The sequence below is a fragment of the Carettochelys insculpta genome, chromosome 12, assembly GCF_033958435.1.
Source record: "Carettochelys insculpta isolate YL-2023 chromosome 12, ASM3395843v1, whole genome shotgun sequence".
In the NCBI taxonomy this organism is placed as follows: Eukaryota; Metazoa; Chordata; order Testudines; family Carettochelyidae; genus Carettochelys; species Carettochelys insculpta.
Window position 1 is genome coordinate 40,028,428 of NC_134148.1, and position 103,439 is coordinate 40,131,866.

A 103,439-nucleotide genomic window follows, 5' to 3' on the forward strand; every position below is an offset into this window, starting at 1 on the left:
CCTCCACCTTCCCAGACATCTCAGCGGCAGAAGAGGAAGAGAGATTTTGTGGGATAGCTGCCCAGACTGCTGCACTCCAACTGCCACCGCTAGTGCATGGTCACACTCCTGCACCGGGCGCTGGTAGTGTAGACACCTAATGGTGGTTTCAAAGCTGTGCTGCATGAGGGATGCTATACCTGACATTTTACATCTGCCAACGAAAACTAACCCTTAGATAATTTTAAAGTGCAGTTCGAGAGAGAGTGAGGAAACAAGTGAAGAGACTGCCCTTCCAGGCGATATGGGTCTCTTGGAGTGCTCTGAATCCCCCAAATTAGTTGACGATCGTGCTCTTGTGGAAGGAGCATTTTATAAACGAGCAAACTGCGGTGAGCGGGAGGTAAATTTGCAATGACGGCATTTGGCTAAACTATTTACTATTGCAGCACTGATAGTAAAATACTGCTCCTACGTTAAATTGGGCTCTGGAGCAGGTTGGGCTGAGAACGCAATGTGGTTATTCAATAGCAGTTTGATAGCCAGCTATAAACACAGACTATAAATCTTTGCAGCTGCCCAGTTCTGAGCAGCTAATCATGGAACAAGACCATAAAAACTCTCAGAAAGGGTTTTGGTTTTTTTTTTTTTGGTGGCTATAATAATCTACAATATAGCAGCACCTGGTGATGCCAGCTTCTCCCTGAGCTGTAGCAATTAAAAATAATCCTACACTGCCCAGCTTTAAAGCAGCAGCTAATAAATTAGCAGAATGCCCCAAGCTATGGGATTCTAAGAGCTGGATGTCATTGTTTCAATTAGTTAGTTATACTACTGTAGTATGTGTGGGCCACAGTAAGGCTGCGTCTGCACTAGAGAGTTTTGTCATGTTACCTCAGGTATCATCTACACACACAAAGTGTTCTGTTGACAGAGTCTCGACAGAACTCTGCATTTATCTTGACAGCATTGTCCCTCGAAAATTTGAGGATTAATGTTTCTGTCAACAGAAGTGCAGTGTAGACACTTCTGTCGACAGAGAGGGCTTCCGGTTCACCAGGCAGCCCTATTTGCAGCGCATCCAGTCAGCCATTCTGTCGACAGAGGGTAGGGCAGGCTGGCTGCTGTGTGTCAACAGAGCAGATTGTTCTGTTGATCTGCTTTTGTCTGAACATGCTCTGTTGACAGACTTTACTGTTGATAGATGCTTCTAGTCTAGATGTACCTTAAAGGATCAGGGCCCTTTTGTGCTGTACAAACAAGGTACAGTAACAGAGAGATTGTTGTGTTAGTCTGTGCTCTATCAAAACGAACAAGCAGTTCAATAGCACTTTAAAGACTAACAAAATAATTTACTAGGTGATGAGCTTTCGTGGGGCAGACCCACTTCTTCAGACCAAGAAGAAGTGGGTCAGTTCCACGAAAGCTCACCATCTAATATATTATTTTGTTAGTCTTCAAAGTGCTACTGAACTGTTTTTTTTGTTTTGAAACAAGGAACAAAGTGACTATTACAATGAGAAGCGCAACACATGATTACCTTGCGAAACACAAACAGAGCCCTGCAAATTTGCCAATGTCTGCTTTACACCAGATATGGATGCAGATATCCAGGGCTCATTTCTGCAGATAAAAATTTTGTATCTGCACAGGCTCTATATTCCTAAAATCCTCCCAAGTGGAAGGACTTTTAAATGTTCAATGAAGGTAAAAGCATTCTGGAGCAAAGGGGTAAAATAAAACCTGTGTCTGTATTCAGACACTGTGCTCTCCCAGCCTCCTCAATCCCATTTTTGTGGAGTGCTTTAGGAGGCAGGAACCCATAGAAAATGTTTAAACACGGTAGGGGAACCACTCCTTCAGGTGCAGGGCTCCCTTCCCGACAGAACTGTAAAGCAGAAATGTGGCAAGAGTTGACTGGCTCGTGCATCCTAGTCTCCCCTGCACCCAGAGCCTGAAAGATTGGGGCATGAATGGAAATATACACCTCCTCTGGCCATCCGGAGCACCATCCCCAGGTTTTCAAGCATTGAAATGAGTTGTGAAGAGGGCTCCTCCGATCCACAGCCAGTGAAGAATGTTGGCATGTTGGGGAGGGTTCCAAGCTTGCTCAGCCCATTTCCTTTCCTTCCCTTGCAGGTACACAAGGTGACTGTACAGGCTCCATCTTTAGCAGAGGCCAGGGAAAAAGGGAGAGCATTAACCTCAGAGGCCAGACAGCTCACCAATGCTATGTCTGTGGGGCACTGCACTTCTGGGGGACTTGGACTTCAAAATGCTAAAGCCAGTCCACCGTGGGGGTGAGGTTTTTATTTCTCTGCACATCAGGCAAGGGGAAGGGAATGTTCTCTTGCTGCATAGGTTTTAATCATTCACCTTCATAAGAAGCTACCAAAATCCCCAGACATCACAGGAAGACCTCAGGGAGCTTGAACTATTTTAGCTAAGCCTGCGCATACTGTCAGAGCAAGAATTGAGGTGTCCTCTAAAGACATGCACTTGCAAAGTGAGGGACTCAACGGTGCAGCGTGTCTTTTCCCCAGTTACTGTCTATGTCCTACAAGATCTGTCCCCAGATTCAAACCCCAGACAGGCAGGCACCTAGGGTAATAGGCATGGAAATTATAACCACTGGGTGTGATGCCTGTCGATCTGATTCTGCAGGATGCAGTCACTTCTAGTTATGCATGCAAGACCAGAATCAGGCTCCACCAAATCTGTTGGCTTTCACTGACCATATTGGGCCACGTCCTGTAAATTAGGATTGTGTTGTGGAGGCAATGGTATTGTGCTAGTTGACAAGGAGGTGTGGATTTGATGCATTGTGTTTAACATGACTAATGATGCATCTTATCCTGTGCTGCAGCACCAACTGGTGGTTAACAAGGGAGGTTAACTGCACAGCATTCATTGATACAGGACAGCTGAACCCATTCCCTTTTTGTTCCAACAGAAAACACTTCGTAGTTAGTCTAATCACATGCCAATTCTCCTATTTACACTGATTTAGCCAGTCACAGATGAAAATAAGAAAATCACTAGTATTTAATGCACTCACATACTCTCCATCACTGCCAGCCTCCTGGGTGGAATCAGAGTGGGGGAGGGCAGATTTAATTATTCTCTTACACAAACTTCACTAAATCAAGGAAAAAAGACAGTTAAAACAGGAAAAAACATTTAGTTCAATTTATTTAGCAGCATCTTTATTGCAACAAAAAGGATTTGTAATAAAACACAGCAAAACTAATGTTTCCACTTTACATGATTAAAAGCCTTGTAGCTAGAAATGGAGAGAGACCCACAAAACTACTGGTGTGAGACATGCAATTTTTTATAACAAGTCAACGCTTAAACAGCAGGCACTTCATGTCCTAAAGTTAAACATCTGTGCAGAACATCCAAGTAAAAGCCATAAGATCCGTCCTTTCAGAAAGGTGGCCCAAATCACCTCCAAAGATACAGTACTTGTATTTACAGGGGTCTGGTACTCAAGTAAACAGGCATTCAAGGCAGCATTCTAAAGTGGCTGATTCTTTTTTCCTCCCCTCCCCACTTCTCACATTATTATGGCCTTCTCAATCTTCCGTGTCATGCTAGCAGCAAACCATACTGCTCTACTCATGGAACACGCAGATCACGAAGAAACAATTTTTTTTTACTATTACAGATTAAGTGTCAGGACCTTATTTTGTTAGCTAATATCACTCCTGAATTCTTTGCTAGATGCAACGCGCCACATGGAGTTCTAAAGGGTTAAACCTTCAATGTGTCAAGTCCATCTGGCAAGTCTTTGATAACACTATTCCCAAATGCTCCCATTAATGGGCAATACATTTTCCATTTTAGTATAACTAAGTTAATTGATTTTCAAAACATCACATGCTAATCAGAATGGTTTCTTTAATTAATATTTGGTACTAAACAAAATATATCAAAATGAAGTACCTCTCTAGGTAAATAGTTATATATTAATACAAACGTTGTATTTGGAAATATTAAAAAAATGCAAATTATTTGTCCCAATCTAAAACTTTCCCTGCCTTCTCTTGTGTTCTTAAAAGGAAGATTTCCTTAAGTAATGGAAGACATCTCATAACATTAAACCACAGGACACGTCCCTAGTGGAGCAAACAGAACAGAATTCCAAACCATAAAAACAGACAGAAAAGAAAATATATGTACATTGGCCTCCCCACCAACAGTCTTCAAAAGCCAGCCTTCAACACATGCTGCATCATTTTTCAGCCAAAGTTAAATGTGTAACTTGATTAGTCACAGGATTGGGTAGTGAAACAGAGACACACCTGCAACTATAGGGAAGAGATTTACATTCAACATGCGCTTGGGGCCCAATCTCACTAACATATACCACTAGGTGTAGTGGTTACTGCTGGGAGTAACTCTACTGGACTCAAGAGGTATGTCCACATGAAGTAAGAACCTGTGGCTGACCTGGGTTGAATTCAAGCTCAAATTGCTAAAAAATGGTGGAGACATTTGGGTTCATGATGGAGCCCAAGTTCTGGGATCCTTGACCCTGAACAGCTAACACGGCAGTTTTTCAGCCACAGAGCCCAAGCCCTATGAGCCTGCGTCAGCTGACCCAGGCCAGCTGTGGATTTTTATCCCTGTGTAGACATATCCTCAGATATCCACTGTTAGGGATTTCCTTCTCGAGGCAAGGCGGTGACTGCTGCCCTCTGTAGAATAATCTGTTCTCACACTTCCTGCCTAAGGAAGTCACTAGTCCTGCTTAAAATTTGAAGTAATATTACACCTTTGTAATTTCTAAAATAAGTTCACAAACAAAAATAATTTAAAATAAAACCAAATGTAAAACATCATGGGCAACTCTACTTGGGTGAACAGGTCACCTCCCCAAAACAGAGACTTTGAACTAGGCAGCTTCAGTGGTTCAAAATGCTGCAGTAACACTGCCATCATACAAAGTACACCAGACAGTTATCGTAGTGTAGGAGACTGGCTTATAGCTGGCAACAGGTGCAGAACTGCTGATCTTAGCTGTGCAGAGTGGCTTGTTTCACCAAGACCAATCAGGATACAACATTCTTACCTAGTGAGCAGTATCTCCAGGTTTAAGAGTTACTGATGTACTTACACTTTGTGAAATACTAAGTCATTCCCCTTTCCTTGTGGGCTTGATCATGCCCCTCTGAAATCAACAGGAGTTTGGTCATTAACTTCAAAAGGAGCAGGATCAGACCCTATGGGATATGCCTTTCATTAACAATAAATATGGCAAGCATCCTTTGTACAGAACTATGAATTACTGACAGTAAATCCTTCCAGCTTTGTTACAAAGAAAAAAAAAATAGTTTTAAAGTGCTTGATAGCTGTAAAGGGAATTTTTTTTTGTAGGAAAGGAATACATAATGTATGTTGCAAAACAGAGTACATATCATACTTCATACTTTAATAGCTTTCCAATATATATATGATATAGTTAAAATAAAGAGATGCATTATTTAAAAGTTACACGCAAGCAATTTTATCATGTTCCATGCTAAACCAAAATCTAGACTTGATTACCACAACTGCATTTAATTATTCTTTTGCTGTTAGCACCATTCCATAGAGGCCATTTTGTACAAAAGAACTAATTTTCATGTGAGAATCATATATAGGTGAGATAATTTCTGGAAAAGGAACAAAAATACACCCTCAAATAACAGTTAATTTAACATTGAACAAAATATAAACAACCTTGCAAATGTGATAACATTCACGAATTATTCTATATATATATACACGTGTGTAAGGACAGATACAGGTTACGTCAACACAGAAACAAAAGACCCCTCTGTGTGAGTCTCAGAGTACAAAGCTTGAATGTTCAATCTGCTACTTTCAGCCTGCAGTGTAAGCCTGAGTCAGTTCACCTGGGCTGTTAGACTTGCTGCTCTGTTCTCTTTTGCTGTGTAGAGCCACCCATTGGTATATGTATCTATACTACAGGATAAATACATGAAGATCCAGGTGGCATACTACAGTAACAAATGTGTAGTTTTTATATTAACTGTTGCATTATTTATTCTTTCATCTTATCAATGTACCAGCTTGCTGGTAAATAATGAACCACAGCACAAGCCACACAACTGCTGAAAACTCCAGCTTTTTTAGAAGTGAATTCACTTTAGTTACAATAATTAGCTATTGTTGGTACAGAGAAGCCAGTGCAGGTATTGGGCTCCTTATATTTCCCCCGGTCCTCCCAAAATCATTACCTATAAACCTATTTTCCACATGATAGCATAAATTACAGAACTTTAAAGATCATTTGTTCAATTCAGAACAATTGTGCATGAACTGGAAAAAAATGGTTTATAGGAAGCATGTTTGCTTTGAAAACCTTTAGCATAAATCAACAGGCCTGCCTTACACTGATTTTATAATCCAATTCTGCTGACTTCCCAATTAATACGAGTGTCACTACCATCAAGGTCAGGTCCTCTTGTTCTAAAAGTTAAAGTTCTAGGATCTGATGATCACTTTCATAGGTGTATGAATGTCTAAAGCACACTCCTACAATATTTGGGGTATTTCAACTGTGAACACAAGCCACCGGGTATCAAGATTTCAAAAGATGAAAAAAGACTCAAGCTTCTGCTTCCCTCTCTGTAGTATTGAAACAGAAAGGAAAAAGCTCTTGACTTTTTAGAAGAAAGTATCTGAAAATTATGAGATGCTAACACAGATACTCAAGCAGAATGTTCTGGTTTAAAAGTAAAAATTTTACTTGGTATTCTATTTTAAACAACATTTTGAAAGTTAAGAGTAGTTTCAAACACTTAATGTTTTTCAGCCAGGTGCACATCACAGGAAAAACCACACTACTAAAGAAAATGATGCTTTGATATGATTTTATATTGCAGGCTGCTAGCTTCTGGCAGCACTGCCTTAAGCAACAGACAGGTGTTTTTCCCAGAGGACAGCAGATAACCAAGCCACACCATGTGCTAGAGATGATCTTAGGGTGATGATGCCTAGGCCAATAAACTTTCTCAACACTGATCTAAGAATAAAGCTACAATAATGAAAACTAAAAAAACTTAATAAAACAATTTGCAGTGCTTCAATGTAGTGTTGACAGGCCACCAATTCCCCAATGGACACTTGGACTTGGCTGAGGTTGGAATTTTAAAATCTTACTGGGTGAATATTTAGACATCTACTTTTGGAGATTAGAAAATATTTTGAAAATAGTTGTAAAATGCACATTGGGAGGAAGTTCGTGGGAATATGCTGTAATTTTTAAAATAGAAGACATATACAAAGTTTCAGTTGCTTGACTTAAAACTAGTTTGCTTTTCAGTATACAAGGCTAACTCTGTCCACGTTATTGTAAAATACATTTCATGTCCCCATGTGAAATCAGGTACAACCACTTTATCACACCACAAAAGAAAAAAACAGCAACATTTACATTACACAGAGATGAGCTCACTGAAAAAAAATGGCCAGATCAGAGTTAAAACCAAATTATAAACTTCTTCAGGAGCAGCTAAAAATGTTTCATTTAAAAATAATTATCCTCAACATCTGGCTATGTAAATGTGTCTAATGTGCAACTAATTCCAAATGAGCCAGACACTCCTTGCATGTAGCATAAACTATTACATTACATCATTAAATGCTAACAAAGTTGTAACCATCCAGACAGATTTTTGCCATGATGTGAGCAAATCATCCAATATTACCTTGTTGTAAGAAACTCAGAAACACGCCATAAAAAACCCCCATGACAGTTAGAGTCACACAGCTCAATGTCTTCAGATGGTGAAGATATGGTGTTGTGGAAATGTGTTACTGAATTTTCAGCTTCTTCCCAAAGCATACGCAGGGAACCACTGTGTGCCACAGATATTTGATTTTATTTCCATTTCAAAATTATTAGGCCTTTGTACTGTAGTTTCATTGTATGGCACCTAGGTTACTTTTAAAAAAAAAAAAAAAAAAAAAAAAAAAAAGAGAGGGAGAGAGAGAGAGTGTGTGTGTGTTTGTGTGTGCGAGCATACATGGCAGGCACCAAAATGCAATATTATGTCCTATTTTCTCTAACGATCAATTTCCTCATTTGGTTAAGCAGCTAGTGTTATCAGAGTTCCACAGAGGTCGCCAATCACATTGCCTTCAGTGCAGCAAGATGAGAGCCAAGATTCTCTTGCAGATAATGCAGCAGATGGAGTTCATAATGCTCTCCAGATTCAGGGACCCTTATACTGTGTCTCTCCTGAGGGTAGATCTAACACACAAAATAAAGAGTCAGGAACACATATGTGCACAGCAGCACTGACACCAGCAACCTGGCACAGGTCAATGATGGGCAAATTGCCAGGGAGGGATCAGAGAAGAAGGGGTTCCTAATCCTTCCTGCATCTTGGCCTCCGCATCCCCACAGGACAAATGTAACAATACAAAAAGGAAGGGTGCATGCACTCCAGGTTCTGGAGAACACAACTAACAGGGAAACCATTTGTCTCTAACATGCTGGATCAATGTGACCTGGAGATTTTTGGTACACTAAAAATATCCACTGAAATTACCCCTGAGAGGAAAGAGCTAGAAGCAGGTGGCTGCCATCTTTGTGTTCAGACAGCCATCACCAGAAGCAGGACAGCAGGCTGGCTAGGAAAAATCCTTGATCATCTTCTTGGTACAGGGACTGAAACCTCCAAATCCCAGCACTCAAAGGAGAAACTTCCCTTTTACATTGTTCTTACGTATCTTTAGCACAGAACTTGGTGGGAAGAAATCTATGACTACTTCTTTCCTCTTCCAAATCCAAAGCAAGTGTAAACGCGGACAGGTCCAAATGGTTAAATTGAGTGTAACACATGTCACTGTCCACTCGACCATAAATTTTGATCTGGATCTGGGAAAAACACTCAGTTTTTCAAATAGTCTCTTAACCCCCCAGTATTGTCAGTGGATGTTTATTATCAACAGCACATCAAATACACTCAGTGTGTTCACAGTCTGGATTTCCTCAGCCCCAACACAAACCCAAGCAGAGCTGTATCATTTTTGTAACCGGGTTCTCATATATTAGAAGCCCCTTACCTGTAAATCATATGGTTTTCCAGCCCTCACTAAAAAACTCAGCAATATACTTGTGTGTGCAAAGTGAACATTCTCATCCAAGAAACCATGTAGCAGCAGCAAGCGGTGTGGTCTGAGAAAGGCACAAGAGAAACATTGACATTGTTTCCTGGAATTTTAACTCACTCTTTTAGTTTAGGTACAGTATGTTATGCAAGTTATGCAAAGGTTGCGCTCCTGCGCATCCTCCTATAACTCTAATTTCGCACAAGTCAGGGGCCAGGGAGCCAGGGGAGAAGACGCATGCAGCAGCTGCCTGGCACGCAGACAGCCACAGTGGTGTGGCTTCTCCCGTTTCCCCCAGCTGGGAGGAGCTGGGGCCTGGAGTGGGGAGCTGCATGCCTTTCAATTTGTACTTAACTCGCATTAATGCTAATTAAGAGCAAATTGAATCTGCGCTTGTCGGGGGTTTACTGTACTGCAAATCTAGTAGTTCAATTTTGCAGACTCTTCTCAGGCATGAATATCACTGGCGTCCAATGCCATGCTTTCCTTCCCTGGGAGTTTTTTGACAATACAAATCATGACCAGCCTTTATACTCGCACACTTACTTTCATCTCCCCCAAAACAATTTGGAAATGGGATGCTAAAATTGGTTTCTATGTGCTTAAGTAGCCACTAGACACTAATTCTTTAGCAAGACATATGAAATATCTTTGCATTCTAAACACGCTCACAGAGATATGCTCTTACAACTAAGATAAAGCATTTTAATCAAATATAACTTTTTGCCTAGTTCACTGGAGCTCAGACTAAGGGTTAATTACATAATTGAAGCTCCGTGTGCCATTTCTTTATGCATAAGAGATATTCTTTAATTACAGCCAGCATAAAAGGGATTACTTCGCAAGACCATAATTATGCAAATGTTCATTCAAGTTTATTAAGTGCTGCTTTAATACTGACATTTACGGTCTCAGCATTTAATTGCCAAGAATCAGGAGATAAAAATGTGGATGTAGGACTGAATGTCACCAGTGAGGGGCATGGAGGAGAGGGAACTGTACTTACTCTGAAGGAAACTTCTCTGCTTGCATGGCCACTGATCCTAGATAATACCCCTGCTCATTGTGATCAGGGTGTCCCATGTAACGCTCTGTGTAGCCCGTGTCGTAGAATATCCACAGGGTGACTGGCGCACCAGCAATGGCAACCTGGAAGCACCAAGAGGATCATCAGCATGAAAAATGAAAGGGACACAGGCAGTGCGCCTTACTGACAACGTCCAACGGAGCCACTCGGCAGCCACAGACGTTTATCCCGAACTCCGAAAAGAAACCACGGCAATGGTAAAGCTTGCTCAAAAAGACACTGTCAATAAGGCAACCAATCAAAGACAAGAAACAATGGTAATTAACCAACAGAGAGCAACAAAGCACCTTTCCAAACCTAAGTGACTGGCAAAAAGGAGTGCAGCGGAGCATCTCTCCTCCTCCCTCTCATGCACACAGGGCCAGCTGGCCAGCACCTCCGCTTGTATAAATCACTACAGCTCCATTGAAATCCCGGGCTTTACAACCATTTATAGCAGCTAAGGCTCAGGCATCAAATGCCTCTCTCTAGCTTGGTCTTCACGTACAAGTTTTATGATCATAGTTATTTCAGTTGGGGGAGCTGATCTTTCACTGTGCTTATACCAGCTCCCCAAACCAGCATAATTTGTACCTGGAAATGCACTTTTATACCTGTATAACTGCATCCACATTAGAAGGTTTTGCCAGTATAGCTATAATGGAATGACCGTATCAGCAAAACCCTCCCATGGGAGAAAAGGACTTGTATTTGAAATGCAGACCCTGTTCATACTCAAAAGCCCTTTGGATGAATGAGGGAACTGCACCAAAGAACAAAACCCAAGTGAGAGGGGAAGCAGTTGTTACTGAGATGAATAAAAGCTGTTTTTTGTCTGCAATATCTCTGTCCACCAAATGCCAGAAAGATATCTGGAAGAGAAAGCTCTTTGGGATTGGACAACCCAAGGCTCTTCAGATAAGGGCTGAGGTAGCTACCTTGGCACATCTCAGGGTGCTCCAGAGAAGAGCACCAACAAAGCCAGGGATAGAGATTGACATTGCAGATATTTTTTAAAAAGCAAGCATTTTAAAACATCTTTCAGGCCTGCTTTACACACTGCAGTGAAGAAGAGCCACAAAGAACAAAATTCATGCTGTTAGTTTGAGAAGAAAATAAACAATAATTGTATTTTGCATCTCTTTAGCGCCTTTCATCTAAGACCGCCTAAAGCCTCCTCTAGACAAAGAACCCTCTTTTAACACTACCAGTATGAGGTGTATAATGTCCCTAGTGTGGACATGCTTTTACCACTACACAGATGCTTCACATTAGCATAGCTAAACCTGTATGGAAAGGAGGATAAGTGGCTATACAAATATAACTGGGTTCATATTAGGAGATATACTGGTATAATTATCTGTTTGAAAATTACGCCGTAACCATTATATGGAGACAAAAATCGATGTACAGACAAAACTTAACTGCTTTTCAAATGCTACCTGATATTCACAATACGTTACGGTGTAGGAATATACCATTCCCAGTGACACAAAATGACTTACTCAAGGTCACACAGAGTCATATCTGTTTATTGCAATATGTCCTGAAACACAGATTAAACACAAGGTAACTTGAATGTAAAAGAAATTTAGAACAAAGTGAATATTATCTAAATGAAAAAATATACAAGTACAAAAAGTTTGAATTTAAATATTTCCAAGCACACACCAGGTAGAAATGTACTTTGTTGTATTCTATTCTCCTCTGCTATTTGTATCTTGGGGTGAAATAAAAGACACACTACTATGCACTGCCTGGCACTATGTACAGTTCAAATGTCTTTGTATCTACAAACACACGTCTACAGTTTGACTAAGAAACATCTTTCCTGTGCCACATAAACAAACCCAGGATGCATTAACGTACCCGGAAGAGATCTGACCTCTGCATTAATGCCATAAGAGACAGGTATCCTCCGTAGGACCAGCCATGAATGCCAACTCGGTCTAAATCAATGAAGTCATACTGGGATGCCAAATACTGCAGCCCTTCTACTTGGTCATCAATTTCTATTTGACCCTGGTAGATAAAGATTATTTTTTGTTATTTCTTGACAAAAGACAGACTATCGAAAACAATCTGTGTTGCATATTATGGTTTATGATTTCTACTATAGTACCACCTAAACATCCCACTCCAGGATCGAGCCCCCCTTGTGCTGTACAAACACAGAAGGATGGCCCTGTGCTTCGCACGCTCACATAGTAGGGACAGGTAAGTACACATTACTTCCACCCTGCTCAGCTTCCTCATAGGCAATGTTTGTAGGAGGGGTGTTTTGGTCTGTGGTAGTCTCGTTTCGGTAAAGGGGACTTTCTTAACCGAGGAGATGAATTCTTTTACGAGATCTAGGGCCAAATTTTGTCTCTGCACAAACTGGTAAAATGCCCCCTCCCCAGAAAAAAAGAAACACATGCACGTCATCCCTTGCAAAGCCACACAAAGATGGCTGCCCACCCACAGGTTGGGGCTAAGCAGGCTTCCTCTAAAACAGGACCCCAGGAATTTCCATACTCCCACTGCCATCTGTCTGAATGGATCCCACCTGGGAGTGTCCACCAGGCGCAGGTTCTGAAACTCCACCATAGAAAGTTAGTGACTCACTCAACCAGTCAGAGGTTGGCTTATACCCTGCAGCAGACGCAGTTATATCCCTTCTATTTCTTATCCTCCCTCGCTATCTGTTTTCCTCCACAATGCCATACCAGCTAGAGGTATCAAACCTCTCACAAGCCCAGGCAGTGGAATGGTCTACTGTTTTGTGTAAGCAGCCCTGGAATCACTCTCAGAGCACTCAGGCAAGCCAGCACTTAAACCTTCTGTCGGATGACCCCACAAAACTCGCTCCCTGCCTTGATTCCCAAGGAGCAGGCTGCTTGATTGCTCAGAGCTACGTTGGAATGCTCCCACCACTTACCATTTTGTGTTTAAAGGTGCCTTCAAACTTAAGCCCTCGGTGGCAGGACCCCCTGTTGTCAATGACGACAACGACGTAACCCAGTGAGGCCAGCGTGTTCAAGCGGAAATACTTGACTCCTTTAAACCGATTGTTCACCAGCTGCACCTGGAAAAAGACAACTGGAAATATGAACAGAGCCACATCAGACAGAGCACTGGGAATGTGCGCAGGGGCAACAAGCCACCAAACTGACTACTCGTCTCAAACAGATTTGGGGTATTGATGATATCCCAGCTCAAGTTACCGACAGACAGAACTCACCCGCTCACTGCGGGTGCTGCCACAAAGCCAGGCCTCCTGTCTTCGCACATCTCATTGTGCATGTGTGTAGGGTACTGAATCCCCCTTTGCAGGAAGGGCCCAAGTGGTTCTCCCCACTTAACCCGTGTACCAACTTCCTCTACAGCAGGGGTCAGCAACCTCCAGCACGTGAGCCAAATTTCATTGGCACAGAGGATGGCAGTTCAGACCCACCCCCCAACTCCCATGCAGGCGGGAGCTTGCTCAAAGCCAGGCTGCCTGTGGATTAACAAAAGACCAGCTAATGCTACCAACCACCTAAAGGGTAAAACTCTACATCTCCATTTATTTATTAATGAACTTGTTGTAAGTAGGAGTATTAGTGACTTTAAAAAGTATCACCAGCGCTCAGGCCATACCTAGAGGTCAAAAGGTCAAATTTCAGCTCTCCTCCTTGGCAAGGTTGCTGACCCCCTGCAGCACTGGAGAGTTGTGGTTCACTCTCTGAAATTGTACTTGGCCCTCTCATCCAGAGTTCCCTGCTCCCAGGTATGTGAAATATTGGGTTTTCCAGCACCCAGACGAGTCCTTTGTACCTGGGATGGTAAAACCTCCCAGTGATTTTGCAAGGCTGTTGTCGCATGTTAGATTTATCTCCCCAACCTTGCTTCCTGAAAGATGCTGCGCATTTATCACACACCAGTAAAATGAAGTTACAGAAAGTGCTTCTGGGACCTATGACCAAAAAGAGTTATACATCTTGCAGGAAAAATGACACAACTTCAACCTTTGGGGACATACTGGTAAGATGATGTTCGTGGTTTTGTGTGTTTACTTATATACCGTCAGAGGTTAACAGCGTAACCAAACTATATTGTATTCTTCTCTCTGAAGTGTATGGCAAATCATCTGTAAATGGTAGAAAGCAATTATCTTCAGTTAATCTGTTTAACTGATTACCTGTGATGCTTGGAAAAGAAGTCAATTTGGAAGTCTTCGGGATTGTCTACTGTTTACCTAAAGACTCTGAACTTGGAAGAGTAGCCAGGATCTATATAGAAGAATGTTAGGGTGTGATCCTTTTCATCTCAGATCTGCTTGATGCTTTAATCAAGGTAAGCTTAAAGCCCTGAGATGTGAGATCTCCAGTCCCATCTGGATCCCACTCTAAATACGGACACTGGACAATAACCCATGGAAAAATTCTGTAAGAACTCTTTGCAGCTGCAAAGCTCACATCTCGACTCTGAATCCGGTCTCAGAACTGTACTCGCGTCTGTCTGTGTGGTGATCTTTTAACCAAGACACTCTCTCTTTCCATTTTCTAAACTAAATTTTAGGTTAGTTAATGAGAATTGGCTATAAAAGCGTGTATTCACTGACCAAAGGGGCAGTGTGTCTGCTCTTTGGGGATCGGTAGAACTCTGTTTGACTTGAGTGGCTCAGTGGAGGCCTAAGGCTGGCTTGTTTGAAGGAAATTGTGTTGCTAGCTTCTGGGTAACCAGTAAGGTATCACAGAGGCTGTTTTGTGCTGGTTTGGAAAATCTTATTAGAATAACCACTAGCTTTGGGGAGTGGCTCCCCCATTCTTTGCTTTTTGATCCTGAGTAATCTCAGTTGGCTGCCCTTAGACTGCAGATACAGCTTTAATTCTGTTTCCTGATCACTCTGGAGAACAAGTTAAAAGAACATGAGGATGAAGCGGGAGAGATGCCCTCCTACCTCCATCCTCATCTCAGAAACAGCAAGTACAAGAAAGAAAAAATTAGCAGGTATTTTTCTCAGCTCCTATTATACTGCACTCACCTGAGGCCCTCCGTATATGAAGAGCACAGTGGGGTATTTCTTTCCAGGTTGTAGGTGGTGAGGTTTGTACATCATTCCATACAGTGTGAAGCCTGAGGAGCTCTCAAAGGAGAAGATTTCTGGGGGGACATAGTCGGGAAGAGGACCTGCACGCAGGCAAGAAGAAATGGGTCAATTTTAACAAGGCCCTGCTGGACCACGAGAGCTCACAAAACTACCCACACTATGGCATGAGGCGGGATTGTTGTCATGTGTCTCACAGCTCACAAAACTACCCACACTATGGCATGAGGCGGGATTGTTGTCATGTGTCTCACAGCCAGATTGTTGTCATGTGTCTCACAGCCAGACAGTACCACTGTGATCAACCAGTCTGCCCTTCTCTTTAGCACTGCCCATAAGATTTCCCTGGATTAATTTCTTTTTGAACTAGAGCACCTACTTTTGAGAAACACCTAATTTAGATTTTAAAATGGCCAGTTATGAAGACTTCATCACAGCTCTTGGTAAGTTGTTCTGCTGATTAACTACCCACACTGTGATCACGGGAATTCTATTTTTTATTTCTAGTCTGGATTTGTCTAGCTTCAACGTGCTGCCATTCGATCTCAGCTGACCTTTGCCTGCCAGACTGAAGAGTCTATTCAAGTTTTGCTCCTCACGCAAGTGTTTCTGGCATTGTTCTAATGCAACTTCTTCTGGATCCCCCATCTCCTAAGAACTGCGTTAAAAGGTAACGTAGAGGGAGCTTGCATTAGAGGAGGGAGGGGAAGGCGTTTAATTTTGTCCACATCGCACTTAGCAGTGGAGTGTCTGAACCACGTAGCTCTGATGCAGGCCCATCACACTTAGCAGTGGAGTGTCTGAACCACGTAGCACAGATGCAGGCCCAAACCTGCCCAAACACCCCAGAACTCTGGATCTGTGAGTTTTTCATTAGCCCCATTACCAGCTAGTGAGGTTCTCATTCAAAGAAGAAGTTCTGAGTCAGGGATCCGGTCCTAGAGGTATTCTACGAAGGTTGCAACCCCAGCAGGACTGGGTGAACTCTGTAACCCTTGTAGATCATCAAAGGTTAAGTCTACACAGCACTCCCAGAATATCATCACCACTCGAGTAGGCTCACTCAAGCTCTAAACTAGCTAGCTGAGGGCCCCGAGCAGAAAAGCTGCAGCTGGATGAGACTCCCTTAACTGAGCTAAAAATCTTCAAGCAAGAAACAAAATAAGCACAATTATTTTGCGGGGGTGAGCGGGGCATTACTGGGATCACCCACTTCTAAAATATATTTCAGATGAAACAGAAAATGTCCTCTGTTACCAAAAAAAATTGCTTTCAGCCCAGATTCTCTATGAATGAGTTATTTTAAGCCAGATTGCCCACGGCACAGTGCAGGTGCTGTTCTGCCCAGGCCAGTCTCCCACAGTTACTTTGGATAAGGAGGTCTGGGTGGGGAGTGTCCGAGGCACGGCGTGAGACTCCCCATCCTGCACACACACAGGTGGTACAGAAGCAGCAGCTTAATGAAAGAAATCATCTTCTGACCAAAGCACAACACGGTGAGCCAAACTGGGCTCTGTCATATCCGTGTGTGTGAAGAGTCACTCCATTACTCTCGCAGTGTGGCCCTGGAGGCAGAGCAGCGTAACAGAGTAGCGTTTCACTCACTGCCTAAGTGCTACTTGTTTATGAAGATTGTCAAGCACATGATTAAAAAGCAGCCTTTGGCCAGGCACAAGGTACCCAGCAGGGACAACCCCTTCACATTAAGAGTTTTGTGTGTAAATGTCCTATTAGCCCTGCTCACACCAATGGGTTTGGAGCAGTACTTACAGAACGACCAGTGTTTTGTTGGTAAGGCACAGAAATACAGTCGAATATATAAAAGACACGGGTACTGCAGCTTGCTGCCCCTTCCAGACTTCAGCACAAGACCAATGGCTGGTCAAGCAATCCTTACTGGTCACATATTGCCACAGGCTACAATGGAATGGCTCACTCGAGTAACAGCAGCACAAGCCCATGAAGGAGGACATGGAATACTAATACTACAACCAACTTGTGGCTAGGAGTCTTTTGACTGGGTGTCTTTGAGGCAGAACTGTAAGGACAGCCAAAGTTATTACCTGCCGAATCTAAAACCGTGGCCCAGAATTCCTTTGTTCTATGAGCAACATCCTCTTCAGAGCCAGTCAGCCTGTACAGTGACACACAGTGTGGGTTCTTCTGGTTACTGAATTTACTGATGAACATGTCACAGTCCTACACAGAGATGACAACATTTTCTTGAACAACACAGTGAAAAAACATGACCCCAAAGCTTCTTTACTTTGCTCTTTGAGCTTAAGAAGCTTGAATCAAATAAACACTGAGAGTTCTAGCTCTTTTGAGAGAGGGGGCAGTTTTAGGAGCTGTAGTTTTACACTTGGCTACAGGCAGCGTAGTATAGCCACCAAGGAGTTAATAGCTCAGTGTTCTTCCAGACTCTGAAAAATGCACCTGCAAAATTAGCAGCAGCAATAGTCTGCATCTGTCTGTTGGCACAGATACATGCCACTCTCCAGGTTGCACACGCAGAGGTCAGGTTTCTACAGATGCTAACATATGCCCTCACAGATTTTATTACAGATCTTAAAAAGCTGAAGCCAGCTTCAATGCATCTGAACACAACTAGCGCAGGAAGTGCCAAAAACAATGAGGTTCAGCCCTTTCCTAAAATGAGAGTCCCATGGAATACAGATACCTGACTAATGGAGCAGGCATGAGAGTAATTACGGTCCGTCAGTCGCTTCACTTCTCCAGGATTCTCGTAGCTAACAACATACAGGTGATGCTCTAAGGGGGAATCTTTTGTGCCTTCAAAATACACCAGCTTCTTTGTTTCATCCACACGAATCTGCCAAAAAACCCAACCATAACCTCAATTTGTACCAGCCACACGTGGAATTAGCCCCACCCAAGACTCTCTGCCCCTATTTCCCCAGGTAGCTGCAATTAATTTAGAGCCGAGCAATGGCAAGAACTACCTCAAACTATTCCATTTAATGCACACAACTTTGCATCTGTCAACACCGAATTTCATTTGCTACTTAGCTGCCTGTTTCACATGTGTTTCAGGTCCCTCTGGCCTTCCTCGTTTTCGCTGGTCTTGATTATGCTCAATAAATAAGTCACCTGTAAATTTCCCTGACTCTCAGTTCACACTCCCACCCAGATTATTAAGAAATATGTTTTACAAACAGCAGCACCAGCCTGAGATCAAAGAGGCACCCGTCTTTAAACCTTCTGCCACGGTAAAATTGACCATTCCTACTTGTTGACTATGTAATAGGAAAAAGTTTTGGATCCACGACAATTCATCTCCAACACCAGGACTGCTTTGCTTCCTTAATAATCTCTTGGAAGAGCCTTTATCAAAGGCCTTTTGAAAATTCTAAGAACTATCAAGTGGTTCTCTCTGACCCACTATTTTACTAACACTTTCAGAGAATTCTAGAAGTTTGTATTCTCAGCAGGGTAGCTGTGTAAGTTTGTAGCATCACAAAAAACAGTCACGTAGCACCTTAAAGACCAACAATTTTATTTATTAGGTAATGAGCTTTTGTGGGTAACATTTACCCATGAAAGCTGACTACCTAATAAATAAAATTGTTAGTCTTTAAGGTGCTACGTGACTAGCAGTTTATAAAATGTTTTCTTTTACAGAAGTCAAGCTGGCTAGACCACTGCTCAGGCTAACCCAGGTGTTCTATTTAGTAATTATTTTAACCTATTTCCCTGGTGCCCGAGTACACCTGACTGGTCTGTAATACCCACAGGTATCCTTCTGTATCTTTTTAAAAGATTGTAATGTTGTTTGCTACTCTCCAATCCCAAAATACAGATGCTTATTTTAATGAGTCATTATCTCAGTGTCTTAGCGGCCAGTTGCAGCAATAACTGTCACCAAACAGAAACGGTTGTGTTATCAAGATCTGCCGTGCCTTACACAAACTGCTGCAAGTTATTTCAACTCTTCTCAACTTATTTCAAAGTACTCATTTTTGGGGTTTATTATTTTTTAGGTAACAGAAACATGGTCATAGCTGAGTAATCAAACACATCCCTCACTCAAATTCGTTAATGTTTTAAAAAAGAAATGATTGTCAGGTAGTGTGTCTTTTATCCCAGCAGGAGGAATACAATGCAAAACCTCAAGAGCTGACTCAGACACTGGGCTTACACAAAAGGAGAAAGAAGAGGCCAAAGTTTAAAAGAGAGCAGAGTTGCCCGGATGCGTGTTAAGCCCCCTGCAAAAATCCTTTGATACCGGATAGCAGCTGGGGGGTGGGGTTTCAGCCTTCTATTCTACTATTCATGGGACGCTTGGAAATTTTCCTTCCACCTACTTGCAGTGCTATTTCTCCACCCTTTCCACCTCCCACAAGGTCCATACATAGTTACTGTCTTTATGAGACAATCTCCTGAGAAACGAAGCGCACACACCAAAGGAAAGTGTTAGCCAGAGGTGCCTCTCTGTACTGCTCATCTCCATTCTGGAAACCACAGCCTTGGGGCTGGAATGGTGAGGACAAACAGCACCTTTACTAGCATTAAAAGTAAAGCAGTATAGGCTACTTTTGCTCAATTGTTGAGCCAATCAACCATCCTCACTTTTGTACTTCAAGCTGTGGCTTGACTGCAGACTCGGTTCCTCCATTAATTCAGCAGGGTCCTATTGTCCACACAAGACCTAACCTACACCCACAACCTTTCACTGGGCTTCAGCAGGCCAAGAATGGTGCAGAGTCCTGAAAGGTGGACCGGTATAGAGCACAGCCCTCACGCTGACTCTTTGCACAGGGGTGGGTTTAATTCAGAGTGAACACAGCTTGAGTAGGTTTCTCAATGTTGACCCGAACCTGGATTCTGGAGAGATACCATATCTGCGAGAAGGGGGCTCACTTTCCAGGGTACACTAAATCATGTGCAGCTCTGCTGTCTCATGCATTTTTGCGGTATGTGGATTTCCACTCACACTGTCTGATGCAAGAGAGCTGTTTATAGGGTGAAATTAAGGACTTTGTGTTATAAAGTGAACAGCAACGTCACAGAATGGGCCTGAACAGCTGAAAGAACTGAGGCCATTCCGGGCAGCTTTTCCTTTTCAGCAATCCTGCCCTTCACAGAAACTACAGTACGGGCACTTTCCCCCCTCACCAAGGGTGGGATGCATGGACAAGACACCATGAGCAGGGCCACCCCAGGAGTGTCTAGCCTGTACCTTTCTCCACATCCTCCAGAGGGAAGTTTGTGACCAGGGCTGGGGACAGAAATGCCGGCCCCCTGGGAAAGGTGGCTGGCTCGGGGCACTCCTGGAATCGGAAGGTGGAAGGGGCTGGCTGGGGGCTAACTCCCCCAGCCAGCCCTTCAGCAACCCCCAAGACCACACAACCCGGGGCTCCAACAGTGATTTAAAGGGCTTGCAATTGCAGTTGCTGCTGCGGCTACAGTAGCAGCCATGACAGCAGGGAGCTCTTCTAAATTGCCGGGACCCAGGGCAGCTCTGTCTGTAACCTTCAGCATGGGAGAAGTTGTTCCCCAAGTAAGAGTTCCCAGACTCTTCCCTGTTCAGCAAGATGCTCTGGCATTAGGCTCATAGATCAAATTCACAGGTGTCACGGCCAGAAGGGATCATGATCATTTAGGCCTGCATAACAGCTAACTGGGGTGTTCTCCACGTATCTCTACCATTCTATCTAGACCCTCATCACTACATGCCTTTACTGCTCCTTAGACACGACTGGCTCCATCTCTAGCCAGAAGAGGCTAGTGGTGGAATCCAGCAAGATAACCAAGAGGCCCATGAGGGACTCTAGAATCTAATTAATTATTCCCAGGCTATCACATAAGCCTGATGACATCTCACAGACACAGATTCAAGAACAAGTAACATAAAGGGACATACATTGGACCCATGTCTACCAAGCACTTCCCATTCTCCACTGGTAACTGCTAACTCCTCTTTGATGGGACACTTGAAGTCACCTACAAACAAGACACATACAGTTAAGAGATTTTCAGCTCTTTATCACAACAAAGCCTTGCAAATAGAACTTCACCATTCAGACTTGGCTTGATTTAACCTTGGCACAAACTGGGGTTGGGAAAGACACACACGTCCACCAACTCTCCAGTGCAGTGTCACACAGCTGGCCACAGTGCTCCCAGGAGAGATCGCTGACACATTAGGAAACATGTCAAAGAATTCTCAGTTCCACAGTTTCTCTCCATTGGTTTCTGCAACCGTCACTGTTTCCTTGTGTCACCACACGAGTACAGAAAAGGGCACTGAAATTTGCAAAACCAGATCTATGGAATTGGTTAGGACGTGCTAAAAAAAGAGGGATTTTGCTGGAAAAAACCACACTATTTTTGATGAGGTTGTCTCACTTTCACTCAGAAAAAAGTTCTATTTTGAGTGAAGCTGCAACGCCAAGAGATTTTTCAAAAATCGAACCAAGAGTGAAACTCAGAAACATCCAGGTTTTCTAGTTTCTCCAAGAATATTACACACAGCTCCACATTACACAGAAATCTTGTCTTCCTCGGGAGCATCAGCCATCTACCACTGTTGGGGTAGGGAGTCAGGCGAGACAGCTCAAGGCCACTAGATTTTTAGCCACTTTAGGAATAATGACTTTTATTTCAAAAGGGGATTATGCCTTCGACGGAAAAAAAAAAAACCTGCCTGACACTGGGACCCTATAACCAGTATAATTATTGTATATACATTTTTCTTTATTATGCAGGGCTGAGCTGCAGTCCTCACATAGCCAATAGATTAATAGCATCCACAGACTGCAACATGGGAGTTCAGTGGAAAGAAAACACAACGTTGCAAGGTCTATAAGGGTTCTACACAGAACTGTATTGTGCACCTAAGTGGGGCCAAAGTCTGAGCTACCCTTGGAAGTAACTTCATTGTATTTACACCAAATGTTCCAAATTTTGGCCCCAATCAGATACTCAACACTTCTCAGCACAAACCCAAAGCGCATCTTTTCTGCGCTATGGCCCATGGGTGTTCTTTCATTCGAACCTCGATATTGCAATCTATGCCTAGAGGCAGAGCGGAGACCGCTGTTTTTACGTTACACACCGAGAGTCCATGCTGAGCCCTGTGTGCCGAAGCGGCTTGACTATTTGGAGAGCCACATTCACACAGTTTATTTCTCAGAAGGCAAAATCCCCTTTGGACACTACTGCTAGACTGGTTCATCTGCAAGCCCAGGACAGCATGTCAGTGGGCCCATCTTTTACCTTGACCAAAAAAAGAAGTCAGCTAAGCACATTTCTCAGTTAGGGACAGCATGTGTGCACTTCACTCCCTTTTGTGCCTCTCGAAATACTCCCTTTTTATTAATTAAAAAGAATTATGATTAAAACTGAAGTGCATCACTAACAGAATATAGGCTCATCTGTGCCATTCAGCCTTCCTCCTGTTACAAGCACATATGAAATGTGCTGAGTGCCTATACCACTGATGTTAGAGATGAGTGCTATATAAAAGCTTTGAATTATTCTGAGTACAACGTGCATGCGTTAAAGCTCTGCTGGAGGGGAGCAGTCTCCACTAGCGGGGCAGGGAGATATCCCTCCTGCCTTCTGGAGGAGGCTGCAGTTACTTCAACAATATTCAGTAGCAAGCCTCAATCAGAGAGGCAGTAGCATTGCTTACTTGGAGCAGGGAGGCCTCCACATGATCGCTTGTATCTGCTCTCCTTCAAAACTGAGGTGATTCTGTACAGGTGCCGGAACCCTGTTTGACATTCAGAGGCGAAAATAAACTCTATCTCGTCTTGGCGGGTTTGAGGGAATACATGGAAGATATCATGAATCTGCAGAAACAAAGCAGTTTGCTCATGGCTACAGGTTGAACATCTCTAATCCAGACCTCTCCCCTTGGGCAACATCCATAATCCAGCATGATGTTAGTTAGCCAGGTGACCACTTATCATGGGTGTGGCCAAGATTGCCGTGGCCCCATAAAGTTTGTTTATTAACACCAGGCCTGGCTCTCAGGTGTTTTGTGCTGTTAGTTAGCTGTAATTTATCCCTAAATGTCTTCTAAGAGCCCAATAAGCACCGGAAGCCTTGGTAACGCTGCTAGAAAACACTGTCCTCCCATAGTTGGGCAAATCCTCTTGTCTGGCATTGGTCAGGTCAGGAGGGCACCAAATTAGAGGTTCAACCTGTATCGATAGGACTTGGACACACTGGAGTCCCTGTGCAACTCAATGAGGTGGCACAGAAAAGTACAGGAGATAATGTTATACTGTAGAAGGGATTCACCCAACTTCATTCAAGGGACCGACCACCCCACAGGGAAAGATCCTGGGTGGGGCCTATCCCCACACACTTCTTCAAGAGGTCTCATTAAGGAGAAGAGATGGAAGGGCTCCAAAACCCACCTAGAGCACATAATCCTGCAGTGGATTATGCTGTAGATGACTATGTATATTAGCTACATGGGCCATGCACGCCTAGCCACAGACTTCATTCACTGTCTCACTTTCTACTGTCCTTGTCACCATTCTGCTTCTTAATGCCAGCCCAGAGAAAAATCTCCAGCAAGTTCTTTCTGCCCTACAGTCCCTTGCTCAGCTCTGGGGGCAGCCGTTGAGTTCTGCAGAGGAAGACGGGCAGCCTATAACAGAAAGCTAGCTGCAGAGACGTTCCATATATTCAGCAGCCTTTCATTTCAGAAGTGTGCAGTGCACACCCTGGAAGGGAAGGTCTGTTCCTTCTCTGAAAAGTGATCTGGCTGTAGTCACCTTCTGCATTCCATCTGGGGACAATAACTTTAGGTCCATAGAGAGAAAGAGCATACACATGGTTTTAACTGAACTGGATGAACCACAGTGGGATAACAATTAGCACACTGGTGGGGAAGGGGAGAGGAGATGATACACCCACTGGCGCAGCTCAAAGTCCTGAGCGAGTGAGAGAGCGCTATCTCAATACGTTGGAAGTTTCACTTTATGACCACGAAGAGAACACATCTATATACAGAGCATTCATGACAACACTCTGTGAGCGAGCACGATCCCTGCTGTAAAACACAGTGCGATGTTTTCAAGTCCTACTGTGAGCAGACCACACCAAGGAGATGGCATTTCTGCGCTATGCTGAGGCAGCATCGCAAGCAGCTCCCTTTCTAAGGTGTTGCACTAATGTGCTGGAATCTCCTGTACACTTCACATTGCAAGGTTCTGTGGCAGCAAGGGACAGCCCAGGCTACTGAGTGGGCCTGCTCAGTCTCAGTGGGCCACAAGACTGTCCTATCCAAGATGATCACCTGGGACAGGGTAGGTCTGCTAACTGCACTTGCATACCTAGAACAGTCGCAGTGCCTTGACTGGACACAGAGGGAGCACATGGCTCTCACAAGCAGTGTTGTATGCAGCTTCAGAGTGCCCTTGCTTTAGGGGCGTGTCACTTTAGTAATACTGGTAGGAACAAAAACCTATGCAGGTGGAAACCAGCAGAATCTGACAACCCTGTGCATGGGCAGCAGTAAACAAAATGTCTCGTGGGCCCCACACAGACCCCAATGCACTGCATGAGGCCCACAGACCTCGTAAGTGTCCCACTACTGTTCTACAAACTGTGGTATGAGTGCAAGGAACAGGATATAATTTTAATGCATGTGAGGAACAGAGAATAATTTTAATGCACATGGGCAACGTGATCAACAGACACCGAGGGACACCATTCTCTTTTAGGTTGTTGCAATCAGGAGAATTACGTGGGCTCTTTGCTTCTGTGCTTAATTCTTGAAAATATGCTGTGCACCAATGCCACTGATCTGCTGGGATCTGGTAGCCATGAAAGCAACAGAGAGACTTTAAGGCACTTGAGTCTCATATAACGCAACGCTGAGAGGCAGTGTAGTTTAATGGACCGGGCGCAGGATGGACTCTAGTTCTAACTCTGCCACATGACTTTGGATATCATACTCCCTCTCTGCTTTCCTAACGTTCTATTGGTTGGCTTCTATTTGGTACACACTGTAAACTCTTCCAGGCAGGGACTGTAGGACCCTACAGCTGTGTCTACACGTGCACGCTACTTCGAAGTAGCGGCACCAACTTCGACGTTAGGCGGCGAGACGTCGAAGTCGCTAACCTCATGAGGGGATCGGAATAGCGCCCTACTTCGACGTTCAACGTCGAAGTAGGGACCGTGTAGACGATCCGCGTCCCGCAACGTCAAAATTGCTGGGTCCTCCATGGCGGCCATCAGCTGGGGGGTTGAGAGATGCTCTCTCTCCAGCCCCTGCGGGGCTCTATGGTCACCGTGGGCAGCAGCCCTTAGCCCAGGGCTTCTGGCTGCTGCTGCGGCAGCTGGGGATCTATGCTGCAGGCACAGGGTCTGCAACCAGTTGTCAGCTCTGTGTATCTTGTGTTGTTTAGTGCAACTGTGTCTGGGAGGGGCCCTTTAAGGGAGCGGCTTGCTGTTGAGTCCGCCCTGTGACCCTGTCTGCAGCTGTGCCTGGCACCCTTATTTCAATGTGTGCTACTTTGGCGTGTAGACGTACCCTCGCAGCACCTATTTCGATGTGGTGCCGCGCAACGTCGAAGTTGAACATCGACGTTGCCAGCCCTGGAGGACGTGTAGACGTTACTCATCGAAATAGCCTATTTCGATGTTGCTACATCGCAATAAGCTATTTCGATGTTGGCTTCACGTGTAGACGTAGCCTACATCTGCAAAGCACCTGCCACAACAGAGACCTTTATCCTGATTGCACCCTCTAGGGACTAGAATAATGAAAATACCATCAATACCATGAAGAGCGTGACAAACAGCCCCCTGAATCATGTACTGTTGGAAGAGGCTAAAAATAAGATTCTTACATTGATCCATATGTCTGTGGTTTCTTCATAAATAATAAGTGGCGTGACGGAGTCTGGCACAGCGTCTATTAGCTTCTGTCTTTCCATTGCATCGTCTTCTACTGGGATGAATAATGCAGGGGAGATTAACACTATCTGCAGACGCGTTTGGGAGCGATCCAGCAAGATGGACCAGGCACTATTGCAGAGAAAAGATTATTATTAATTATGGCAGCATTTTTGTCTAAGTACAAGCACGTGAGAGAATTTTATTTGACACTCCATAACACCAGGCATTCTGGTGGCATCAAAAACGACCAATTTCAGAGCCAGGTGGAAGACACTTAAGTAGGGGTGGAAGAACTAGATTTGCCTGATTTCAACCCCACTCAAAACTGGACAGTGTCCTCTCCACTGGTTCCCATGAGCTGGTTGATAGTTATCCATGAAGCCTTGTTAACATTTCTGTGGGGAGCCAAGCAAGCACAGGAACCAGGCTCCTGTATCTCTTCCACGTAATACAGACAGATGATTAAAAAGAGACTGCCAGCTGTTATCCAAGTGGTGGGATAGGTACCATTCCGGAAACACTTCTGAGGAGTCAGAAGAATTACACCATTGTGTCTCTAGGGCTAAAAGTTTCATGCAAACGTAGTTAGATGTTACAGTGGGTTTTCTGACTAATGGGTTTGGTCAGCAATGATGGCCCAGGAGTTAAGGTGCTAACCTGGGATGTAAGAGTACTAGGTTTGATTCTCTCCACGTCCACAGACTGCCTCTGTGAGCCTGGGCAAGTCACTAACACCAAATTCCCACCTGGAAATGGGGACATTATCACTGCCTTGCCTCCCAAGGGGACTGGAAGCTGCTTCCCCTCTGAGCTGACAAAACCAACAAATAGTCCTGTAGCACTTCATAGACCAACAAAATAATTTATTAGGTGATGAGCCTTCATGGGACAGACCTACTTCCTCTGATGGGGCTGTACCAAAAATGGCACGATGGTTTTATAACACAGAGATCCAAAAAAAAAAAAAAAAAATTAAAATAAAAACTTGCCTGTGTGTCTGCCCAAGAATCAACCAGCAGAGCCAAGCCCATATGGGGACATGTATTCAGGTGGACCTCCCCTTGCTCCTACTTCAGCCTCGGAGCTCCTGGTCAACTGTTCCTGGGACCCTCCAGCTTGCTGGGCAGAGCAGGGGAGCTGATATGAGGCAGTCCCTCCTGCCTGCCTATATACCCCGCCTTGGCAAAGAGAGTGCAAGAGCAGGTCAGAGCTGCTGCACTGAGTGGTGCTCTGCTTAAAGAGAGCGTATAGAGTCTTTCATATACCTCCCCAGCGGCCAGTGTGTGCACGTGCATGCGCAAACACACAAACACACATGAGTCTCCTTCACACTAACGTCCCAGTACATCCTTGTGTTATTTGTCACTTCCAGCCAGGCGCACATATTCTCTGCAACTCTAGTCTTGCAAAGTGCTGTTATTTTTAGCTTTTTGACAGGTCTGTTCATTTCATAATTTTATTTCTCTCAAGCTTAAAAGGTAATTCTTGGAGTAATGACTTCTAAACTGCCCATCCTGTAGTGGCTGGAGTAAATTATCCCTGGCAACGGATGGCTCCTTTTTAACAGCATAGCCTATATCTAGGCTTTTGGTTTCTCCTGGTAGCACACACCTGTAACCGACCTTGATATTGGTGCACATTCCACACGTGGACGGAAACAACAGGAGGGAACAGTGATAGGGAGGACAGATACATGCCAAAGACTACGGAATGCATCTGATGAAGGGGGTCTTTGCCCATGAAAGCTTAGGCTCCAATACGTTAGTCTATAAGGTGCCACAGGACTTCTCGCTGCTTTTGTGGATACAGACTAACTTGGATACAGAGAAAGACTGTGAGGTGCTCAGCCGCCATGGTGATGGGCCAGATAAGTCCCAGAGACTGATTAGCTTTTGAAGACATGTCCCTGTCCCCGTCTCTCAAACCAGTGAAGAGTGATGCGTAAACAAGAGCAGGCTTGGGCCAGAGGGAAAGAGGCAGCCCAGCACAGTCCGTTTCTAACCTTATCAACCCAATCCCTGTAACAGAGACAGGTGTAACATACGCACTATTTGCCTTCTGGAGTCCAGCCAGCTCTCGCGATATACTCTACTCCTTCAAAGAGGGTCTCAAATGGCTGCACTAGTTCTTTATCCACGACAGCAGCAATCTGTTGGAGAGGACAGCAGTTCAATAGCCTCACAAAGATACAGTGTATGTAGGGAGCGGGACTGTGTGCGTGCGTACGTAGACTAAAAACCTTCCAATGGACATAGCACAAGTAGCCAGTGCAAACGCAAGGCGTTTTCAGCATAAGGAACTGACAGCTGTTACAGCCATCCATGACCAGACATAAACAAGGGGCTGCAAACCTCTAGCACAGACAGGACATATTGGAATGAGGCTCAGGAGACCTGGATTCTAGTCCAAGCTCTGCTACTGGCCTGCTGGGTGGCCCTGGGCAAGTCACCTCTCCCTTCCATGCCTCAGTTTCCTCATTTTTCACAGTTGGATAACCTACCCTAGAACAAACCCTGACTCGTGATATTTTCATCTGTCTACACTTCATGTTGGCACCAGTGAGAGCTACCTAACTACTAGCCACCAATGGGCAAAATCCTGACCCAAAGAATATACTGACAGCTACTGTATCTAGCTGGTATGGGTTGTGAGATCTGCTGTGACAGTTGTAGTGGCCATCAGCAAATCCTGAGCCGCAACACATTTATAGACCGCAAGTTCTCTTCGCGGTTCAAGCTTCTCCATGAAGAAGCTGCATCTGCAGCTAACGAGATTGCCGGAACACAAAAAGAAGCAATAGACCACACTGTAACACAGCTTCTCAGCCTGGTAGCAGGGCAGGAGGCAACAACTGCTAAGAGGTGTGCTGTGCTGCACACACACCAGGTACCTGACACGACAATGGGCCGATCCTGTCTGAAACACTGATCCACAGACAACCAGTGTGGCCCCTGTACATCAGGAGGTCTGTTTGCTCTGACATGAGATACTAATTAAATTAAAAAAAGTCATAAAGGTAAAATGAATGTAGGAAGTCAATGGAGCTTAAAACTTACTCTCCCGTCAGCATCAACAGTTATTTCAGACATCTTGAATGTGACCTTTGGATTTGCTGTACCTATAAAACAGACCGACAAATGTTAAGGGTCACAGTGTCTCGAAGGCATCCTGGCATTGGAAAAGGTTCAGAAAAGTGCAACATACATGATGAGGGGTTTGGAATCAGTGCCAGATGAAGAAAGAATAAAAAGACTGGGACTTCTCAGTTTAGAAAAGGCGACTATGGGGAGAGATGATAGAGGTCTGTAAAATCATGACTGGTGGGGAAAAGTGAATAAGGAAAAGTTATTTACTTGTTCCCATAACAAAAGAACTAAGGGGACAACAAACAAAATTAATGGGTAGCAGGTTTAAAACTAACAAAAGGAAGTTTTTCTTCACACAGTGCATAGGAGGCCTGTGGAGGTGGAGGGCCTATGCCAGGGGAGGTTGTGAAGACCAGGACTTTAACAAGGTTCAAAAAAGAGCTCGGTGAATCCATGGAGGTTAGGTCCATCCAGTGGCTATTAGCCAGGATGGGCAGGACTGGTGTCTCTAGCCTCTGTTTGGGAGAGGTGGGAAATGGATGACAGGAGAGGGATCACTTTCATGATGACCTGTTCTGTTCAGTTCCTCTGGGGCTTCATGCACTGGCCTGGACACTGGGATACCGGGCTAGATGGACCTTTGGTCTGACCTAGTGTTGTGATTCTTATGCTCTTATGTTCACACAAACTGTGCAACAGAGAATGGGTTTGTCCCCAAGAGGACACAGCCAAGCTCTGAATAATTCTGAAAGCCAGTTCACTGGAAGTGAAGAAAGTGAAGAAGGGATTGCTTGTTGACTGATCAGCCCAAGTGTGCTGCTTGTGCAGGGCACGGACTTCACATCCAGGAGGAAGTAGGCCTACCAGCATGTGTGCGTGTGTGCTACCCTGGAGCCCAATGATTGAAAAGGCCTGGGGTTTCCGGCTACCACTGCCATGGCAGCAGCAGCAGCAGCAAACCTGGGCCCTTTAAATCACCACCAGAGCACTGCAGGTGTGCTCCCAGCAGCTCTCATGACTGCTGGTGGGGGTTGGTGGCAGGGGCAGTGTGGCAGACTCCAAGCATTGCTGAGGGCTGGCTGACTGAGTCCTGCCCCTTCCAGGAGCACACAGCAAGGCTCCCCCTTCTCCCTCCACTTAGGGGCCCAGCAAATCTGTTGGCCCCCCCAAGAGGAAGTAACAAGCACATCTGAAATGTAGGGAGAAAAGAATGCATGGAGTGTGTCAGCTCTGCCTACCTGCTTCCACACATCACAGTACTCCAGCGCCCAATTATATTTATGTCTATACCGTCTCCCCCTCCTGCTGCAATACAGCATCTATACAAACCCAAGTTGGGCTGTCAGAGACTCTTACTCTTGCATTCCAGAGGCAATGACAGGACCACTGCCTGTACATGGGCTCAGCAGTGCACAAAGTCTGTGGACCAGGCACTAATGCTGCGTCTACACTATGAGATAAAATTGAATTTAAAGGCTTTAGGTCGACATTAAAATGTCACTGTCTTCACTGTAAATGTCATTAGCTTTCAATTCATTTGGTCTGCCCTAATATCGATAACAAAATGCTGATATTAACCAATGGGTATAGTGTCAATTTTGAGTTTAAAATCTCAAAGGCTAGTGTGGAAGCACCATGTCCTTAATTAGAATTTATTAGCCTCCCCAAGTGTCCCATATGTACCCCACAAAATTACACACTACACCTGACTCCCAGCTACTAGCAGGAGCTGGGAAACTGATCAGGGCTGCTGTGCTGTCAGTTTCCTGGTCCAGCAGCTCCAGAGAGCTGGGAAATTGACCAGAGCTGCTTCCTCCTCAGTTTCCCAGGTCCCCCAAGCTGAGGGAACCCAGGAAACTGACAATGCTGCTGCACCTGGCTCCCGGCTCACAATGCAGGACTGAGGGAACTGTGGGATAGGTTCCCACAATGCACTGCTGCAAAAGTTGATGTTTGGTGAGTTCCGTGTGGGAGCAGTATGTCGAATTTGTTGGGAAACCTGTGAGAAGTGAGGATATTCAAAATCGAATTTAAAAAAAAAAAGCATTATAAAATCAATTTTAATAAATTTGAATTCATCTTGTAGTGTAGACATAACCCAAGAGAAAGTATCTGATCCTGGGGAGTGCCCAGGAGCACACAGCTGTTCCCCATCCCACTTCACTAGTGCACATCCAGCAGCTACATACAAAACCCTCAGTGCAACATGGAATTGCTCGGCAAGGTACACACTGAGATTTGGAGTTGAAAGGGGAACAGCGCACTGTCAAACCACCATACGACAACAGCTCCAGAAGAGCGAAGACGCAGCAGTGTGTTGGCAACTCACAAGAGAACTAGGCTCAGCAGTGAACTTAGGACCTACAGCACCATGTGGCTGGAAAGTGTTGTCTGTGGAGCCTGCAAGTCCATCAGCACAGCAGCCAGTTAAAGGGTTGGTTTTTAACCCAGGCAGCACCATGTGCGGCTGAAGAACAAAATCACCCTTTAAATGAATCCATCTACCAGTTTGACTCTGTACACAGGCAGTGAAATTGTTGTAATGAAACCATCTCTTCTTACTAATGCACTTGTCTGCCAGTGTGACGTTTTGCAACCTCATGAACTGCAAACTGATTTTTAGGAATAAAATTGTCTAAATGAACAGTGTTAACCACTTCTGGATACAGGTGTGAGTAGCTCATTAAGATTTGCCTTTGAAGAATGTGTTACTGTAGCTCTTTTTTAATGCATTGTAAGCACACTGTAACAAAACTGACTCCATATTGTAACTGAAGCCCTATTTTAAACTTTGTATCGCCTCAACTCTATTTAACATTAGGTGTGTGTGCAATCTCAACTAAAAGTGTGACCATGGCAGGGGCGGGGAGTGTAATGGGATTGGCCCTCCGATGCCAGCCCATCATAGTGAGCAGCTACCAGCACCACCTTGATGGCCAAAGAACAATGCAGGCAAAAAGAACCCACCCGAGAGAGAGAGAGAGAGAGAGAGAGAGAAACCCCCTCAGGGAAGGAATCCAAGTTGCAACTGTGGTTACCTGATGACTCATGGTCATACAGTGCCCTGGGGCAGTGAAACAGGACAGGCCCTAAGGACTAAAGCACACAAAAATACAGGTGAAAAACCACAGGGCTGGGTCTTTCGATTCTAAGATCATCCTCCAGTAGAACTGGTGCACACCAACACAACCTGGCTCTCCTTGCATCTAGACCGCCTGGCCAGTGGACTAGCAGGAGCAGCTGAGGAAGGTAATTATATCTCATCCATAGAGCTGTTTGTGTGTGTGTGAGAATGCGTGTACATGTGGTGGATCATTTTAGCAAGGGACAGTTCATGAACTCTGCATGTACAATAAATGTGGCATACTGTCTCATCCCCTGAATAAGAGTCTGCTACTTCTATGTCTCAGTGTCAAACAACCATTCACACAACCTTGTCTTTGGACATCAATATGGGCCTTACCATAAAACAAGAATTCAGAGAGAGCATCCCAGGAGTTGAGAGCACAATGGTCTCACCTGTTTTGGGATATCTGAAGGAATCCGTCCGCCTGGTCTCCAGCATGGGCGATGTCACGTGAATAATTTCCACCTCTGACTCATCGTTTTCTTCGTAAAGAATCCTCAGAATTTTGCCCCTGGTGGCAGCTAGAAAAGAACAAATACTTCTCACAGTCAGCATAGCTGAAATATATGTATCACACGCAGTCGTATGGCTCCTTTGGGCACTAGTGGGGAAGCAATATTGTACACCATACTCCACAGCTCCAACCAGCCAGTAAACGGTATTTGACCTGTCACTATACCAAACAATCTTGAATCCCTGACAACTGCTATTACCACTTGGGTTATAAACATTTCTTCTTTCCGGGTTACATGTCCAGAGCATGAGCGGACCTCTCATAAAAACAGAAAGATTAACCCCTTGGCTACAGACTGTACGCACTTCCCTCCCTTTGTTCTCTTCTCCAATATTGTGATACAGACATCTGTCCAAAGCAAATCTTCAATCCTTTAGCGCTCAGCTCCTTATCTCTCCCACTGAAATCATGGGTTTGTCGGGGGTATTGTGCATTATAGAGCAAACTCTTCTGAAGTTACCAAGAGAAGCAGGAAGTGAAATTAAGCAATGGTGTTCGGATCATTTCTACCCAATTTCTTGAGAATATTTTTGTGACACCGTCAAACCATGCGGCAGCTCATGTCATGGCCCTAAACTCAGTCAAATACATAGCCAGAAGCCAGTCTTGCTTATCTGTGTGTTTACATTATCAACATAAATATGTGATGTTAAGTTAGTAAGAAAGAGTTCAGTGATTTCACAAAATGCTTCCAGGATGTCACACTCACTGTTTGCTCTCTCTTTTACCCCCGGTATAAAGTAAGAGCCAACATTTGATTTGTATACACACCTGCAACTAAGGTTTTGTCTACACTGCCAAATGAAGCCGCTCCAGAAAGGCAAAGTTTTGCTGCAGTAAGGGGCAGCGTGAAGGGCTTGCTGTTGGCAGAAGCACTCCAATGGTGACTGGGTAGGTGGGTTCCAAGGGGGAGAGAGAGAGCACCAGCCACACGCCCATCCTGCCCCACCGCCTCCCCTGCTCTGCCCCCACCTGCCTCTTCTTCTAGTTCTACCCCCTTCCAAGGTGACATTGGCGGGCGGGGGGGGGGGAGTACAAGAGGTCTCTCTCACACACACACACACACACACACACCCCCTGAGCTAACTATCAGTGCGGCAGTCCCGCTCCTTCCCCAGAGCGGCGCAGACAGAGAGCAGCCCAAGCAAGGAAGCCTGTGCTGCTCTAGGGGAGGGATGGTCCCTCCCCTACTCTCTGTAAGCAGCGTGGTGCTGGCAGTGAGTGCAGGGGGTGGACGCCGGGTGCATATGTGACAGCGTCACGCCTAGTAGGGGCTGGAATTGTCACCATACGGCCTTTACCCTGCCAGACTTCAAGTGATGTACCCATGTCATGAAAAGATGGGTGGTGTAGACAAAGCCTAAGTAACCCATTGCACAGAAAAGTGCCTCAAGTAAGGTAAATGAAGGACAGTAGCGGACAGGCACTAAGTCCAGTGCCTTTCAAAGCAAGTGGCCATCGTGTGCCAGGCTGGGAGAGCAATGACCAAAAACGCATTCCTCAGTCTCCCGTCACAGAAGGAAGCCTGTGTGTGGGTAGCTGAACCACAGACTTGTTTTCGGTGAGAAGGAACTACAAATAAGGACACAAGGAAAAATCTTGATCTCCAGACTGCTGGGTTCAAAGAGGGCAGAATAACTGACTGAGACGGAGATGCCCAGAGTTATTGTGGGTCATTGTCCTGAGACACTTTCGGGAAACTGGCAGATTTACTCCATCTGTTACCATCTGGAATCATAGACTGTGACTCACCTGTAAATACATATTTTATCTCTTTCATGCTCCCAATAATTCAGTTCTTTTTGCTAGCTAATAAACCTTTTGTTTATTAAAAAATTAGCTACCAGTGTCGTCTCTGCTGCAATATCCAGGATGCAAATCAACCTGGGGGAGTAATTTGTTGCTTGGAACTGGAGTTGACCTAAATATTTTCTGATTTTTGGTGTAAGTGGCCACTTACTACAGAGTTCAGCTTGCCTGGGTAGCCAGTTAGACTGGAGTGTCTAAGGCAAGGGTGGGCCAACTTTTTGGCTAGAGGGGCACATGGGGCATGGGAATTGTATGGAGAGATAGATAGGGAAGTCTGGGGGAGAATGTGCTTCCCCAAACAGCCAGGCATGGCTTGTCCCCCACCACCTGAGCATCCCCCAGGACTCTAACCTGGCCGGGACTTCAGCCACACCACCCAGCCAGAACACCTGGGATGGCGCTGCAGTGATTGTACCACTCACGCCCGCGGGGAGTTGAGAGTGTGGGAGGGTAGAAAGGGAGTGGCCAAGGGCTAGCCATCTCTGCTTCCTGCACTGTTCAGGAGCTGGGCTAGCTCCTCCCATGGCCTGCAGTTTTTTCCCCTCTGGTCTAAGGGATCTCTAAATAATTTGGAGACTACTGTAGTACTTTTTGAGATCACTTTTGGTACCGGATTGGTGAAATCTAATTATAGAACATAGAGTCTGCCCTGCTTTGGACAATCTGCCTGAGGTAGGCACTCCTAGCCATGAGCAACCCCCAACGGCGTGACAACGTTTCATGCCTGTCAGACTACCTTTAGCACACTTACTTGGCTCAGCACTGGGACACCACCAGTAGCCTGTGTATCGATCAAACTCCTCCTGTAGCACAAAGGTAGCTACTCCAGCAGATCTGGGATCTTCTTCTATGTTGGCCAAGTCTACCAGGCAACATGACAAACAGTTAGACAAGATCTGAGCTTATCTGATCTACCACTTCTAGAGATACACCCAAGTTGTGTTTTTCCAACGATGGGCAAAACCAACCTTCCTGCTTTTTCAACTTCCAACCAGTTTCTCAACTTTCAATTAACTACACTAATAAAGAAAACATTCTTCTGCACCTGCTAGCTGAACAAACAGCTAAAGTCATATGACAGAAAGTTTTCTTCCCAACAGATTGAAAGTACTTACATTGGGAAAACTGTAAAGACCAACATCACTCCATTGTAAAGACAAAAAATACTAGAGATGTTTAATGTAGTACATGTCACTGTGACCTACTTTGAGTTGTTCTCAAAAGTAGAAGGTATTGTCCCCCTGCTTCTGTGTATCACTGAAAAAGGAGCACCCTTACACTACTTAAAATCTGAGGAGTGCTCATTAATGCAGCATTACCTATGTATATAGATTTTAAGAAGTTAAGGCCTTAACAAAGGTTGTCCATTTCATATTTAATGGGTTTGCATTTAAAAAGAAGACTGTATTTAACTCTTACAAATAGATTATTTTTATACACCCTGAAAGTGAGCATTACCACATCCCTTCATCCAAGTCATGCAAATACAGTCAAATACAATTGAGGGTGGAAGTGAAGGAAGAGAAATAAATTATTAAAACTAGAGGCAGAAGCCACAATGCAAGGCAGAAGCACTTTAGATCACGTCCAAGAGCTTTGCAGCCTGTCTGGTTATTAGTGGGAACGCTCCTCCAAGTTCCGTCCAGGTCATGCCACCCGCTCTCTGAGGGACACAGCCACAGAGAAACCAGAAAAACTTTGGGTTCGATGAGAAAAGCTACCCTGGTGCATTCAGGGAATGCACCGTCCTGTCATACTCCACGGACATGGAAGTGAACTGCTCCATGATGTCAACTGAAGAAACACAAAAAAGGTGACGTACAGATGGCCAAATTCAGTCCTGCAATAAACAGGAGCAACTCCCACCAATTTCAATATGAGACAGGAATGCCAGTGCCAAATTTAGTCTTGGGAGTATCCACAGAGAACCCCATAAACACAAGGTTGATGAGATTAAATATCTGGACTGTGAAATGAGTGCGATTTACCATTGTGCACAAAGGTTATCCTCCTTTCTTCTCGAGTTAGTATATTAGATATCCAGATGTCATTGCTATGGATAAATGCAATCCAGTTTGGATCAGCCGGGCACAGTTTTGGATCCATCCGTATGTTTGGACAACTGGTCTCCACTAAGTTGGGCTTTAAGGGCTGTTGCTGTTTAAAAAGAAGAAAAGATGAATTTGACAGCAACGTCAAATACACTAACAGAAGATGAGCTGAGCTGTTCTGTTCATCTCCAAAAAGATGGTCGCCATTAAGTACAGATACAAGTGTTACTGGCACCGAATAACCAACTTCTACTTGCATTCTAACGCTGGGATTTAGTGTCAGATGAATCTAACCCTTTTTGACCAAGAAAAACATAAAAATACCCACATGCTGTCCATATGGAAGCTTCTTCTGGCACTGTGCCTAATGAGTGGTTCCAGACACGCTAACGCCCCAAAGACAGACAGCTTTTAACAGCACGAGCAGACAGTCAGCTGGTTTACAAAGGCTCAGCATGCTTTAAAAAAAATTGTACCCTGATAGATCAGCTGGCTAAAGCACGCAACAGCCTTGTCCACTAAACCTAGGGAGAGTGCAGCAGCATCTATCAGATGATACGATTAGACTGACATCAGACATTTATCATATTAACAACAAATTACTCTGGCATGCAAGTCAGAGTCCATATGCTGCACTTACGTGGCAGTAGCCCCCGCTGCTCCTCCACAACATTCTCATCCCAAGTTTTCAGCTCAGTCTAACTAGTAGCAAACTTGTAACCAGTAATTTCAGGGAAAGACTCTTACACTAAATCATAAACCCAGAAAACGCTATTACACGCATCTCTTTCTCCTCATCATTACTAATCATAGAATCATAGAAGAGTAGGACTGGAAGGGACCTCGAGAGGCCATTGAGTCCAGCCCCCTGCCCTCATGGCAGGACCAAGCACTTTCTAGACCATCCCTGAAAGCCACCTATCTAACCTCTTCTTAAATATCTCCAGTGATGGAGATTCTACTACCTCCCTTGGCAATTCGTTCCAGTGTTTGATCACCCTGACAGTTAGCAACTTTTTCCTAATGTCCAACCTGAACCTCCCCTGCTGCAATTTAAGTCCATTGCCTCTTGTTCTATCCTCAGAGGCAAGGAAGAATAAGTTCCCTCCCTCTGCCATATGACACCCTTTTAGATACCTGAAAACTGCTATCATGTCCCCCCTCAATCTTCTCTTTTCTAAACTAAACAAGCCCAATTCCTTCAGCCTTTCTTCATAGGTCATGTTCTCTAGACCTTTGATCATTCTCGTTGCTCTCCTCTGGACCCTCTCCAATTTCTCCACATCCTTCCTGAACTGCGGTGCCCAGAACTGGACACAATACTCCAGCTGAGGCCTAACCAGCGCAGAGTAGAGTGGGAGAATGACTTCTCGTGTTTTGTTCACAACACACCTGTTAATGCATCCTAGAATCATGTTTGCTTTTTTTGCAACAGCATCACACTGTTGACTCATATTTAACTTGTGATCCACTATAACCCCTAGATCCCTTTCTGCTGTACTCGTTCCTAGGCAGTCCTTTCCCATTCTGTATGTGTGACACTGACTGCTCCTTCCTAAGTGGAGCACTTTGCATTTGTCCTTATTAAACTTCATCCTGTTTACCTCAGCCCATTTCTCCAGTTTATCCAGATCCTTTTGAATTATGACCCTATCCTCCAAAGAAGTTGCAACCTCTCCCAGCTTGGTATCATCTGCAAACTTAGTAAGTGTACTTTCTATGTCAATATCTAAATCGTTAATGAAGATATTGAACAGAACTGGTCCTAAAACAGACCCCCTGTGGAACCCCACTAGTTATACTTTTCCAGCAGGATTGAAAGCCATTAATAACTACTCTCTGGGTATGGTTATCCAGCCAGTTGTTCACCCACCTTATAGTAGCCCCATCTAAGTTGCATTTGCGTAGTTTATTCATAAGTATATTATGTGAGACCGTGTCAAATGCTTTACTGAAGTCTAGGTATATCACATCCACTGCTTCTCCCTTATCCACAAGGCTCATTATTCTATCAAAGAAAGCTATTAGATTGGTTTGACATGATCTGTTTTTAACAAAACCATGCTGGCTGTTCCCTATCACCTTACCACCTTCCAACTGCTTGCAGATGATTTCTTTAATGACCTGCTCCATTATCTTTCCTGGCACAGAAGTTAAGCTGACTGGCCTGTAGTTTCCCGAGTTATTCTTGTTCCCCTTTTTATAAATGGGTACTATATTTGCCCCTTTCCAGTCTTCTGGAATCTCTCCTGTCTCCCATGATTTTCCAAAAATGATTGCTAAAGGCTCAGATACCCCTTCTATCAGCTCCTTGAGGATTCTAGGATGCATTACATCAGGCCCTGGTGATTTGCAGACATCTAATTTTTCTAAGTAAATTTTAATTTATTCTTTTCATATTTCAACTTCTAAACCTACCCCTTTTTCACTAGCATTCTCTATGTCAGGCATTCCTTCAGATTTCTCAGTGAAGACCGAAACAAAGAAATCATTAAACATCTCTGTCATTTCCAAATTCCCTATTACTGTTTCTCCCTCCTCACTGACCAATGGCCCTACCCTCTCCTTGGTCTTCCTCTTGTTACCAATGTATTTGTAAAAAGCCTTCTTGTTTCCCTTTATGCTTGTAGCTAGCTTGAGCTCATTTTGTGCCTTAGCCTTTCTAATGTTGCTCCTGCACACTCATGTTGTTTGCCTATACTCATCCTTTGTAATTTGTCCTAGTTTCCATTTCTTATACGATTCCTTTTTTAGTTTGAGATCATGCAAGATCTCCTGGTTAAGCCAAGGCAGTCTTTTGCCATGTTTTCTATCTTTTCTACGCAGCGGGATAGGTTGCTTTTGGGCTTTTAATAATGTCCCTTTGAAAAACTGCCAACTCTCCTCAGCCGTTTTTCCCCTCAGTTTAGCTTCCCATGGGACATTACCTACCAGCTGTCTGAGTTTACCAAAATCTGCCTTCCTGAAATCCATTATATAATAACTGGCTTCTTCCCAGCTCTCAAATGCATTTCAGCAACCTTCAGCATTACTACAGCACCCAAAACTAGCAGCTTGATACAAGGTTAATCTCATTGCCTTGACTCTTTTACAAATTCCTAACACAGTACGTGAACACGAAGACTAGCGTTGTGCATGAACTCACAGTAAATCCATGAGGGCCGCCATCTTTTACGTGGTAAATTCCACTGCCAGCCTGAAACAAAAAGGTGCCGCTTTCCCTGTGATAATCGTAAGAGGCAATTCCGACTGTCCCAATGCGCTTTCTCTCGCGCAGTAGTTCTTCTTCGCGGGAGTACATCCCGTAGTCTAGGGAGGCCTAAACAGGAAGACAGATGACAAATCACCTGGCTTGTTCTACTTGGCGCTCTCCTGGCATAAAGCATCTCCTTTGGCACCAAAGAGCCGAAAATGGCTGGCTGACTAGCACTCTAGCACCTCTGGAGAACAAATAAATGGGTTAATCCAGTGAGAATCCCACTCACTGCAAGCAGCCTGCTCATTCTTGAATCTCTGTCCTCATACCAGCAACTCTGGGACAGACTGGATCTCACCTCTTTGGAAAGCCAGTTGTGATTCTGCCACTAATTTAAATGGAAGTATTCCCTACCGACACTAGGAAGAATAAGAGCAGAATAAGGCCCCATCAGAGCAGAATTCCTGATGATAGGAAGTAGAAGTCACAGAGTCTGATCAACAGTGCCCCTTTGGGTGAAAAGGAGGGTAGGAGCACATGCTGCCCCTTTGGCTTTATGCCTAGCGCTCTGGGAAGTCTCCCTGCAACACACAGTCTTTGGAGATCGTATCTGAAACAGGGTAACAAATGTTGGTGATGCCCCTTGTAGATGCAGCCATTTTGCTTGTAGGACCTACCCTTTCCTAGTGTCAGTGCATGCTCAGGGATAGGCCACTTTACTCTCAGGAGTTTGACATACACCCTTTTAAGCCAGTGAAAAAAGGAGAATGTGCATTCTGCTTCCCTGTGACTCCTGCTGTTATTGTATCCCTCTCAGTCTTCTCTTTTCCAGACTAAACAAACCAGTTCTTTCAGTCTTCCCCCATAGGTCATGTTGTCTAGACCTTTAATCATTTTTGTTGCTCTTCTCTGGACTTTCTCTCATTTGTTCACCTTTCCTGAAATGCGGTTCCCAGAACTGGACACAATACTCTAGATGAGGCCTAATCAGAGCAGAGTGGAAGAATGACTTCTTGTGTCTTGCTTATTATGCTCCTGTTAATACATCCCAAAATTATGTTTGCTTTTTTGGGAATAGAGTTACATTGACGACTCATATTAGCTCGTGGTCCGCTATGACCCCCCCTAGCTCCTTTCCCACAGCACTTCTGCCTAGGTAGTCATTTCCCATTTTGTATATGTACAAGTGATTGTTCTTCCCTAAGTGGAGTACTTTTCATTTGTCTTTATTGAATTTCATCCTATTTACCTCAGATCATTTCTCCAGTTTGTCCAGATCATTTTGAATGATAATCCTACCCTCCAGAGCACTTGCAACACCTCCCAGCTTCATATCATCTGCAAACTTTGTAAATGTACTTTCTATGCTATTGTCTAACTAACTGATAAAGATGCAGAACAAAACCATTCCAGAACTGATCCTTGTGGAATCTTACTTGTTATGCTCTTCCAGCGTGACTGTGAACCATTGGTAACCACTCTCTGGGAACTGTTTTCCAAACAGTTATGCACCCACCTTATAGTAGCCCCTTCTAGGTTGTAGTTCACTAGTTTACTGATAAGAAAGTCACATCTGATTGCGTCAAAGCCTTACTAAAATCTAGATATCTCACATCTATCCCTTCTTATCTGCAAGGCTTGTTATCCTCTCAAAGAAAGCTAGCAGGTTGGTTTGACATGATTTGTTCTTAACAAGTAACAGAGACACAGCCGCATTAGTCTGTATTCTATCAAAACAAAAAAGCAGTCCAGTAGCACTTAGTCTAACACAATAATTTATTAGGTGGCAATAAGTTGTTTTATTAGTCTTTAAAGTGCTACTGGACTTCCTTTTTCTTTTGTTCTTGACAAGTCTTTGTTATCATCACCTTGTTATCTTTCAGATGTTTGCAAATGGATTCCTTAATTATCTGCTCCATTCTCTTTCCTGGTACAGAAGTTAAGCTGGCTAGTCTGTAATTCCTTGGATTGTCCTTACTTCCCTTTTGATATTTGGGCACTATATTTGCCCTCTTCCAGTCTTCTGGAATCTCTCCCCAATTCCATGACTTTTCAAAGATAATACCTAATGGCTCAGTTATCTCCGTAACTGCTACCTGAGTCTTCTAGGATGTGTTTCATCAGACCCCAGTGACTTGAAGACATCTAACTGGTTTAAGTAATTTGTAATGTGTTCTTTTTGCATTTTAGCTTCTGAACCCTTCCTATTTCACTGGCATTCATTTGTTAGGAATCCAATCACCACAAACCTTCTTAGTGAAAAGCAAAACAAAGAAGTTATTAAGCACTTCTGCCATTTCCACATTTTCTGTTATTGTTTTTCCCCCTTCATTAGGTAATAGTCCTACCCTGTTCTTGTTCTTCCTCTTGCTTCTAACATATTTATAGCATGTTTTTGTAACCCTTTATGCCCCTAATTAGTTTAAACTTGATTTGTGCCTTGGCCTTTATAATTTTGCCCCTACATACTTGTGTTATTAGCTTATATCCATCCTTTGTAATTTGACCTCGTGTCTACTTTTGGAAAGATTCATTTTTGATGTTTAAATTCTTCAGTCAGTCAGTCAACAATGGTCTCTTGCCATACTTCCTGTGTTTCCTATTTTTTTAACCACCTCAATTTAAATTCACATTAAGCGACACCAGCGCAACTTTGTTGTGGAGATTTAGTTAAATGATTACAAGCTTCAATGTGCATGCACAAACTGGTTGTACAGTTTTTGTTTTCCCCTACAGGTTTACAGCTGTAAGTTCACCCCACATAAATCAGATTTCAATTAATTTAATGCATATCCATAGAAGGTTGCACAAATTTAACTAAATCACTTTAAAACTCAGCCCCCTTTGATTAAAATTACGTAACTGTGTGCAACACCAGGCATCAGAATCAGCAAATGCTTGGGAATGGTTAGGGAGTTCTTGGTGTTAAGGGAGATTCTGCCTTAGGAAAAAGACACAACCTGGGTAGTAACAAATATCAGAAAACTACATAGTTTGTCCACTTTCACAAGGTTTTTGGGTCTGGAAGCGAGAACAGGTTCTTGTTTTCAGCAAACCGCTAGCAGATGCTATGCTGGTATATAAGGTCTATGTGTCAGGCATGTCTGGCTGGTAACTTGATGGTTTCGAGGCAAGCAGACTTTTGTGTAAAGAAATACAAAATGTCTGCATTGTCTACAGAAGAGAAGAAATTACAAAGCTCTTTAGCAAACAGTAGTGAAGGATGAAAGCCTCAGGAGCATTTTAAGTAGGACCTACAGCCTCATGAGGGGACAGATGAGGGACATCAGGGTGCTCACATCAAGTCCTGCCACTCTTCCATAACAGAGATCTGCTGCAAGTTTAAGGAGGTCAAAGACCAGACACAGGGAGCACACATAAGGGACTCGCATCACCTGTGCACCGAGTATAGTTCAGAGCTCCAGCATAAGGGGTAGAAGCAGGCAGGGGTCAAACAGATAGACCAACCAATTGATAACCTGCTCCACAGCATGGTATTCACTGTGGGCTAACATAGCCTTGCAGCTGACACAGAAGCCATACAGTAGGTTGATAGTGAAGGGTAATAGGGAATACAAAGGCTGTAACACCCTTACACCAGGTGACTTCTGACTATACCGTTGGACTCACGAGAAGTGAGGCTTCTACATTAACTCTCTTGCTCTTCCTTCAGAAACATTACTGCAACAGGTCTGTTGGAATCACCATAGAGCAACTGCAGTTTCTGCAGGAGGAGCAGTTTGCCCACATTTGTTTGTCCCAGAAAAGAATTTTTTCATCTGCGTTACAAGAGGCTACAAACTTCCACAAGTTGACAAGATGAGATTTTAAAAAACTTTAAACCATAAAGAAATTAGCCAAGCATGACGCAAAGTAAAAATCTATCAGACCTTAAAGACTGCCACTGCACATGTTGCTGGCTCACAACTGCAATAATTCCAGCTTGCCCGAGCAATGTGAACACCTGCCAGGAGGGAAAAAGAGGCATCATCACGGTCACCTACCTGAAAGAGATCCAAAAGAGGTTTCCAGGAAAGCATTAGGACTGCAGCTTTGTTTATGGTTTTGGGGATTTCTGAATAGAACAGCGTGTTCTCCCTGTTCTCGCCAGACATGGCTACAAAGGAAAAAAGGATTAATTCCTCATTATTAAAGTATGACAAATGCTCTCCTGGGAGCTGAGAGAGAGAGAAACCAAAGATACCAACAACAGCATGAGCAACTGCCTTCCTATGGGGGAACCACTGAACATCTGCATATCACAACCTCATTCACGTAGCACAGGGTAGTGAAGTGGGGAATGAAGGGGAAATTTTAGAACAAGGCACCACACCAAGCAACCGGCATGAGGCCATAAACACCGAAATTCTCTGGAAAGTGGATATCAGGGCCTGTCAGTAATGGATATTTAAAAATCAAGCTCCAGCAGTAAGGTTTCCTAATTATTAAAGCTAGATAGCCGAGTCACTCCCCTTGCCTCAGAAGGTACGTCTACACAGCAGCTAGGATAGAAAGCACTGACCTATGCAGGCTTGCCTTGTTCATTAAAAACTGTAGTGTAGTGGTGGTTGCACAGGTGGTGGCATGTACTTCCATAGGGTCTGTTGCAGGACTGGACTCAGAGGGCTATCCTGTGCCACCATGGCTACAGAGCTCTTTATAACAAGTTAACTCAAGCATAGCCAAGTTGGCTTTGATAAGTGTGGTACAATCCGAGCTTCTGATGACAATGTACACACACCCCATAAGGGGGTTTCCAGCTACACTTGGATGGAGTTTCTCCCTCATCCCCCAGAAGTCCACATGTTAGACAAAACAAATCAGCACATTTTTAATCTTTACCAGGATTTAAAACATTTGAGGTCAGCTCCTGTTCCTACGGAAGTTAACAGGAGTTTTGCCACTGACTCTGTTAGCTACAGGTTTGGACCCTCTTTTGTTAAAAAAGAGTCAGGAGATTTCCCCAACAAGGAAGAACATTTCTGTTTTCATTGCTGACTTTGTATCCAGTCAGTTTCATCTTCCTCTGTGTGGGCCAGACACCTTCTCCAGTTATTTGCATGGGATTTTCATACAGCAACACAGAGAAAGAGATATATCCTTTAAATACATAAGAATGCGCTGGAGGGTCAGGACTGGTGTGACACTGCTTTTAAAGTATTACTATTAAAGGATGAAGTTTCAAGTTGACAGTGTCCATTAAATAGCCTCACTGGGATGCAGAGAAGGCCAGTTAAATTGCTACCTATCCCTGTTTTATGAGTGGGGAAATTAAGAGGGACAGATTGTCAGTTTCCGGTCTGGGATCAGACCATGAGCAGACTGTGCCCTAATGTGGTACCCTGTGGATGTCAATGACGTTCCACACCTGCATTCTGAATGGTAAATCAGTGTCTAAGGGTACATTTACAGAGGGAAGATAAGAGACTAATTGACCTGGCCTCAAGTGACTAAAAATTGCTGTTTGGGCTACTGGGATTGGATTGGAGCGTGAATATTTACACAACGCTCAAGTCAGCTGACCCAGGCCCCCGGATGGTTTTTATACCCATGTAGACTTTCCCAAGAAGCAAGCACTGGAGTCAGATTTCAGCTCTGGCTCCTGGTTCTCGGAACAGGGCTTCGTCTCTGCCCGTTTTTCATGTTTACTACTGTGGCTTTTGCACAGCAACATTCAGATGCCGCAAAACCTGCTACGCCCCTCCCCCATCAGCCACAGCACCTTCCGCATTACAAAACCACTGGGAAGTATTGGAATTGGCACAGCATTGACTTAGAAAGCTACACTTACTGAGTTCAAGTGAACCACAATTAGTAAAAATGAGTCAGAAGTGAAGAAGAGGCCAAGAATAACCATCTGAACACATTCATTCACTAGAAAAGCCAAAGATAATTACAGGAAAAACAAAGCCTGCGTTTCCATCGATATACGTGCCCCCATTTCTGCTTATCCTCCCAGCTAGCTACAGTGCCCCTGGAAAACACGCACCAAAAGCACTGATGTATCTGAAAATTATGCTTACAATTTCTCTTTTTAGAAGGCAAATATGCAGATACGCTCTCTCCCCTCCCCTCACAGATCAAGTTTTACCAATATCTGGGTGACAAAATCAAGGTGATTTTGAACTGACTCAAATCCACAACAACGAGAGACACCAGCGCAGAAACACATCCACAGGCAGCTACTTCACCCCTCCAGTTAGAGCAGAGTTTTCACTAAAGAACACTTTCTAATTCTTTGCCCAGTTCTCAGAGTCCCAAGCGAAGACATTTCTGGCACTCTCCCCACTTTCTTTCAGGAGATTTTTCCCCAACACATTGTAAGGCCTGAAGGGATCAGGACGATCATTTAGTCTGACCAGTAATTCCAGCATCAAGCCCATAATGAGCCCTTCTGATTTAGCTGCTTGAGAAGTCTTATTCACAGGGGCCGTGTCTACACTAGCCCCAAACTTCGAAATGGCCACGCAAATGGCCATTTCGAAGTTTACTAATGAAGCGCTGAAATGCATATTCAGCGCTTCATTAGCATGCGGGCGGCCGTGGCACTTCGAAATGGACGCGCCTCGCCACCGCGTGGCTCGTTCCGACGGGGCTCCTTTTCGAAAGGACCCCACCTACCTCGAAGTCCCCTTACTCCCATGAGCTCGGGAATAAGGGGACTTTGAAGTAGGCGAGGTCCTTTCGAAAAGGAGCCCCGTCGGGACGAGCCGCGCAGTGGCAAGGCGCGTCCATTTCGAAGTGCCGCGGCCGCCCGCATGCTAATGAAGCGCTGAATATGCATTTCAGCGCTTCATTAGTAAACTTCGAAATGGCCATTTGCGTGGCCATTTCGAAGTTTGGGGCTAGTGTAGACGTAGCCAGGAAGGATGCTAAAACCACCACTGAGATTGTCTGGGTTTAAATCAAAATATGGGCCATGCTAGCAACTTACCAAGATAGTAGATCCTGTCAGAATAGGGTCCTTCAGGGTCATTTCTCTTCACAAACATGAAATCATGAGGAGCCTTGGCCACCATGTAGCCATGATATTTCCTAGTGTCCATGAGTAGTTTTTTAAGCTGACTCCAGGAATACCTCTCTACGTAGAAAGGTTCCAGCTTTGGCTGCTCCTCTGCCTCAGCATGCTCCTCACACTCAGCCGTTCCAAAGATTTCAAGACCCAGCTGTTCAGTTTCCATGGCTGCTGCCATGTTGCATGTTTCTGGAAGAAGAGGATACAAGGCACATTTCATACAGCTGCCTTCTAGTGTCCTAGCAGAAAGTCACTTCAGACTCCAAAGAAGAAATCGCCCAGTGAAAACAACAGAAGCAAAATGATATTTCAATCCAAGCTTGAAAGAGAGATTTATTTTGGAGAATACCTTGCTATCCTTCAGGCCCACACCTGTGGGAATGGGATTAAGAATTGTGCAGATTCATTTTATATAAAGTTTTCTACTTCTGTTAAATAGCTGCTTTGTCCCATTTTAATGCAGGGGGTAGGAATGATTCCTTGGTTAACTCTTGCATGACTACTTTTCTCTGCCACTATCCTGCATATAATACCTCCCTTCATAGTATAAGCCTGTATTACATTCAACAACGACTAAGGTCAAGCAGCAGTCAAGGGAAAAGTTTTCAAATACTGCATATGGAACCAAGCTGTGCACAGCTGCCCTGTGCGACTACATGACTTTATTAATGGTGTCCTCTTCCTGTAGGGTGACCATACCTCCCTGTCCCAAATAGAGGACTGGGAGATATGAGGGGAGGGGCAGCTCCTCCAAGCCCCAGGGAGCTGGGAAGGCAGTGGCAGCTGCTGGCGCCCCCTGAGAAAGCATCAGCTGCCTGCCCTCCCCTGGAGCCCTGGGGAAGCTCCAGCCACCAGCGCTTCCGAGGAGCCCAGGAAAGCAGCAGCCACTAGCCATCCCCCAGAGCAGCCTCAACTGCCAGCCCTCCCCCAGAGCCCTTGGGAAGCTGAAGCCCGTGGTGATCCCTGGGAGCCCAGGGAAGCAGCAGCCTCCAGCGATCCCCAGGAGACCTGAGAAGGGGCAGCTGCCAGCCTCCCTGGGAGCCCTGGGGAAGCGGCAGCTGACCACGCTCACCCTGCTTCCCAGAAAGGGTGCTGGGGGGAGGAGGGATGGCCCAAATACAGGATAATTCATCACTTTAAAAAAAAAAAAAAAAAGAAGTCCAGAAGCCTTTTTGGCATCCCAAATACAGGACGGATGGTCACCTTACCTTCCTGGCATTCACGTAATAAGACTTTCAAGGTCAGTCGTAAACCCTTCAGGGAAGAGCTCAAGTTAACGTTTGCATAGCGCCACCTGACCCTAAATCAGGGCCTTTGTGTACTTACAGGGGGCTACTCGTAAACAGGAACGATGAACCTATTCAGTCTCAGAGGGATAGCCCTGCTAGTCTGTATCGCTGAAAAACATGAGGAGTCCTGTAGCACCTTGGAGACTAATGGATTTATAAAGGCATATGCTTTTGCCCGACTCTTGTTTTGTGTTTTCCCAGAGCCCCTGGGCTAAGGTTCAGTTTGCTGAGACGGAAAGCTATCAGCATGGAAACAGAATTGCTTGCTTACTGCTACAGGCAGTTACATCAGTGCAGAGGAAGGTGCAGTGTATGGAATATGATATTGCCATTAAGGGTTATGTACCTGTTCTAGGGACAGAGAAGGCTCCCGCATACAGGAGTGTCAGTCCAACACTTTACACAGGCACTAAAACAAAAATAAAACATTTTCTGTTAGAAAATGAGCGTCATGTTGCTACAAGTCCCAGTTATACCAGCCCCATGGGTCCATGCTCCCAGGCAGTTGTGTTCATCTAAAATACACACACACTAGTGGGCCGAACACACACAGCAATGTACAACTGGAGACCAGCCAAAGCAGCTGGGGGGTAAACTGGACCTCCGCCCATTCTAATGCAAACAGCTGAATTTCAAAGGCCTGGGGAAGACGTATTTGGATAAAAATTCCAGTTCAGTCCCATCGTTGCAAAACAATCATTATCTAAAGCCCATCAGCCACAGATTTCAAAGTGCTTTACAAAGGAGGTTAGTACCATTAGCTCCATTTTCAGTATGGGAAACTGAGGCACAGGGAGAGGAAACAACTTGCCTAAGGTCACACAACAAGCCACAGGCAGGGCTGGCAATAAAATCCAAGTTGGTTGAGTCCCAGTACCATGTTCCAGCCACTAGGCCTCTCCAAATGAATCTCTGCCCTGTTTCTCCCTGCAATTTACAGAGTACAAAATAGACAGTACAAATGAAATCCCTCATCCATCGCAATCCAGGCAAGTTTGGATGAGTATCCAAAATCTTAGGCTGGTCAAAGCAATGCTCTGCTCATAACCTAATGGCACTTCGGCAATCTGGCCGCACACTTTCATCAGAAGCTGAATGGACACTACAAAATACACAACAAAATTACTCCTGCTTATTTCTTCCATCTACCTGGGTGGATTTCCAAAATTCAGAAGTGTTTTTGACATACCCCAAAAAAGCAGCAGCAGCAGCAGCAGCTTTTAACAGGCAGATAAGCATGAAAAATGCCTACCCACATACAGTTGAAGACAACGGCATTTTACATAGGTGAGGGGCTGCCCACGCACAACTCGATTTAAATTACAAATGTCATCAGCCCCTTTCACACAGCTGACACTCATGGCTGCCCCTCCCACACACCCTCTTTAACTCCTCTCAGATACATTTTGGACATCAAAACAACACTGGCTTAAGCCCACTTAATGGGATAACTGCAAACTGCATGGAGGGCAGAGACCTGGTGAGGAATTTGTGCCACCTTGCGAAGCACCTCAGAACAGTATCTTATGAATAACATCCTTTCGAGTGGCTTAGCTGTGCAAGTGTCAGGCAGGTCAGGTTTTAGAGCTTGCTGAACACCCATACATCTGCCCACACAGCCAATTAGGAAAACATTTTCTCATTACAACTACAACTTCCAAGCTATTCAGAGGCATTAGAAGTCAAGAGAGGATGTGGCTATAGAGGAAGCTGGAGCACGACCAGCTGGAAACAAACAGGCTGTTAGAGTCAGGGCTCTGAGGTTTGGCTGGCCCTAAAGTTGCCTGGGAAAGGGGAGCAAAAGGGATCGCTTCCTCTTTTGGAAAAGGAGGCAGTGCTGCTCAGAAGAAAGAGCACTTTGAGACAGATGAACAAGAACAGCTGTAAGAACTCATTAGAAGTATTATTTTGCCAACTGTTTATTACTTCCCTCCCCACCCTTAATCTTTCCGTATATTAAGGGGAGCATAGAGAAAAGCCATGATAACTCCAGCAGCTTTGGGAATTCTAGACAATATGAGATACTAAATGGAAGGCCTGAGATTCCCTCTGCCTCCCCCCCTACTTTAAATATCCCTGGAGTTAACTGGAGCATGAGCGAAGTTAGGAAAAAAGCTACTCAGGCCTGACTGGGCTGTCTGGAGGGTTTTGACTCAGATGGTCACGCATGCAGGAGGCGCTGTCCAAGCCCCACTGCATTTTGCTTTTGTGCCTTGAGACACCCTGTCTCACCCGGCAGTGCTATCTGTGCATACATGCCCTGAACATCCCAAGCCAGAAGGACCTGACTGGCATGACCCATCTGGGAAAGGGGCCTGAATGCGAGCAGTAGGTTGGCAGACGACAGAAGTGGCTGCATGCATGCAGGACACAAGTAGGATGTGAACAAGCAGGATGTGTGCGCATGGACCTGTAGCTATGTCTCTCGGTGCTATGTATGAGTCTAGCAAATAAGGCCCTTACGTTAAGAGGCGCTCGGGGAGGGGGCTGTCCAGCCCCACTAGGAAAGGAACACAGGAGCTGTACGCGTGTGTAGATTTGCAAGTGTGTATGTTAACAGCACAAGGATTGTGCGCACACCTGAGGGGAGGTAGGCCAGAGGGGCTATGATGGGGAAAGGGGAAGCATGTGTTGTGCAAATGGGGAAAAGAGGGAGGGATGGTTGTGTGGGTAGTCCTGCAAAGGGCGCTCTGGCAGAAGTGCTGGCTGTGTGTTTAGCCCTGAGAGGGTGCCAGTGGAGGGGCAGCACTGGCTATGTGTGTAGCTCTGCAGAGTGCCGGGGTGGGGGGAGGAGGGTAGTGCTGGCTGTGCGTGTGTAGCCCTGCTCAGGGTGCCAAGGGGGGAGTGCTGGCTATGAGTGTGCAGCCCTGCAGAGGGTGCCCTGGCTATGAGCAAGGGCCCTGCAGAGGGTGCCCTGGGGGGGAGTGCTGGCGGTGAGTGTGCAGCCCTGCAGAGGGTGCCCTGGGGGGGGAGTGCTGGCGGTGAGTGTGCAGCCCTGCAGAGGGTGCCCAGGGGGGAGTGCTAGCTGTGAGTGTGCAGCCCTGCAGAGGGTGCCCTGGGGGGGGAGTGCTGGCGGTGAGTGTGCAGCCCTGCAGAGGGTGCCCGGGGGGAGTGCTAGCTGTGAGTGTGCAGCCCTGCAGAGGGTGCCCTGGGGGGGGGGGGAGTGCTGGCGGTGAGTGGGGGCCCTGCAGCGGGTGCCTGGGGCAGGGAGTGCTAGCAGTGAGTGGGGGCCCTGCAGAGGGTGCCCTGGGGGGGGAGTGCTAGCAGTGAGTGTGCAGCCCTGCAGAGGGTGCCCTGGGGGGGAGTGCTGGCTATGAATGGGGGCCCTGCAGAGGGTGCCCGGGGGGGGGGAGTGCTGGCTATGAGTGGGGGCCCTGCAGAGGGTTCCCTGGGGGGGGAGTGCTGGCGGTGAGTGTGCAGCCCTGCAGAGGGTGCCCTGGGGGGCAATGCTGGCTATGAGTGGGGTCCCTGCAGAGGATGCCCTGGGGGAGGAGTGCTGGCGGTGAGTGTGCAGCCCTGCAGAGGGTGCCCGGGGGGGGAATGCTGGCTATGAGTGGGGGCCCTGCAGAGGGTGCCTGGGGGGGAGTGCTGGCTGTGAGTGGGGGCCCTGCAGAGGGTGCCCTGGGGGGGAGTGCTGGCTGTGAGTGTGCAGCCCTGCAGAGGGTGCCCTGGGGGGGAGTGCTGGCGGTGAGTGGGGGCCCTGCAGAGGGTTCCCTGGGGGGGGAGTGCTGGCGGTGAGTGGGGGCCCTGCAGAGGGTGCCCGGGGTGGGGGGGGAGTGCTGGCGGTGAGTGTGCAGCCCTGCAGAGGATGCCCTGGGGGGGGAGTGCTGGCTATGAGTGGGGGCCCTGCAGCGGGTGCCCGGGGGGGGAGTGCTAGCAGTGAGTGGGGGCCCTGCAGCGGGTGCCCTGGGGGGGGAGTGCTAGCAGTGAGTGGGGGCCCTGCAGTGGGTGCCCGGGGGGGGAGTGCTGGCTATGAGTGTGCAGCCCTACAGAGGGTGCCCTGGGGAGGAGTGCTGGCGGTGAGTGGGGGCCCTGCAGAGGATGCCCTGGGGGGAGTGCTAGCAGTGAGTGGGGGCCCTGCAGCGGGTGCCCGGGGGGGAGTGCTGGCGGTGAGTGGGGGCCCTGCAGAGGGTGCCCGGGGGGGGGAGTGCTAGCAGTGAGTGGGGGCCCTGCAGCGGGTGCCCGGGGGGGGAGTGCTGGCTATAAGTGTGCAGCCCTGCAGAGGGTGCCCTGGGGGGGAGTGCTCGCGGTGAGTGTGCAGCCCTGCAGAGGGTGCCCTGGGGGGAGTGCTGGCGGTGAGTGTGCAGCCCTGCAGAGGGTGCCCTGGGGGGGAGTGCTGGCTATGAGTGGGGGCCCTGCAGAGGGTGCCCTGGGGGGGAGTGCTGGCGGTGAGTGGGGGCCCTGCAGAGGGTGCCCGGGGGGGGGGAGTGCTAGCAGTGAGTGGGGGCCCTGCAGCGGGTGCCCGGGGGGGGAGTGCTGGCGGTGAGTGTGCAGCCCTGCAGAGGGTGCCCTGGGGGGGGAGTGCTGGCGGTGAGTGGGGGCCCTGCAGAGTATGCCCGGGGGGGGGGGAGTGCTGGCGGTGAGTGGGGGCCCTGCAGAGAGTGCCCGGGGGGGGGGCGGTGAGTGTGCAGCCCTGCAGAGGGTGCCCTGGGGGGGGAGTGCTGGCGGTGAGTGTGCAGCCGTGCAGAGGGTGCCCTGGGGGGAGTGCTGGCGGTGAGTGTGCAGCCCTGCAGAGGGTGCCCTGGGGGGAGTGCTGGCGGTGAGTGTGCAGCCCTGCAGCGGGTGCCCTGGGGGGAGTGCTGGCGGTGAGTGTGCAGCCCTGCAGAGGGTGCCCTAGGGGGAGTGCTGGCGGTGAGTGTGCAGCCCTGCAGCGGGTGCCCTGGGGGGAGTGCTGGCGGTGAGTGGGGGCCCTGCAGAGTATGCCCGGGGGGGGGGGAGTGCTGGCGGTGAGTGGGGGCCCTGCAGAGAGTGCCCGGGGGGGGGGGCGGTGAGTGTGCAGCCCTGCAGAGGGTGCCCTGGGGGGGGAGTGCTGGCGGTGAGTGTGCAGCCGTGCAGAGGGTGCCCTGGGGGGAGTGCTGGCGGTGAGTGTGCAGCCCTGCAGCGGGTGCCCTGGGGGGAGTGCTGGCGGTGAGCGTGCAGCCCTGCAGCGGGTGCCCTGGGGGGAGTGCTGGCGGTGAATGTGCAGCCCTGCAGCGGGTGCCCTGGGGGGAGTGCTGGCGGTGAGTGTGCAGCCCTGCAGAGGGTGCCCTGGGGGGAGTGCTGGCGGTGAGTGTGCAGCCCTGCAGCGGGTGCCCTGGGGGGAGTGCTGGCGGTGAGTGTGCAGCCCTGCAGCGGGTGCCCTGGGGGGAGTGCTGGCGGTGAGTGTGCAGCCCTGCAGAGGGTGCCCTGGGGGGAGTGCTGGCGGTGAGTGTGCAGCCCTGCAGAGGGTGCCCTGGGGGGAGTGCTGGCGGTGAGTGTGCAGCCCTGCAGCGGGTGCCCTGGGGGGAGTGCTGGCGGTGAGTGTGCAGCCCTGCAGCGGGTGCCCTGGGGGGAGTGCTGGCGGTGAGTGTGCAGCCCTGCAGCGGGTGCCCTGGGGGGAGTGCTGGCGGTGAGTGTGCAGCCCTGCAGAGGGTGCCCTGGGGGGAGTGCTGGCGGTGAGTGTGCAGCCCTGCAGCGGGTGCCCTGGGGGGAGTGCTGGCGGTGAGTGGGGGCCCTGCAGAGTATGCCCGGGAGGGGGGGGAGTGCTGGCGGTGAGTGGGGGCCCTGCAGAGAGTGCCCGGGGGGGGGGCGGTGAGTGTGCAGCCCTGCAGAGGGTGCCCTGGGGGGGGAGTGCTGGCGGTGAGTGTGCAGCCGTGCAGAGGGTGCCCTGGGGGGAGTGCTGGCGGTGAGTGTGCAGCCCTGCAGCGGGTGCCCTGGGGGGAGTGCTGGCGGTGAGTGTGCAGCCCTGCAGCGGGTGCCCTGGGGGGAGTGCTGGCGGTGAGTGTGCAGCCCTGCAGAGGGTGCCCTGGGGGGAGTGCTGGCGGTGAGTGTGCAGCCCTGCAGCGGGTGCCCTGGGGGGAGTGCTGGCGGTGAGTGTGCAGCCCTGCAGAGGGTGCCCTGGGGGGAGTGCTGGCGGTGAGTGTGCAACCCTGCAGAGGGTGCCCTGGGGGGAGTGCTGGCGGTGAGTGTGCAGCCCTGCAGCGGGTGCCCTGGGGGGAGTGCTGGCGGTGAGTGTGCAGCCCTGCAGAGGGTGCCCTGGGGGGAGTGCTGGCGGTGAGTGTGCAGCCCTGCAGAGGGTGCCCTGGGGGGAGTACTGGCGGTGAGTGGGGGCCCTGCAGAGGGTGCCCTGGGGAGCAGCGCTGGCTGAGTGGGGTCCCTGCAGAGGGTGTTGGATGGGGGTGGAGGTACTGGCTGCGGGGGAGGGGCAGGGCAGTGGTCCCGTGCACGCAGCCCGGCCAGGGAAGGGGGCGGGGGACAAGCACTCGCCCAGCGGGGTGCTGTCGCTAGCCCCCTACCGGGGCGGTGGCGGTGGCGGGCTGCCGCGCTAGGCGGGCACAGGACGGGGGGCTCTGGCCCTGCGAGGCGGGAGGTGTCAGCCCCGCAAGGAAGGGAGCGCAGGCAGCCCTGGCCGGCACCGGCTGGAGGGAGAGCAGGGGCAGCCCTGGCACGGGGGGGAGCTGCAGCCTGGCGAAAGCGGGGAACCCCCGGCCCTGCGGGGAGAGGCGGCGGGTCCGGCCCTGCGGGGGTGTTCAGAGCCCCACGGCCGGGCGGGGGGTCAGAGGGGGCCTGAGCCGGCCCCGCCGGGCGGGGGGAGAACGTCCTATCGCCCGGCGAGCGGCTCCCCCAGCCCGGCCCGGTACTCACGGCGCGGCGGGCGGGCGGCTCTGCCGGCGGGCCCGGGCTGCAGCGGCGATCGCAGCCGGCGCTTCCGTTTCCTCGAGTCGCTGCGCGCGGAGCCGCGGCCCGGCCGCCGCGAGCCGCCCGCGCGGCCCAGCCGGGACACTGCCCCCGGCAGGGAGGGAGGAGGCGCTGCCGGCAGCGCGCCCTCCTCCCGCGGGGGCCGGCCCAGGGCGGCGGGGCCCGCTCCGGGCCTGAGGCGGGCCTGGCGGAGGCCGAAGCCAGGTCCCGCCGGGGCTCTGCGGCAGCCCGGGGTCCCCGGGAGCCAGTTCCGCCGCCGGGGCTGAGACCCACCCCCCCGCGAACACCAGGCGGCCGGGGACGCGTCCTGCCCCGGCAACGCCGGCCTGTGCGCTGGGAGAGGGCCTGAGAAGGGCCGCAACACAACTGGGCAGGGGGTGGAACGGCTTCCGGGGGATGGACTGGGTGTGCCCGGCCTTGCTCGGGGCCTGCGGGGGCTCATGGCGGGGGCTGCAGGAGGTGGGGTGTGGGGGGGCACTCAGGGCAGGGGGCGCAGGAGGTGGGGTGTGGGGGGCTCAGGGCAGGGGGCGCAGGAGGTGGGGTGTGAGCTTGCTGTATTTGTATTTACTTTCACTACACTGCACTTAATGGAAACACAACTAAAATGGACTTAGGGTTAACATGCCCGTTATCTGAGAGTTCCGGATAACAGAACACCGGTTATGAAAGAGTTTCCTGTACATAAGACTGGGACTTTTCAGCTAGAAAAAGAGATCACTAAGTGGGATGTTACAGAGAGCTGTAGAATTATGATAAATATCAGAGGTAGCTGTGTTAGTCTGTGTCTTCGAGAACAAGAAGTCCTGGGGCACCTTATAGATTAACATATTTTGGAGCGTAAGCCTTCGTGGGCCCAGATCTTAGTCATCTGATGAAGCGGGTCTTGGCCCACGAAAGCTTATGCTCCAAAATAACTGTTAGTCTGTAAGATGCCACAGGACTTCTTGTTCTCAAATATAATTATGATGTGTGTGGAGAAAGTAAACAAGGAAGTGTTATTTATTCCTTATAACACAAGAACTAACCATCACCTAATGAAATTAATGGGCAGCAGGTTTAAAACAAACAAAAAAGGAAGTATTTTTTTCATGCAACTCTCAGCCTGCCTATAGAAATCCTTGCCAGAGGATAATGTGAAGGCCAAGACTATAACAGAGTACAAAAAAGAACACATAAATTGATAGGTCTATCAATGGCTTCTGTTGGGAGGGTTACTTCCACCACTGTTCCGACACTACAAACATGAGCATTAGGGAAGGGAAGTAGTACCCTGGGGCTTGTAAAGAACTGGGGATCAGCCCAGCTGGGGCAGTGAGTCAAACTGAGTTTTCCAGAAACTCTGCTAAAGAAAGAGCTTTTGGTACAAAAAGTGGAGCTTGAGATGATACAGGATGTTCACTTTCTTTGAGCAAACAGAAGGATTGTCCCAGGGGGTCCCCAGCTCTCAAAGAAGGGGGGAAAAGTCTTTGGCTTAGTAGAGACCCATAAGACTGATTGGTGGCCAGTGCTGAGCTTCTAGCAGGTGTACGGGAATCATTGGTGTCTTTAAAATAAATATTTTGCTGAGAAAGAGCTTACGGGCAGCTGTAAAAAGAGCACACACAGGTACTGGTCTTTCAGCAGACTGGCTTGCTGGGATACTTGCTCTAAGACAGGGAGGTGAAGAGACTTAAAACCCTCTTGAGAAAGGAGTGAGGCAAAGGCACCAGCTGAGAGATAGCTGACAGCTGGAATTCTGATAAGGCATTCCTGGACTGGACCACAGGGAGGAGAGGGTGGTGCTGTTACCCTGAAACTGCAACACTAACTCAATGTTCCCGCTAATATTTTCCAGGCACGTGCAAATTTTTCCATCCTTGCATGGAGAATAATTTTTATGTGGACCGAGGCATATGCAAATGTGCACCACTAGTAGAAACAAAGAACCTAAGTGTGGGTGCTCTGCTAATCAGCTGGTGGCATCTGAATCCACCCGAGTGGCTGCACAAGCACACAGCTCACGCTGTACTTTGCTCCACAGTTTTCAGAATTTTGAGGGACATTTTCTAATTAATGTGAAAATTCACTGCTTAATCAATGATTCCTTTAAAACCAGTTTAGTTTCCATCCCTGTCAGCTATCCCATGCAAACATCAAATATTTTTAGTATGCCTAAACCTGTACTTGTTCACTGATAACCATAGGATTTGATGTTAAATCAAACTACAAATCTCATCACAACCTTAACTGTGAAGCTGCTACAGATATCTTTCTATTAAATGAATTAATGAGATCAGATATGCTAAATCTGTAAGTCAAGGTCAAAAGAAAACATCATGTGGTACAAATGAATGCCACTTCAGCTCAAGTGCTTTCTCCAATCTGCAGCTCATTTGTGCACTGTTGCCTGTTTATTGTCTACTGACATTTGACCCTACAAAGTAAGACCACATAGGGCACTTGCCTCACTATGGTTAATCTTAAATTGTTACTTAAATCTTACATTGATCCTTGTTGCTGTCCCGTACTAGGCCCCTCGATCCCATACACAAGGGGTGCAATGGGAGTTGAATGGGACAGTGCAGGGAGGCAGGGCCTGCAGAGGAGGGCAGCCTTGGGCCCCTTAGGTCCAGCCCTGGATGCACCCTACACACCTGCAAGGATCCACATCATGTCAATGGGGTTCTAAACAGGCACACGTATACACCCGTGCAGACCTCAGTGTGGGACTGCAGCCTTCATTTGTATGACGGCTCAATCTGGAAATGGCCCAAGAGAAATTCAACCAACGAAAAATGCATTCTCACAAAGTAAGAAGCTAACGTCTTTGCCCTTCATCTTTTGCCAAAGAATCTAGTTGATAATTGACAGCCCAGTAGTTTGTTAGCACCTGGCTGGGGCATGGGTTTACCCAGTCTTACAGAAACTGGTTTAGCTACTCCACAGACTCACCTGGGAAACGCATTTCAGTCACGACTTTGGCTTACGTTCATAATTGGACCAGGAGGCTACTGGTCAGCAAGTTACGAGTTTCCAAATGATACCTCAACTGGCATGCCTTGTACTAAGATGAGTAGAGTAGTGTGTAGGGTGTGAATACTAGATGTGTTCTCTCACAGTACAGGATCGGGACCCTGTTTGGACAAATGCTGAACAATTACGCATGTATCTTTTCCTCTCCTTTTGCAAAGTAAAAAGGTTAAGAATTTGTACTCACAGACCTTACAATGCACCAAAGGCTTTGGTGGCAAGAAATATTTTGAAGGCAGCTGAAAGAAGAGCAAAGAAACTAACAACCAACTGGATTGTGTGTGTGTGCTTTTCCTCCTCCTCCGCCTTCTTACTCAATTCACACCACTCCTTGTATGTCCAAAGGCACAGTATGCCGACTCATGGTGCTGTGCATCAGGACCAATTGAAACAGCGGGCCCTGACAGAACCTTCAAAAGACTTTACAAGCAGCATTAAGAATTATACCCTGAAACAGCAGTGCCCATTATCAACAAGAGACTCTTGTGTTCTTTTTATAGCCATGGCAAATGTAAAAAAGCAGAGTTAAAGTACATATGTGCATCTCCTGAATGATGATAATTTTAACTAGCAACACACACACTTACAAGGTGCTCCTCTCCACAGTTTGAGGGCGTTTGTGTAATTTAGATCCAGAGCAAAGAACACCCCCCACAAACTAACCAGTAACCTCTCCAAACTCCACCCTCCTCCAAAGCATAATGTGTCACCAGTTTGGCTGGAGGCAGCTGAGAGTGGTCAGGCAAAGCTGACGCATGGAGGTTACTCTGAGGCAATACACAGCAGCTGACAAAGATCATACGGTGTTACTTCAAACTGGACAATCGCACAGTTCTACACAGGATGTAAATTCACTTGTCAGAAGAGGCAACATGCCAGGAATTACCTGGGGCCAAGGTCAGGTTGGGAGATTTATCTGCGGCCATGGGTTGCACACGGTGGCAGCAGCAGCAGGGGTTGCCTCCCCTACAGTCGCTGCCCATTTTGGTCAATTTCATAGTCACAGGATTTAAAAAATAGTGACTTTGATGATTTGAGCCATTTCAGTCAGAAATTTCATAGTGTTGTAATTTTAGGAGTCCTGATCCAAAAAGGAGTTGTGGGGATTTGCAAGGTTATTGTAAAGTGGTTTGCAGTACAGCTCTGACTTCTAACCTTCTTCAGACCTGGATGTCTGGCAAGTAGTGGCTGCTGGCTGGGAGCCCAGCTCTGAAGGCAGAGTCACCAGCAGCAGCACAGAACCAAGGATGGCATGTTATGATATTGCTACCCTTGCTTCTGTGCTGCTGCCAGAAGTAAGGGTAACTTTACTGGCACCCACTCCCAAAATAGCCTTGTGATACCCCGTGCCCTTTTGGCTCAGGAGCCCCAGTTTGAGAAATGTTAGTGTTTCCCAGGATATTTGTATAGTATAGGATAAAACTCACAGAAGATACGATTTCACAGTGGAGACCAGATTTCATGCTTCATGATGTATTACAAGGCCATAAATTTGGTACAGCCCTACAGGTAGTACACTGCACCCACATTTGACACCACTAGCACAAAGTCAGCCTGGAAACTGTATCTGCACTCATGGTTAGGAAACCACCATGCCAGGCCTAAAAACTGACTAACTAGAATTAAGGAAATCTGAGGGTCCTTGTTTTCTGTGAAGCGATCCCCTGGTGCTCCTAACACCGCACATAACCCCCAGCCCTAGGTAATCCCCTGGCCCACTTTCCAGGAGAGGGGACAAGGTGGGAGCAGAGCAGAGGCAGGGGCCCCCTAGCACCTTGTCCCAAGCACAGTGACCACAGCTAGGCAGGGGAACCAGAAATCACCTGGGATAGTCCTGTGGTGGCTACATAGTCCTGATCTGGGCTAGCATGTCAGGGCGACCAATGCCTCCCATGTTGGCCAGGTCACTCCCATTAACAAGTTTTGCCCTGGCTTTTTTTTTTTTAAAATACAGAAAGGGCATTTTCTTAGTGGTTCTTCCCAACTGACCAGTTGAAAAAAATGAAGAAAACAAATGCCCAGTTAACCAAAGAAGTTGGGTGTGCTGCCACATTGGGGCAGGCAGTGATGAAAGGTGCTGGTAGTGGGGCTCACGGGTCAGTCCAAGCTGGGGCAGATCTCAGGGGGTGAGGGTGTCAGCCCCAGTTGCAGATAGTGTGGAGACTGGGGAAGGGATCTCTGAAGGAAAGGCAGCTCCAGCCACAGGCAGGCTGCACAGTGCATGGAGCTTGGCAGGATTGTCAGCCACAGGCAATTTGATGGTCAGCCCCAGGTAGCAAGGGGTTTAGGCACTCAGCCCCCCTCTGCAGGTGGTTCAGATGCTCAACCCCAGCCCTGGGTGGCCTGGAGCATGGAAGTTGGGAGTGTTTGCCAGCCCAGGCAGTGTATGCATGTGTGAGCGCACAGGTGGCAGCTTGCAGCTGTGGTGAGCCCGAGCCGTCTTGAAATACAGTCACCTTACAGCACGGTCCTCTGCACAGCCATCCAGCACAGCTTCTGAGTCAGAGCAGCCAACAACCTCACCAAACCAGGTAGCCTCTTCCTCAGGACTAAAAACACACCAGATATGCTACAACCACTTTGCCATGGTGCACCAAGCCTGCATGTTGTCCACATACCCCTATTCCACACACCCCTGCTGCAATCCCTTACCCGACTGCACCAAGCCTCCCTGCATCACATACCAGTGCTATCCATAGCCCAGCCACGCCAGGCACTGGCAAACCTAACTGCACGCTACAAGAGTGCTACACATAGTACACATTAGCACCTTGCCCAAGCAAGCTGCACCATGCACGGGTGCTAGCCATCGCCCAGCTGCACCATGCACTAGTGCACTGCCCAACCAAGCTACACCATGGACGGGTGCTACAGCCCAGTCTCACCGTGACCTGATACACTGCCCAACCAAGACACACCCCGTGCAACCGGCACACCTTCTAGGTGTGCTGCACCATCCCACCTAGAGGCACTGAGCCCCCTGACAAAGAAAAAGTAACGCGTTCGCCCTCCAGCCGTGGCAAGGGCTAGCTGGCTTTTAGCACCTGCAGTAGAGGCTCGTACGCTAAGCTCCAGGGGTCCCGGGGTCGGTTCCATACACAGATAACTGGGACGTGCCAGGGTTACACCAGCACTGGCGGGTGCTGCCCGGGGTGGTGCGCAGGTGCAGGGCCCAAGCGGGTCACACCACGCACCGCTGCTACCCCTGGCCCAGCCCCTCCGACGGGCGGGCACCATGAAGCAGCGCGCATGCGCATCGCCGCGGGCTCTGGCCCCGCCCCGCGTCCCGGGCAAACTGGGCCTCGCGCGGAGCCGCTGGAGCCCGGCTCGGCCGCGCCGCCGCCATCATGGAGCGCGCGAACCTGACCCCGCACGTGCACTGGGCGCAGCGGCACCGTGAGCTCTACCTGCGTGTGGAGCTGAGCGACGTGCAGGTAGCGCCGGGACCGCCGCACAGCGCCCCGATCCCGGGCCCGTGCACCCCGGCGGCCGTTCCCCCCTAGCGCCCTGGGCCCGTGCACCCCGGCGGCCGTTCCCCCCAGCGCCCCGATCCCCGGCCCGTGGACCCCGGCGGCCGTTCCCCACCAGCGCCCCGATCCCCGGCCCGTGCACCCCGGCGGCCGTTCCCCCTTAGCGCCCCGATCCCCGGCCCGTGCACCCCGGCGGCCGTTCCCCCCTAGCGCCCTGGGCCCGTGCACCCCGGCGGCCGTTCCCCCCAGCGCCCCGATCCCCGGCCCGTGGACCCCGGCGGCCGTTCCCCACCAGCGCCCCGATCCCCGGCCCGTGCACCCCGGCGGCCGTTCCCCCTTAGCGCCCCGATCCCCGGCCCGTGCACCCCGGCGGCCGTTCCCCCCTAGCGCCCTGGGCCCGTGCACCCCGAGAGCTGCTCCCCCCATGCCCCAGTCCCGCGCACCTCGGCGGCTGTTCCCCTGATGGCCCGGTCCTGTGCCGTACACGCCGGGAGCTGCTTCCCCACCCCCAGCTCCCCGATCCCAAGAACCACCGGGGTCGCTCCCCCCAGAACTGCAATCCCATAAGCTGGGGACCGCTTCCCCAGTGCCCCCAATTCTAGCTCCATTGACCCTGGGGCCCGGTCCTGGGCCGCCCGGACCGCAGGGCACCTGGCCTCGGGGAGATGTTCTGACCCATGTACAGCTCATGTAGCCTGGGGCTCCGCCCTCCGAACTGTGCAGGCCCATCCCATGATTGGGCCTTAGGCACCAAGAGGAAGGCTCACACAGCACAGGTATACCTGTATCCTGCACACCTCGCTGCTTGAGGCTCCCACGCTTGTCTGGCTCAGATTCTGAAACCAACCACCTGCCCCAATCCTGGTATTAAAGGGCTTGTTTTTGAAACGAGTGAGTGCACACTGCCCAAAACACCCTCTCTTTCCTCAGAGCCCCGAGATCTCCATTACGGACAACGTGCTTCATTTCAAAGGTAGGTGACAGTTCGTTTTAAAGTTAATTGCATTCTTGAACCATCTGTGCCAGGGTGAGCTGCTTGCCATGCTCAGACATGCAGACCCACTGGACAGAGGGAAGGATTGGCAAGGGGTTGCTGGCCACTGTTCTGTAATTTCTTTTCTTTCGCTGGGTCTACGCTAGACCTGAAAGTTGATCCTAGATACACAGGTCCAGCTCCAGCCATTGTGTAGCTGGAATTGAAATATCTAGGATTGACTTATCTGGCCATCCTCACGCCTTGTGATAAGGAGTACAGTGGTTAACTGTCAGGCCCTGATAGTTCGATTTTGCAAATCCCTACTAGGCTCGTAAAATCGAACCCCAGAAGATCGATCCTGACCGGGTAAGTATAGACATACCCTTTGTCAAAATGGTTGAGGCCACTGTCCTCGACCCCTGCAGTCACCCAGAGTTTCTGGGTGAAGTGCAACACAACACAGCTGGAGGTTTCAGATAAATGTTCTAGGACTAGCTAAGGCAGTTGTTACAATCACCTTTCTTGGTAGCAGGTCATATTTCATTTTTAAAAAAATGCATTTAATTTACATACGTCCACTGATTTCCCTGCGTCTTTCCTGAAGCTTCACATTCATAGCCTACTATCACAAAGGCCTGGTGTGCAAATGCCATCAGGTTTTGGATCAGGAACTAAAATTCACTTTGAAAGGTAAATTGATTCCTTTGTAAATTGATTCCTTGTTTTTCTTTTGACTGAGCAATACAACCTTCAGGGACCTAGTTTGCTGTTTGGTTTGTCAGGTTAGTACTAGAAAACCACTGTCTTTTTGGGCATTAGGAATTTACTGCATATCTTTTATAATGGATCCTTGAGTTCGTATTCCCGACTTGTACCTCTGACGTATATGGTAAAAAAGTAAAGGGTTGGTTTAGATTGTGTCGAACTTTATGTGGGCAGGATTATTTTACAGTGGCTTCAGTGGCCTGTGCTCCAAGATGTAGGAGTGGAAGAGGCTTCAAGAAGCCCCTTTAAAAGAGCATAGCTTTTGATGAGCCTCTTGGCTCTCATGGGGAGGCACCTGGCTTTGCAAATAGACTGACGAACCCTTGTGTGTATTTCCACTGTCATGACCCGTGTAGGGATTCCCTCCTTGCATCTTAACTTAGGCCCCGATCCTTTGTTGTGATAGCCCCCATTGGGTAGACTTATCCCTCCCAGAGCTTCCTGCCTCACAGGACAGTCCAATCCCAGTGCTGTATCCTCTGTTATCCTCCTATGAGGCACCCAATGCATTTTTGAATGTCTCTTCGTTAAAAGCGAATGAAACTCGAGAAGGCTGTACCACTCTTTGCATTTCCATTATTAAATAGCGTGAGCATGCATCACATTGGGGCAGGGGGGCCATTTTGTAAACAATCATTCAGTGTTGAAAGTACATGTTGGAGATGGTCTCAGTGGTAACTTTACACTGATTGTTGCTCCTTTTCTTTTAGCCCAGGGTCATGGTGCCAAGGGGGACAATATATATGAATTTGAGCTTGCGTTTCTAGAACCAGTCAAGCCCCAAGTAAGTATTTTTTTCTATGCTTTACCAATAAAAAAAATTAGTGGTAAGTTGTTTAAAAAATCTCAAGGAAACATGCTTTACTTCCCCTATGATCCTATTTAGGATTGCTTCCTGATGTTGTAACAGATGATTTTACTTACATCAAAAGTCCCAAATGCCTAACATGTTCAATACCTCATCTTTGAGCCTGATTCTGCAACCTTTCCTCACAAACCTACATATGCACCCACCCTGGAGAGCAAGCAGAACCCCAGTGCCACTGTGAGAGAGGGTTATTTAGGGTGGGGAGGTGGTCACCAATCTGGATTATTGAATGTCGCAGAGCTGATAAGAAAAGAGCAAAAAAACCCAAGAAACTTTCACTTTGACTTGCAGCTATACAAGCAGCATCTTGATGCTTCCTCATTTATAGTTCACAGGATCATAGAACGCTAGACCGGAAGGGACATCACCGGAAGAGGTCATCAAGTCCAGTCCCCTGCCAATTCTTTTTGGACTTTTTAAAACAGACACAGTTGGTGCTTGACAAAGAGAGTCAATCTCCTTTCTTTTAGTTTTACCTCTGCAAGTTCTGTTGAGAACTCATTGCAGCTGATGCTGGCAGTATTATTATGCTTAGCCTGAAATGTATGTATGAAGGAGGGGTGGGTGGTTCGTGGGATGACTAACAGGCCGTAGCACTTTCTGCATTTAGGTCACTAGTTCAGCTCCAACCTGATGTGGAGCAAGAAAATAATTGATTAGGTGATGAGCTTTCATGGGACAGACCCACTTCTTCAGATCTGGAAAATTCTGAACTTCCCAGATTCAGAATTTTCCAGATGTGAAGAAGTGGGTCTGTCCCATGAAAGCTCATCACCTAATAAATTAGGTTGTTAGTCTTTAGAGTGCTACAGGACTGCTTTTTGTTTTGTGAAGATACAGACTAGCACAGCTACCGCTCTTTGGCCGTGTCTACGCTAGCCCCAAACTTCGAAATGGCCACGCAAATGGCCATTTCGAAGTTTACTAATGAAGCGCTGAAATGCATATTCAGCCCCTCATTAGCATGCGGGCGGCCGCGGCACTTCGAAATTGATGCGCCTCGCCGCCGCTCGTATTGTCCCGACGGGGCTCCTTTTCGAAAGGACCCCGCCTACTTCGAAGTCCCCTTATTACCATCTGCTCCTAGGAATAAGGGGACCTCGAAGTAGGCGGGCTCCTTTCGAAAAGGAGCCCCCTCGGGATGAGACACACCGCGGCGAGCCGCTTCAATTTCGAAGTGCCACGGCCGCCCAGATGCTAATGAGGTGCTGAATATGCATTTCAGCGCTTCATTAGTAAACTTCGAAATGGCCATTTGTGTGGCCATTTCGAAGTTTGGGGCTAGTGTAGACACGGCCTTTAACTGATATTGATCGTTACCCTCCCTTGCCTGTTTAGTGCCCTGTATGCAATCAGCTGGGGGAGTCTTGTGCAGTGGGTCTACTGACAGCTAGATGATCCCCAAAACTACCACCACTGTGGTGCCATCCTTGATAGGCAGCTATTGCAGAAAGGCCGGGGTGGTGAGTACTGAACTGCCTGTTTACCCGTATGGTGTTTCAACACTACAGTGAGGGCAGGATTGCAGACATACCCAAGCTAGCTTTAACCCAGATAGTTCAGGCCCCAGAGCAGTGAAGCTGCAGCAGTGTGGGTTTCTATGTGGGCCTGCTGCTTGAGTGATTAACCTGGGTTATTAGTGGGCTTATCCCTCCTGTATTTTTGTAGCTTGCTGCTGCTAGAGTTAAACCAGCTCAGGTTTGTCTGCGCAACCTGCAGTCAGACCCTGTGATGGCCAGGCAGACATATCCTTAGACACCACGCTTCCCCGTCCATTTCACGGCAGGCACAAATATGCCACACTGTTGCTGTCTGTGGCATAGGATAGGGAACTGTGCTATCCAGAGCTGTCCGCACAAAACATTTCACCAAACCCTGATTTAATCAAAACATTCTTGTGCTGTTCAGCTAATGGTATATGTTCTTGTGTCTGCCTGCCCTCCCCTTCCCCTCCCCTGGGGTATGTTTCATAGCTGGTGTACAAAGTGACTCAAAGGCAGCTGAACATCACGGTGCAGAAGAAAGAAAGCAACTGGTGGGAAAGACTCACCAAACAGGAGAAGCGCCCGTTGTTCCTAGCCCCAGATTTTGATCGCTGGCTCGATGAATCAGATGCGGAAATGGAACTCAGAGCAAAGGTCTGTACTCGGCATGCACTCGGTGCAGCTAGGAGCGCGTATCCTCAGAACTAAAAGTACCTATTTTATTTTACATCAGCTCTCATCAGTGAGTTAACACATTTAAGTTTGTTTAGTGGTCTGTCTAGCACGCTGGTTGCAAGATCCAAATTAAAGAATAATAAACAGATTCAGTATAAAGACCTGAAACTAAAAGGGAGAGGCAGTACTATGGGAGTTGTTTGGTTTAAATTGAGCATTATCTGTGAGTCTGGAGTAGGGTCCCATTGTGCTAGGCACTGTGTAAATATATATGGATGGTCCTTGCCCTGAATAGATGGTGTAGTCTAAACGAGCTGACGTCTACTGGATATCTGATGTTGGCAGAGGGCTCCAGGTACAAACCAGAGTCTCCAAAAGTTGAGGTGCCTGACCATGAGCGAGATTATGTCCTCCACTATCCTTAAACACGACTACCTCAGGCACACGCTTGCTTTTTGCTTATGTTGCTATTAGAATTCCCCACTACCCCCCAGTCAGAATGGTGTCAAATAGATCTGGCTGTGAACTTGGCAGGTTGTTATCCCTGAGTAACAGGTTGAACCTCTCTTGACCTGCACCCTTGGGACATGAGTGGTGCCAGATGAGACAATTTGCTGGACCATGGGAGGTCAGTATTGTCTAGCACATTACCAACACTTCCATTGCTTACTGGGCTCTTGGAAGACATTTAGGGGTAAATTACAGCTAAATAACAGCACAGAACACAGGAGCTACAAATGGTGGCTCTAAACAAACTTTATGGGACCATGGAAAACTTGGCACACCCATGATAAGTGGTCACCCGGCTAACTAAAATCATGCCAGGTAACGGATGTTGCCGGACAATGGTGTTCCAGATTAGAGAGGTTAAACCTGTAGTATGGATGTGCTGTTTCCTCCAGTCAAAGATCAAGAGAGACTCCCCTTTTAAAACATCTTGGCCTTGCTTGTGTGAAAGGCAGAGTCCAGAGGCTGGTTTAAACTGAGGATTTCCAGATGGAGTGTCCAGAAGCAGCCTTCTGAGCTGCCAAGCCAGGCCAGTCTTTATATTCAGCTGTGTGATCATTCAGATGGATTCAGCCAGCTCTCTACTGCTTCCAGAACAATTAGCAAAGAAAGAACAGTCCCTCCCAGAAAGGACACGGGCAACTGTGCAAAAGAACCATTTTGAGTGATAACAATCAAGAATTAACATGGAAAATGGCAGTTTTCACAGCAAAAGCATTTAGTCATTTTATGAAAATATACAGTGGAGGTCGCACAGCTAGTTAGACAAACATGACCTTTTACAGTAACATTCTTTCCTGATAATGAAAAAAATGTGCATAATTTTGCCTAACTATAAAATTTAACACTTTGGAGCAGGGAATGGAGTTTTTTGCATGTAATACACCACTTGCTTTGCAACAGAACAGTTAACTAAATATTAGTTGCTAATTACTGCATAGAAATATTACATGAACACCCTTTAAAACTGTATCCCTAATTTTTAGGAAGAAGAACAGATTAACAAAATGAGAATTGAATCCAGAGTCCCTAAAGACCGTAAGTGATTGTATCTTTAAATTAGTAAGGTTGATTCGGTGGCTAAGATTATGGGAATAGTTTGCTGATACACACCACAGGCAAAATATTATCTCTGTAAGCATGTGCTTAGGTACCTCTGATACTATCGCAGTAGGGTCGCCAGATGTGTTTTCTCACTGTAAAACTAGCACGCAGCACTTTATAATCTATATAACTACTTACAAGCATGGTAAAATAACACTGCTGTTTCATGGGGGACTTGACAATTTTTGTCATCAGTAGTGGGCGCCTGTGAGGTGAAAGCCCAGCCTAAGCTGACATAGGTGCATTACTCCTTTTATTCCAGTGCTGAGTTTCCCTTGAATCTGTGTGGCAAATTGTTTGGTAGGCCTGTATTGTCCAGTATAGAGTGAAATCTTGTTTTCTCTTGTAACCCACCTCCCAACTTGAAAGACTAACTCACCTTACCACTGAAAGCCAGTTGCAGAAATTGCAATGCTGTTGCTTTGTGCTAACATGAATGTTTAACATTGATTGTAGCTTTCAGACAGCTGAGGAGAGGATATTTGTTCATGTATAATCTTGTGCAGTTTTTGGGGTTCTCCTGGATTTTTGTGAATATGACAGTTCGCCTGTTTATCTTAGGAAAAGGCAAGTAATAAGCACTATTTTATCCCTGATGTTTCTTCCTCCTTTATCCTTGGCCATAATTGCTAAGCAATATCATTTACATTAAGCCACATAAAACTGGTAATGCCTCACTGAAATGCATAACAAAATCCTCCCAAAAGTTCTATAGCATTGTGAACAGGACCTGTAAATAATTACAGTCCCTTTCAATTATGGACATCAGTAATATTTGCTATATTCTGTATATGCTCAGTTTTAATTCTAGGGAAAAATTGTGTGGATGGGTGGGGGAAGGGGGATGAAAAATATCTCACCTGAGCCTGAGTGGGTGAGAGAGTATCTTTTATTGGACCACCTTCTGGTGGCAAGAGAGACAAGTTCTGTGCAGTTCGAAAGCCAGTTTCCCTTGCCATCAGCAATTGGTCCAATAAAAGATATTACCTCCCACCTCCTGGGACCAGCACACCTCCAGTTGCACTGCCTTACACTCGAGTCAGATGGTTCATACATTTAGAAAACCAGTATTACTAAAAACGCGCTGGCTTGAATGTTATTTTTCTAAAAGATCAATTGTCCATTCAGTTAATCCCTCCTTTTTCCATATTTACTGAAATGGCTCTAATTTTACTTGCACTGGGGTGTGCAAAGTGGGGTATAGGTCCCCCCGGAGAGGTATGAAATTTTATAAAGGGGGTTCAGCACGATCAGCTGCTGGGTCTCAGGCTCATCCAGCTAAAAATGTTGAAATATGTTACTCTCTTTACTTGCATGTATTCACATTTACTTACTGATTAATAACATTTTTACATTCTACAGCTTTATTTTCTTACACATACCGAAAGGTTTTTGGTTTTTTTCATATGAACATAACCAAAATATCCATTGGTTTAGATTACATTAGGCACGTTGGGGAAGGAGAGCTGCTAATTGCAGGGATGAAAAGTGGGGCCCAATGTAAAAAAGTTGCTCGCCCCCTGGACTAGAGGACCCTTGTGGCCCCTCTAACCCTTTGACACCGTGATTCTTTCAACATAGGACTTTGGCAGGGTAATGTCTTTAAGGCCCTCTCTCTGGGTTCACGCTAGCCTGAACCTATTAACTGTAAATATAATACACTGAATTTTCCCAACACAAATCTAGTTCTAAAATATTTGAGTGAGTTGGTGTATGTTGAGGGCTGTGTGTCAAGCTGGCTTCTCCTGGCAGGCAAAATCAGGTGCCCTAAAATGCTCTTTTGTTTCTCGATAGATTCCTTCTACGACACATTTTACACCATTGCCAACGTGATGTATTTCTGTCAGGCACTAGCGTTTGTGGAGATCCTGAATTCACTAGTTGGAATTGTCAGGTCACCATTTATACCTTCTTTAGTCCAGGTAAAATTTTTAGACTCCACACCCCCAGATTGTTACAGTTCATATAACGATAGTCTTGGACATTAGGGCTTAGAAAACAGCTCCTGTGTATGGGCTGGGGAACAGCGTCAACTTGGAGCTACCTTACGATATATTTTGCCCCACAAGTTGGAATTTATGCTTCCTAGCCTGGTTTGCTAGGCTGCTTTCTTGGGTTGTGTGATAAGGAAAGGATTTGGGGCAAAGGCAGGAAACATTGAGGGGTGGGGAAGACCTCATGGACTTGGACCAGCTCAGCTTCCCACAGCAAACACACTGTGCTGCAAACACTGTGGTCCCCTTCTCTCTGCTCCTGGGTTGGCCCCTGTCATGGTGTGTACAAGGCTTAGGGAGCACTTCCCTAGCCAGCTCTCAGGGGGGCATGCCGTGGTCTTCCAGCAACACTAACGTGTCCTGACCCTGAGCTGTCTGTGCCTAGGGCTCTAAAAGAGCCTGTGCTGTGTATTTCTAGTGGTGGGCTCACGGTGTGTTGGTAGTGGTTTGGTATACTCACACGTACGTGTTGGTGTTCTGCTAAACAGGTTCTTGGAAGAAATTTTGTCTTATTTATTGTCCTTGGAAATGTGGAGGAAATGCAGAGGAGAGCAGTGGTGTTCTTTGTATTTTATTGCTGGAGCATTATTGAAATATTCAGGTTTGTGTGACCTTTTTTTTTTCCCCCTTTGATGTGCCTGGAATCCCAGGGTCTCCTGAAGAACATCCTTTGCTTTAAAATCATTTTGATTTTGGCCATTAAGAAACACCCTGTGGTACTACCATTATAGCCCCTGCTGGTAAAACCTTGCCTGGGGGAGGGGTTAGGTTTGTCACAGCGTTAGTTGTCTTTCTAGCTTCCTCTATCAGGCAGTGTCTGGGACTGACTCCAACATGAGATGCAAGAGCACACACTGTTCCATGTCTGGGAAAATTCACAGCTGTGTTCCTCCGCCTGTTTATTAGCCTTCGGAAGGGAAATCTGATTTTCATGTCACTCTCCCTCAGTAGGAAAATCTGACTTTCATTTCACTTTCCACAGGAAAGTCAGACTTTTGGCTGAAGAACCGCACAGAGTCTGGAATTTCCGGTGTTTGTCAAACTACATAGCATTTTTTTTTCATTTTTTGGGGATCCAGACTGAAATAGTTGAAGAAAGCAGGCAGTCAAACCTGTCCATGTTGCCAGGATAACAGATCTAGTCCAAGGAAAAACATACATGCTGCAGCTCCACGTCAAACAGTCCCTTTTTGAATATTCTTAATCCTTATTTACAATTAAGCAATAACTAAAGAAATGGTTACAGGGTTTATCATGAACAGCTGCCATTCATGATACTGTACAGTGATTTTGCACCATACTGTCACATAAGTGGAAAGTTAAACATGTCACACTGAATTTTTTTCTAGGTATCCATTCTGCATGCTTTCCTGCATTGACATAGAATGGAAATTGCTAACTTGGATCCGCTACACCATCTGGATTCCTCTCTACCCATTAGGAGCCGTGGCAGAAGGTACACTTCAAAAACAGAGTCTTGGAGCTTAGTTTGTTCTGTGTAGAGCTGAGCAAATAATTTGTATGTTGGTTTGGTGGTGGAATTGAAACACGTGACAAAAAATAAGTTTATTTTGAACCAAAGTTAATTCATTTTGGGGGGTTGGGTGTGGTGTGGGTTGGGTTCTTTTTTTTGTTTGTTTGGTTGGTTGGTTGTTTTTCTTTTTTTTTTTTTCTCCCCCAAAAGCAAAACAGTTTCATTCTGGTTGACCACAGTGTTTCAAAATGAAACTGCAGCTTTTGAAGCAACATTTAGTTTGTTTGTTTCAAAACAAAACACTTAATAGCTTTGTTTTGATTTTTATGTTTTTCCCTCATTTTTTATTCAGACAAAATAATTTTCTGAATTTGACCTGAATTTCCTTAGTTTTGGTTGCCTGACAATTACATTTTTGGCACATTTGTTAGTTGATTGAAAATGTTTACTCAGCTCTCATTAAATCAAATGTACTTGACTGCCTCTTGATCATGCCTAGGGCTCTACCATATTCTCAGCAATGAAAAATGCAACACAGACTGTGAAATTTGATCTCCCCCTGTGAAATCTGGTCTTTTGGGAGCTTCCCCTCATAGCCTGTGGATTTCATGGGGGAGACTGTTTCTCAAAATGGGGGTCCTGACCCAAAAGAAATTGCAGGAAGGTTGCAAGGTTATTTTAGTGGGGGTTCCGTTATTGCCTTAGTTCTGTGCTGCCTTCCCAGCAGGATGGCCATAGGGTGGCAGCTCTTGGCCAGGTGCCCAGCTCTGAAGGCAGCACCGTACCAGCAGCAGCACAGAAGCAAAGGAGGCAATACCATATCATGCCGTCCTTACCCTTATGCTGTTGCCTTTAGAGCTGGGCAGCTGGAGAGTTGCAGCTGTTGACTGAGGACCCAGCTCTGCAAGCAGCAGTACACAAAGTAAGGCTGACAATACAACATCATGCTACCTTTGCCGCTGGGCTGCTCCTGTGGTGGTGCTGCCTTCAGAGCTGGGCTCCCAGTCAGCAGCTGTTGCTCTCTGGCTACCCAGCTGTGATGGCAGCGCTCCTGCAAGCGGCAGTGCAGAAGGAAGCATAGCAATACCCAGCCCCTCCTACAATAACCTTATGACCTGCACACAACTCAGTTTTGGATCAGGACCCTGACAGTTATAACACCATGCAATAGATTGAAGTAGCTGAAATAATGAAATTTAAAATTTTTAAACCCCTGAAATGGCCCATGAATTTGGTAGATCCCAAGTGATGTCTAAAGGGTGAAAGCTAAACGTAACGTAGGCACCAGTTCCCAGTGTTTACATGTCGAAAACCATCACCGTGATTATCACCCTGGCTGGGTGCATCAGAGAGACCTATGTGTGGACTGGTGCAGACAATAAACTTAACCTCTGAGCCATGGAGGAGGGATGAGGGAGAGGTGACAGCATCAGGGAAGCTTGCACAACCATTGGCCTTGCTTTTCTTTGCTCTTTGTGTACATTAAGAACTTCTGGCTCCAGCTCTGTCACTTCCTCTGGCCACTCTTAAATCACTCGTAACACCACATGTCCAGAGTGCTGGGCCCCTGTCTGCCAAGAGGTGCATTTTACAATTACACTAGGGCAGCGGTTCTCGGCCTTTTCGAGATGGTGACCCATTTTGTCAAGACTTTGTACCTGAGGCAATTCAAAACCGGGGGGGGGGGGGGGGGGGGGGGGGGGGAGTTCTTCCATGGGAAATTTTTTATAAATCTTGATTCACTGCCCCCATATCACTCCCAGGCTTAAACCCCTGACAGCCCCAAAACATCCTGCCACCTACCTCATATGAGCACCACTGCTGCTGCCTGCAGCTCCTTTGCCAGACCACCACCACCATCACCTCCACGCAGTTCACTGTAACCCTCCTACTCCCTTCTCCCACCTGCAGCATGGCAGGGCAGAGACGGGGGGTCAGAGGAGTGAGCGGTGGAAGCTTCAACTGACTCCTTAAAGTCCTTAAACATCTGGTTTACAGCCACCCAGCCGGTGACCCTTAGAAAATCTAATGGTGACCCGTGTTTGGGTCCCGACCCTTAGGTCGGGAATCCCTGCACGAGAGTGAGCCACGTCGCCTCCCAGCTGATGCCCTTGAAGGCTTTGGTAATTGAGAAGAGTTATGTGGCCAGAGATGCTCAAAGCCTATTTTCCAGGGGATGGGAGATACTGGAGCAAGGGTGAATCAGTGCTAGTGCTCTGAACTTGAAAAGTCCTGCTAGGCTAAGGGGAAAGAGAGGAGAATGGTCTCGAGTCAGGCTGTCTCCCTTCCCAGGAGAGACTCTAAAGTCTTTTTGGTAAACAGGAAGAGCAGGAGAACCAGGTCTTGGTAGGAGCAAATCCCCACTGCTCCTGCCTCCAGCAAAATCTTTCAGCCCCTATTGGCCAGAAACCAGCCAGTGGGAGCTGCAAATTGTGCTGCAGTGTCCCTACCCTCAGCAGAATTTCCCAGTTCCCATTGGTCAGTTTTGTCTGTCCAGCCAATAGAAGCTGAGAGATTTTACTGGGACAGTGCAGCCCAATTTCTCGGTTCCCATTGGCCGGTTTCCAGCTAGTAGGAGCTGAGAGAATTTCTTGAGGGGAGGGGGCAGCACTTGAAGTATTGCCCCCTCTGCAGCCCTAGGGGCCTGCTGTTGGCCAGATTAAAAGGCTTGGGGGAGGGGAACCAGCCCCCAGAGCCTGTCTTGCCTGCTCCTGCTGTACACCCCTAAGTACAGTGGACTCTCACAAGGAGCATGGCCACCTTCAGAGGCCATTGGGGAGCACGAAACGTGTTTTCAGGGCCAATTTGAAAGCAATTACTTTGGGGTGGGGGAAATAGGGCTCTCATTGTCTCACTACACGTTGTCGTGTGTAGAGATGAATGGTGTGTGTTTGCATTAACTTCTGTTTCACTGGCTGGGATTTCTACAGTAGAAACTTGTATCAATTTTAGTTGCTAATTAGATGAGAAACAACAGGATGCACTGAACCTAACAAGGTGCATATGTTGCTGCTGGGAGTGGGTCCATAATATTTCCTACTAACAAACTAGGAAAATATCATGACTTAAGTGCAGCTGTGTTTGAAGATGCCACTGAAAAGTACACGTTGAACCTCTCTTGTCCAGCACTCTCAGGACCTGACTGATGGCAGATGAGAGAATTTGCTGGATCGCAGGTGGTCAATATTTTCAAGCAGCATTACCAACACTACCACCACTTACTGGGCTCTTAGAATACACGGGCTACGTCTACACTAGCACACTACATCAAAGTAGCCTATTTCGAAGTAAGGACATTGAAATAGGCTACTTCGACGCGTATCATCTACATGTCCTCCAGGGCTGGTGCCATCGACGTTCAACGTCGAAGTAGCAACGGGGAACATCGAAAGGAGCCGCCCCGGAAGGAAAAGTGGAGCGTCTACACAGACAAGCGCTCCCTGTCCAAATAAGGGGTCAGCAAAGCCCCAAGCCGCTCCCTTAAAGGGCCCCTCCCAGACACACTTGCCGTGCACAGCACAAGATCCACAGAGCCGACAACTGGTTGCAGAATCTGTGCATGCAGCATGGACCCCCAGCTGCAGCAGCAGCAGCCAGAAGCCCTGGGCTAAGGGCTGCTGCACATGGTGACCACAGAGCCCCACAGGGGCTGGACAGAGTGTCTCTCAACCCCTTAGCTGATGGCTGCCATGGAGGACCCCGCTATTTCAAAGTAGCAGGATGCGGATCGTCTACACATGCCCTACTTCGACATTGAACGTCAAGGTAGGGCGCTATTTCCATCTTCAGATGGGAATAGCGATTTCGACGTCTCACCGCCTAACGTCGATTTCAACGTCGAAGTAGCACACGGCGTGTGTAGACACGATGCGTTCTATTTCGACGTTGCGCCAGCTACTTCAAAGTAGCTGGCTAGTGTAGATGCACCCATGGAGGGGTAGATTAGAGCTAAGTAACAGCACAGAACACTGAGAGCCAGGACTGGCTCTGAGTGCCAGGACTGATGGCTGTAAACAAACTTTATGGGACCACAGGAAACTTGGCCACACCCATGATAAGTAGTTATCCAGCTAACTAAAAGCATGCCGGATTATGGATGTTGCCGGACTAGAGTGCCAGATTAGAGAGGTTCAACCTGTAGTTAATGATGAAGTCTCCAGATTACAAGAGTTGGTAAAAGTATCAAAATATTTTACCATCAAAAGGGAACATCTTTAAGAAGCCTTATTTCTTGACCAGCTCTAGCGTTTACCTTGTACTTTGAGTTTTGCCTATAATCTTTTTGGTATTCTCCTTTCAGCTGTGTGTCTGATTCAGGCCATTCCAGTCTTCAATGAAACAGGGAGGTTTAGTTTCATACTGCCATATCCGCTGAGCATCACAATCAAATTTTCATTCTTTCTTCAAATCTATCTTATAATGTTATTTTTAGGTAAGTTTTTGTTTCATTGTGTTTTCTTTCCTGTTGAAATACCAAAGGTCAGTTAAATACAAAAAAGGGCATAACAGATTGCAACTTTAAATTAGCATAACTGATTGTTTGAGCCCAAATTGGTCTAACAGTGTCCCGTATTCAGACTTGTAGTGAATGGCACAGGTTAACCCAAAAAGGAGACCTCAATGACAGATCACCTTGAAACACATGCAGATACACCAGAGGCCAAAAATTACACAATTATATCAGTATCATTGGGTAAAAGGGCGGACTTCTGCAGGTTTTTGCCGGATTCTGTGGTTAGTTCATAACTACACAAATATTAAGCAAAACAAATAGATACTAATGGACTATGAGGAAGCAGTTCCGTGGAGCACTTCAAAGAAATCTTTTAAATAGTTTAATGTTTAACAGATCAAATGAAATTGTTTGTTCTGTCTCATTAGTGGACCAGTGATAAACTTGTACTGTGTGCAGGTTGAACCTTTGTCTCTGTGAATAGAAAAGTCTCACTGAGGTCAGAGAAACTTAGAATCCAGCCCGTGATTTTTAAATGAAAAACTTAACTCTAAACTTCCATTTCAATGGATGGAAAAGTACTTAACTGACAATCCCTGTTTACGTTGTTTAGTCTAATGTGGGCTGTTAAGGTCAGTGACACTTTTTCTGGCAAGCCTATCATAAAATTCTAGGATTCTCTCCCTCTTCCTTCTAATACTGCTACCCTGCCACGGTGACCACAGGAATTCCTGTGCAACCCTGCAATAACTGTAGCGGTTGTTGCAGTCTCAGCCCTACTCCAGGTAGGACTTGTTTGCCTTTAGCTTCTATAGTTTTCTGTAGGAGTGAAAAGAAATCCTAAATAATAAATTTTAACTCAGGGTAGGCATCTATTGTAAGTAATCAGTAATGGTTTTCATTTCTGCCTGAGCAATTATTTATCTTTTTCAGGTCTGTTTGTAAACTTCCGTCACCTCTACAAGCAAAGGAGGCAGCACCTTGGATCAAAAAAGAGAAAGCTAAAGTAAAGCAGGGACTACAATGCCTTCCTTGATCTAACATCTTAATGACAGGACCCTCTGATTCTTACAGTTTTACCTATTATAATGGACAGGATTTTGTACAGCTAAATGATCATGTTATGATTTAATACCAACTCTTCAACTAGCATTCCCATATACTGTATTGTGTTCCTCTTCAGTCATATATGCATGACACAATGTTGAACGATGGCAATAGTGAAATGTTTCCAATCAGCTACTGTATTATAAAAAATACTCTATTGTTTGCATATAATGTGCTTACAAAGACCTGAGCAGCTCTAACTGGGAATAGAATGGTTATTTTCAATTGGACATTTGCTCTCTTTCAGATAATATTGCAGACAGGGCTTCTTGTGCTGGGTTATCATTTGGGCCATCCACTCCATGCTCTGTGAAACTGACTGGGAAGGGCCTGAGGAGAAGAGACCATGAACAGCAAGGACAATGTATTTATTAAGCGTTAGTGCTTGGTCTGCTTGTTTTTAGCAGGCTTTTGCTGATACATTTAAATCTGGGAGCAACTAGTATCAGCATCGGACACTATACGTTGAACCTCTCTAGTCTGGCACCCTCAGGACCAAACCAGAGAATTTGTTGGCCCATAAGGAGTCAATATTGTCTAGCACATTAGCAACACTTGCACGGTTACTGGGCTCTTAGAAGACATTTAGGGGTAAATTACAGCTCACTAACAGCACAGAACACTAAGCGCCAGGACTCTGGCTAATGAAAATCATGCCGGACCACTGATGTTGCTGAACAAGAGAGGTTCAACCTGTACCAGGTTGTTTTTAACACATGTGAGATAGGAAGGCTTTCCCATGCTCTCCAGTGGAACAGAAATAGGTTCTGGTGTTCAGCAGCCCTGACTAGCTACATCTATCCAGTGCTTAGTAGGAGCTATCAGCACCTTTGAAATGTCCCTCCCCTGTTGACATAGGAGTTCACACGGTCTTGTGGTCACTGTCTGCCCTTTCACAAGGAGTTTAAATGCCCAGACTTCTGCTGTAAAACCAGGAAAGGTAGGGCTGAGGTTCCCTTCTTTGCCATTCATCCCCCAGTAACTCACAAAAACTGGACTTCCGCTAGGAAATGTAGAAGTAAAGCAGGCCTTTCTTGAGATGTTCACACAACCTTTCTTGGATCACCATAGAGAGTTCAGACCATGTCCTCCTCTTTTTGCAAATAGTGGGTCAAATCTCTTTGCTCAAACCCTGTTGAGAAGAAAGCAAGCACCTGTTTTCCTACTCTCTGAATGCGGAGGACTGCGACTAAGGCATCTGCATGCTAGGTTGGCAGTCTGCTTTTGGGGTGTAGTGTTGGGAACTTCCTATAGTAAGGGGCCATTTTGGTATTGTGTACCAGATCTCAGCTAGTGATGTTTCACACTTCTGCTCTGGTAAATTTTAAACAAATAAAATTACTTTTGCAACAAAAAAATAAAAAGCTTAAAAATGAGCTGTTCTCATTCCTGGCATCCTTTGTGCAGACTTCTGCAATCCCAACCTAATCTGCCGGTTTTAGTTCCTTTGACCTTTATCTCAGGTCAGGGAAGATACAAAAGTGAGATTTAAATCAAATTAATTGTACTCCTGACTATGGAGCAGGTAGTCTAATACTCTTCCCCCAAAACCTGTGGTAACACTTGTGCAAGTTAATTCCAGAGTTTAAGGCAATGAATTTATTGCCATCCCACTGTTTGAGGAGGATTTCTTTCCTTTTTTTTTTTTTTTGAAAGTGTTAAGACCGATAAGTAATTATACAAGAAAGTATCTACTTTCCATTCACAATCCCTAACCATCGAACATTTCACTTTTTAATACGAAGCTCCTTTTCCCCCACTGATTGCTAGTGCGAGGTTAACGCAAGCACATTTAGGTGTGGTTTTTGCAGAGAAGTGGTCCGCCCACCACTGAACGCATTCTGCAAAACAGCACCACCCTAAGGAACCACTACTGTAGAAGAGCAGGTCTACAATTAAAAGGCTGCATCAGCATAGCTACACCACTACAGCACTCAGGTGAAGACACACCTATGCCATTGGGCAAGCATCTCCTGTCAATGTAGTTAATCCACCTTCCCAGGAGGGGGCAGCTATATAGATGGGAGAAGACACTCAGACAGACATAGTGCTGTCTACAATGGGGATTAGTCAGTATGACTATATTGCTCACAAGTATGTTTTCACACCACAAGATGTTATACTGGTTATAGGTCCCTAGCATAGACCAGGCTTAAATGTGTTAAAAGGAGCCTTTCTGCATGAAAGACTAAAGAAGGGCTGGGCTAGCTTCCTCAGTGTAATTACACTAATTTTACACAGTATCACTTCTACATACACCTCTATTTCACAGTGAGTCATGGGATCAAATAGCTTAGTATTGCCACTGAAAGCTTAACACAGCAGCCTCTCTTTTAGTTCTTTTGAAGGGCATTTAAACATTTGTGAAATACATGCTGGTGAGGGTATGGGACAGGCACAGGCACTGAAACTGGCATTTGGGACAGATTTGTCACAAATCTTGAACTAATAAGTTTGCTTGTCCTGGAGGCAGCTGAATGTGTATTTCAGTTAATAAAGATTTACATGCAAAAGCTTTCTTACCTATACAGCCTCTTTTGCAAGCTAACAAGATCAATTTGTTTGCTGACCTTCATGAAGAAATGTTACAACTTAAAGCAGTGACCTGATGAAGGTTTAAGCCTCTGTAATGCTGAACACGCCCATTCTTTTAAAACAAACCAAAATCACTGAGAGCACCCATAAAAAGTTCCTCTTTATTTATTAGTGGCATCTTAAAAAAACAACTTTTCTCTTGCTAGAATGTAAGTTACTTTCTCAATTATGAATGTTGTGAGGCCGATGAGATACCTGAAATTTTAGTAATTTTACATTTTGAAAGGCAGACCTTAAATTTTTAAAATCAGGAATGCAATTAGAGATAGCGCTCAAATTGCTCACTGTACATCTAACCACACAACGTGCATACACTCAATCCTGATGGGGCAAGGCAAGTGCATACATGTTTGAAAGCCACAGGTCCTTATAGAGAACACCAGCCTCTGTCTGGAGAGAAGTTTTAACACTGCTTTTGTGCACCAGTCTAATTGTTACGACTTATGTTTGAGGATACCCAATGACTGGTTTTCAGAAAAACAAAAAGTATGTGTGGGGGAAGAGGAATTGTAGGCTACTGTCACCAGTCCATTGCATACAACAGTGTTTTCCTCATCACATCCGAACAATCATACTCTGCTATAACCTCCTTTTCTTCATGAGATGTTCATGAGGCATTAAAAATACAATTTCTAGATAAAACACTAAATCCACTGCAAGCTATGAGTTAATCCCAGATTAAGAAATTGTTTGATTGAGACCCTGTTTGCATTGATAAATTTCTTCAAACAACATTGGAGTCCATCCTAGAAAACAAATGGAGAGGAAAATTTGGACCACTTGAGTTTTAAAAGTAATGTACATAAGGTTCTAAAAAGCACATCTCATATTCTTTCCGTACTGCTACCGGAGAAGTCTGTCTGCAGTGGAGTGATGTTATGGTCGTAGGCAGCATATTCTGAGGTCCCGTTACTTGCTGCTTTGAGCTGCTGAGCAGCATGTGTAAGCTGAAAGGCTGCATCCGGGTGAGCTGTATCAGGCAGTAACGTACACTCCCGTTCCAGCATATCTGCCACACCTTTTAAAAGGTCTAAAAACCCAAAAGCCAAAGCTGCCTTCCGTAAACGGTTGAGTTCCTAGAAGGGAGAAATGATCCATTTAAAGCCATCTTGATTCTTCTGAAAGGAGGTTTTATACATTGCAAGTTTGTTTACTCAGGGGAAGGATATATTGGGGGCTTGTGCTACCATTCTGGCAAGGTTCCCAACTGCTAAGAGCATGGGAGTGAAGTCTAGTGCTGGGGCCAAACTGGAGACAACAGGTACAGCACACCAGTGATTTAACTTCCCCATAATACCTTGTCAGCCTGGGCAGACAGCCCTCCCACTGGCAGACGTGCATGCTTTGTCATTGTGCTGTTTCAGCCAATCTGCCCAGGAGAATTTACAGGAAGTGATTTTCTTAGATTGTCAACTCTTAGGGCAGGCACTAAGGCTTTGTATGCATTTACACAGCATGTACCCCAGCTGAGGGGTTTATGTCACTGCTAGGGAGAGAAGGATTATGATGATAGGGTTATAAAGTGGTACAACGTAGCTAACCATATCTGGCTTTTTACATTTCTTGTCCTCTGTGTACTACAGGTAGAAAACGTACTAATAGTTGACTTCAATATCCAAGAATAGGCTACTGTTTGCCTGTGCTCTTGTTTCCTTCTGTGATACCCTTTGATCCCTCAGTACTACTGGTACATTCTGCCAGGGAGACAGGATGAGACTGGGTGTCCCACTGCTCTCCATTTCATTCTGGAGTCCAGCTGGCAGGGTGTGTGTGTGTGGAGCATACCCCATTTCTGCCCCCGCCATGGAGATGCATGCACCACCACCTCTGGGATACACATCTGTGAGCACAAGCAGGTGGGATGGCAACAGACTACTGGCTCTGAACTCTAGGTCTCCCACAATTGAACCCAATACGTTGCCTGTCAGAGAAGATAAGATCAGGGGATTCCAGGCTACAGCTCTACCTATATGTATAATGGGTCAAGTATCTACCTCCAAAGGATGATGAAGAATTAAAGTATGCAAAGCAGTACAAGCTCCGGAGATAGGACATGCAGAGAATTATTAACTTCAGTGGTCTCTACAGATCAAACATGCTTCAGTGCAGTCACATGCAAACCCATAACATGAGCCACTCACTTTATAGAATGTTTGAGTTTTTTCAGGGAGCTTTCTTGCATTTCTCAAGATCTTCTGTACATCCGTCTGGAGAAAAGAAAAAAACAATACCATAACTTTTGGGAAAAGCTTTCAGGAAAGAATCCCAACTGTACAAATTAATGATCATTTGATTATTTCTGCAGGCTCAGTGAATGGTGATTGGTTATGCAGCTATACAAGCCACAAAAATGGGTATTACACAAAACCACATGCCAGGCAAAGTTTTAATTAAACAAACAATATGTGTTTGTGTTTTAGTTGTGATACAGCTTGAACATCTCTGGACCAGCACTCTATGGTCCAGCATCACTTTAATTAGCTAGATGCCCAATTATCAGGTGTCTGGCCAAGTGTTCCATGGTCCCATAAAGTTTGTTTCTAGCCACTAGTCCTGGCTCTGGGTTCTGTGCTGTTATTTAGCTGTACTTTACCCCTAAATGTCTTCTAAAAGCCCAGGAAGCAGCAGAAGTATTGGTAATCCTGCTAGACAATATTGCCTTTATGTGGTTCAGCACCAGTCAGGTCCGAGGGTGCAGGACCAGAGAGGTACAGCCTGTACTTCAAACAGGAAGCTTGAATATGAATTTAAAAAAAAAAATCACACACGAGAAGGTATAGAATCATAGAAGGCTGGAACCGAAAGGGACCTCAAGAGGTCATGGAGTCCAGTCCCCTGCCCTCCCGGCAGGCCAAGCACCACCTAGACCATTCTGTTGCCCAAGAAAAATGATCCTTTCAAAACATTGATACAGAACTGGGCAAGAGCACCAAAACTAAACAATGAGTTGCTACCTGGAGTCCACTTGGTTTGATCCACACAGTGACATTCTGTGCATAACTGCGCTTGTTTTTAGGCTGTAAGGGGAAAGGGCTTTTATTGTCATCTTCACCATAAGGATTTTCTTTAGCATCTGAAAGAAATTAAAGCTTTTTAATAAGACATACCAAATGCATTAACCTAGAAAACATCAAATGCATGAGAGGCTTTAAATTCAGTTTGGTTACTACCTGAAATAGGACCAAGCTGAGCCATTCTCCCTAGCCAAGGCAGGGGCTCAGGACCAGGTTCAAAGAGAGACATCATGAGGTTTGACTTCTTCTTACTATCAGCTTGTGAGTACAGCATGCCGTGCCATTCAGGCCTAAAGAAAACAGCAGATCACCAAGGTTGAAAACCACCCATTCCTCACACCTAAAACTCACCTCCCACTCTTCCTACTTCGGGGCTCTGGCTTTCATTATCTGCAAATTATTTACCCCTCTGGTGCAGAATCACTACAAACCAGACAATCTTATCAAGTCACCAGTGTGACGCACAATATTTCACAGAGGACGTTGCCAAGACAAATGCCCTTCCATACCCAAACTGAACAATCGCCACCATGCCTTCCACTTTCAGGCTCCCATGCAACAGCACACAGAAGTTGGGTATTTTGCCCGCAATTTGATTAGCTGAATTCTCATCCTCTGTGTCATCAGTGATCCCTGGTCCCATCTCATCGCCTTCTGTGCAAGAGAAAAAGGACAAACACAGGAGAGAGATTCACATTTCCCAGCGCTTTGTTTTTTCTACCATGCTTGGCGTCTTACCACCTCTGCCAAGCAAGTCACCCAGAAACATGAGCAAAGGAAACTACTCTACAATGCAGTTCAACAGATCAACCTTCCTTACACACAGCAGCTTCTCCTCTCTTTAGGAAGGCTCAAAGTTCCCTAGGCAATTTGAAGACCTGAGATACAGCTGTGGTTTCTGGACACCGTCTGCTTCTTGTCTCACAAGCATGATCCTTTACATTAAGCCTCCAGGGTAGCAGTGGTGCTAATGGGCCAAACAAGATACCTGGTTATGCAGGAGGTGTGGCTAAAATAGTATCTTTTTCTATTGCTGGGGTTTTTGAGTTTTTTGGAATGGTTACCCCTTTACACAGCAAACCCAACTACCTGGTGATTACACGAGGAGTCATAATCCCCCGTTAGAGAAGCCACATGTTTGCCCTACTCCCACAACTGTGTCTGAAGAGTTGGTCTTTCCTCAGTTCAATTGAAACCTCACCTTTGGGAAAATCAGACTAAAATACAAGGTTCCAACACTGCTGGTTGCAAGTGACCCCTTCTAAAGGAGCCCTTAACCCTTCCCTCCATAGGTTTCCTTTTTGTCATGAGCAACTTGCAGGGTTTTAGGACCTCAAAATCAGCTCTGCGTTAGCCACCAGCACGTGGTTGCCACTGGGAGGAAAGATGTGGCACAAAAAGAGTGCAAGCACAGAGCACTAACCACACGCTTGGCCCTTTCAAATTGTCCCAAGAGAAACCACAATATGTCCTTTTTGCTCCACTTGAGGAAGGATAACTAGGAACCACACTGAAAGGGCACTGGGAGCCCTTTTCAATGTACGCGGACAAAACAAAGTTTGAGATTTACCTAACCTCCCTTATTACTTACACCTGCCACCCAGTAGCAGACACAAATGTTAACAGTGGTCATGTTCCTAAGTAACAAAGGAGAAATCAATCACAAACACTAAGCTCTGTTAGAAAGACAAGGTGGGTTAGGTAATACCTTTTGTTGGACCAACTTTCGTTGGTGAAAGAGAGAAGCTCTCATGCCATATACAAGCCTCTCTCTCTTACCAGCAAAACGTTATCTCACCTACCTCATCTCTCTAATACCCTGGGGACGGTAAGGCTTCGAGGACATTACATGCAAGCTCAGTTCTGAAGATCACTTAAAAAAGCCCAACTATTCCAAGCAGATAAAAGGATGCATTAAGCATCCAGCTTGATTCTTGGCACAGAATGAATTTTAGCTCTAAGTTCAGAAAGCTCTATGTATGACGTCACTAAAGAGACAAAGTCCCTTTTATTAATGGTGCTGCTTCATGTCCAGATGCATTTTTAAGATTTTTTTTTTGAAGAAAAGGTAAAACGCTTGTGTTTAAGATTTTAATTTTAATGGAATTATCACAAAAGCTTTTCCTAATGGGCTGGCTCTTGTCCTTTAAGAAAACTTTGGAAGGTCTGGCTCTAATCTACCATTGAAAACCTTGTCAATTCCAAATAGTGCAACATTCATTATTAGAAACAAAAATGACTCACCTTTGTTGAGTGCAATGGGCAATACCAAGTGTCTAGATAATACAGGAGGGCTAGAAATATCAGCTATATCTATAAAACCAACTATTTCTAGATCTGTAAAGAAACAAAGAGTCTCAAGTCAGCCCTGGAAACAGCCAAGGAGTTATCCATGTTAAATTTAACATCAGAATAGGAACACTCTTCCTTAGACTCTAGGTTTTTGAAGCAGGACCCTATATGTCCATAGCACTTTGCACAGTGGGGCCCCAATCTTGATCGGGTCCTTAGGTGCCACCGCAATACAAATATTTATCATACAATAAGGAGCAACTTGAAGATGGGCAGTTGAAAAGCAGCTGTAACTGACAGAACCTGGTGTGTCTAATGAAAGAGGCTGCTATACACCATGTTTTTGTTCGTAAGTATGCAACCCTTTGCCAAAAGGACACCAATAACCAATCATGTTTAGGAAGAAAGGGGCAGACAATCTACCCAGATCCACTCCTTTGCACTGCTCAGGTGGCACGAATGCCCCTCCCATGACAGCCCCAGTGTGGAGGGTCTTTAGCAGATATAAAGCCAGGATAGCCACCTGCTACACCTCTCTCACCAGTGCTCCTGTGCAGATATCAATGAAGGGGTATGCCCAAAGCATGATGCTCTCTGATTATGTCCTTCAGAGACCACATACACCCAGCACAAGTTAGAGGAGCTCTTAGGCAGAGTCTGAGAACTCAAAAGCACCCCTCATCTGTTGAAAAGAATCTGTCCCAAAAGCTGATAACATTGATGTTTTCCACAAGTAATTAATATATTGGAAGTTAAACCTGCAAAGGCATTCACTGGTGACTGAGCATGCTGAAAGAAGTGGAGAGTAGAATCTCATTTATTTCAAAGTTCCCTTATCTCAAAGGCCAGGCACCAACATATATTAAATAAAATTAAGTCCTCTTGTCTGGATAAGTTTCATGCCTCTGATTTCATTCAGTTGCACTATTTCTAGTAGCTAACGCAAACAAAAATTGATTTCTACTACTCCAAATTCAGTACAAAGCCAAATACAAAGTGTTATTACTGTGTTCCTCATTCCAGATGGATTTCTCTTGCAGCTGAACAAAACCAAGGAAACTTGAATAAATGAAGTAAGAACTCTGAAATTAATGCCATCCAAGTAATTTAACTGTGCACCCACCAGTTTTTTGGATAGAACTAGACACTTTTTGATGAAGCACCCAATAGAGCCAATACGGTTTAAGACTTGTCACAGCGTGTTTCGGAAAGCAAGTTATGGCACAGAGAGATCTACTATAGCACTCTATTGCCAAATTGAAAAGAATAGAAACAAAACTCGCAGGACCAAGTGTACAACTGAAAAGGGAAGTTTGGCATAAAAAAACAGGCCTGGTTTACCCATTGGGGAACTCTGTACACATGCGCAGTGCCCCCATCACATGGGGGCCCTGTTCACTGGCTTTAAATGAGCACATTTCAACCTGGCATACCCGGCAGATTTAAGTGAAGGGTGGGGGCACAGGGCGGAGGGAGGTCTTCAATTTCCATAGTGCATAGCGCTCCAAAATTTTTACATTAATAAGTAAACCATTCAGTAGGTCACATTTTGCAGAGTTTATTCTCTCCATGTGTGTATCAGTGACAAAGCAGATCCACGGACCCCCACTTCCCAGGTGAGGCTTTAGTCTCTGGGATGAACAAGGAAGATTGCATTCTGCACAATGGTTTTGAAAGCAAATGTAGTGGCAGTGAAAGGTGCAAATCAACACTCTTGGTGAAAGAAGAAAGGGCAACGCAAGCTTCCTTGGTGTTCCCATGCCTCACCAGCAGGCTTTGGAGGGTAGTTCAGACTCTACAGGAGCCAACCCAACCCTTGGTTTCTCTGCTGGGTTGCAAAGGAGTCCCTGGAACACACCTCACAGCTGTCTTCTTTACTTCCTGCACGTGGGGATTCTCACCTGGCCACAGCTGGTTTTTTAAAACCTTTCTACACCATTCTGGCCCATCTGCCAGGTGTACAGTTGAAAAAGAGGGTGAGACTCCCACCCTTGATAGCAGATATAGCTGGCCATTGCAATGTTATGGGAGACTGTATTTCTTTCCTTTCAGGGCAGAGAGAAAGGGGAGGGGCAGTCACTCTACAAGGCAGGGGATGTCAACAGAAAAAGAAAAAGTTAACACGACTCAAGTTTAAAAAATCATACAAACATTTGTTACCTGTATTAATTGCTTTAGGGATGGGATCTATTTCCTCATCTATAATGAAAGGTTCTGGTCTGGGAAATACTTGCACATCAGATGTTAAGTGACCACATTTGAGAACAGCATGGAATGGTGTGTAAGCCAGGTCTATTAGTTTTCTAGAACATGATCATTTATTATTAGGGAAAAAGTAACATATATCAGTTGAAAATAAGTTATGTAAGCTTATTTAAGAGCACTGCATTGAGCTCCCAAAACGGAGTGCTTTAACAAAAAAACACTTAAGTTAACTCAGTAGTTCTAGCATTGTCAAATTATGAAATTCTACAATACATTACAGACCCAAGACGGGTGAGATAATAACAACAGAAAATAGATATTGCCATCTCCACCTTATCTAATGTCCTGGGACCAAGATGGCTACAACACCACCGCATACACAATACATTATGACATTTATGGCAAATTAATAGCAATTCCTGAAAAGCCTCTGACCTAAACAATATTTCAACTTGTCTAATCACTGACAAAAAGAAAATATCTGTAGGTACTGATGGTACTGGTTTTAATTAGAGTGAAAAGACAAGTATTGGCCATAACCAATGAAAGTCAAAGATTAATCAATAGTCGTCAACATATTGAACAAGGATAGCAAAAGCAATCTATGACTCAAATTTCTTGCATTATGCTTATTTTCTTTACACATGTTAATTTCACAGAGTCATGTTAATTACAAAAATACTAACCCAAACATGGACTGTACATTCTTCAAGCAAAGGGGTCCATCGATGGTAAAAATCTGTCCCTCTCCATTATTTAAATCTATAAGTCGTTCCAGACAATCTAAAGAATCTGAGCTCTGGAGCTGCATAATAAACAAACAGATATTTTTAAAAAAATTATACCTGAAAAAAACAGCATAAGAACAGATGACACAGGAGACTGTTTTTAAGGAAATATATGCAAATGAGAATAATGATGATGAGACCTACTAATGCAATACAAGGCTAGGAAAACAAACTTTCTTTGTATGCACCAATTGGACAGTTTACCCCACCAGCATTTCTGTGTACAGACATCAGAAAAAGGGACAGTGATTCTTGACACATACAGCATCAGTTTCAAAGCTGTAGATATTTTTGATCTTCCATTCATAAATATCTTATTCCCCCTTAATAAACTAAAGTGAAATATAAATAAATTATTTAATAATGACTTTTTTGCCATTTATTCCCAGCTTCTGAGTTTGAACCATTTCTAACAAAGAAATTCCACTATGCCATTAAATATATCTTTAGGAAAAAAATTGTAGGAACATAGTATTTTAGTTACGTTATAGCTTATTTAAATACCTTAAAATTATGCTGTTCATTTCCATTTTTGCACTAAGACATTTTAAGGCTGAGTTTATATGTTTAGATTTTTTTAAAAACTTTTTGACACTGGAATGAGTTGAGAAATATTTCATCTTGATTTTCATCTACTCTATTTTGCTGTGCTTATGATCAAAGAACATTAATAAAAGTCTGAAGCTTGTTCTTCACAGTACAGTTAAGTTGGTTTAATTACTCGGTCAGGGGTGGCATTAATTCATCCCAATGCCCACACAGACAGTTTTAGGCTGAGTTAGCTATTGGTTCTCAAGGCAAGTAGATGACCTATGCTGATAAGAGAACTCCACCCATCAGCACCCATTAGCTGCATCCACAACAGCCCATTCTTTTGAAAGAGCAGGCCCTGCTTTGAAGTAGCATGCAGCATGTCTACAAACACCGTACGCTCTGTCAAAGATAAAACTGACGTCAGGCACCGCAGGAATCGAAACTGCTCTCCCAAACAGAAAACAGGAAGAGGCCACTCTTCCAATGTCTTTTTTCAAAAAAGGATGTGTGTAGACACTCCACGTCTCACTTTTTTGCGAGAGTGGGTCTCCCATGGCAGCAATCAGCTGTTAGGCAGAGATGTGCTGTCCAGCTCCTGCGAGGCTCTATGGTATGTGCGTGCAGCAGCTCTTAAAGCCGCACAGACCAGGAAACCCCACTGCAGGAAGCTGAGAGCGTGCAGGCAGCAGCCATCGCACATGGTGCCCCTGGATGTGTCAGCCAGACCCCCAGTGGCTACCAGAGCAGCATGGCCACCAGCCAGCTGTGTGAGGAGCCCCAGGGCCCCCTCTCTGAGCACACCCAGGGTTCCCAAGGGTTCAGCCGGCAGGCAGGATTGCACCCCTCCTGGAGCGAGCACAAGCTCCAGGACCTGCTGGGACGCTGGCAGGAGGAGGTGCTCCTGGTCATGGGGAGCAAGCATTGGAATGCGGCTGCCTTCGCCTGGCTGGCTGAGGGCCTGACAACCTAGGGTCACCCTGCCCACGCTCCTGACCAGGTCAGGAGCAAGGTGAAGGAGTTGTGGCAGGGCCCTGAGGTAATCTGGGAGCCCCAGTGTGGCAAAGCCCATGATGGTCGTGCCCAGGTCCCTGATGCGGATGACCTCTGCAGCAGCATGGCATTTAGAGCGAGGACACCTGCGGGTGTGGGAGGCATGGGTCATGACATGACATGACACATAGGCACCTGTGAGGGGGTGCGCCCGGCCCCCCCCAACCCCAACCCCACCCCACCGGTGGGTACATGAACAAATTCACAGCTTCTCAGTATTCAAGAGCACAGGAGTGCCTTTGATAACATAATACTCTCTATTTCTGCAGTTGATTTCCTCAGAGAATTACTTAGGCCATGTCTACACTACTAGCTATGCTGCTACTGTGACACTGAACAGACATATGCTACATCAGTGGAAGTGGTTTTCCTGTCACTGCAGTTAATCCAGCCCTCCAAAACCTGGTACAACTCTTCCATTAACCTAGCAATACTATACCGAGGCTTAGACTAACACGGCTACCTCTCTGAATATTTACATCTGTCAAGGATGTGATCGTCATACAATTAACTTGCACATACTGCAAGCGAACGTGACCCACTTATCACAAAACTCAAACCCTTTACCACCTGATTATTAGAATAAATCTTAAGAAGAACATGTGATTCTGGAAGAAAAATTACCAATCAGTGTAACAAAACCAGCAAGAATTTGTTAAAGAGTCACCTCTTCTAGATTAGCCATGCACATGATGTATAACTTGGCTGGGAAGGGAAAAGGCAGTGGAAATCGGCTGTTGTCATTGCGCTGGTTGCACGTAGCTAAGGAGTGACGTAGAGAGCCTCTGCCAATACCCAAACAGCCATCAGTTACCAGAACCACCTAGTGCAAACACAAATACATTAGCATGTTCATCTAACACATTTCTTCATCTGCCCCAATCCTGCAAACACACCTGTGCACAGCTTTACTTCGGTCAATAGTTCTGTTGGGACTACTGAGCTTATTCCTGGAAATCCCTCCTCACATAAGCAGTCCTTATTCACAATACAATAATTACATAAGGATTACCCACTTAAGGTTTGCATGTCAACTGCATATTTAAGCAATTTACTGTTACCAATTCAATGCTTTACGTAACAAACACACATAACTATATTTTAAAATTCAGTGAAGAAAATAATGGCTAGGATTTATTTTTATCAGCCACCATCATATTCTACTACAGGCCAAATCTCTCTAGTCTGGCACACTTTGGTCCAACAACATCCATGGTCCAGTATAATTTTAGTTAGCTGGATATCCACTTATCATGGGTGTGGCCAAGTTCCCCACGGTCCCACAAAGTTTGTTTACAGCCATCAGTCCTGGCTCTCAGTGTTCTATGTTGTTATTTAGCTGTAATTTACCCCTAAATGTCTTCTTAGAGCCCAGTAAGCAGTGGAAGTGTTGGTAATGCTGCTAGACAATATTGACCTCCTGTGGTTCGGCAAATTCTCTGGTTCAGCACCAGTCACATCCTGAGTGTACTGAACTAAAGAGGTTCAACCTGTAGTAATGAACATAGGGTAATAACCAAAAGTATGTTTGAGTTTTAAAAAGCCATGCACACTTTTAGTATAGAAAATACATCACAAGGACCCAAAAGCCTCAGATGATAGATATTAGAAGAACTTAAGTTATTATAATCCCTCTACAGAATTTAAGGGCCAACGCAATTCCCACTGACACCAACCCAGGCCATAATAAAGAAAGTATCTGTCAGCTACACCCACCTCTCAGTCCTGTGCTAACTACTACGGTCTTGCTCAACCCTTTCCGGTTTTTCAGCAGCAACACTGAGGCAGTAATGTGATATGTTTTCGTCCAAATGGACTCCATGTCATTTACAAAAAACTGCACCCTACAATTCAATAAAATGTTTGGATTTGTTTGCACTCCATTTCTGGGAAGGAGCATGGCACCAGTGCATTATAGCTGGGCACCAATAAACAAAGTTTTGGCTAGCAAGTGAGGAAGACTAAATCCATCTGAAATTAAGCATTTATTATTTCCAACATTTAGAATCCAGGTTTTAACACGAGAGAACATACGCCTTTTTTTCCTCCCATTTCCTCAACACACTTGTCATTTTTCATAGTCTCACTAGTGCACTCATGCATGAAAATAACCTGCCTTGCTGCTACAAGAGGCCTTTCATCCTCCAGAAACCTGATATGCCAGCACAATGGCCTATGGCAGAAGAGATCACCCTGCCAAAGGCCTGATATATGCTTGAGGTTTACACCTTTCCGGATGTTTGGTTCCAATGTCTATTTTTTCCAGGGACCTTTACGATAGTTGTATTACAGGAGGGCTCAATTCACGGAGCTGGAAAACGAATGAATACAAACCGTAACCCAACAAACAGCTGATTCTTAGCATCTTGAAAAAATGAGGGCCCAAAGCAGGCTTTTTCTCCAAGAAGGTGCACTGCACTAGAAGGGAAACCGGACCCAATGCTGTAACAGCCTAGTGGATGTTCTGAGTCCTTCTAGCCAAGCCCGGCAGATGCAGACACAGTGGCTCAGCAGGCCTTGGGGATCAAAGACCTTACTACTGCTTCAGACACCAGTGGGTGCCTGGTGGGGGAAGGTGCTCTGTGTTTGGCCCTTCTGACTACAGGTCCCTGGGGCCATGAAATGCAGGGAGGAGCAGGAGTTCTCTGTGAGTTCTAGGGAAGCATTCTATTTTGCACCATGTAGGTGCTTCAGGAGGGGAAAGGGATCATTGATGCAAAGGGTCTTAAGAACATAAGAACGGTCATACGGGGTCAGACCAAAGGTCCATCCAGCCCAGTAGCCTGTCTACCGACAGTGGCCAGTGCCAGGTGCCCCAGAGGGAGTGGGCCGAAGACAACGATCAAGCGATTTGTCTCCTGCCATCCATCTCCAGCCTCTGACAATCAGAGGCCAGGGACACCATTCCTACCCTTGGCTAATAGCTTTTTATGGACCTAACCTCCATGAATTTAAGAAGCTCTTTCTTAAATTCTGTTATGGTCCTAGCCTTCACAGTCTCCTCTGGCAAGGAGTTCCACGGGTTAACTATGCACTAAGAGAAGAAGAACTTTATTTTATTAGTTTTAGACCTGCTACCCATTAATTTCATTTGGTGTCCTCTAGTTCTTCTATTATGAGCACAAGTAAATAACTTCTCCTTATTCACCTGCTCCACACCTGTCATAATTTTATATACCTCTATCATGTCCTCCCTCAGTCTTCTCTTTTCTAAACTGAAAAGTTCCAATCTTTTTAGCCTCTCCTCATACGGGACCTGTTCCAAGCCCCTAATCACTTTAGTTGCCCTTTCCTGAACCTTTTCCAGTGTCAGGATATCTTTTTTTAGGTGAGGAGACCACATCTGTACACAGTATTCAAGATGTGGGCGTACCATAGATTTATATAGGGGAGTAAGATACTCCTTGTCTTATTTTCTATCCCTTTTTCAATAATACCTAACATTCTATTTGCCTTTTTGACAGCCTCTGCACACTGCGTGGATGTTTTCAAGGAACTATCCACGATAACTCCAAGATCTCTTTCCTGATTAGTTATAGCTAAATTAGCCCCCATTATATTGTAAGTTTAGTTGGGGTTATTTTTTCCAATGTGCATTACCTTACACTTATCTACATTAAATTTCATTTGCTATTTTGTTGCCCAATCACTCAGTTTGATGAGATCTTTTTGAAGTTCTTCACAGTCTGCCTTTGTCTTGACTGTCTTGAACAGTTTAGTGTCATCTGCAAACTTTGCCACCTCACTGCTCACCCCCTTCTCCAGATCACTTATGAATAAATTGAACAGGACTGGTCCGACGACTGACCCTTGGGGGACACCACTAGTTACCCCTCTCCATTCGGAAAATTTACCATTTATGCCTACCCTGTGTTTCCTGTCTTTTAACCAGTTCTCAATTCATGAAAGGACCTTCCCCCTTACCTCATGACAACTTAATTTACATAAGAGCCTTTGATGAGGTACCTTGTCAAAGGCTTTCTGGAGATCTAAGTATACTATATCCACTGGATCTCCCCTGTCTGCATGTTTGTTAACCCCTTCAAAGAACTCCAACAGATTAGTAAGAGGTGATTTCCCTCTGCAGAAACCATGTTGACTTTTGCCTATCAAATTATGTTCCTCTATGTGCCTGACAATTTTATTCTTTACTATTGTTTCAACTAATTTGCCCGGAACTGATGTTAAACTTACCAGTCTGTAATTGCCAGGGTCACTTCTAGAGCCCTTTTTGAATATTGGTGTCACATTAGCTATCTTCTAGTCATTAGGTACGGAAGCTGATCCAAAGGACAGGTTACAAACTAGTGTTAATAGTTCTGCAATGTCCCATTGGAGTTCTTTCAGAACCCTTGGACGAATGCCAGCTGGGTGGAGTGATACGTTAACATTAAGTTTATCTATTTGTTTCAAAACCTCCTCGAATGACACTTCAATCCAGGACAGTTCCTCAGTTTCATTTCCCACAAAAAATGATGCAGGTTTGTCTTCAAACATTTTCTCTCTACCACAACACAGCATCCGGGCCAGAGATGGCAGAAATTAGCCCAAATGTTGTTGCTGAATATTTTATTGAAGGGCTGAACCATTTTGTTGGCATAGAGGCCAACCAAATACAGTAAAAACTCTGTTATCTGGCAGTCTATTAACTGGCATTTCTGAGATCTCCCAATGCAAATCTTCAGTTTAGGAATCAGGACTAAAATACTGCCCAGCACAGCAGGCAATTGCATATTCTGTACTATGCTTTTACGCAAAAGAGGCAGAAGAAAAGTAAGCAAGCTGAAATAATAGATTTATTCAAAAAAGCAGCTTCTAGGGTGCATCAGTGGATCCTTCAGCCCAATCTCCTACACTGTCTACATCTGCAGTTGAACCTCTTAATCAGGAACTCTCTCATCTAGCAACATCCATAATCCAGCATGATTTTAGTTAGCTGGCCAAGCACTTATCGCCAATGTGGCCAAGTTTCCTGTGTTCCCATAAAGTTTATTTACAGCCACCAGTCCTGGCTCTCAGTGTTCTGTGCTGCTATTTAACTATAATTTCCCTCTAAATGTCTTCTAAGAGTCCAGTAAGCAATGGAAGTGTTAGTAATGCACTAGAGAACAGTGACCACCTGTGGTATGGCAAATTCTCTCGTCCAGCATCGGTCAGGATCCAAGGGTGCTGGAGGAGAGAGGTTCCACCTGTACAATGACAATTTTTGTAAACGATGATGATCCAGGAGCACTGCAAGATCCTGAAGTGCCTTCTGAATCATCAAAGAAGATTAAATTATGTTCAATATAATTTCAGTGTTAAGTGTATTTTTAACAGCCTGAGTGAATGCCATGTGCTGCCCATAGCGATATGTAGCATCATAAGATAATTTACTGTATAGAAACTTTACTTGTCTACACCTTAAGTGCTTCAAGAAGCCAACTGCTCTGCAGTGCAGCTCTATTACTTGATTGGACAGCACTCATATACTATCTCATACTTCATTCATTTTACTGTGTTCTAATTGTTTGAAAACAATTGATGTGATTTAACATTTGATTGATAAACTCCCAGCTAACCAGCATAGTCAACTAGGTAGCACCTCCAATTCCCTCAGCATGCAAGAAACAGAGCTTTTACTGTATGTTCAGCTGATGAACTGCAGTTTATAGAATTCACCAAATACTGCAAGCTGGATTCTGAGAACAATCAAAGGCCACAACCAATCATTACCTGGCAGGGAACAGCAGCACCCCATTCCTGTTGCACCACATTACAAACCCCGACCAGTGCTAATTCTAAGCATGTTTTGTCATAATCATCCATATTACTCAGGGCTTCCTAGAAAGAAAAAAGTTACACATTATCCTTTGTAGGTAGACAACTGATATCAGGGAGCACGTGCAACTTATTCAAAAACAGGAAGTAATTAATAAATACCTTCCTTTCCCATTGTGCCTTTGTTAATGTAGTAGTGTACTCTTAAGGATGATCTGCAAAGTTTTTAAAAAATTAGGCGTTTGCCCTTCTTTAGGCTGTAGAAAGCAGGTCTGAAAGAACTGAGGTTGGATAAGTATTTTTCAGCTATTCTTTATATTCACAATTAAAGCTAGAAAGATCATGTATTGACTGGGAAACAAGTGAAATTCTGACCTTGCAAACCACAAGCAAAAGCTGAGAGGGAAGGAATTTTGGTCACAAAGGGCCCGAACCTGTTTTTAAAAAACCTTTTGAAGGTCTCCAAGAACAGACCATTCAAAACCCCAAACTATGCTGTTTCCTCAGGTATAACAAAATAACTACTCTCATTATTCTGCTCTTTCAACTCCTGTAATCATGCGAAATAATCATTTTCCTTCCAGTAGCACCTTCCATTCAAAGATCTCTAAATACAGTACAAGCATTAAAAGTGCCTTCACTCATATTGAGTAGTATTGTATTCCACAAACAGATCCAGAGAAGTCAATGGCAACATGGCTGTTGCCTTACTGTATTTACTGCTATCACAATATGACTTCAAATACCGTAGACTCACAACACACCTATGAAGTGAGTCAGTAATTTTAGGCCCAGTTTATGGCTGTAGAAACTGAGCCACAGGGAGCTTGCTCCCGAGCCTGCTGTGCAGGAAGCCAGGGGCAGGGGAACTAACAATCCAAGACTCTTGCATCCATTGCCCGTCTTTAGCCTATCCTTCCTTCCTTCCTTCCTCAAAGGAACATTTTGTATGGGACCAGAAAAGCATCATTTTTCTCCCACTGCGCCCATTGTCTAGTCAATAATAGTGGTGCCCACAAGTACAGGGCAGCATGGAGCCGCCTGTTTCCCAACACCACCAAACAGAAGCTGCATCAGGTAAGTGCATGAACCTCCCGCTCCCGCTCCCCCTCACCCACTCCTACACCCTACCTCCCACCCATACCCTGCACCCCCACCCCAGCCTGCTCCCAGAAGCCCTTTCCTGAATATTTTTGGCCCCATCCCGGAGCCTAGAGGCCATCCCAAAAAATCTATTGGCACTACGCCCCTCCCCCAAAAAGTTAATCTGGCCCTGGTTATCCAAGGCACAAAACATCTTCTCTAAACCTGGTCACTTTGTTCAAAATCTTTCTGGAGCTGCTTTCTGCTGGAGAGCACATCAAAACTCTCACACAAAACAAGGACATTACAAAACCATAAGTGTGTGGACATGCCTCAGCCAGTATCACCATGATCTCATTATTTGAGCCCACCGAACAATTTCTCTTCATCCCCACCTTTGCTTTCATTAGCTCTTCGTTGTTGGGTGGCATCTGAATTTAGACTTCAAGCTCTTCAAGACAGCAAGCATCTCATTACTCATTTTTCTAAGCTACCCAGCAGACTCAGGAACTCTGAACTTACAGGCAGCACTATCACTGACTCATTTGAATATAAAATACAACTTTCCCTGCCTGTGTTTTCCCATTTGTAAAATAGGGATAACACCCACATCATAGGGTTGTTGTGAGGCTTAAGTAAGAGTGCAGAAAGTGATATGTGATCCTTGTATAGAAGGACTAATGTTTCACTACAAAAACAACAAGAAGTTCTGTGGCCCCTTCTAGACTAACATATTTTGGAGCATAAGCTTTCATGAACCTGTTAGTCTATAAGAAGCCACAGGACTTCTTGTTGTTTTTGATGATACAGACTAACACAGCTACCCCTCTGATACTGTTTCACGACAACCATGAAATGCTGAATATTTTGAAGTGACTCACTGACCCCAGTATGTTCCTTAACAGGTATACCTGAAGTGTGTTGTAATCTCTTGTAAATGGAACCATCAGCTCCCAAAGTGACGAGAAGACCACCAAGGCTGTAAACTCAAGTTTATAATTGGTGGCCATGTGCTCAAACAACATGGTCAATCCATGGACCGCCAGGTGTTTCCGCTGATACTCTTCAGAGCCCTCCACAGAAACAGGCCGGGTCATGGAAAGTGACACGTCCATCACCACCACGGTCGGCATGGTGACCCTTTCTCCAGGTTACCAAGAAGAAGGATTCACTGCAAAGGGGGGAAAGCTCCACACAGTGACTATCACAGAGAAACACACGCTCTGTCCGATGCTACAGAACGGCCCGAGATGAGGCCATGCTTTGCGGCAGCACTGGCAACACGTTAGGACTTTTACGTGCTTAAAACGGTAAGGTGCCCCAGGAGTGGGCAATGAGGGGGTGTAGGTGATTAGAACCGGGACAACAGGGAGAGCTGCACGTCAAGAATAAGAGCCTGCCCGTATTTTAAAATGAGTTTGGACTTCAGGGCGTGAACTGAAAATGCACGGGCGGTTCCTGAACACCTCCACGTGTGAACCCCTTAGTCTGGAACAAGCGCGCCTTGCGCCAGTTCAGCTGTGTAACGCGGGGGGCTCGGGGCGGGCAGGCGGCCGCGGGGGGGGGACGGGGACGGGGTCGGGGTCGGGACTGTGGGGCTGCCAGGGCACGTGCTGGAGGGCGGGACCCCGGGGAGCAGGGACCGGGGCTGTGGGGCACTGGGGGTCCGGGGTCCCTGGGGTAGAGGCCCGGTCCCAGGGGAGCAGAGGCCGGGGCTGTGGGGCACTAGGGGTCCGGGTCCCCAGGCGGCGGGGGGGCAGGGTCCCCGGGCGCTCCGCCCCCCACCCCCGCTGCAGCTCGGCGCCCCTCCCGCCGCCCCCGGCCCCGCTCACCGCAGCCCAAGGCCTCGACAGTCCCGGCCCTGCCGCCGCTTCCATGAGTCCGGCACCTGAAACCTTCCCCCGCTGCGGCTGCCAGAACTCAGGGGCCGAGCGCAGAACGGGCCGCCCGGCAGAGCGTCCTTCGGGGGCGGCCTGGGCGGGAGCGCGGCCTGTCAGGAGCTCGCGGGAGGGGATGTGAGGGGAGTGCTGGGGGGAGGGGACGTGAGGGGAGTGCTGGGGGGTGAGCTGGGGGGAGGGGATGTGAGGGGAGTGCTAGGGGGGAGGGGATGTGAGGGGAGTGCTGGGGGGGTGAGCTGGGGGGAGGGGATGTGAGGGGAGTGCTGGGGGGAGGGGATGTGAGGGGAGTGCTGGGGGGTGAGGTGGGGGAGGAGACATGAGGGGAACATGGGGGGTGAGCTGTGGGGAGGTGCTCTGTGGGGTAGCAGGTGCTTGGGGGGAGTTTAGTGGGGGTGCTGTGTGTGAGGGAGGCAGGAGATGCTGTGTGGGGGATGAAGTGCTTGCGGGCAGTTCAGTGGACAGAGGTGGGGTGCAGGACAATGAGAAGAGGCTTGGCGGAAGCTCAGTGTGGGGGAGCTCATCTGCAACATTTAACTCAGTGTCCTTCAAATGCCATCATACAAGAAGCTTGGCAACATGTAGGTTGCTGGGGGTGTACAGTTTCACAGAGACCTTTGAAACTCCTAACGCTTTGCAGTGCTCCCAATGGTTGAGTCTCCCCACAGGGAAGTTACATGCAATCCCACACTCATACACACCTTAGCATTTTAATACCTTTTTCTCCTAAAATCATTAATGTTAATTACATTTGGTTTAATCTGGCCCATTTAGTTCCTAGCATTTGGTGATTGTGTGAAAACCTCAGCTTGCAGCAGGAAAGGCACATTTCTAGCCCTTGTGGAGGGTTACCATACTTGAACTTTCCAAAAAGAGGACACCCCTGAGAGGGAGTGTATGTGTATCAGCATCTACCAATTCATGTTCTCCTGATATACTATATATACACTAACACATTAATACAAGGTGAGTTGGTAGATGCTGGTAAAGATACACTCCCTCTCAGGGGTGTCCTCTTTTTGGAAAGTTCAAATACAGTATGGTAACCCTGCAAGTTGGTAGCAAAGAAAAGCATGAGAATGTGACATGAACACGTGCTCATGACTCAGAAGTCAAACAGACAGCCCCCACATGTATCTATTATGTTTCTACAATTTCATGATCTTTTGGAGCCTGACTTAAATTTTGAACACACAAGGTTGACTACTTTACCTACCCTTATTATGATCCTGCTCCCACTTGGCTATGGTTGAAGCCAATGGCAAATTATCTTTTGATTTTATGGGGCCTTACATGTGTACTTCATTGTCTGGTATGGATTGTGCTTGTAACTGTTGCAAGGTGTGAATTCTTCATTATCTTTAACAGTGCTACTCCAACAGAACTCTTCTCACACAGGAGAGGGAGCTAAATGTGCTCCTCGTCTACAATTTAATATTGAACAACTTTACATATCTTGGACAAATGCCATGATTTTCCAGCTCAGCAAAGCGTGAACAAAGCTCACTGAAGTCAATGGGCTGGGCAGGTGTGCAGCATGATGGCAAATCAGGCCAGGAGTTTACAGGCTTGTGCATACATGCACAATACATGAGTTTCCAAGTCACATTGTGATTTACACCCAGGTAACAGAGCAGGACCAAACTCTTGTAATTGGTGCATACAAAAGGAGCCTCCACTAGAGACCTGGACTGCAAAAGATACATGTCTAGTCTTGGCTTTGTGAGCTTGGTGCCTCAGTTTCCACAGCTATAAAACAGGGATACTAATATTGATGTCCTTTGTAAAGTGCATGAAGATCTACTGACAAAAAGCACTAACTGACCCAAAAAAAGTCACAAATCATGGAGACTGTATACTAGCTGATAGGTAAATATAACCCCACCAGTCACTGTGCATTTATGTATCCCTCATTGTGCCAGAGACAGAAAGGATGTGAGTAAGTTAAAGCCCCACCATAAAACCAAGCTGAATAGATCTAGCTGTAGCAAAGTAAACTTTTAGTGCTGGACATCCCAGTTCAGTTCTTAGCATCAGCTGTGATGGTGGTCATCACATAAGCATCTCCCCTCAGCAGCCACAGAAGGCTGCATTGGGTATTCTCCTCCTCTCTAAGGCAGCCTGTGACTTTCCCTTACATCCTCTTCATATATTACAATTACTTTCTTGATTGATATTCTAGGGACTTCCTTAGCCTCTTGATGTTGTGCTGAGGACAGGGAGTTGGAGAAATCTTCTGAAAGGAATTGTGAACTAAAAAAAATGGACTCATATATATCAACAGAAGAAATATGGTGTAAAGATGGAAAGGCAGAAAGGAGTTCTCACCTGGGTAATAGCAGCTTCTCACACCAGTCCAGAAAAGGAGAGGATGACAAGCCAAAGTTATCCATTACGCTCATCAGACAGAGTCTCAGCTTATCAGGTAGTATTAACTTTTGATCATCAAATTGAAGAAATTAAAAGACAGAATGTGAAATTCCCTGGATTAATTCCCAAGCCCCTGGGCCACCCAGTCACCTACAACTGTTTTGAGTTGGCTTCATTCTTCATTGTACATGGAGATGTGCCTCAGTTTCTCCACCTGTAAAACAGGGAATACTTATATTGACCTCCTTTGTCAAGTGCTTGGAGATCTACCAACAAAAGCACTAAATAAGAGGTAAGTATTATAACAACTGACCCACAAAGAGTCACAAATGGAGACTGTGTGGGGAGGGGGGCTAAAGCCCTCCCCCAACCCTGAGATTCGTATGGGGATGTGGTTTCCCATCAGGGAGTGAGCCCCCCTTACCCCCTTACCCTTGGCCTGACTCCTGCGTCCCCTCACTGCCTACCCTGAATCCCATGCTCCACTCCACACTATCATTTTTTACAGGTACTCTCCTAACACAATCACTCCCAACCCCTTTCCCTGACCAAGGGAGTGTGATACAACAGTACCTGCAAGTAAGTTAAGTTACTTTCACTTCTAAGAGTATGTCCTGCAGGGCCACAACACCATATAAAGCCAGTTCTAATGCTACCTGCCATATTTATGGCAACAATTTAAAAATCCAGATTCATGTTCTACCCAGGCATGCAAGAAAGCAGGCATCTGCCCTAAAGATCTTACTAGCTTTGGCCCAACTCAAGCAAGTTGATCTACATGCATGTGGCTTTACTGGGGCTCCGGGCACATGCCAGGTTCTGTCCACACAGACAAAAAGGGAGGCAGAGAAGAGATTTAGCACAGAACAATGTTTTTATTTGCCCCACCCGCCCGGATTGTTTACTTACTTTCATTTAGTAATATTGCTGACAGCTTGCAAAGCATGTACCTTTGCACCCAAATGGAGAACAATGAAATATCTGACCAGAGCTGTCCTGTTCCCTCAATCCTGGAGCCATTCTGTGTTAGAGACACCCCCACCTCCCTGTGTAATACATTAGGCTGGCCATCCCACACTAGTGTTCTCTCTCATTTTTTCCACCCATGGTCAGAATAAATGTTGTTATGTGCACCCAGGCATGTGTGGATGTGGACCACCAGGAGAAACACATGCTGCCAGCTGTGGGTGCTCTGTTAAGCAGCTGGGCAGCACCTGAATCTCTCCTAGAATCATAGGCCTGGAAGAGACCCCAGGAGGTCAACAAGTGCAGCCCCTGCTCAAAGCAGGACCAATCCCAACTAAATCATCCCAGCCAGGGCTTTTGTCAAGCTGGGACTTAAAACTTCTAGGGATGGGGATTCCACCACCTCTCTAGGTAACCCATTCCAATTCCAGTACTCATGGGTGGCTGCCCAAGCACACAGCTTACAGGGAACACCCTGCTCTCCAAGGTTGTCCCAGGAGCCATGAATTGCCAAAGCACAGGACCATTCCATTCATGTCTCTTTCTGTCTGTCCTTGAGCCCCTGCTGGAAGTGGGGTGTAGGAACCGCTCCAGCAGACAGCCACTGCATATTCCAATTCAGCACAAAGCAGATTTACTTTAGAGCCAATGGGGCAAAGCAGACTCATTCAAGTGGAGGGTCTGGCCCATTTTCCTTTGCTAGTCATTGAACTTTAGTGTGTAGCAGTATTTTGCTGACCATAATTCTGATTCGGAAAATAATTGTTAACAATGTGCAACACGTCATAAAAATGGAACTGTACACAAAGGCATCTATTAGTGATGAATGTGGGGAGATCAACAACTGGTATAAATACTCATAGCTCCCTTGAAGTCAGTGGAACTATGTCAGTTTACAGCTGCTGAGGCTCTGTCTGCATAAGTCAGCAACTGGAAAGATACATGGCATCTCTGTCTTGGGGTCGCTGCTGTTACTGTGTGGTTTATTGCAGAGGTTATCTCCTGCCCTGAAACGGAGAACATCCATCGACTCAGACACAGATATTTGCTTCAGAGCTAGTCCCAAACCTATAAAATACTATTTAATCTTCTTACAGGCTGCAGGTATTAAACTGGATTCCTCCAGCAATATGTCCTTCACACCTGACCCTTTCACTTACTGGGATTCAGCTGGGAGAGACTTAACAAAATGAGATCATTTTCTGCTGCTTTTACCAATAGCTCATCTCTTTTCTGAGTCCTACATGTCAAAGACACCTGCAGCACAAAATGCTAGCCATGGAACCCCAGTTCGTTTTGAACATCGTTTTCTGAAGGTAAGCTATGAAGTTCAATATGATTGCTGGAGATGGCTCTGTTAGATAAAACAATCTATTCATAACATAGGGGAATGGCTCTGAACAATATTTATAAGAGAAAATACTTGGTATACATAAGAATATTCAAATGGTGTTCAATCAACAAGACTGTAAAAACAAGGGATAGATCTTCAGATGGTATGAAGTCATAGAGCTAGGGCGATTTCTACCAGCTAATGAGCTGTGCCTTTACTTGCAAAAGTTGATTAGATAGCTCATTTCAGACAGCTTAGTTATAAATTGTTTAGAGAAGAGGTTAGTTAATATACCTTTTTCTGCTTTCTATTTTTCTTTTTGTTTTATTTTGCTTTAGTTGGTTGTGTTATGAAAGGTGACTTCATTTCCTTTATTGCATTACTTCTGTACAATTTATTGGAGAATACAGTCCCAGAGGAGTAGCCATGTTATTCTGTAGCTTCCCAAGAAACAAGGAATCCTGTAGCACCTTTGATGAAGTGGGTCTTACCCACAAAAGCTCATTACCTAATAAATAAAATTGTTAGTGTTTAAGGTGCTACAGGACTACATGTTTTTTGTGAAGATGGCAG

The 103,439-nt window shown here is 46.2% G+C and overlaps 3 protein-coding genes across 9 annotated transcripts; 1 reads left to right on the plus strand and 2 right to left on the minus strand.

Moving 5' to 3' along the window:
* Positions 1-3,154: 3,154 nt before the first annotated feature.
* On the minus strand, positions 3,155-61,308 carry DPP8 (dipeptidyl peptidase 8). Of its 4 annotated transcripts, none has more exons than XM_075006421.1 (21): positions 61,149-61,285; positions 48,566-48,628; positions 46,850-47,119; positions 43,920-44,032; positions 39,865-40,038; positions 36,657-36,825; positions 35,420-35,530; positions 32,738-32,866; positions 29,189-29,250; positions 28,181-28,281; positions 26,084-26,261; positions 22,903-23,062; positions 21,130-21,209; positions 17,926-18,078; positions 17,309-17,444; positions 15,183-15,328; positions 13,095-13,241; positions 12,044-12,196; positions 10,115-10,257; positions 9,064-9,175; positions 3,155-8,245 (listed from the first exon to the last, which is right to left on the minus strand). In XM_075006421.1, exons 3-21 carry the CDS (start codon positions 47,106-47,108, stop codon positions 8,123-8,125), a joined length of 2,649 nt encoding a protein of 882 aa, XP_074862522.1. In that variant the 5' UTR covers positions 47,109-47,119; positions 48,566-48,628; positions 61,149-61,285; the 3' UTR covers positions 3,155-8,122. The 4 variants fall into 4 exon arrangements, with proteins under 4 accessions (XP_074862522.1, XP_074862521.1, XP_074862520.1 ...); XM_075006420.1 differs by lacking the exon at positions 61,149-61,285 and adding an exon at positions 55,042-55,295; XM_075006419.1 differs by lacking the exon at positions 48,566-48,628 and having other exon boundaries at positions 61,149-61,308.
* Positions 61,309-61,385: 77 nt separating this feature from the next.
* HACD3 (3-hydroxyacyl-CoA dehydratase 3) lies at positions 61,386-78,357 on the plus strand. Of its 4 annotated transcripts, XM_075006401.1 has the most exons (11): positions 61,386-61,538; positions 62,505-62,547; positions 64,026-64,099; positions 66,157-66,321; positions 67,836-67,887; positions 68,410-68,520; positions 69,748-69,875; positions 70,436-70,548; positions 71,297-71,403; positions 75,722-75,853; positions 76,808-78,357. In XM_075006401.1, exons 1-11 carry the CDS (start codon positions 61,452-61,454, stop codon positions 76,882-76,884), a joined length of 1,089 nt encoding a protein of 362 aa, XP_074862502.1. In that variant the 5' UTR covers positions 61,386-61,451; the 3' UTR covers positions 76,885-78,357. The 4 variants fall into 4 exon arrangements, with proteins under 4 accessions (XP_074862502.1, XP_074862504.1, XP_074862506.1 ...); XM_075006403.1 differs by lacking the exon at positions 68,410-68,520; XM_075006405.1 differs by lacking the exons at positions 61,386-61,538; positions 62,505-62,547; positions 64,026-64,099 and adding an exon at positions 64,530-64,726.
* Positions 78,358-78,608: 251 nt separating this feature from the next.
* On the minus strand, positions 78,609-98,305 carry INTS14 (integrator complex subunit 14). The gene is made up of 12 exons (XM_075006400.1): positions 98,135-98,305; positions 97,214-97,473; positions 95,175-95,282; positions 90,127-90,282; positions 87,774-87,892; positions 87,043-87,185; positions 84,835-84,927; positions 83,100-83,244; positions 82,747-82,880; positions 82,531-82,649; positions 81,718-81,783; positions 78,609-80,652 (listed from the first exon to the last, which is right to left on the minus strand). Exons 2-12 carry the CDS (start codon positions 97,433-97,435, stop codon positions 80,401-80,403), a joined length of 1,557 nt encoding a protein of 518 aa, XP_074862501.1. The 5' UTR covers positions 97,436-97,473; positions 98,135-98,305; the 3' UTR covers positions 78,609-80,400.
* Between the last annotated feature and the right edge of the window lie 5,134 nt (positions 98,306-103,439).

What these genes read in the sequence shown, in the direction of transcription:
- INTS14 (XM_075006400.1), bottom strand. Translation starts at nt 97,435, where the DNA reads ATGCCGACCGTGGTGGTGATGGACGTGTCACTTTCCATGACCCGGCCT. An exon ending in GAGATTACAACACACTTCAG is followed by an intron (nt 95,283 to 97,213) that starts GTATACCTGTTA and finishes TTTTCTTTCTAG; the next exon opens with GAAGCCCTGAGTAATATGGA. An exon ending in GCCCATTGCACTCAACAAAG is followed by an intron (nt 83,245 to 84,834) that starts GTGAGTCATTTT and finishes TCTCTTGCACAG; the next exon opens with AAGGCGATGAGATGGGACCA.
- HACD3 (XM_075006401.1), top strand. Translation starts at nt 61,452, where the DNA reads ATGGAGCGCGCGAACCTGACCCCGCACGTGCACTGGGCGCAGCGGCAC. An exon ending in CAACGTGCTTCATTTCAAAG is followed by an intron (nt 62,548 to 64,025) that starts GTAGGTGACAGT and finishes CTTTTCTTTTAG; the next exon opens with CCCAGGGTCATGGTGCCAAG. An exon ending in AGCATTATTGAAATATTCAG is followed by an intron (nt 70,549 to 71,296) that starts GTTTGTGTGACC and finishes ATTTTTTTCTAG; the next exon opens with GTATCCATTCTGCATGCTTT.
- DPP8 (XM_075006419.1), bottom strand. Translation starts at nt 61,200, where the DNA reads ATGGAACCGACCCCGGGACCCCTGGAGCTTAGCGTACGAGCCTCTACT. An exon ending in ATGCCTGCTCCATTAGTCAG is followed by an intron (nt 17,445 to 17,925) that starts GTATCTGTATTC and finishes ATCTCTGTGTAG; the next exon opens with GACTGTGACATGTTCATCAG. An exon ending in AGAGGTCAGATCTCTTCCGG is followed by an intron (nt 10,258 to 12,043) that starts GTACGTTAATGC and finishes TGGTGCTTCCAG; the next exon opens with GTTGCCATTGCTGGTGCGCC.